Raw genomic sequence first — 144,179 nt, forward strand, 5'->3', positions numbered from 1 at the left:
TTCCTCCTTCTAGACCATTCCGTGGGTACTTAGGACTCTGCATGTGTCTGTTCCTCAAACCCGGAGCCCACTTTTCAGCCGACTATGCATATCTTCACACCTCAGAGGTGAAGAGACAGCTGTTAGCAGGAATGTCTGTGAATCTTGAATTTGAGGGTGCCCTTCGGGCCCTGGGGGCTCAAGTGTGGAGTGCCCTTGGGGAGGGAAGGAATGAGGAGGAGAAGTTGGGGTGAGAATGGAGAGCTGGAGACAGACAACCCATTCCTGCCATTACTACATTTAGTTGTAGAACAAAGAAAACTCTGAAAAGTCTCAAATAGAATATGGTCTTTCAGCCTTAGACTTCTTGCAAGATTTTTTAAGGAAGAGCCCAGAGGTGGAGCCTGGGATTACCAAGTGGTCAGAGGAGTCTAGGCCTGGACTGGGTGGGGTAAAGAGAAACCTTAAAGCCTTCAAGAAATTTCCTCTTCCCTACCTTGCTCCGCAATGTTTTGGGGGAAAAATGAAATTAATTTTGAAATTATGCTATCCATCTTACCGTTCCTTTACTCACATTAAAAAAAAAAAAAAAATTGTTGTAAAGCTGTAGTTGTTTTTACAAAGGTAGTAAATACTTAAGAGTTTGTTGGCCTATTTATTGTATTTTTTATGTTTGGACATGGCTTTACTCGGTACTACTTTTGGCATATGACTGAGGGGAAATTACTGATTCAGATGAGTATTTTTGTCATACTTTCATGTTACAGTGCAAGAAAAGGGAGAGAGAATGGCGGAATCTCATGCATGCTATGACGTTTTCCTAAAACTGTGCTGCCACCCATAACAAAATGACTCTTTCTCTCAAAGTTAGCGAAGTACTGATCTATATAGAAAATGGGAGGGCGCCTGGGTGGCTCAGTGGGTTAAAGCCTCTGCCTTCAGCTCAGGTCATGATCTCAGGGTCCTGGGATCGGGTCCCGCGTCAGGCTCTCTGCTCAGCGGGGAGCGTGCTTCCCCTTCTTTCTCTGCCTACTTGTGATCTCTTGCTGTCAAAATAAATAAAATATTAAAAAAAAAAAAAAGAAAATGGGAAAATGATTAAATTCCTAATCTGCATTTATAAGTGACTATTAATGTAGAAAGTCATGATACAGTGTAATAAAAAGTATTATGGAACTTTCTCTGAGGCAATAGAAGAACTTAAAAAATAACCCTTCATTTTATATGTATGAGGGAGCTGAAACCCAAAGCTTCAGCCAGGGCCCCATAATTGAATAGTGTTGGTGCCAGATTCCTAATCTTGGTATCTTTGTGTTATAACCCTCCCAAATGGTTGATCTGTCATTAATACAAAATGCCCCCCAAAGCTACTTAAAATCACATGTGGACTATATTTCTGTTCAGACTATCTTAATTTATATATGGGTCATGTTTCTGTTAAATTAGGGTAAACATTCCCCTGTCCAACATCTATATATTCTTGGTTTGTTACATGATTGCTTACTGGTTTAGATGGAATTGAATGACTTACTAAGCAAATATTGTGCAAACCTAAGGAATTCTGTGTATAAAAAGTTAACTGGGTACTCACGGTCCTTAGTTCTTCAGTTGAGAACTGTCACTAGACAATGAGGTGACTGCTGAAAGAAAGTGTTTTCTTTTTGGGGGGCAGTATCCAACAGAAACTTTTATTCAGTCCTAAAAATATGTGTGCTTTAAATCTCCGATTAGTATCACACCCAGTTCTGAGTATTTGACAAAAACATCAGAGTAGATGGTTCTGTATATACTTTGGCAAGGAGCTGGCTTAGTTTTTTAGAACATGAACAATTAAAAGGAAGCTTAACATTATTATCATAAAAAATACATTAGCAATTAAATTTTAAAGGAAAATTCGTACTCTATTTTGAAGACAATGTTTCCAATTTGTCTGCAGCAGCACTAAAAATTGATTGTGTGGGAAGGAATGATTTCAACCTTATATTGATTTCATTTGCATGGGAAAGGACAATGTGTCTTTTAAAAAATTGAGATGCAACTTACACAAAATAAAGTGCTCAAATCTTAAATATACAGATGAAGTTTTTATATGTTGACTTACCCATTTAACCAGTACCCTAATCAAGATACAGAACATTCTAGACCTCCTTGGAGATTCCATTTTGGCCATACCCCGAGTACTCCCCTGCCACCACCACCACACACAGCATACTCGGATCTTGATCACTACATCAGTTTTGTTACGTTTTGAACCTCATCAACAGGGTCATACAGCAAGTATTCTTTTGCATATGGCTTATTTCACTCAACAGTGAGTCTGTCAGATTCATGCATGTCGTGTGTGTCAGTAATTAGTTATTTTTCATTGCTGTGCATTAACTGGTAGATCAGGGAGTATATTTAGCATTTGTAGAAACGGCAAAATTTTTTCAAATTGGTGATAATAGTAAAAGTTCCAGTTGCTCCACATCCTATCCCATCTTCTTTTGGTCTTTTTCATTTCAGCTACCGTGGTGGATGTGGAGTGGTTTTAACTTACATTTTCCTGATAACTAATTTTGGTACCTTTTTATATATTTATTGGTTCTTTTGATACTCTCTTGGGAAGTGTTTAATTCTATTCATTAATAATTGAATGTTCTTTTTCTCACTTAATAGTAGGAGTTCTTTAGGAGGTTTGGATGTGAACCTGTTGATATATATATATTGGAATATTTTCTCTGTTTTGGCTTTCCTTTCAGTCTCTTAATTTTAATAAACAAAAGTTCTTAATTTTAACAAACGTCAATAGTTTTATGGTTTACTGCATGCATATATTTGACTTTGTATCTTGTAGAGGTTTGGTTGTTTCAGCTTTTACATTTAACTCTGTGACCAACCTTGAAATAATTTTGTATGTGGTATAAAATAAGGGTCTAGGTCCTATATTTTTTCAGATATTATTTATTATCTGAGAGAGAAAGTGAGTGAGTGATCATGAGCAAGAGGGAAGGGTAGAGGCAGAAGCAGGCTTCCCCCTGAGTAGGGAGCCCGATGCGGGGTTCAGTCCCAAGAACCTGGAATCAAGACCTGAGCCAAAGGCAGATGCTTAACTGACTGAGCCACACAAGCACCTGGGTTTAGGTTCTTTATTTAAAAACAAAAATATGCATAAAGCAGTTGACCCAACACCATTATCGAGATCATCATGTCTCTCCCAAATTGCAGTTGAGATGCATGCAAGAAACAAGGACAGATACAGCATTTCCTTTGGAGGAAACTGATCTATAAACAAACAAAATAACAAAAAACAAAAACCAAAGAGAGAAGAGAAAGAAAGCAGGGGGAGAAAAGAAAACCAAAAAGGGACACTCTGAAAAATGTCTGTTTGAGGGCGCCTGGGTGGCTCAGTGGGTTAAGCCGCTGCCTTCGGCTCAGGTCGTGATCTCGGGGTCCTGGGATCGAGTCCCGCATCAGGCTGTCTGCTCAGCAGGAGCCTGCTTCCTCCTCTCTCTCTCTGCCTGCCTCTCTGCCTACTCGTGATCTCTGTCAAATAAATAAATAAAATCTTAAAAAAAAAAAATGTCTGATACTAGGGCACTAGTTTTGAATTAACAAATGAACTCTGAAAAGTGTATATAAATATTCTAAAATAAAAAGTTTATTTAAAAATGTATGCAAACTTCCAATTTCAACTCTAACATGTAAGGAATTCAGAAAGTGTCACTCAGATTCTTGCAACAAGAAAAACGCTGAAAAAAAAATGAAAATCATGATTTATCTTGGGCTTGTCGAGGTGCAGAGCAAACCACCATGCAAAATCTGTAGAGAGGCAAATCCAGGTAATCCCAGATGAAATTAGTTTACCTGCAACAGAAGCTGAGTTGTAAACTGGTAAGAACACATAAATGTCACTTTGAAGAATTGTGGAATGCAGAACATGACCTACTTTTCTGGGGTTTTATCTACAAGTTTTATCTCCATGCTTGCTAATTTTGTCTTCTCCCTGGCTTAGTCTGCTGCTAAAACTCTTCAATGTGATTAATTCCAGATACTATGTTTGCTCTTCTTTTTTTTTTTTTTTTTTAAGTATTTTTATTTTTGAGAGAGAAAGAGAATAAGCACAGTGGTGTGGGCGGGGGATGGGCAGAGAGAGAATCAGATTCCCCCATAGGCAGGGAACCCCATGTGGGACTCAATCCCAGGACCCTGGTATCATGACCCAAGCCAAAGGCAGACGCTTAACTGACTGAGCCACCCAGGTACCCTGTTTGCTGTTTTGTTGTCCTAAAATATCCATTCAATTTTTTATAGATTGTAAAGTTCTACAGAAATGATTAATTTTCCACCCATTTCCTCATTTTCCTCTCTTATGTTTAATATATTAATCATACTTATTTTGCAGTCTTTTTCTTCAACTTCATTTCCTTAGTTATCTCTGGGTCTGAATCTGTTGACTGTTTTACGTCTTGAATATCTACCTTAGCTGTCTTCTTCCTCCTAGTTTTTTGTCCTCATAAGGCACAGTTCTGGCAGCTTCCAATATTTCTACTTAACCCCAGACCTTCTCTGCTAGAACTCCCAGTGCTGCTTATTACACATGCAAAGCTTGAGTTGGCCAAAGATTAGAGGGAAATTTTTATGCAGATTTTTGGGGCTTAGTGCAGTTACCCTGATTCTCAAATCCCAACTGACTGTGTAACTCTGAACTTTGATCTTTATTTTCTTTCACTCTGTGAGACTGCAGTCTCTAGTTGGGCTGTGTTTTCCTGAATTATTGTGAGAAAAATGCCTCGGTCAGAAAGCCAGTGAATGTGGGGCTCACCTTACCATCCGTCCTTTGCTCACGGATCAGAGGTAACCCTGTGTGATAGCTCTTCCTTGCCTGCAAATTGTTTTCTAAATTTAGAAGTTTTTTCCAGTTTTTATTATAGTCACAATGGGAGTTTAAACCTGTTCCCAGCTCTTCCCTAGTAGCCTGAACCAGTCATTAAATTTTGAACACTAATTTATAAGAAAAAAAAATCTTTTTTATATGTATTTACAATCACATAATAGATTTTAGCTATTTTTGAAATACTGTGTTTTATTTCCCAAACTTTTTTCCTCCTTTAAATAAAGACTGTAAGTTATAATGAAATAGAGAACAAGGACCCAAATTGTTAATGATAGTGCAAAGTGTTTTCTCTGAAATATAAAACAATTAGGGTAAAATATAATTTTAAAATTAGGTCTCCTTATGAAAGATTAATTGTATGTGCCGAATACTTGGTCCTAAACCACTGAAGTTTTTCAGAAGATAAATGACTAAGCTTGTCAGGGGCCTACCAGGGAAGAAAAGATGATACATTCAAATTGGGTAATTTGAGGAGGGCACCTGGATGCCTCAGTTGGCTGGGCGTCAGACTCTGGATTTCAGCTCAGGTCATGATCTCAGGGTTGTGAAATTGAGCCCCACTGTCAAGCTCTGCACTCAGCCGGGGTAGAGGGGCAAGAGAGGGGGATGTCTGCTTGAGATTCTCTCTTCCTCTCCCTTTCTCCTCTTCTCTCCCCCACCCCTGGAGTAAATAAATAAATCTTTCTTAAAAAATAAGGTAATTTGAGGAATGTTTAACAAAATGACCTGCTTTTTAACAGTATGTGGATAAGTATAGGGAAACCACAAGAAATAGTGCTATACCTTGGGCCTAGTAAATCCTGGCCCAAATACCACCCTTAGGACAGAAGTGGAAAGCATAAAAAGGGCTGTTTTGAGAGGAATTCTTTTTTTTTTTTTTAGGATTTTATTTATTTACTTGACATACAGAGATCACAAGTAGGCAGAGAGAGGGGGGGGGAAGCAGGCTCCCTACTGAGCAGAGGGCCCGACGTGGGTCTCAATCCCAGGACCCTGAGACCATGACCTGAGCCGAAGGCAGAAGCTCAACCCAATGAGCCACCCAGGCGCCCTTTTTTTTTTTTTTTTTTTCTTTTTAAACAGAGAGAAAGAGATCACAAGTAGTCAGAGAGGCAAGTAGAGAGGAGGAAGGAAGCAGGCTCCTCGCTGAGCAGAGCCAGGTGCCCCATTTTGAGAGGAATTCTTGACAGGTGCTGAGATCCAGTCAAGGGACTCCATCAATTCATGTCATCCCACAGGTAGGAAGCCAGGGAGAAAACATATTCAGACTTCATTTTCTTCCCTTCCTCTAACCTCCCACTGGGGCTTACCCAATTGACTAGCATGTCCTACAACAAGGGATCTTGTTGACAGAATCCATACAAATCCAGTTTTCCAGAATACAGAGTCGGGGAACACAGTGTTTCTAGTTGAGGAAATAAAAACTGCCTAGCACACCAATGACAGGGTTTCTTTTTCCCTTATTAATAATCTCAGCCTAGACTTATTTTTTTCTCAAATGAGATAATAAATTCATGACACACACAATGCACACACACATGCACACAAACACAGCAAACTATATCAAAGTGACAATGAATAAAGTTCTCAAAAAATGGACAGGGTCTTTGTTTTTGTTATCTGTTGAATTCTCAAGTCTTGAACAAAGTGTGATACACAGTAGATAATGAGTATTTGTGTGACTGAATCTTTGATTGGAATGTAAGACAGAATAGCAAGTAGGAGTGTCTTTGAAGAGATACCCTCAAATTTTATCATATAGACCAATCCTTATTTTTTCTATCCAATAAGCTGATCCTACTGTTACAGAATTTCTGTCTCATTATATAATGAAATTTTATTGAAATATGGCAATTTTAAAATTTGAGCTGCTGCTAAGAACTTTTTGAATACTTTTTAAAGTTTAAGAGGTAATGTCTTAACTGACTGGTTATTTATTCAGAGTAACGAAATAGGAATTACTTTATACTAAAAAATTATGTCCTTAAATTATTTTAATGGACTGGATCATTTGATTATTTATAAGGTAAATCACTACATGTTTTCATTACATCTAAGCTTTTATTACCAAACTACAAAAATTAGCAGGCTGTTGACTACAAAATTTAATTTTATTTCATACTGTAATAAAATGATATGAAAATTCACCACATGAGACATGCTTATTTTATTTTTAATTGGGCATAAAACATGTTTAAACTAGGAAGACAAATGCCTTTATAGGTCATTAAAGAGCAATGAATTTTCAGGGCTTCATTCAAATTTAATAAGTTAGCTAAAGGATTTTTTTAAGAAAATAATGGCAAAATATAGCCTATATTGTGAAAATATATTTTACTGAGGATGTTATCAATGGAAGGGAGGTTAAAGCAATTCTGTCTTTCCTTTTATTATCTGTGTGATACAGTTAACATTTCACCAGTGGTTTCATAAGTTGTTTTTTTCTAGTAAATGATATTAAGTGAGAGATTTCTTACAGCATTTGTGAGAAATTAACCTTTGATTGTGTTAGGGTACTGAGATTTTCCATGGTTTATTCCCACAGGATTTCCAAGTCTACCTTGACTCCTATGGGGTTATATTACCTACTCTGTTAGGTTATATTACGTACTATAGCAGTTGTAAAGGCTTGGCCTACAAGAAACCCCATAACCATTACCAGTCACTCTCCATTTTTTCCTCCCCGCAAACAGCCATTACAAATATATTTTTGACTCTATGCATATGCCTATTTTGGACATTTATATAAACGGAATCATACAAAATGTGTCCTTTTGTGAGTGGCTTATTTTGCTTAGAGTGATGTTTTTAAGGTTCTTCCACATTGTACTTCATTCCTACTATGGCTGAAATATCCCACTGCATGCATACATCACATTTGTTTATCCATCCATTAACTGATGGTCATTTAGGTTGTTTCTGCTTCTTGACTATTATGAATAATGCTGCTATGAACATTTGTGACCATGTATTTTCGGGTCTCTTGGGTCTACTGTGAGAAGGGGAATTGCTGGGTAAAATGGTAACTTTAGGTTTAATTTTTTTAAAAGATGACAGACTGTTTCCAAAGCATCTTGCCCCATTTTATACTGCCACCAGCAATGCATGAAGATTCCAGAATTTCCACATTATTGCTAACAGTTGTTATTGCCCATCCTTTTGAATATAAGCAATCATAGTGAGTGTGAAATGATATCAAAACTGTGGTTTTGATTTGCATAACACCAGTAAACTAGTGATGTTGATTTTATTTGCATGTGCTCATTGGCCAAAATTATATTGTCTTCAGAGAAATGTCTCTTCAAATCTTATGACCATGATATAATTGGGTCATTTCTCTTTTGTTGTTGACTTGTAAGGGTTCTTTTATATTTTCGATACTAGCCCCTTATCAGATATTTGATTTACAAATATTCCCACTGATTGGGAGGAATGAGGATGGAAGAAGGAAGAACATTACTAACATTGGGGTAAGTCAAGAAGAGGAATGGTGAGGGGTGCCTGAGTGGCTCAGTGGGTTAAAGCCTTTGCTTTCGGCTCAGGTCATGATCCCAGGTCCTCTGCTCTGCAGGAAGCCTGCTTCCCTTCCTCTGTCTCTGCCTGCCTCTGCCTACTTGTGATGTCTCTCTGTCAAATAAATAAAATCTTAAAAAAAAAAAAAAAAAGAATAAGAAGAGGAATGGTGAGGCAGTAGTGATGGAAATACAGAGAAAATAGGGAAGATTTAAAGAATTGTTTTCTATATTTGATAATAACAGAACAGATGAAGGAGTTGGGATTTGCTGTGAGACAGAGTGAGCTGTAATCCTCGCTTCTCCTTTTGCTAGCGGGATAACCATATATTAGTGTTTTTAAAACATAACTGTACAGTTTTTATTAAAAAGTGGTTCAGGGGGACCTGGGAATCTCAGTCCATTAAGTGACTGACTCTTGGTTTTGTCTCAGGCATGACCTCAGGGTCATAAGATGGAGCCCAGAGTCCAACTCTGAGTTTAGTGAGGAGTCTGCTTCTCTGCTTCCTCTCTTTCCTTGTCTGCCCCTCCTCTGACTCATCGGCATGCACGCTCACTCTCTCTCAAATAAATAAATCTTTAACAAAAATTTTTAAATGGTCCATAAATATAATTTTTTGTTGGGTTTGGCAAGCAAACCCCGAGATGGCAAGTGAAAAGATTACTCCAGGGGCGCGTGGGTGGCTTAGTTGGTTAAGTGGCTGCCTTTGGCTCAGGTCCTGATGCCAGGCTCCTGGGATCCAGTCCCTGCATCAGGCTCTGCTCAGCAGGGAACCTGCTTTCCCTCTACCTCTGCCCCTCCTCCCTGCTTACTCTCTCTCTTTCAAATAAATAAATAAAATGTTTAAAAAAAAAAAAAAAGAAAGAAAAGATTGGACACCTTAGTAGAATAAAGGAAAGGGCCTGGCACCCAGATGGATGTTTTAGTGGCAAAAGGCCTGAAGCCAAACCCTGTCTTTCCCTTTACTGTGAGTTTAATCAATGCACCACGTGCGAGGCAAGGAGTTAATGAAGTATGCGACCACTACAGGTACCTGTATTTTAAATATTTACTCACTAGATGAGAACCTGGAGCTGCAGTAGGAATCTGGCTGCTTTCAGCCAAAAAACTTGATTATTTATTTATTTATTTATTTATTTTCAGCCAAGAAACTTTAAAGGAGGTCTAGAGTTCTGGGCGTTTCTCCTTTGGTTTTCAATTAGTCTCATCCAGAGAGACATATGCAACTCAGATTTTACCTCTCCAGGTACTATGAATGCTCACAATTTTTCAATCCAGATTTGTTCAAATGCTAAGGGGAGACATTAGGACATTTTAGAAGAAATCTTCTCTGTAAAACCTATGAGCAAATTCTAATGAAAGTTAAGTTTCTGGGAATTTTGAAGAAAGAACTGTGTCTTGTAGCTGTGTTCAGCTCCAACTGGCTGTATAATCTTGGACAAATTTATTAAGCATCTTCAGAAATCCATTCTCCCATCTGTGAGATTGGGATAATAGTTCTCCTATATGGAGTAAGAGGGAAAAAACAAGTAGTGGTTAATAGCATGTTTTTGAACTTCAAACTACCTGCATTCAGGTCATGACAACTATGATGTGTGTAACTTTGGGAAATTATATAACTTACTGTGCTTCAGTATCATCTGGGAAGATGAAGATAATATTTAACATCAAAATGATGTTATGAAGATTAAGCTAATACAAATTAAATTCAGCATGGTATCTGATAAATATAATCTCACAATAAATATTAGCTATTATTGTAAATGTTACATAAGATAATTTATGTGGAGTACTGATTTTAGAGCCTGCATATAAAGGGTAATTAATGCATGTTTGGTGCTATCATTATAATATGCATTATTACTTGGTATCAGAGAAGGAAAAAATGTAAAGTTGAGGATGAACATGGTTATGGTTTTCTAGTTTGGTAAGGATGATGCTACCATTTATTATACAAGAAAAGTGACAGACCAGATAGAAAATAAAGATAATATTGGAGCATATTAAAACAGAGGTGCTTGAGAACATGGTAGAAATGTCCAGCATATAACTGATCATATTCATTTGGACATTGGTTAAAGGAAGGACTTGAAAACTACTTCAGATGTTTCCAAACTGAGAGACTGTTATTCTAGGCTTTAGTTGGAGAGGGGGCTGACACACTATAGATCCTTGGTTCACATGGAGGAAGAAGAGACTAGGAGGAGAGAAGCACAAGCTAAACCGATCACAAAACTGATTTGAGAAAATAGGAAGAAAGGCGTTGTATCTGTAAAGGAAGATTTTCAGTCACCCATCTTGGATTTATAAGCTCAGGAGAGTGTGTCTAAGGAGATGAAGTGTAGTGCTTATGGGTCATGAATTCTAAAGTAATGATTGCCTTTTATAACTTTTCTAGCTTTTTTTTCTAGCTTTTTTCTAGACAAATATACTTAGAGTAATCTATCAGTCAAGGTCCTGGTAAGAAACACAGGTACACTCAAGTCTGGTCATGAAGGAGAGCTTTTCGTCAAAGGACTTTACGATGGTGAAAGCATGGTTTAGAAAGAGCACCATGGCATGAAGCACCATGCCTGTGCAACTATCCACAACTAACCACAACTAACCAGGGAGGAAAGCTGTATAGACAAGCCGGCCTCTCAGCAGATCACGGACAGCCAGGTGCTGAAGATAAAAGAATGCCTGTCTTGACATTACTCTCCCCATGCTTTCCAATCTCCTGGCATTGTCCTATTGGCTGAAGCCAAAGCCTATGATCCAGGGAATCACTGATGCCTCCTGGGCTTGGCATCCTGAGGCCCAACGCAGGGCAGGCAAGATGGCAAAGATTCAGCAGGGATATGGGCAGGTAGTCAGTATAGCTATAGAAGGAAAACAAAAAGGAACTTCTCAAAAACATAAGTCTCTCAGGGGTAAATTAGTTAAATGTGCTAAAATAGCATATAGTTGTTTTTTTTTTTTTTTAAGATTTTATTTATTTGACAGAGAGAGGGAGATCACAAGCAGGCAGAGAAGCAGGCAGAGAGAGAGAGGGGGAAGCAGGCTCCCGCTGAGCAGAGAGCCCGATGCGGGGCTTGATCCCAGGACCCCAGGATCATGACCTGAGCCGAAGGTAGAGGCTTTAACCCACTGAGCCACCCAGGTGCCCCATAATATCATATAGTGGTTTAAGTGAGGTTTCAATTTGGGCTCTATTTACTCTATTAGACATCACTGATGTGTCCCACAACTTTTTAAGTAAGTCCATGGAAAGGTTTAATCGGAAATAATGAACATTACTCTAGAAAGAAAATCAATCTTATACATGATTACATAATAAGCCAACAGGCTTTAAAATGATGCTGCATGATAGCTGGCTTGCCATGATTGTCCAAGCCCCGTGGGGTTCAATATGAAAGTTCTGAAGTGGAATGAGAGGTGGAGGCAAAGCAGAGTTTCTCAATTGATTTTAATAATCTTTGAAATTAGAAATAGATGTTCTCTGACAAATAGCTTAACCATCGCAATTTTAGCTGAAGCCTTATTACACTGTAGCTTTTCAAACATGCCCTGGTATTAAAGAAAAGTCGATTTTGTATATAAAACCTCCTCCCCTTTTAATTGTACATTATCCATAACCCATTTTCTAATTTAAAAAATCACATTCTGTAATGATAATGGATACTGAAAAATAATAAGGATAACAAGTAAGTTTTTTTTACATTTCAAGTGAATTTAGAAACTTTTTTTCCCTCAGTCTCTCAACATTTGTTCTATCAATATAGCATCAAAACGCTGTTCTTTCCTCGCCAATGTGATAACTGATTGTGTATGGTTTATTGCCCACTCCTGGTTATCACTGGGGACAAAACAGCAAGAGGCCTTTGACATAACCATCTAAATTTCTAACTTAGTCTTTCCTGCCTCTATTACTAGCAGTAGCTTTACCTCTTTGTGATAATCAGGTCCCATTACCCCTCCCACTATAGTAACTCTTTGTCTGCTTGTCTTTGAGTATTAGGAATCCAAAATATCCAGGTGGCAACCACAACTGTAGGTTGAGTAGCCAAGCCTGCTGTGTCTCCTGACAGAAGCACTCCCTGCCCTACTCTTCCCTAAACCAGTATTTCAAATCCTACAAAGCCTAAAGTTGGGGCAGAGTTTAAGCACACATTCCTCAAGTGGGTCAGTAGGAGTGATGATCAGAGAGTCACCTGTGCTCTCTTGCTTGGGACTCAGCCTCATGTATTTCTAGTTTTTGAGAAAATATCACCATACAATGGCTTTTGGTTTAACATATATATTACATCTTCAAGAATGATATCCCAACCCCCAACCACTCAGGGTAGCATCCAAAGGCTGAAGCATCAGCTGGGCATTTAAGAGGCCATTCCACAATTTTACTACCCTGGCAGTTTTTGGGTGATAAGTTTAGTAGAACCAGTGGGGTTCATGGGCATATGCTGTCTATTGTACCTCCTATGCCATAGAATGGGTCATCAGTATCAGTCACAACTCAACTCTGTGTCCAACAGTCTTGAGGAATCTCAGTATTCTTCTTCCATGGATGTAGAGTTACACGGCTACATGTCATGGATCCCTCTGGGGACAGAGTAGAAACAGTAGGAATACCTACTATACCTGCCATATTGTTACAGGATCTTTCCATAACAGCACTCAACATCCCTTTCAACTCAGAAAGAGAAATGAGTTAGGTGTAGAAACTAGGCAATGGATCAATGATTTTTCCATTGTAGCAGGCCTACTCGCCTACTCTTGATATTTCTGAGTCATATAAAATGATAAATGATTTTGTTGGTTACTCCTCAATCTTGCTTCTAAAACAAGCCTGATATAGAGATCTTACTTCTAATTGTTAACATGTGTACTTCTTTGCCAGAGGAATTTTTCTAGCTGTTCCTCTTTGCCCGTGCCACTGGAATGGCACTTAACGAATGCCTGCCTTCTAGTCTCCCATAACACCCTTCAAACAATGACTAGTGGGAATTTGTAGATAAATACTACTGCTACTTCAGTGAATGAGTTTGAGATATGAAGCCATCACTGTGTGTGAGACCAGGCTTCAGTTGACCATAATAAAAAATCTCTTAATTGACTTTCTTTCCTTCTTTCCCTCGTTTTTCCACGACCCTACAATTCAACTTCCAATAAACTACTCGAACTAAAATCCTTGTTTTAAGGTCGACTTGGGGTAGGGAGAAGCAAAATTAAGACAGTACCAAAAGTAAAACCTTGGGACACAATAGTGGAATTGAATCACATCAGGTAAATGCCAGCAGGATCCCACTGCCGGTGGCAAATAGGATGTGATTGTCCCCGGGGTACTGTAGCAACAGTAAAACCTTCACCTGTGGTGAATTGGGGTGACATACAAGTGGAAAGTGACACATAGGCTTAGGTAGTATCACTAGCACTTGACAGAAATGGGATATGAGATGAGGATTGTGGGGTTGGTTGGTTGGTGATAATTGCCATGAAGGTATGGAAAGAAGAGTATGATGGCGTATGTCATCTAATTCTTAAATCAGCACATATTGAAGAAGCCCCAAAGTCTTTAGGAGATCTGTACCTCCTGTAGATTCCCTGTGTGCTGTCTCTTTCCATCTTGACACAGGAAGTGCTTTAAAAACTGCCAATGGATAATCACACTAAAAGTTAGGGGGATGATATGCATGAGCCAGAGTAATTTGAAGAAAAGATCACATGTCAATAAATATGGCTAGGCTAACACTCTTAATTCTCTATCCTTTACTATAAAGATATCAATCAATCAGTTTCTCTTCAAAAATAAACTCAACTCTATACATGAAAATCTCTACAGTTCCCCTTTTCACTTGTCTTCTAGGTTACTGAGAGCCTAAAAAAAAAAATGTTCACTTTCTTTTGATTGGTAGGTACCACCTTGTAGCTAAAAACTGTTTGAGTTTAAACTATGTTCCCCCTAAGAAATATTTCCAGTCACAGTGAGAATATAATTCTTATAGAGTGACTTATAATTTGACCTCAGAGACTCTTTACAACAAAAATCATACGCTCTTGTTAATTTCAGTATGGTGAAAACTGATGGCCTGACAATATGCACTGGGTAACTGAAGATTAGGCCTCTTTTTAAATTTTATAACAGCATTTTAATCAGTAAAAGTAATACTGGAATCACTTATATTCATAGAAATCACAGTTAATTTTTTAAAGTTTTAACATGTGTTCTAAAAAAGAACTTGTCTCCTTAAGATAACATCAATTTATCACAGTAGCCAAGTGTTTATTAAGCACATTCTTTTAATTTTTAAAATCTTGGTTTATTTTTAAAATCTATGGTTTAATCTAATTTTTAAAATCTATGGTTTAAATAGAATGAAAATGCTCTGTTGACTCCTTCATGAATTTACCAGACGTTTCTGATCACCTATACACAAGGAATGATGATTGGTGCTAGGAGCTTATACCAGAGCATGAAAACAGAGATAGCTAAAATATACTCAAGGCTCTGGGAAGGGAGATACTCAAGCTGCCCAGAGGAGCCAGGAAATAACTGTTAAGAAGATAAAACTTAAACCAGAACTAAGAGGGTTAACAAAAATTAGTCTGTGAATTTTTAGTAGTTCAACTGTGAATTAGTTGAGCCTAGTGGCATGGGGAACAGGGAAATAAGCCTGGGGGAAGGGGGAGGACACTGAATACTATGACAAGATCCTGGAGGATGGCACACTGTGGCAGATGGCTAGGCTACAGTAGAGTCTTCATTATTCTCTTGTTCTTGCTGATGTGCTCTGGCCAGTCCTTCCTGCCACTGCAGGAGTCTGGGCATTAGCCTTCCATCAGCCTCTAGGGATCCGCTGAAGAGTTTTCCTTTTCCTTTTATTTGGATATTGAAACATGGGTGCAGCGGCTTCTGTAAATTCCTGACTTTGATCCCAATGATGTTCCTGTAATAACTGGTCTGAGAAATCCTTTCTGCCATTCTATTTTGTAGAATAGTCCTCTTTGTGGATAAGACCAGGCTTCTTTTCTACTATGGTTTGCTAATATTTTTTTTTTCCTCAAATGAAACAATGGTTGTGTGAGTAACTCTAGGTCATGAAATTACAAACATATGCACAGTAGGGAGAACAGTTAACCCCAGCAGTTACCAGTCAAATCCTTACTAGGAAGCAACTGCCACCATCAAGGAAAAGAAAGACCATGTTGAGCTACTTAGGGTGGAAGGTAATATTTAGCAGGGCCCAAGTCAATCAAAGAGAATGCTCACTACTCTGCAGAAGGGAAAAAGGACTTTTACTTTTTCCTGCTCTTGCAAGCAAAGCAAAAACAAAAACAGAAAAGGAAAGAAAGGCCAGAGAATGGAATAAAAGTGGCAATGAGAGAGTGTTAGGCTGAAGGCTGAATTCTGTGTGGAGTAAAATGATGATAATACCTTAGTGGTATGGATGGTTTTAGAAATATTCAAAAACAAGCATGTCCAATTGATGTTTGTTATTTACTGAATGCAGTGTAATTGTTGAGCAAAATGTCTGCTCCTTGCAAATCTTGGATTATTGGTTTAATTGGAGAGGGAGAGATAAAAAAGGGCAGTGCTTGGTGCTCTATGTACATGAAGGGATGATCACAAAACAAAAGAGAAACAGCCAATTCTGTTCTTTGCCCAGGATTTTGCCCAGGTTATATGACATTGGTTTGAATTGATATGTCTATTTCAAGGAACTGGGAGACACTAACTGACATAAAGCTTATACAGATTATATAATGAAACTTACTTTGAAACTGAATTTTCTGTGATCTTCAAGTCAAAGAATATTTCATGGTAATGCTCACAGAATACTAACATCTAATATCTTCTTTAATATTGGGTTAAGTTCACTTGGATTTTAAAAAATAAATGTTAATTTTGTATTGTGTTCCTTAGGTTGCTGTTAATAATGAATTTTGGTTGTGACCACAGGTTAGTGCATATTCAGGGTAACTAAACACAGATTAGAGCTAGTGTTAGATTTAACATTTGTTATGTACCTCCAGGCACTAATGAACTTTTTTTCTTACATAATTTAATGTAACTTTGAAGATCTTTCTGTTGTTTGTAGAGAAAAATCATACTGTAGTAAAAATATTATAGTAAGAAAGTAGTAAATATTTCATTATCATTGATGTGCTGGTATTTATTTCACCCCATAAATTTGATATGTAAAATATCTCATTCTTTATCTTTGACTAGAAATGCTCCTGGGTCCTACTATTAAGTACGCAAATCAAGGGAAGTTTTAAAAAATTTTGAATCTGGGTACAATCATAGAAATTGAGGTCCTATCATTTAGATATCTATTATGTGTAAAAAAAATTATTCTGAATTTATTATCTTTACCTCCCTTTCTCCTATTTGTTACATTTTTTTACAAATACAATATATATATAACATTACATTCACTATGCACTGCATTATAAGTATATATATTATTGATTACATTTACCTTTATTAATCTGTGTTCAGTTCATTTAAGAAATTCCTTGCTTAAATATGTTCCTCAATATAACTGATTCCAATTATCAAAGCAGTCTATTTATTTATTTTATTTAATATTTTTATTAAGATATGATTGATATGTTAGTTTCCAAGGTACAACATAATGATTTCATATTTGTATATATTGCACAATGATCACCACAATAAAGCAGTTTATTGATACATCAATTTAAGAGTTGCATTTATTTAAATTTTAAAGGCCCATTTTGAGATAATATAAAAGGGCCTTGGAAATATTCTTTCTAAATTAATTCATTTATGTTTCTTATTCTGAGAATTTAGCTTTATACCCAAGGTTTTTTACATCTTTGTTATAAACCTGAGAGTATTTTCTGATGAACTGCTTTGCCTGTTTGAGAAGTTCTTATATATTTCAAGGAACATTCAGAAACTAGGGGACTAAATGGTATTGAAAAATTGCCTTATTCTTATGATCAACATAAAATTAGGTCCTAAATATGTTATGTGTATTAGACAAAATGTTCCTTTCAGTTTTAATCTCTTTTGAGGTCCTTATTAAATATATAGATTAACTACATTGATTTTGATTTAACTTAGAATTATTATTTAATGAAATTTTGATTAAAATTGCTTTTAATAATGATGTTGAAAGATTAGGTTTTTTTTCTCCTGCTTTTCATGCATAATTACAAATGTGTTTTCACCATTTACTTACCTCACTGTGATATTTAATTCATTTATATATGGTTTTCTGTATTTACCAATTGAATATAATTAGAAAGAAACCATTAAAACTTCCATCTATAATAATAATCAATGGAAACAAAAAGTAAATATAAAGCTATTAACACATTTTAAAGCTGAATATTCAGGTTACAGTTTTTAACATAAAGATCCTGCTTTGAAATGTGTAACTAAACTGACTGGTAAAATGCAATATAATTTTCACAGCTCAATAAAACAAAACAAAATAATCAACAAAAGTCTCTTCAAATTAGAAAACAAAATGTAGAGTCAAGGAAAAAAAAGTTTCTGAAAACTTTACTAAGACTTTGAAACTTAACTCATCAGATAGGGCTTAAAAATACAGAATTTTTGTATGTGAAGTAGAAATTTTTCCTGTAAATGGAGGGAACATCTGGGCAGACTCAGATGAAAACAGAATGCCACAATCAGCTTATAATACAAGCCAATTCAAATGGAAAGAGATGATTCTCAAAAAAGAAAAACCATTTTGAGAATAAAGGAACATACTCAAAACCTACAATTTATTCTTAATGATGCTTCATTTTTCATTTGCTTTACAGCAGCTTCTACCCAAAGGGCAAAGATTGACAGACTATTCCTTAGTCCCTTAATTTTAGCTGTCCCCTTAACTATGACTCTGGGGCTGGAATGCACAAACAGGACAATAAATCAGAAGGAACAAAGAACTTTTAAAGCTATATGGCAGAGGGGAGAAGGAGAGTATGCAGAGAAATTCCCTTTATATGTATCCTTAATAATTGATAAAAAAAAAATACTGAGTCTGCTGAGTTCGGTTATATATTTTTCAAGACAGATATATTTGTTTATGGTTTCCCTGTCTAACTTAAAGCAACACAGAGTGCTGTTTCACATTTCTTCCTTGATGTTATACTCTAGTCAATGTATTTAAAATTAGAATAAATTGGGTTTGGTTTTAGAAATATTCATACTTGCCCCATCCTTAACACTTTCAAAACACACAATATATGCCTTTGTTGGTTTGAAGCAAACCTCAGTTTAAATGTCATCTTATCAAAAGTAGCACACAATTGTATTAGTCAATAATACTCTGAATGAAGGTCTCTCTCTAGATAAATCTAGCACTTCTGAAACAAACTTAATTTGCCAACTCCAATACATGAATATTAGTAATTTTTAGCATCTTTGTTATAAAGCAGATCTCATTAGATTTTCTTTCTTGATTTAAATGTTTTATAATTTAATAGTTGAACTGTTTTATATGCACTGAAGTATTGTAGATAATTTTCTTTATGTAAGTAATAAGACGTCTTTGACCTAGCAACTAAAAGCATGCATATCAAGGTCAACATTTGTCATATGAGACGTCATTACTATTTTACTTCTGTCACTGTAGGATGTTAAAAGCACAGTTAGGTCAGAAGGAAAGTTCAAGAATGGGGTTGGGGGGCTTGTTAGAGGTGCCTTAGACAAATTGATTTTGTTATTTCTGGTCTCAAGGACTTCAGTGATACTATTATATTGGGATTTGGGAGATGATCCCAAATGGGCAGCACAGGGGAGCTGGTTAAGCTTTCCAGCTACTAACTCCAAGGAACAGTATTGAGAAAGAAAAACAACTCTGGTAATGATATGCATGCTTCATCATGTGTAACGTATACATGCTTCAGTTCCACTGAGCTTCCTAAGGAAACTAAATATGAGCCTGGATGATGGCAGTGCCTGTTCTTATACTTACTACATGTAGATGATTGGGGAAAGTTTGTAAAATACAGAAGGGATGGAGAAAGTTTGTGCTAATGCAGCAGTTTCCTTTGTAGTATGTCACTTCTAAATTTCTGTTCTTCCTTCTTAAATCTAGAAGTTGACTTGCAATATTTCTACCTTTTATGTGGCAATAATATTGCAGTAACTGTCTATAAATAATAATAATAACTAGTACAGAAAAGTAGCAAAGCATCTTTATGATTAACATCTGTTTTTTATGTCACCAAGGCGGGGGGGAACATTTTAGTTTATAAATTCACTTTTTCAGCAGTCTTTATTTTTTTCCTTTTCTAAACACTTTGGATCCATTACACCAAATCTCTAAGCATTTAACAAATTTTATTTTGTAATCAGATTCCCCATCTTCATTCAACAATGCCCATTCTGTTACCAGATGTGCTACATCTAAAGAGAATTGCTCTGCCTCTCCTATTTAGAGGGGAAAAAGATTTGCTTATCTTTAACACTGTTGAAGCAATCTCACATAAAATACCCAGTGATGATGGGCATGGCAGTATTCAGGTGAAGCAAAAATGTTTTGTTTTCCTGGTTTATTTGGGAACTGGTCATGATTCTGAAGAATTCAACTCCCTCTTGTCTGAGGAGAAACACCCTTTGTGTTTTTGTGCCTTTCACAAGTTGAAGAATAAATCCAAGCTTTGGAAAGAAGTATTAACTCCATTAAAATCATTAAAATGCAAGTGCGATGATTCCCCAGGGAGAGAGAGGAGACAGAAGACCCTGACATCTCTTTCCTTCTAGGCTTAGATCTCTACTGCTGCTGACCCCCACCGTCTCAGCCCCATCAAAAGCTGCAGTGCTTGGTACCTAGGTAAGAGGCTCTTTAAAAATCAACAGCAGGACACAGAGGCAGAGAAGGACTGACAGTCAGTACAGATGTATTAAATAGCAGATTAAACAAATTTAAAAGATAATGATTGATTGAGAGACAGGTGTGAAGAAATCATCTAGCAGCAGAAAGAGACAGGATTTGGAAAATAAGGAATAGGAGTTAATTGACATGTAGAATTGAATAGACAAGTGTTTTATATTTCTAATGGGTGATCTAGAGAAAAGAACACAAATAATGGAGGTAGGTACTACTAAAGAAGATGATAATAAAAGTAGTGTTTTCCAATAATAATAGAAAACATGGGAGTGCCTGGGTGGCTCAGTTGGTTAAGTGTCCTACCCCTGGTTTCAGCTTGGGTCATATCTCCAGGTCCTGGGATTGAGCCCTCACATTGGGCTTCTTGCTCAGGGGGGAGTCTGCTTCTCCCTCTCCCTCTGCTCTTCCTCCTCTATGCACCCTTGTTCTCTCTCAAATAAATAAATCTTTAAGAAATAATAATAATAATAATAGAAAACATATATAGCATTTTCTATGTGCTGGGTATTGACATCAACTAATTTAATTATTGTAACAATCTTAGGAGTAGATATAACCTGAATCCATAGATACAAGAAACACAGTAATTAGTGAGCAGTATAAACAAAAAACAAACTAACATTCACCTCTTAGTCGAACTGCAGAATACCAAATAAAAAGAGAAGAAGAAAGAGCCACAATAAAAGACAGTATCAAGAATTAGACTGATAACAGAAATTTTAAGAACACTGGAATGAGTCCAATGCATGGAAAGAAAAATAGGGTACCTGGGTAGCTCAGTTGGTTGAAAGACTGCCTTCAGCTCAGGTCATGATCCTGGAGTCCCAGCATCGGTCCCGCATCAGGCTCCCTGCTCAGCAGGGGGTCTGCTTCTCCCTCTGACCTTCCCCCCCTCTCATGCTCTCTCTCTCTCACACACAAATAAACAAATAAATAAAATATTTTTTTAAAAAGAAAAATAGCTATGAATGTAGAATTAGGTATCAAGCAAAACTATTTTCAGGTATGAGGGAATCACAGCAATACCCTAAGATAAAAACAATGTTTATATTCAAGACTTTCATTAAAAGAGCTTCAAAATGAATGTAATTCAGGGGGAAGAAAACTAATTGCAAAAAGAGGGTCAAGAGGCAAAGCAGAATGGAGAGCAAACTGATAAACATTTAATTAAATTTTGGCAAATAATTGTCTTAATAAAGTAACAGTAATAATTTCTTATTTAGGATATACAAGAGGATAAAATTAAAATACAACAATAACATGTAACTTGGAAAGAGGGTGAAAATGGCTCATATATTTTTGAAATGAGAGTGGAAAGTGATTTATATTTTGTTCATCAATTGAAAATTTCAAAGAAAATTATCAAAAAGATCAAAATATAATATAAATCACTCCCAAGACAGTTAAAGGGAAAAGAGGAACCAAGAGTTAAATAAATATAATATCTCAGTCAAGAAATGCTTGAGTGGCTCAGGCAGTTAAGCATCCCCCTTCTACTCAGGTCATGATCCCAGGGTCCTGGGATCACCTGGGATCAGTCCAACATCAGGCTCCCTGCTCAATGGGGAGTCTGCTCCTCCCTCTGCCTGCTGCTCCCCCTGCTTGTGCTCTCTATCTGACAAATAATTGAATAAAATCTTTGAAAAAAATACCTCAGTCAATCCAAAATAAAGGAAGGGAGGAAATAGTAAAAATGTGACAACTAGCAAAAACAAAACGATAGAAAGGTCAAATTATTTATAATCACAATATTCAATTTTTTCCTGTTAAAAGACAGAATGACTAATTGTATTTTTTAAAAGAAATCCAGCTATACTTTTAATTCAAGAGATATGCTTGAAACCTAAGGAGAAAGAAAGGTTAAAAAATACAAAAGAAAAAGATTAATCAGGAGGATTTTTTTCCTGGGAAAATGCTTTAAAAAAAAAAAAGGGTGGAATAGCTATTAATAACTATTTAAGTAACCTTTAATAACCATTAAGCAAAAAGCATTATTAGGAATAAAGAAGTTGGAACACTTATTGATTTACTAATAGCTGTATGTCAACTACTGTTATGGGCTTCTAAGTATTCACTTATTTAAACCTCATGTCAATCCTTAGGTAGGTATTCTATGTATCTCCATTTTTCAGGCAAGGAAAGGAAGGGATAGAGGTTAAGTAATTTGCTCAAGGTCACCCAGCTTATAAGGAATAAGGTTAGGATTCAAATCCAGAGAGCAATATGTCCCTAGAGTCCATGCACTTAACATATATATATATATATATTTTTAAAGATAGGTACTGGTCCTCTTCTGAAACAAATCACTACCTATTCAAAACTGACCTCTTTAGTTTCTACTGAAAATTAGCCATTGCATTTCATTTGGTTCATGAGTCTTTGGGACGGCTGCTTCATCTCTGTCTGCCCCATACTACCTATCTATCTATCTATCTATCTATCTATATAATGAACAGAGCATTTTAATTCTATCTGTAAGGTAAATGTTCATTAATTCATTTTAAAGTATCATTAAGTTATTCCTACAAAGGTTCCAAAATTTTTACATAATAGGCACTCTACAACTTTTTAAAACATTATTTTGTGGTGTATTTTCTCCCATAAATTCAAGCAAATATGAGTTCTTTGCTTGAATTATTCAGGTAATAAGCTCAATCTTAGCTGTAAATGTGACCTCTAAATATTAGAACTAATGCAGACAAAAGAACCTGGTTCCCTCATTTTCATGTGTAGTATATTTCTCTCCTGCCTGATAGTATTAGAAATACAGTTTGATAATATGAATCAAGCTAATAACATTAGTCTGTGACTGATTACCTGTCCAGTTTGGCTTCATATGAAAATTCCAAGCAATTAATTTTAATCTTATGATAATACTCATGGGATGGTAAACCATTCTCCCTAATTTAAATATAATAGTTTCCAAGTTAAATACATAAGCAATAATGAATAAATAAAATTTTTTCTCTGAAAAGTATATAAGTACTATGGCTAAAATTTTATACAAAGAACATATTAAACTTTTAATTAATTTTTATTCTCTTCAGTTAAAGAAAATTACATATTGGTTCTTTGATTTTCAATTCCTATTATTCTGAATGTCTCTTAAATGGCATTTCAAGAAAGCTGCATTGTTTAGGACTAATTGGAGATTCTGCAAAAATATAAATTGCAAAAATAATATCACTATAAAAATTTTAGCATTACAAAGATTTATGAAATAATAAGTAAAATCTAGCTTTATTATTCTTAAGCTCCCAATCCCATTTCCCTGACATATCTAGTTTTAAACATTTAATATTTGTCTTTTTAGAAATTTTCTATACTTAATACATATTAAAAATATGCATGTTTTTATACATATGCAAACATACACTTTAAAATGAAAGTATACTGTAATTATTACCTGAAAATTTGCCTCCTCACCTTTTTCATTTGCTATAACATAGCTATCTTTACAAGATATAAGATGTAGTTCTGCATGAATCATTATTTTATTTTATTATTTTATTCTAATGATGAGTAGGTAGTAATTTAATTATTTTCCTATTGACAGTCACTTAAAATATTATTTATTTTTATTTTTTCATATTGGAAACTGTGCCACAATAAACATTTTTGGCAGTGGAATTATTGCCCTAATAATTAAATTATCAGAAAAGTAACATATCAGGGGTTATTTTAAATCTCCAGTGCTCTATTAAATGGCCATATTTCTCAAAATTTTCACTGACAGTTCCCAGTTTATAGCACTACTCTTAAGAGTAGATGTCATAATTCTTTAAATTTGGGCCTCAATGAAAGATTGTGGATTTTGATTTTAATTTTCATTTGTTCATTCTATTATTATTATATGTTAGCTGAAGTAATTATAATCATATGCCAATTTTATCTAGTTTAGCCTAAAAATTATCATATGGTAGTATATGAGTATTTGCTCTCTTCTGACAGTTTTATACCTTTAATAAGGAACTTACTTTGCTTTTTAAAATATAATGAGTAGCAATCATCTTAATTAATTGCAACGTGGCTTTTACAGAGAGCTTGGAGCCTCATTAGTTAAAATCTCACATGTATATTTTCCACATGAGTATTCTTTCACAAGTTACAAACTGATTATTCATTTTGGTTTCAACCACGCTTGTCTTTTTAGCATTCCCTAAGGGGTAGGGAGCCTATCAATTTGCTCTTTCTAGCAGATTCTCTCACTGGTGCATAGTAATAGGGACAGGGAGAGCCTGTAATCGGCCTGCCTGCCTGGGTTGGTAAAGGAGTTTTTTGTTTTAGTGGAAACTCAGTGTTACTCACTTGGAAGACTCGTGTTCAAGACAATTACAAACAGGAATTTTCTCTTAATTGCTTGGCTTAACAGTGATAGGAAGGTTAGGTCATCTAAAAAGAGTTCACAAATAGTGTTCTGTTTGGGATCTTTGCTCTCTCATTTCAGGTGAACAACAACAACAACAACAATGTATTCCTTGGCAGCCTCCCCTTTTTAATGTGACTCTAATGCTGGAAGCTTTTTAGAATTTATTATGCATCAGGACTTTATCATTAACTGTAAACTGCCTTCTGTCTGCTCTAGCCCGTTGCCCTTCTTGATTCAACCATATGGCTCTAGAAAAATCCCACTCTTGCTCTACAGAGCCAGGCACACAGCCATATGCCAAACCCTCAAAATGAGCAATTCAGGCTTTATGTTCTGGTAATGCAAATTTCCATTTCTTATAGCTATTTCTTCTTTTATGGGAAGACAAAACCAAAATATTTTTTCAAAGTATTTGTCTGTGACTCACGTGAATCATAATACATTTTCTCTGTAAAGGAACCCACATTTTTCACCAATTTCTGTTGGTGCCTTGTGATTTTTTTCTCTCCTGGATTGACCCATTCTACTCTTCTATGTAGTCCACTCTGTGGGAAACAGTGGTCAGACTATACATATCATTGCTAATGCTTTATTCATTTCTTTTGTAATGCTGCAGCGGGCTGTCTTTATGACATTACACTGGATATGGCTTGACTCTTTGATATGGGGAGACAGGATTCAGGTCAACTCCAAAGAAGAAATTGGCAAATTACCACCAGAAGGGTTTTAAAATGATAATAATAAAAAAAATCCTATCCACTTTTACAGTCCTCAGAAGTTGTCAGTCATCAGCGAGAATGCATCAGCAGAGAATGCTGAGGTGGCAAAAACAGTCAGGTGGGGGGTTGAGGCATCCTTCGCCTGCCATCTGTATTAACCAACATCAAGGCAGCATCAAGGTCTTCCTTAAAAATGAGTGATAGGTCTTGACAGCTAAAAAACAACTTGGCGGGGTGCCTGGGTGGCTCAGTCAGTTAAATGTCCCACTCTTGATCCATGTTCAGGTCATAATCTCAGGGTTGTGGGATCAAGCCCCCCATCTGGCTCTGCACTCAGCAGGGAGTCTGCTTGAGATTCTCTCTCTCCATTCCCCTCTCCTGCCCCTCCCCTCCCCCACACATGCTCCCACGCACGCTCTTTCTCTAAATGAATAAATAAATCTTTTCCTCAAAATGTTGAAAATAGAACTGCCCTATGACCCAGCAATTGCACTACTGGGTATTTACCCTAAAGATAGAAAGGTAGTGATCCAAAGGGGCACGTGCACCCAAATGTTTATAGCAGCAATGTCCACAACAGCCAAACTATGGAAAGAACCTAGATGTCCATCAACAGATGAATGGATAAAGAAGATGTGGTATATATACACAATGGAATACTATGCAGCCATCAAAAGAAATGAAATCTTGCCATTTGCGACAATGTGGATGGAATTAGAGCATATCATGCTTAGCGAAATAAGTCAAGTGGAGAAAGACAACTATCATATGATCTCCCTGATATGAGGAATTGGTGATGCAACATGGGGGCTTAAGGGGGTAGGAGAAGAATAAATGAAACAAGATGGGATTGGAAGGGAGACAAACCATAAGTGACTCTTAATCTCACAAAACAAACTGAGGGTTGCTGGGGAGAGGGGGGTTGGGAGAAAGGGGGTGGGGTTATGGACATTGGGGAGGGTATGTGTTTTGGTGAGTGCTGTGAATTGTGTAAATCTGGCGATTCACAGACCTGTACCCCTGGCGATAAAAATATATTATATGTTTATAAAAAATAAAAAAAATTTTAAAAATAAATCTTTAAAAAAAGTAATAAAAACAAAAATAGTAAAACCCCACAACTTGGACCCATGCAATAAGCAAACTCTAAGAAATTTCCTTTGATTTGTAATCAGAGCCCTTAACCAAGAAAGGAGCATCTCAATTTTGGCAGCACTGAGCCAAAACAGTGAAGGAAATGCAGATGAAGATCCCTAGATCCTAGAATGAGAATCCAAATTAGACAGTAACAATATTTCTTGGCCATATTAACAAGGATTACCACCAATTCCATGATGAGGAAGACTGAAGTCTGATATCAGAAGCCACTCTATATATTTTGATCTATTTATCGGTCATGTCTTCTGAGGGAATTGAAAAATAAAATAAATTGGGATTATTCTCACTATAATATTTGTAACCAGTAAGTCTTATTACTTTTCTCTAGTTCATAGTGTCTTGAGTCAAAGATTTTTCAGGTATCGTCACATACAGTACATGTAGCTGGGGGAACCTTACTTACTTCAGACAAAATGATGGTGCCAAGAAGGAGCACATTCATGAAAGAATCCTTTACAAAGATTTTTTTTTTTTTCTCTCCCCCACAGGGTGTGCTACATACTGATATAGGATTATTTGTTAAAGACAGGGAAAACAAGGCATAATTTTGAAATACCTCTCACTGCTGGTTATTTTAATTGCGAGAATTTTCCAAGCTCAATGTATATATGAAAAGCAAAATGTTTTTCTGCTTACACTAATACCACTCACAACAATTTTAATCTAGTACAAACTGGGTAAATCACCACTTCTTTGAATGAATTGTTCAGAGCACTCAGGCAAGTGGCTGTTATTATTGATTACTCACCAGGTGAGATGAAGACATCTAAGTTCTCAGGAAATACAGATATCATATTAATGACGAGTTTTATTTTGAAGAACATCCTGTTTGCATTAAATATTTAATATGCTTTCTCACTGAAGCGGTCCTTTCTCATTTCTGGTATGTTACCTGGGAACTGAGGATCTAGCACCACCTTCAGGCAAAAATTGGCTCATTTCATCTGGCAGTCGAAAGTTTGACAAAAGCTTTCCCACTGAGGTCAAAATTGTTTCTCCAAAGAAAAAGGTGGTCCTTACAATAAACATGCAAAGCGAAGTGGCATCTGGTTTGTCTTCCCTTTCTTTTCTTCTCTCAGAGCATGCAGACTGCCTCCTTAATAAGTACTGTGGTCTAACATGGTGTGTGGGCCACAGGCTGCCACGCTGGCCAGTGTGTCACCTTCCTGACCACCACGCACAAGAGGCACAGTGACTAGGGTTCACAGTACTTTCAAAGGCTCAAGAAAATGTTTTCCTTTCTTTTAAAATCAGGGGGAAGAAACCTTTTAGCTTAAAGAAAATGTTTTAAAATATAAATACATTTGCCTTTTTACCAACCCATCTGTAGAATATCACTTTAAATATTTTTATGTGAAGGAAGGGGCCGGAAGACAAAAGGGCTTAGGGCCCCCAGCCGCCTCCACGATGAAGAATTACAGGGAGCACCTCCTCACAGCTGCGTCAGGAGGCACAATCCACCGAACCCTTTGGAAAGCACTCACAACCCAGCCTGACACACGCACAGCTCGAGAACTGTGCTCACTCTGTGCCAGCTGCTTTTAAAGCCTATTTACCCTCGTTCTTACTAATCATATGCCAGACTTGAAGTAAAATTTCCATTCACTTATTTTATCTTGTTTTCATCCCACATACTGTTTAATCAATGCTTTTTTAAAAGTAAATTCTTTAATCAGGGAGCAAGACTCATCAATATACAGTAATCATTGGAAAACCTAAAGCCCAAGTGGGGGAGTCTGCCTGCCATCCTTTCTTCAGCTAGTTGCACAGATTGTTTTCAGCAACAGAAATAATATAAATAGTAAATATTAAAAACAAACATCAATATTGTCAGTAATACTGATAAATATTAATCAAACCCATATATTTGGCATTTATTAGATGGCAGTCACTGTGAAAAAATCATTTCTAATAATCTCATTTTTTACTTAAAAATACCCAGTAATGCTGTGAAATAAATATTATTTACTCCTATGTTACAAATGAAGAAATTAAATATAGAAGGAGGTGAAGCTCTCTGTGCAAGTCCACATCACTGGGAAGAGGTAGAACAAGGATTTGGGGTTGAATTAAACTGAGAGTCTCCTAACTCTAAGTCATAGCCCAATGTCCAGCTGCTCTTCTGGCTTTAGTCCTATCTCTGCAAGGATGCCTTTTCTTACCAGACATCTTTCTAGATACAGCGTATTCCACAGCTAAGATCAAACAGGCTACTAATTCAGAAAGTCTTCTTGAAATGTGTTCCTTTCAAAAATATTTTTTCTGGGAGATTTAGAGCAAGATGGCATAGGAGCAGCAGACTGAAATATCATTAGGTCCCAGGAGTTCAGCTAGATAGTTATCAAACCATTCCAAACACCTACAAACTCAATAGGAGATAGAAGAGAAGAAGAGCAGCAATTCTAGGAACAGAAAATTGACTGGATTATCAAAAAGGAAAGAGAAAGGACCCAAAATAAATAAAATAATGAATGAAAGAAGAGAGATCACAACCAACACCAAAGAAATACAAATAATTATTATTGTTTGTTAATATTGTTAATATTATGAGCAACAATATACCAGCAAATTTGACAATTTGGAAGAAATGGATACATTCCTAGAGATGTATTACCAAAATTGAACCAGGAAGAAATAGAAAACCTGAACAGACCCATAAGCAGTAAGGAGATTGAAGCAGTCATCAAAAATCTCCCAACAAACAAGAGCCCAGGGCCAGACACCCTTCTAGGGGAATTCTACCAAACATTTAAAGAATTAATACTTATTTTCCTGAAACTGTTCCAAAAAATAGAAATAGAAGGAAAACTTCCAAACTCATTTTATGAAGGCAGCATTACCTTGATCCCAACCAGACAAGGTTCCCATCAAAAAGAAGAATTACAGACAAATATCCTTGATGAACACAGATGCAAAAATTCTCACCAAAATACTAGCCAATAGGATCCAAAAGTACATTAAAAGGATTATTCACCACAACCAAGTGGGATTTATTCCTGGGCTGCAAGGTTGGTTCAACATCTACAAATCAATCAATGTGATATGATACATTAATAAAAGAAAGAACAGGAACCATATGATACTCTCAATAGATGCTGAAAAAGCATTTGACAAAGTACAGCATCCTTTCTTGAGCAAAACTTTTCAGACTGTAGGGATAGAGGGTACATACCTCAATATCAACAAAGCCATCTATGAAAAACCCGCAGCGAATATCATTCTCGATGCGGAAAAACTGAGAGCTTTTCTCCTAAGGTCAGGAACATGGCAGGGATGTCCATTATCACAATTGCTATTCAACATAGTACTAGAAGTCCTACCCTCAGCAATCAGACAACAAAAATCTGAATCTGCATCTGAATCTGCAAAGAAGAAGTTTAACTATCACTATTTGCAGGTGATATGATACTTATGTGGAAAACCCAAAAGACACCACTCTAAAACTGCTAAAACTCATACAGGAATTCAGTAAAGTGTCAGGATATAAAATCAATGCTCAGAAAACAGCTGCATTTCTATACACCAACAGCAAGAGAGAAGAAAGAGAAATTAAGGAGTTGATCCCATTTACGATTGCACCCCAAACCGTAAGATACCTAGGAATAAACCTAACAAAAGAGGCAAAGAATCTGTATTCAAAAAGCTATAAAGTACTCATGAAAGAAATTGAGGAAGACACAAAGAAATGGAAAATCATTCCATGCTCATAGATTGGAAGAACAAATATTGTGAAAATGTCTATGCTACTTAAAGCAATCTACACATTTAATCCAATCCCTATCAAAATACCATCCATTTTTTTCAAATAAGTGGAACAAATAATCCTAAAATTTATACAGAACCAGAAAAGACCCCGAATAGCCAGGGGAATGTTGAAAAAGAAAGCCAAAGTTGGTGGCATCACAATTCCGGACTTCAAGCTCTATTACAAAGCTGTCATCATCAAGACAGCATGGTACTGGCACAAAAACAGACATTTAGATCAACGGAACAGAAGAGAGAGCCCTGAAATGGACCCTCAACTCTATGGTCAACTAATCTTCGACAAAGCAGGAAAGAATGTCCAATGGAAAGAAGTGTCTTCAACAAATGGTGTTGGGAATATTGGACAGCCACATACAGAAGAATGAAACTGGACCACTTCCTTACATCACAAATAAAAAATCATGAAAGACTTCAGTGGGAGATAGGAATCCATCAAAATCCTTGAGGAGAACACAGACAGCAACCTCTTCGACCTCAGCCACATCAACTTCTTCCTAGAAACATCGCCACAGTCAATGGAAGCAAGGGCAAAAATAAACTGTTGGGGCTTCATCAAGATCAAAAGCTTTTTGCACAGCAAAGGAAACAGTCAACAAAACCAAAAGACAACTGACAGAATGGGAGAAGATATTTGCAAATGACATATCAAATAAAGGGCTATTATCATATGATTTCTCTGATAGGAATTTGAGAGGCAGGGCAGGGGTTTTGGGGGATAGGGAAGGAAAAATGAAACAAGATGGGACTGGGAGGGAGACAAACCATAAGTGACTCTTAATCTCACAAAACAAACAGGGTTGTTGGGGGGTTGGGGAGGCAGGGAGAGGGTGGTTGGGTTATGGATATTGGGGAGGGTATGTGCTATGGTGAGTGCTGTGAAGTGTGAAAACCTGGCAATTCACAGACCTTTACCCCTGGGGCAAATAATACATTATATGTTAATAAAAATAAGTAAAATGGAAATTTTTTTTTTGCTGGCTTAATGAATAAATTAAAACCTTTTATTTTAACATGCATAGCTTTCTATATCAGTGCATACTGTGGATCAAAAAGATATGGGGGAAGAGATACTGATGAGGAATCCTTTACTGAAGTTATCAAGTGGTCTTGAGCCATTAAAAGCCATGAAAATACCTGGCTTTTTTTTTTTTTTTTTTTTAATAAGTGATACAATGCAGTTAAATAATAGGTTTTGGTTTCAGACAGGCATCCGAATACAATCACTGCAATATGTAAGCAGCAGGGTACTAAACAACTGAACTCTTCTGACTTTTAGGATATTCATCTGTAAAATGGGGATGAGTCTCCTTATCTCAGTAATTTTGTGAGGTCTAAATAATTAATGTTAGTTAAAATCCTTAGTGTCATGTTCAATACACTTCAGTTTTTTTTCCCCTTTCAGTGTAGCCTGACAATTTGATAGTCAAATAATTGATCTACTTCCAATCAAGAAAACACTTTTGGGGCGCCTGGGTGGCTCAGTGGTTTGGGCTGCTGCCTTCGGCTCGGGTCATGATCTGAGGGTCCTGGGATCGAGCCCCGCATCGGGCTCCCTGCTCCACAGGAAGCCTGCTTCCCTCTCTCTCTCTCTCGCTCTGCCTGCTTCTCTGCCTACTTGTGATCTCTGTCTGTCAAATAAATAAATAAAATCTTTAAAAAAAAAAAAAAAGAAAAGAAAACACTTTTGATTCTCACTGTATGCTACTGAATAATTTATGAAAATAAAGTGGATATTGACTGGAGATAGTATCGTACATACACTGTCCTTTAACAGACATTTATTCTCATGGGCTTTAGTTTACCTGTCTCAAATACATAAATTTAAAAAAACCCAGGGACACCTAGGTGGCTCACTTAAGCATCCAACTCTCCGTTTTGGCCCAGATCATGATCTCAGGGTCATGAGTTCCATTTAAGAATCCCTCCTCAGTGGGGAGCCTGCTGAAAATTCTCACCTTCTGACCCTCCCCCCATTTGTTAGCACTTAAGCTCATGTTCTCTCTCTAAAATAAACAAGTAAATCTTTAAATAATCAAAATAAATAAATAAAATTTAAAAACCCAATTACAAAAAACTTCCCTTGACAACATTTTCTGCCTACAAATACCATAATTTCCCAAGAATGGGGGCTTATTCGGGCCTAGTTATTTGCCTCATTTAATTTCAGCATCACAAAAGTCAAACGTTTAATTATTTACAATTAATTTCCGCATCATAAAAGTCAAACTCTGGAAATGAAGGCATACTGGGATCTTCCAGTATTCAGAAGTGTTACATGCCTACCTCAAAAGGTGAACTTCCTCATAGCCTAAACACAGACGATTCCACCCATATGACTTCCAGCTATGATCATGGCTAACCCCCAGGGATGGACAATGCCTCAAGCCTGCCCAATCTTCTGACTCTTCCTTACCTTCTGAGGTTTTTCTATCTCGAACTTTTGAACTAAATGACGTGTTTTCTAGCCAATGGGTGACCACTATGGGAACTGAAAGATTTCCAGGTAGACGTGGCAGCCTTGTGAGATCCTAAGGTGGATCATAAAGGATAGCAATGAGTAGAGAGAAAAGAGAAAAGAGTGGGTCTATTTTCTTGATTACTTTCCGTTCTCATTAAGCCCAACTTTGCATCTTGCCTTTGAGCTCTGCGACATTTTCTATATCCTTTTTCACTAAGTCACCATTTTTACTGAGTTCAATCAAATGTAAAACTTCAACTTGATGGTTCGTACCTTAGAGAAGGGAGGCAGTTTTTATCAAAGTGAGACAAGACGGAAAATGAAGGAAACTGAGGGCAGTTACCCACTCTTCAACACCAGGGAGAGGTAGCTGTCCAACGTACTTGTCCACAGCAACCTCCGGAGCAGTTCAGGCCATTGTGAACAGATAATAGATGCAGTGTCAACGACGACGCTGTCCATCATTTTCAACATCAATGAAGTTACATGAGGAGGTCCTTGGGAGGCAAATTGAAAACTGGGGGGTAAAACTGACAAAGTCATCAACAGGCTCAGGTTCTGCAACCCATTTTCAGGGTTAGGGGGGCTGAGTTCTATGAAAAATGGGAGGTATCTAGGAAAAGGCTTTGTAAGATATTTCTTATTTAATATTAAATATTAGTAATTTCAGCCCAACTGTGTTCTACTGCTGTTCACAAGTACACCATTTCATCCACTTCATCAGATGAGGAAAATGTGCTGAAGACTTATGCAATCTTAAAACTATCAGGCTTTTCTTTTTCTATAAACAAGAAGAGAGTTGATGTTTTCAGTATCATTTGCAAACAGCGACTGAGAAAATGCCAGCTACAGTGCTATTCCAAGTCTCTTATATAAGAATTAATTAATACATTCCACTTAGGTCATCTATTAAGCTTTATATGAACACATAACTATAGCTATTTCACTTTTTAAAAAAATAAAATCTTATAACTGCCTGTTATTTACTTCTTACTTATAACATTGTAGATATAATACTGTGTTTCTTTTTTTCATGTTTTCTGTATTTATTGCTTTTTTCCCATTTAATATGTTTAATATTTAGGTCACTTCATCTCATTTTAGAAATAAGTGGCATGCTTATCATAAGGAATGAATTATTAAGTGACATAAAGGAGAGAAAATATTACATTCATTTAACTAATATAAATACACGTGGTTTAAACTCTAGCAAGTGGGGCACCTGGGTGGCTCAGTGGGTTAATGCCTCTGCCTTCAGCTCAGGTCATGATCCCAGGGCCCTGGGATGGAGCCCCACATAGGGCTCTCTGCTCAGTGGGGAGCCTTGCTTCACCCCCCCACCCCGCCTCTCTGCCTAATTGTGATCTCTGTCTGTCAAATAAATAAATAAAATCTTTAAAACAAAAAAAAAGAAAAAAAAAACCTCTATCATGTAAATGCTTTAAAAACAATTACATGGTTATAATGATACTTATTTTATATTTATCTGTCTATAGATCGATAGATAGATATAAAATGTTCCAATATAGGCTCTAAAAATTTTCAAGTAGTTCTAATCTGAAATTTAAAATTTTATTATGTATGTTGCAATTTGGATCAGTTTTATAATTTGTGAATATGAAAAATACGATATATTTCTAATTCTATCAAAAAATTATGATACTTTAATATTTTGGAGTAAGGGCTAGCAGCATTATTTTAAAGTTTAGAGAAGTTTGTATTTTATTTATTTATTTATTTATTTTATTTATTTATTTGACAGAGAGAGATCACAAGTAGACAGAGAGGCAGGCAGAGAGAGAGAGGAGGAAGCAGACTCCCTGCTGAGCAGAAAGCCCAATGCGGGACTCGATCCCAGGACCCTGAGATCATGACGTGAGCCGAAGGCAGCGGCCTAACCCACTGAGCCACCCAGGCGCCCCGAAGTTTGTATTTTAAACAAAGGGCCAAAGAAAGAGTCAGAATATTGGATGCATAATATTGGACATAAACCTTTCATTTAAATGCTAACATGAATAAACACAAAATAACCAAGCATATTAAACAAGGTCTATAATCTGAATTCTTTTTGGAAAATGATTTATAAAGTAAACATTGAAAGGTATATATTTTCAAGCACCTTTGCTTTATCTTCGAAGTATTATCCAATAGACTCTGGATAAAAAATTTTAAAGTTAATAAATGTGAAAATATCAACAAGAATAAGAAAAAATTAAATTTCTTCTCCATAAATTTATCAAATTACTTGCTTTTCTAAACTCACATTATATTTCTAAAACATTACTTTCATTTGCATGAGTCATTAGCTTTCATAAGGAGTGCTTTTATATAAAATCTGTAAACCATAGCATTTCTTCATTATTAGCATGTACAGGCCCATTAAATCTATTATAAATGGGCAGTCTACTGATGAATATTTTAATTGTTGCTTGGGATTCTTGGTGTGGATCTAGAAAATGTTTATGAAAGATTTAAAAGTGTTGGTTTAGACATTTCAGAATAAGTCCTTGAGCAATTATAACTTTTTAACGATAAAAATATACATTGAAAATTCACAAGGCTATTGATAAAGCTGCTATGTTGTATACTGAGCAAAGGGGACAAAGAGATGAATATTCAAATTACATCTATTTTTATTACAACTATTTTTGTAGGAATTTCAATTCTAATGATTAACTTGCAAAAAGTATTCATTTTTATCTAAAGTGCTTTTTTCTTTCTAGGACTTCTGTTTCTGTGAGAGCGTAAAAATTCAAGCATACACTAATTGTCAAAGGTTTATTTTACATTTATGTATCCATACTTTTGGTAACAAACTAAAACACAGTGAAACATTATATTTTCTTAAATCTTTAAAACTATCTTTCAGTAAATATGAAATAAAATCTCTTTAATTCTGACATTGAATGCTATTATTTATAAGATTCTTATCAAAGTTAGCATAATTTTATTCTAATAATGTCTTACTTTATCTGATACTTTAAACATGGCTTAGGAATGTTCAGTATTTCCACTTAAAAGAACAAAATGAGTTTTGTGAACTTCTCGGACTTAAAATAGACACAATCAAGTTAAAATATTTTCTAGAGCACCTGGGTGGCTCAGATGGTTAGGCATTTGCCTTAGGTTCAAGTCTTGATCTCCAGGTCCTGGGATCTGCAGGGAGTCAGCTTCTCCCCCTGTCCCTCTTTCTTGTAAATAAATAAAAAAGTAAAAATCTTTTAAAAACATTAAAATATTTTCTGAAAAAAGACAAACAGTGTGAGGTCAAGTATGATAGGAGAGGAAAGATTTATAACTATAGATAACCTATAGTAATTTTTATCTCTGAGACAAATCTTTCAATTATATGTATATACCTGTTGATATTACCCACTTCCCCAATAATTAATGCCATTAAATTTTGCTTTTATTTAGCTTTCACTTCTCCTTTGGTATTTATAGAAGGATCTGATTTTGTGATAGTTTTTCTCTTGCTTCTACACCAAAATAGATCAAGGTACCAAAAGAATGGAAAAATGAAACAGACATCTTCATGTTCTTTTTACATATCAGGACAGTGACCAAGTAAGTCTTCTAAGATCAAAATTTCATTCTTTTTTCCACCTTGTCCAGAAATGTACAGGTCAGAGCAACAGAAAGACTGGAGGGGAAATCAGGCAAAAGTAAATATGGTGTTTTCATCATGGAAAAATGATGGCTTCAGTATCTGGAATACAGTCCAAAGCAGTAAGATGCGGGGTATGTCCTATGTTAGCTCACTATCATCTCTTCATGACTGTCAGTTCTGTGTAAGGGTAGAGCTACTTTTTCTGGAATCCCCTTTCCTGTGTGGTTCTGGGTTAGAGTTGATGACAAAAGCTGATGACAAAAGCTTTCCAGGGAGACATAAGATGGAAATGGGAAGTCATTATTTTTTCAAAGGTGTTTGCAGCTAGATATTTGGATAGATAAAAGATTCACAGTGGCCTTCCAACAGATTTTTTTTTTTTTTTTATAATGACCTGCTTTGCTTGAGAAGTTGGAGTTTTTTAAAGATTCTCAAGTACTGCAGCAGCTCCAAGAAAGATGAAAAGCATCTGCTTGGTGCTTTAGGCTAGCATCTTCAATATCTACCTCTCTGACTTTCAGCAGCTGCTTTTGGGACCTCTATCTTCCTCTCTCCCTACATTCACCCCCAGGTCATCCAAGAGTCCTGAAAGTTCGTAATTCTGCATTAAACACTATATATCTGAATACATCAAATAGCTTCAGTTATGCTGACTGATCCCTGATGATAAAGACACCATCACATAAGAACTGGGAAATAGTTTATTAGATAATGTGAATGTCTTGAATATCAGATACATCATTTTTATAAGTAAATATCAAATCACATTTCAAAATCCATTCAGATTACCTGGATTTCTTCTTTGCTTTTCTCTAACAATGATAGGTAAGATCATTCTATATGTTATTAGTTTCTTCAGTCTTTAAAATAATTTTTTAAATTATGCTCAAATAAACTTCAAATAATTATCTTCAGCTTTTTCTGAATAAAAATTTCATTCTTATGACAGGCTTGTGATTCACATACTTGATATTAATGGCGTTTTGTCTGTAATAAGAAGAGGGAAATCAAGTTTCAATGAATATTAGAAAACTGTTTAACCCTTGCTCATTATTTGTCACCTACTTCTCTCTGGCGTGATACAGAAAGCTCTTGCTTCTGTGTTTGCCACTGGAGACTAAGTACTGCTTTCATGAAACTGAGATCTAATCCAGATCATATTTAAATATGAAAAATGTTGTGACTAAATGAAGCTTAGAGACTATATGACTCCATCTTGACCAAAGGTTACACTCAAGAAACAGCCTTGCTCAATAAAACCCAGTACATTTTTTTCCCTGATACTTTTCAGGAAAAGACTGTTTTCAATTCATGGCAACGTTTCTTTCCAGTCTCTTTCCTCATTCTTTTCCTTCTCCATGTCTATTCTTCTCTTCAGTGTAATAACTGATAACCAACTAACCCAACTTACACAGTGTCTTTTACATACCAGCCACCTGCGGCGACCTATTTAGTCCTTTAACAACTCTGTGATTAGGTGTTACTAGCGCCACAGTACAGATGAAGAAACTGAGGCTCAGAGGAGTTCAATACCTTGCTGAAGGTCATAGAGTGTGAACAAGCGGCAGGGCCAATGCTAATTTTAACTACAGCAGCTGGGCAGCAAGTTCAGAAGCCTCTGAAAGTCTTTCATAAACCTCCCCCTCTTCAGCACCTCCTTCGCCCAATTTCCCTTTTCTTTGTGTCCTTTGTTTCTAGCTAGTAATTCTCATTCTGTTGTTGTTTTCATTGAAATGCTGGCAACTCAATCACTATCTTCCAATTCTTTTCCCCCCAGTACCTCAGGATGGTGGAAGAAGGGCCAAGAAGCAGGAAAGGAGTGGGGAGGAGTCAGGGAAGGTTCTGTAAATGCTCATAATGGTACTTGTTTGTTTGTTTCCTATTAAAAAGAAAGTTATTTTTATCCTCTGTTTTGGAGCCATAGAAATATATAAAAGCAAATGAAGCGACGATACCAATGAGCAACAGAGTAAAACTCAAGTGAGAATTAAAGTCAAGGATTTAGAAGAGCTGATTATATAGGAAAGCAGGACATAGGATCCTTGAGCTAATCTCTTCTTTGTTTTCCTTTTCCTTCCCTAATGTGGTTCCAGATGCAATCGCAGAAGTACCATTAGTGGGGATGTTGATGATCTGAGGAAGGATTCAGGTAGTAAAGAAATAGATAAAAACAAGTTATAGCTAAGTCACCTAGTTTGGTATGTCAGAGTGAAATTGAAAGCTTTTGAGGTCATAGAGTTTTCTATGCCATAAAAATCTCCAAATTAAATAAAATAATACATGTGTACACTGCCTTTAGGCCAGGGAATTCACATTTTTACATTTATTGTTCTTAACAACACCTGATCCAAGAGGTACTCCATAACTTATGTTTTCTGGTTTTCAAACCACAGTACTGTCATAAGCTTGTTTGCTTTGTTTTCACAATGGAGGCCATACGCATCCAGGCCGAACACCTGTGCAAGTAGAAACACGTGCGCATGCACTTTGCCTCTGAGCCAGACTGATCTTGGATCACACTTCAAAAAGAAAATTCCTTATCATTTTTCAAATTATGGCACTCCAGCGTACTTTGATATTCACAACACTTGGGCCTTCTGAAGTGTGCAAAATTGCTTTTTATATTAAAACTAATATAGATTAAGAAATTTTTGAGATCTCTGTAGATATTCAGAAACTTAAGATTGGAGACAAAGTAAAGTTCAGTTTGATCTTATGAGCACAGATTTGATCATGAAAACTTTAAAAATAGATGTTTCTACAGCACTGGCCTTGTAAGAGTGAGGCAATATCAGAAACTCTAAGAAAGTGTTTACTTTTCCTTTGTTTTCTTGATTTTTCTAAAATAAAAATAAATCCTAATTCTAATGATATGAAGAGTTTTTTATTGCTTTCCCTGAAATGGATTTTATTTTATTTTTTAAAGATTTTATTTATTTACTTGAGAGAGAGAGTTCATATACAAGCAGGGCGAGAGGCAGGCAGAGGGAGAAGCAGGCAGGCTCCCTGGTGAGCAAGGAGGCAGAGGTTTAACCAAATGAGCCACCCAGGCACCCCTGAAATGGACTGGGGAGCAAATAACGAGAAAGAAATACTGTCCAGGAAAAGAATGAAGATAGACAAGGTCTTAGTGGCACACAACCCATCCTCAAATCAATGAAGCAGTGGATATAAAAGTAGTAGATTAAAAAAAAAAAAATGGAGGGAGGGATGAAGGTAGTCTTTTTATCTAGTATTTGACCAAAATATAAATTAGTGGTATCTTAAGTCCATATTGGGGAATATTTGCTCTCTTTCAGCTCCAATGCCATGAAATAGAATATTACACTTGACAGTTACACCTATACATTAAAACTCCTTAAGTGCACATCAAACTTTTGAATAAGAAGATAACTCTATCATGACACAAAAATGATATTATTTTTAGTTTGAGGGCAAATAGTAAATCCTTGCATATTTTTTAAATTTGGAAATAAAATAAACATTAACAGATAGGTATCAATTGCTAAGCAGAATATCTGAGTAGATAGATGTCAATATTTATTTTCCATTTAAAATTTAAAATACCTGTACTTTCTTTTCACATTTGACTCCAGAATATCCATCACGACAAGAGCACACATTGGGAAATACACATCTGCCTCCATGAAGACACTTTTGATTGCAAATTGCTGTAATACATAAATTTTGACCATTAACATCCTTTGACACCAATGCTTGTGACATAGTCTATGCTAATGGTCAGAAGCCATTCAGCAACTCAACTATAAAATAGTTGTAAGACTTTATGAATGGCCAACTACACTCCCATCCTTGTGTGGTCAGAGCACACACATATAGTCATCATACACATAAAAAAAACAAAACACCCGGAACTTAACACAGCAGTTTCACTATTCTTTAAAGATATTATTAAAGTGAAGAGAATTTTCATTGGATACATTTTAAACACTGGGTGTACGTTTTGCTTTCTTGAGAGACGAGATTCAAATTAGAAACATAAAATAGCATTCATAATTTGTTTTTTATTAATTTAGCAAGCATTTAAAAGAAACAATTCAGTACCAGCCAGTGTATGGAAAAATTGACAATTTAATATACTATCATTGGAAGTTTAATGTGAAATAACTGTTTTAGACACTTCCTAAACATTTTTACACTAGCAATTTCTTCCTTAAAAATTTCTTCTCGGGAAACTTATATATACCTACATCTATCTCAACATACCTCAATATCGATCTATTTTTCTATCATCCACCTACTCTATCCACCTATATTATCATCTATTATCTGTTTTTATTATCACCTATCCACTTACAGACAGAAAATGCTTGTCAGAGTAATAACATAAACAACAGAAGGGCAAAAGTCAAGTGAATTATATAAATTGTGTTATATATTTAAAATTATATATATTATGGAACTTAATATTTCATTCAAAATTATGTTTTGAAGGACATGGAAAATGCTTTTAAGTAATACTGAGTGAAAATAAGTATAATATAAAATTACATACAATACAGTTATTTTTCATGAGAGAGATATCTGCTTCCATAGCTCATTAGGAAAGTTTGTGTAACCCAAGAATAATATTCACTTTGGTATAAGTGCAACATTAAAAGGTTATGTTTTTAACCATGCTGTTGGGTATAGTTGGGCAGGTTGTGTAATGCACAAGGTACCACAGCTAAGGAAGAACTTCTCACATCACAGACATCATAGATTTGAATACTTGTTACAATAACTTTCCAGCAGATGGCAATAAGACATCTTGTTCAAATAACGTCAATATTCAGAATTTCTGGACAGTTGGAAATAAAACATTTTGAGAATGGGGACTTTGAAAAATTCATATAGAAGTGCTGCAAGGCGCAAAATTAGAGTGCAGATCATAAGGCTACAGAGTACCTCAACCCACACTCACTGGGGCATCTTCGGACACTTTTTTAACATCTCATCATTTTCACCTGTGGACCACATAGCCCTCTTTCCAGAATAAGCAGCTCAAACTGAGGGTGATAACTCTTTTTTTTTTTTTTTAGCGGTTTATCACATCTAATTTCCAAAGAGAATTATTGATTTTTGAGCAGATATTTCTTAAGTAGATACTAGCACTTGGTGATTTCTTTGATAATATCTTCTTAAGATGAAAAATGTGTAAGTTATAATAGGTATTACCAATAAAATAAAGTAAGAGAGTCACAGGGTTATATGCAGAATCTATGATACATGGAAACAAGTGTAGTTCATAAAACATAAAAAAAAAAACAGGGCAGGTATTTCCAGTAAAATCACATGGTTCAGTTTAGTAACTGTATTTTCAGTTTATAATGCACTTGGATTACCAGTTTTGAAATGATGTAAGTACTGATTATTTGAAAATATTTGGGGGGAGGGGCACCTGGATGGCTCAGTGGGTTAAGCCTCTGCCTTTGGCTCAGGTCATGGTCTCAGAGTCCTGGGATCGAGCCCCGCATCAGGCTTTCTCCTCAGCAGGTAGCCTGCTTCCCGCCCCTCACCCCCCACCTGCCTCTCTGACTACTTATGATTTCTGTCAAATAAATAAATAAAATCTTTTTTTTTTTTTTTAAAGATTTTATTTATTTATTTGACAGAGAGAAATCACAAGTAGATGGAGAGGCAGGCAGAGAGAGAGAGAGGGAAGCAGGCTCCCTGCTGAGCAGAGAGCCCGATGTGGGACTCGATCCCAGGACCCTGAGATCATGACCTGAGCCGAAGGCAGCGGCTTAACCCACTGAGCCACCCAGGCGCCCCAATAAATAAAATCTTTTTTTTTTTTTTTTTTTTTTTTTTTTTTTTTTTTTTTTTTTTTTTAAAGATTTTATTTATTTATTTGACAGAGAGAAATCACAAGTAGGCAGAGAGGCAGGCAGAGAGAGAGAGAGGAGGAAGCAGACTCCCTGCTGAGCAGTGAGCCCGATGCGGGACTCGATCCCAGGACCCTGAGATCATGACCTGAGCCGAAGGCAGCGGCTTAACCACTGAGCCACCCAGGCGCCCTAAATAAAATCTTTAAAAGAAAAAATATTTGGGGGGTATTTCCAGTTTTCCCCCATTCGGTTAATCTTTGTTAATATTTTAACATGTTATTTCAAGTTTTCATACATTTTAAAATTATATAATATTTGATTTTCCTCAATACCCTGAGAACTCATCTATGTAATACACATGACTAAAATTAAGGGAAATGTATTAACATATTAAAGTCATAATAGGAATTAGTTCTGGGTGGTAGAATCAGGGACAATTTAGTTTTTAAAACTTTTTAATATAGTTTATGATTTTCATGATTGATATGTATTTTTCTCATAATATGAAAAAAATATTTAAAGTGTATATTAAAAACCATCTCCAGCACACCTGAAAGAACTTCAAAGGCAATGCACAGACCACAATTAGGAGTTACCTGTGTCACATAAAATCTTAATATATTTTACCATATTTTCTTCTTTTAAATGGGTATGACAATGAAGAAGATTTTCTTTTTTTCTAAAACCATTTTTTTAATGGGTCAGCATGCTGGGATTTGTTTTTTCTATGATTTCTCCTCACACTACTTTGCTCAATAACTGTAACAGATTCAGGTTCAGAAGACAGATTAACAAATTCTGTAGGCTTACGTATTTGACACTGCACTCCTTCCCATGTGGTAGGACAATGGCATATACTGGGAGCAATACACTCACCACCATTTTTACATTTCTGAAAGCAGACAGCTGCAAAGAGAAATATAAACAAGTTAAAAATTTATTTTGCTAGTCAAATACTCATGAATAAACCACAAAAAATTTCACCAAAGAAAAGAGAACCAGTTAAAAGTTAACGATTTAAAGGAGATTTTTTCCCATAACATTTTAGCAAGAACATTTTTCAATGTCACACTGATTCTTGGATAAGGCGACTTTAAAGGTTATATAACATTCCACTGATCGGATGTGTGGTGATTTAACTTTTCCTCAATTTGGGGGCATTTATGTTGCTTCTTTTTTCACTTTGACCAATAGATTATAATGGCTGGTAATTTTAAATGGTAATTTATAAAAAGAAAAAAATGAAATATTTGAATGAGGAGAGCTGTTATCACCTCAAAACCCAGCCAGATTTAAAAGCAGTGGCACCCTACCTTGGAAGGTTCTGAATTGGCTGGTCTGAAATGGGGTCAAGGAATCAGTAACTTTTTACACCTTCTCCTGCCCCCTACATAAGACAAGGAGATGGGACTTAAAGACTTGTCATTTATCCTGGCAATTATAGTGGACAGACTGGAAATCCGGAACATTCTCTTTCTCTGCTAACCTAAGAGAATGAACTCAGAGCTCTTTTTATTCTACTCTATTTCAAAAAGGGATCCCCTAATGTAGGAACAAACAATAAAAAACAAAGACAAAACACAACAAAAACAAGGAAAATGCTCTTTGTAGTAAATTCTGCTTTATGTTCTCATGAGGCTTTAACATTTTAAGAGTATTCCTCTTACCTATGTTGCATTGTTTCCCTCTCCAACCAGAAGGACAAGAGCAAACATTTGGTCCCATGCATTTTCCTCCATTCATGCACATTGGATCACAGATACCTTCAGGGAATAGAATGAAACAGCCCTCAAGTAGCAATCCTTTACTATTTCATGTGTTGGATTTACCTCTGGCTGGCAATACCTTCAGTGGTGCCTTACTTTTTTGGCATCTCCTACCAGTGTATCCCTCACGACAGGTGCACACGTTATTTCTCATGCAGCGTCCGCCATTCTTACAGGGAGGGTGACAGAGAGCTGAAAGAACACATGGCCGCAATCTGTGAATATTACATCTCTGATTATTACATATTACATATTGCCTCATGTGCTTGTTATCTATGGGGCCATAAGGCAGAAAAATGTGCTATTAAAATAAAAGATCACAACTGCAAGTCATTAAAATCATCCTTTCTAAATCATAAAATCCAATGCTCATAGCTCTCAGCAGCCTGTGGATTAGCACAATTTGAAATGTATCGATGAACTGTTCATAACAAACGGCATCTTGCTACTATAGTGCTTAAATTACAAACCCAGTCTTATATTTCACCATTCTCGAAAGTAAAGAGTGAAATGATTGGGGAAGAACCAAGAAAATAAGTCAAAACCTAGCTCAAAATAAGAGATGTATCTATGCCTGTAGAAATTAGAAAAATCTCCACAATCTAACACATGATTTTTGGAAAATAATTTTAAGTTGACTTTTGAACACCTGCTGAGGTCATAAAGGCAGAGCTTTATATGTCACTTATTTCTGTGAAAGCTTAGTGAAAAGTCCTTTTAACAGTAATTCCTTGGCTTTGTTAGGACTGTTTATTGGATAACCTTGACTACACTGTACTAGTATTTTCTGTGTATATGATTCTGCTCCATGGAATTTAAAAATTAGTATTTATTATCTTTTATGAGAGGATTTTTATTCCTTCATATTTCTTCCAGAAATGACAATTAAATACCTTTATTTTAAAAAAAATGATAAGCAAACCTGCCTGGAAATTTTAAAACTTATTTTTTCCCTCAATGATAATAAAGATCATGTTTTTATTTCTTCTGCATCTTCTGCAGCATGTCCTAAAGACCACTGTACTGGGGCACCTGCGGGGCTCAGTCGGTCAAGTGCCCGACTCTTGATTTGAGTCAAGAACTCTGGTCATGAATCTCGGGTTCGTGAGATTAAGCCCTGCAGTGGGCTCTGCCCTTGATGGAGCCGGCTTAAGATTCTCTCTCCTTCTACCTCTGCCCTCCCCCTCCTCCCCTAAAATAATAACCCCCCAAAACAATTGTACTATTATTTCTGGTAGCTAGCCATGCACTTACAGTATGTATGTCTCACTGACTCCTTATGTCAACTGTCTAGTTCAAACCCGAAATTCAGGAAGTCTGATCCTGGAAACTTTAAGTCAATCCCCAAATCAATGCCAGCTAGAAGTTTTAGAGGCTACCTAACTCCAAAGCCTGCTAGCATGACATATGTTCAACAAATGCATTTTAGTGCAATACTTAATAATTTAGAGATTTCCTCCTTTCCCAGTTACTCGGTTGGAATATAAATTATAGAGACGTTTTCTCACTCTATCTTACATCGACAGCAAGGAGCATGGGGGTTATCAGCTTTTTATTCCCTTCTTAACGTTCTCAGTCAAAACTACACCTACAGATCACAAATACGGGTTTAGATGTAGCTGCTTGGTTTTCAAGGTTTGCCTTAATTTAGTCTTTACTTCTTCCCATTTCACAAGCCGTTTCCTTAAAGAAAATCTTAATTAGAAAAACTCATTTGCTATGCCTGTGTACCTAGAACTTCAGCAATGCCTTCTTTTCTACCTCGACTGCAACCTAAGAATCCTAGCCAACCTCCAAATAAAAGAGATGAAATCACATTAAAGTATAACATGGCAAGGAAAGTATAGGTTTTAGGAATTAAATTATGACAGGTTTTGACATGTTTCTACTAAAAATCTACTCTGCATTTTGCATAAACTCAAAGATATGAAGATGTAGAAAATACATTTTAAATTTCATTTATTGACATTAATTCATGCCTACACTGTCAGCCTCAGGACAAGCTGATAGCAATGCTACAGATTTTTTACTAGAATAGTAACAGGGGAAGTGTTAAAATAGCAGGACATTAAGGGGGGAAATGATGCATCTTTTTGTCTCCCTGTCACCTTGCACAGTGCTGTGCATAGCTTTTCATAAATGTTTAACAAAACTAAAGTTGAGAGATCATGAGATAATAGTGGACATTGGACTGGCCACAAATCAAGCATTTTGGCTGTGAGGGCAATAAAAATGGCACCACGGCACACAGCAGACTGCAAGGGTTCACACCTTGATCCTACAAAACTGCCCAGCCAAGTGCTGAGGCGGGAGCCTAATACATGGGGAAGAAATACAAATATTTTACATAAGAACTCATACATTTCCATGATCTGATCATTCGGTGACCACAACAGCAACATCACAGGAAGGAGAGAAAAAAAATGGCATCTTCCCCTTTGAGACTAGTCTTAGGTTTACTCTGAGTTCTGTTTATGCCTTTCCCTTTTTATTTAGAAAGAAAGAAAGAATAATTACCATTCTGACACTGTGCACCAAAGAATCCATTTGGACAAAGGCAAGTGTTTGGCTTATTACAGGAACCACCATTGAGGCAAACAGGGTCACACAAAGCTAATGAACAGCAGGGGGAAGAGAGACCATAAAAGTTTTATTATTTAAAAAATGAAAGCTGCACTAAAGTACAAAATGGTGCATAATGAAATATTTTATTTTTACTGCAAGTAAAACCCATAACCTATAATTAATTTGACTTTGCCAAACATAAGAGGAATGAAATAACTGGATAATAGCTTTGAGAGTCTGTTCATTAAGTTTACAAATAATACCACGCTAAGAATATGGAGGTTATGATTAGAATTCAGAATGCCCTCTGTAAGCTGAAAAAATGATGGGAAATTGGAAGACACGTCAACAGCACTAACTGGATGGTCTTTAATCTGCTCAAATACATGGGGCCACATGTGTACCTCCTTAAGTCTCCTTCCTAATTCAAACAGGAACACTGCGTTCAAGTCCTGGCATGCTCAAAAGCATTCTATTTTTGCTTCTTTACTTTTGTTCCACTTTGAGAGTCACCCCCAAATCCATTTTTCAACCAAGACTTTATTCATCCTCCAAAGCCTACCTCAATACTATTTTCTTCCAAAGTGTAATTGCCAGAATGAATTTTTGTCTTTTCTGCTCCCAAGGAGCAATGTGCTATTACATTACTTATTATAATCCAACTTGTATCATAGTCTTTTTGAATAAGTGTATCCTGTGTCTCCTTCACTAATGATGTGCTACTGGAAGTCAGGACAAAAATCAAATTGATCTTTGTGTCCCCTTGCATCATGCTTCACACATAGTTGGCAAGCTATAAGCATTAAATTAAATTTATGTTGAGAAAAGTCATTAGATCACAATGGCTTAGATTATTCATAGATAACCACGAACATGCTGGCAAAGAAGTAAGCCTGATATTGTGATAAAGACACAAATACCGTGATGGTGTCCTTTAACTGTTGGAATGTTTCATGAAACAGAATGTCTGTGCTGTGATAGAAAACTTGAAAGAGATCGAGGAAATGTAACAGATTTCTCTCCACTATGAGGCAAGTGGATGATGGAAATACAAAGGCAAAAAAAAAAAAAAAAAAAGTACTGATTGGTCTTGATAACAGTAAAGCTGAAATTCTATGGTCTGATAGGAGAAGAAGAAGAATCAAGACAAAAGGCATGTTTTTAATAAAACTTCATACCAGTCTTGTCACATTAGTGTTATGCTTTGGGGTGCTGGTCTTTAGGATACCGGTGCACTTTACATTTGTTTTAACTGATTTATTCATTGAACATATTTCTGATTTTACCTGTACCACAAGTAGGTCCATACCAGCCAGGCTTGCACTGGCAGGTATCTGGTGTAAGACATTCACCTCCATTTTCACAGTGCCTGTTACAAACCACTAAGGTCGTAGAATAAAAATAAAAGCAAGGTAGATTAGGCTTGGAACTGGCCATATTATTGGCTATTACCTAGCTTGCTTGTAATTGCCAATCACATCCTCTAATGAATAAGATCAGAGAAAAAAAGAAAAATAGCTTATTCTTTGGCTTTAAATGGTCTCTGATTCTCACATTCAGCTATTTTTTGCTCATAGAGTTGGGGAAGGAAGGAAATCATTGAGCTGAATGATAAACAAGAGTTCGCTGATTGAGAAAATTATTAGTAATGAAAATAATCATAGATCTAAATTAAACAAGATAAACTTATATGCAAACCAACGAACTGGAATTCTTATTATTATCTCAAGAAATGGTCATGGATAGGGTCAAGACGAGAGTTGCTTCCAAGAACACTTCTTTATCTTAGTACTGGCACCTGGGGCTCCCAGGGATATGCAGAATGAGAACTGTCAGAACAAATCATGAATAATATGTCCTTTAAGTAGACATTGGGTTTATTTTAGTTAGTACTAAAGCCACCAACTACTCAAAGGAGCAGTTTCCTTACATTAGGCTGCAAGAGAGTTTTGCTTACTTGTTTCACACCTTGGTCCTATAAAACCATAAGGACAAGTGCAGAGATTTCCAGCCAAGCAGGTGCCGCCATGTTGACAAGGTGGACTACAGTGTTCTGCAGACACAGATTATGTTCTTAAGTCAGCTCTGAATTAGGAAAAGGTCAGTTGATATTTATGAATCACAGCACAATACACTTTCTTCTAACAGCAGTTTATAGTAAACTCAGTTCTCATTTACTATGAAATTTAGCTCTGTGGGATTGACTATACAAGTTTATACTCTAACACCACCAACAAATCATCAGCATGTTTTGGTTTATAAAACTCTTGGTTAGCATGTAAATATATCATCTTGGGTTTCTTCTGAAGAGTGAGACCTGGATGTACACATTCCTGCCCTAAAAATGGAATACTCCTCTTGGGGCGCCTGGGTGGCTCAGTGGGTTAAGCCTCTTCCTTTGGCTCAGGTCATGGTCTCAGGGTCCTGGGATTGAGCCCCGAGTCGGGCTCTCTGCTCAGCAGGGAGCCTGCTTTCTCCTCTCTCTGTGCCTGCCTCTCTTCCTACTTGTGATCTCTCTTTCTGTCAAATAAATAAATAAAATTTTTTAAAAAAAAGGAATACTCCTATATTTCCACAATTATTTTCATCATCATTGATATTGTTTCTATTAGTTCACTCTGGATTTACTTTAATTTATTAATTTGTACTTTGCCTTGTCATGGAAGTATTTAGTGTGGCTCTTAGCTTGTTCATAGTTATTATACCGTCTATCAAAGATATTCTTTAAAATATTATTTAAGGGGAGCCTGGGTGGCTCAGTCATTAAGCGTCTGCCTTTGGCTCAGTTCATGACCCCAGGGACCTAGGATAGAGGCCCGCATCAGGCTCCCTGCCTGGCAGGAGGCCTGCTTCTCCCTCTCCCGCGTCCCCTGCTTGTGTTCCCTCTCTCGTTGTGTCTGTCTTTGTCAAATAAATAAAATATTTTAAAAATAAATAAATAATAAATAGAATATTATGTTAAAGATAACAAATATGTCCTTTTAAAATATTATCCATTTGAAAATGCCATTTCATAAACTCTCAAGATTCCAAAAAAAATTATATAGCTATAGATATGTTTTTATATTTTGTTTATTTTTAAAATATTTTATTTATTTATTTGTCAGAGAAAGAGACAGAGAGAGTGCACAAGCAGGGGGAGATGCAGGCAGAGGGAAAAGCAGGCTCCCCGTTGAGCAAAGAGTCCCATGTGGGACTCAATTCCAGGACCCTGAGATCATGACCTGAGCCAAAGGCAGATGCTTAACTGACTAAGCCACTCAGCTGTCCCTGTATACACGTTTTTAAAAATCACTTTTTAGGATTCTTTTTACCACTTAATATCTTCTAATTATTTGGTATTTAGCACTTTCTTGGAGCCATGTCTGAAAAGTCATTCAATAATCAGGAGTCCTCTGCTTGAAACTAAAATACATATTGGGATATGGCACATTATAACTAAATCTCAAAAATATTACTTCTGAAGACAATTTTACCAAGGAAAAATAAGCTGTTACTCTTTGGCTACCTAATTTTAGAAACTTAAGTGTTTAGAAGCTTCAAATAAATTATTTTTAATAAACATTAAAAAGCTTAGATTTCCCTGCCAGCATTAAGATTTATCAGTACAAACACAGCAAAACTGAATTATCTTTCTAAAAAGCTTTAAAGAAAATAGTGTTATTTTGCTTCTTATTTGGTTTTTAATTTGAATGATCACCTTCATCACATGTTGCTCCGCCATGCCCTGGGGGACATTCACAAACGTTAGGCTTAATACATTTTCCATGGTTTCTGCAATCAGGATGACATATAGCTGTATAAAATAAAGCTCATGTTTTAGAAATGCCCATTATCGATTAAATTCATTATGCAAACTAGTGAGTGCTGTACCTACCAGTTTGGCAGTTAGAACCGGTGTAGCCAGGTTTACACCTGCATATGTTTGGGGCAACACACTCCCTGCTTTTTCCACATGGGTGTCTACAAATGGCTGCAAAAATCAAGGAAAAAAGGTTGAACTGCTGATACAATATACACATGTTGCCCATAGACTTACTTATAAGAAAATTCAAATTCTCTGAAAATTCTGAGGCTGCTTATTGAACAATAATCACTACATTTATCTATAAAATTATTTTTTCCCTTTGAATTTGTTTTACTACTAAGTGACTGAGAAACATGACTAATACAGTCAAAAAGAAATATCATATGAGGTAATTACTCCCATAGCAAAGCCTGATGTTGAAGGTGGCTGCTAGCCATAAATGGGATTACACTTTTCCAGAGGTCAATAAAGTTTCAGAAACTAACCAGACAAATGTTGGTAAATGGTGGGAATAATCAGAATTTCAAAGAGCAAGAGGCTAGAAACACGTCATAAGTTTATAGGCTTATATTCCTTGAGCTTAACTACCTGATATATTTTATTAGACATTTAACATTTTTCTGAGGTAAACAAAATGTATGATTGTTTTGTCTTACTAATAATATGACATTTTATATTATAAACATGTAAGTATTGAAAGTTGTTATTATTATCACTATTCCTACAAAAAAAAAAAAACCCAAAAACAAACAGAAAAAGTACCTCTCAGTAATACTGAGAACAAAGAAATACATACCCCAACAGCTCTATTGCTTAATTAAGTTGGTCTCAAATAAATCAAAACACAAATAACACAAAACAAAGTAACAAAATACCAACAACACAAAATAGCTTCTGCAGTATCAAAGCCAAAATTTTGATTTGCCTCAAAGAAAACAATACTGATAATTGTGAAAAGAAGCAAACACTCCTTTCAAAATTAAAGTGATGCCCAACTTGTTTTATTCTCAAGAGCTGGAGGAATTATAGAGAAACCCAGTTTATGCAAATAAGCAAATACACCCAAATTAGTAATTTAAAGTGCTAAGTGCCCACTGCAAGCTGAAAAGAATCCAGACCACAATGTTATTCATATCCTTATTTTCTCTCTTTATCTGCTTAATGCTAGGCAAGTCAGTTAGCCCTGTAAGGCTTTGCCTTTCCTATCCGGATAAGGGGAAAAATAAATAGTCCATGTGCAGAGTCTTTATGGATTATATGACATAATTGATAAAGAATGTGTCTATAAACCTTGGAACACAGCATGTACCCAAACCATATTTATAATATATTATATAGTTATAGTACTATTTGATTTAATTTTTAAAAATAACTCAGGAACAGCCATGTTAATTTTTTTTGAAATATGAAGAAGATATATATATAAATAATAAATACAATGAATAGAAATTGGTGAACTAAATGAAATAAGCAGAAATTAATAGAGAGAATAGAGAGGCATTTCTTTTTAATCACTTAAATGTGAACTTAAATGCACTTAAATGCATCTTCTCAAGAATTTTCATACTACCTCTGCAATTGATACCATCTCCATAATATCCAAGGGGGCAGCGTCCACACTGGAAGTGACCATCTGTGGTTGGCACACAAGAAACACCAAGAAAACAAGGTGATTCAGCACAAGTTAATATTCTGGTCCATCCAGGCTTTTCTGGCAAAGTAGTGATGGCTCTAGTAACCGATGAGGCAAACCCATCCTTATACTGCGTGTAACCTTTGGCAGGCCTGTTAATTTGAGAATTATTCCCTCCAGCCTCTGTCTGGATAGTGTTCTGTTTAACATCCTTTACTTCACCAGGGGAACCATTTGGGTTGATGCTTAAAGAACTATGGTTTTTCGTCGACACTCCCAATTCCTCCAGACTGAAATTTGTACTGATAGTATGATCCGCCTGTTCAAACCCTGGTATCTGATGGGAAATAATGTTTTTTGAATTATTCATTTGAGTTGTAACTGATTTTAATGAGAAGTGCGAGATGTCACTGGTTGTGTTCAAGAACTTTTTGATAGTGGCAGGCCTGTGGGTAAAGCTTGCACCGGATGATGAATGATCTGTTGACAGTAACTGAAATTTTATATCTGAAGAACCAAAAAAGAAAAAGAAATGTCAGTCAATAACATTTATTAATATTCTGCTCTTTCCCCAGTATTTAACATTAATTCATTCCTTTATTTAATGCCTATCACATGTATGCCATTACAGTAGTAAGAAGTCATCATACACTTCCTGCCTTCAAAGAATTTACAATCTATTTGGATATATCAGGTACCCAGACTGTTAAACATTGTAAAAGTTAAAGAACAATAATTAATAATTTTATTAAGAGTTAGAAAGAGCCAACAAACATTTATTGACCACTTCATACACTGAGGCTCAAAGCAAAGGAAATTGCTCACGTTTGTATTCTTGACATGTGAGCAATTCATAATAATCTGAAGCAAATTTTAAATCATACAAACATACTATGTATAATTTTAAATGAAGACTTAAAATTTTTTTGCAAAATATAATTAAATTGACTGAAGAAGAGCCAGAGGAGTTGATAGAACAATTGCAATGAGAGAAACAAAAATAATCTAAATCTAAATAATCTAAAATAATCGAAAGTCATTAAATATCATGCTAAGACAGATGATCCAATAGAAAAAAAATTACCAAACTATCAAGGAAAGAATATTGTATAAAACTCTTGCAATGCATAGAAAGAGATAAAAATTTTTTACTTTTTATTTTTTTAAAGATTTTATTTATTTATTTGGCAGAGAGAGATCACAAATAGGCAGAGAGGCAGGCAGAGAGAGAGGGGGAAGGGGGAAGCAGGCTCCCCACTGAGCAGAGAGCCTGATGTGGGGCTTGATCCCAGGACCCTGAGATCACGACCTGAGCCAGAGGCTTAACCCACTGAGCCACCCAGGCACCCCGAGATGAAAAGTTTTATAAACATTTGATCAAGTGACATAATCCTAAAGTCAGTATCATTTATGAAAATACATATACATTTTCAATGAAATACTACCAGATGAAATGAAGCAGTGTAGTTACAGACTACAACATCCGGATGAAACTGACTTGTATTTCTACTTACCGAATTATATTACATAATTTCATTATGATATTATAATATAAAGAAAATATAAAATGTTAAAAAGTAATTTGATACAATTTTCTCCTGAAAACATTCTAAAAAAGTTAGTCTAACAAAACATTAATAGAAATTATAGCAAGTCATAAATGATGCCGAAAAACCATTTGATAAAATTTAAAAACCACTTTTTTAAAGATTTTATTTATTTATTTAACAGAGAGAGTGTAATCACAGGTAGGCAGAGAGAGAGGGGGAAGCAGGCTCCCTGCTGAGCAGAGAACCCAATCCCACAAAGCCACCCAGGTGCCCCTAAAAACCACTTCTAACTTAAATCTAAAGAGAATTCTGAGAAAGCAACAAATAAAAGGAAAATCCCTTAACTGAATGAAGGGTTTCTAGCAGAAACCTACCATAATATCATACTTAATGGTGAAACATGAGAAGAATTTCCATTAAAATCATTAAAAACTATTCCCTGCCTACACACTGGAGGTCCAGCCATTACAATGGGGGCTCAAATTTGAGAGCTGGGACTGCAGTCAGACTGCTCATGTTCAAATCTCTCTTCTTTTACAAATTGTATATATCTGAACAGAATATTTAACCCATCTATGCCTCTGTACAGATGACTAACATGGAAATAATAACTGTTACTGTCTATAGCTATTGAGAAGATGGAATGACACAGTATATAAATATTTGTCCTGGCATATCATAAATATAGATTAAATCGTAATTACTATTATAATAAGAAAGTAAGTAAGAATAAGAGACAAACTCACTATTGGCAAGAGGCATTGTCTATTTATAAAACCAAGAAAAAGAATCAACTATAAAAAAAAGTGTAGAATGTTTAATAAGGCAACTGGATGCATGAATAAATTAAAATCAAGAGTATTCCTATATTACAGTAATTGATAAAGATATCTTGCAAAATAAGTGCAGTGATAATCTTGCAAGATGAATAGCTAATATAAAATGCAAAACCATAAAGAAAGCTTATGTAAAATGTGTAAGGTCATTGTAAAGACAATCAGAATATTAATTGAATAAATCAAGAGTTATAAGGACAGCACTGTGGAAAATAAAAGGCCTAATGAAATAATGAGTTTCTTCTAGTCTTTAGGGTTTAAGGCGATGTTGAATGACCAGGGAGTTGTAAAATGTAACTTTGAAATGGTTACTTATAATCATAAGCCTCGCAGAAATCACCTTAGATATCATTTGTTCATTATACAACATGTATCATTTTTCTAGACTATAAGCCAGGGAGTGAACGGATTAGAAAGAAAAAGAATAATTTGTAAACTGCATTGTATAATCTTAGGCAATCTTTCTACAGGGAAAAATTCCTAAGGAAGAAATATATTTGTCTTCTGGAAAATAAATGAAAGGTATTACTTGTCCTTTGATTTTATTTAGCAAGACCATTACTTACTAGAGGCAGTTCTATTTGTTGACTTAAAATGCCTGTCTCTCTGTATGGCATTTTTACCATACTCTTCCGTAGTTTCACTTTTGTTAGAACTTGTAAGAACTACAGTATGTGTGGTAGACTCATGTAAAAACTGTGTTTCAACTGCAGATGTATACATGAAAAACAGATTGCACGATTATAAAACCAAAATGCTATGAATAAAAATGTCACTAGGATTGAACTCTTCACAAATTAGATTACAGAGCTAGCTTAAATGTCACCTCTTCAGCAAATCCTTGTATTATGGACCGAATTGTGTCCCCCAAATTTATTTATGTTAAAGCCCCAATTCTAAATGTGACTGTATTACCTTTAAGGAGGTAATTAGGGTTAAATGAAGTCATGAGCGGGGCCCTAATCCAATACGACTGGTGTCCTTTTAAGAACAGAAGGAGCCACAAGGAGGGTGCACATGTGAGGACACAGTGAGAAGGGGGCCATCTGTCAGCCACGGAGAGAAGCCAGAAAGCAACCCTGCTGGTACCTTGGTCTTGAACTTCCAGCCTCCAGAATTCTGAGGAAACAAATTTCTGTTGTTTAAGTCATCCTATCTGTTATTCTGTTATGGCAGCCAGATGTGACTAACAGGTGTTCCTAGTCACATACCCACCCAACCAATTTCATCCATCTATATTCTCCCACAGAGTTTTGTCCCTGATATTGACTCATGTGTCTCTTTCCTCTTCTAGTCAGCAATCTAAAGAATAAGAACTGTGCTGTGTTGACTTTTATAATCAGTGTCTGCCATAAAACAAGTAAACAATACCAATAAGAAAAAAGAATTATTTTGTATTAACAAGCATCTTCCTAAATACACAAATGCCTCTGACAGAGTTAAGGAACTTATTAATCACTCATATGTAGTGGGACATGGTTCAAATTGTTTTCCTCTTAAGTTCCACTGGATACAGGTTTTATTCAGGGAATGAGTCTCTGTTTGCAAAAGGCTGATCTTAGATCACTTTAGTGCACACAGTGAAGGGTACGATACTGTTGAGTATTTGGAACTGGGTGTTGAAGGGGAAGTGTGAGTGGCTGAGACAGCAGGGAATTCCCCTTACCAGCCTGCACTGGGCTTAAATCTGTTACCTCTAGTGCTAGACTGGCCCGCTCCAATCTGACTTACAAAGTGATTTATTTTTCATCAGTATGAGGTCTTATTTACTTATAGGTAACAAAATACAGTTCTTTGACACTGTCTTCTATAATTAACTTTTCTCTTTTAAGCTTTTAAAAGGTTGATATCCACCAATTTTTGTCCTCCTTTCTCTTCGTGTTCTCTTAGGGTAATTTCATCCATGACTGATAACCTTAAGAACTGTATCTTTAACTTAATCTTCCCTCCAGAGCTCCACTTGGAGTCACCTCAGTCCCTATGTATCCAAACTGAATTCATTCTTTCCCTTCCAAAACCCCTTCTTCTTACTTAGATGTCATGTGTGTCACGTATCTTGGTCAGCTCAGGCTGCCTAATAAAATACCATAGACTGAGTGTCCTAAACAAAAGGAGTTTATTTTCCTACTGTTCTGGAGGGTAGCCAGTTCAAGATCAAAGTGCAGGCCCATCTGGTTCCTGGTGAGAGTCTCTTCCTGGCTCCCATACCATCTCCCTGTGTCCTCACATGGCAGAGAGAGATGAAGCTCTCCAGTGTATCCTCTTCTAAGGATACCAATCTTATTGGATCCCAATCCTCCCTTATGACCTCATTCAACTGCTTACTCCAAATACAGCCACAATGGGGTTTTGGGACACAACATATGAATTTTCAGGTGACACTATTTAGTGCATAGCAATATGAAAGCCAATTCTACATGCCCATTCACCTAAACTGAGCACTTGGCACTTAGTAACTCTCTTTCCCTCTCCATGCTAATCCCAATCACTAACCATGGACCATCACCTTGCTCCTTTAGTGTTTCTTTCAACCATTACCTCCTCCTCCAAGGTCAGAATATCTTCATGTCTTTCCTGTTTATTTGTAATACTGTCTTAGCTTTTCTTCCCACCTTCAGAATAGCACAGTTCCTTACACATAGGTGGTCCATCCTCCATATTGCTTTTGAGTAGACTGTAAACTGTATTGTGTTTCTCACAGTTTCTCGGTGATCTGGCCACTGGCTAGGACTCCAGCTTTAATTCTTGCAGCAGTCCCTCTTACCCTCTATATTTTAAGCACACTTAATTACTCATAGTGCCCAAGTGTGCTGTGATTTTACATGCCTCTCCACCTTTGCACATGTTTCTTCTGCCTCAAAAGCTTTTTCTCTCTTGATTGGATACATCAGATTTAGCTGTAATGACTCTTCTTTTTAAAAAACTTTTCATTATCCCTCCAGGTAGACATGATTCCCTGCGTAGTATTCCTGCTAGTCTCTGCGGGCACTTCTATCAGCAGACATAGAACGCCATATTGAACTACGGTGATTACATCAGACTCCCTGGTATCATACTCAAACCCATTAGGTCAAAGGGCATGTCTTACCTATTTTTGCATCTTTCCACCTCCGGCTTAGTGCATGACACTTAATGAATATACACTAAATGAATACAGGAGTAAAAGATATAATAGAACTGAGGGATTTGGATTAATTAAATGGAGCAAAAAATACTTCATGGCAGAAAATAGGGACTTTTACCATGACATATTTTCCCATCACCATAAAATCCTTTAGGACATGCACCACAGTGATAGGAGCCAAAGGTATTGAGACACTCTGCTCCTGGAAAGCAAGGCCTGGATTCACACTCATCAACATCTTCCTGGCAATTTTTGCCTAAATAAAATAAAGATTGAGAGTTCAAATTATTTATTTTGAAAAACATTATGTGTCCTGTTAAGTGCTCATTATTTGATTTCTTTTACTTGAAGATATTTTACTTTTACTTTCCAAAAGATATCTTTACTTCTGTTACATTAAGGTATGCCCTACAAACTTCAGAAAAGCTGTAATATATTAAGAGGAATGTACTAATTTTAAAATTTACAACAGAGTAAAACATAGTCATTAATTAGATTCTTTTTAACATTAAACAAGACCCTTCAAGTACATAAGATTTTCCCTATAAAAAAGAAGACAAAAAGCCATTAATATTTTAAGAAAAAAATTTACCATATTAGAGCAGCAATTTTTACTTTGTTAAAAACACTCCACGAATTTTTTAAAAAGTCTTAGAATGGTTGTCATCTTAGCTTAAGGACACCTTACTGCAGTTATTGCATTAGCTGTGAAAGTCCATGAAAATTTTATAGCATGCTAGGAAAAGTTAGTCTTTCCTCAGTAAAATTTTTTGAGATCAAGTGTTGCTCTTTGAAATGTTCAAAAACTTATTTGAATGAATATATTCAGTCATTTACTCATTAGAGTAAAATCCATGAAACAATCAACATTTGAATTCTTTCAAATGTAGTCTGTAGCCTAACAGTCCCAAATGATAAATTTTTTAATTTTACTCTAAGATTTTATTTATTATATGACAGACTGAACAGGAGGAGGCGCCAAAGAGGAGGGAGAGGGACAAGCCTAAATCCTCCTGGAGCCCAGAGCCAATGTGGGGCTTGATCTCAAGACCGAGATCATGACCTGTGCTGAAATCAAGAGATGCACATTTAACTGACTGAGCCACCCAGGCACCTCTAACATTTTTATGTTAAAATAGATGCCTTCAGGGAAAAAAACTGCAGCTCAATAATTACACATTTACTTATTTAACATTTGTATCTATTTAAATTAGAGGGAACATGGGTATGACTTGCAAAAAGCTTTGGGAAATTAAAAGGTGTCATTCATACTCTTAGTTGAGGTTTCTAGAATCAGACATTTGAGGATAATTAATGAGTTAGCAAATTTCATTTGATTGCAACTCTAACTTTATATCATGATCTTTTAAGTAAATGAATTATCAACCTTTCTTAAATGATAATTTTTACATTTCCCATGGCAAACTTCTTCATTATCCCATGTTATATTTCAATTGAATAATTTAAATACTTTACCTACCAAATTTAGACAGAAATGTTTAGGAACCTGCAAAATACAACACAGCCATAGAATATTGCCATTAAAATGACAAAAATGGGCAAAATTATAAGAGTTTCTGTAAGCAATGTACAATAATAAAAGGATATTGGTAGCAAATGTATTTGTGATGACTATTACTACACTTTTTAAGTGTATATTAAAATCTTTAGGAACATACACTTGCTTGAGCAATCTGTAGATTACTTGGAAAGCCACAGAACTTTCCTTTCTAATCTGATCACATACTAATTTCACTCATGAAGAACCAAAACTCACCTTTGAGTTCAGGCGGACATACACAAGAATAACTGGGAAATCCACTAATACACCTGCCAAGGCCACAGGGGTTCGACTGACACTCAGTGACGTTCACTTCACAGAGAACCCCCTCAAAGCCAGGCAAGCAGATGCACAGGTACATTCCACTTCCTGGAGGAAATTTCCTGTCTGACACACATGATCCACCATTCAAGCAATCACAAGATTTCACAGTCACCTCCAAAAGAAACAAAAAGTAAGATGCTTTATTTTTCAATAAAATTAACTTCAATTTATGCTCCAGAAATTTTGATTGGTATGTATGTTTATGTACAAGACCAGACCACAAGTTTTACAAAAATTAATTGATTAATTAATTTTTAAAAATATATATTTAATGTAAAAGACTATTTAAAAAGATATGTTAATAAAGTAATTATGCCAACTTTCAAAAGCATAGCCAAAATATAAATGCTGGGGATAATTTTTAAAAATGTTACAAGATGGGACGTCTGGGTGGCTCAGTTGGTTAAGCAGCTGCCTTCGGCTTAGGTCATGATCCCAGCGTCCTGGAATCGAGTCCCACGTCAGGCTCCTTGCTTAGCAAGGAGCCTGCTTCTCCCTCTCCCTCTGCCTCTGCCTGCCTCTCTGTCTGCCTGTGCTCACTCTCTCTGACAAATAAATAAATAAAATCTAAAAAAAAAAATGTTACAAGATGATTGATCACTTTCTATAATGCACGCACCACAACTGGAACAAAAATCCGTAAGGAGTAAAGCAGTCATGCCCCTGAGTTATCCCAAAATACAGAGAGTAAACAGTCACTTGAATTCTGTGGTTACCATGAAATTGTACACAACTGCACTTCATACCATTACTTCTGTATGAGTGTGTCCCAAATGTCGAGCATATACAGTGCAAAAAAAAAAATAGTATTAACAGCTCATGACTGATAATATCTAAAGAATGGTCAATAAAAAATGACTTTGCTTGAATGAAAGGGTATAATTATCAACCTTAGGTTGAGCACAGGTCTTTCAGAGAGGCAAAAATGAATGCATTCTTTATCCTTATCATAGTTAAGTACAGGTGAAAATGATCCTTTAGCTTCATGCTCTAGAATTGAGAATCTCCATAAGATTTTAAATTCTGACAAAAACAGCATGTTGGCAGTTTAATTTTCCATGAAATGTTGAATAATTTAGTTCCTCTTCACAAATTAAGGATTATATTGCAAGTTTAAAATGGATACCGATATTGCTAATTAATTCAGTGGCATTTATGTAATGATAAATATTACCATAATCGTGACTCTCGTTTCAGCATTGCAGTCGTCGTTAAAGAGTAAAGTGAATTGCTGTGGAGTCTGGGACTCTGCTTTCCATGTGAGAAGTCCTGTAGAGGAAACATTTGCTCCCTCAGGACCTGAGTCCAAGGTAAAATGGATGTCAGAACCTTCGGGATCCAAGGCCATGAACTGGTACACAAAGTTCTCCCCCAAAAATGTCTGCAATTTGTCTTGCGGTATTTGAATCACTGGGGGTTGGTTGTCTGTCACAGAGAAAACATTTACTTTGTACTCGTGTAGAAAAAAAATAAAGGAAAAGGGAAAGTACAATAGAGAGAGCTCCTACTGGAACTTTCTGATGAAGTTCAAACTCAGCTAACTTCCATTACCTTTTTTTTTTTTTTAACATTCAGAATAAACTCAATTGCATTCTGAGAAAATGTAAAAGTAACTCACAGGTCCAAGACTTCAACCTTTGCTACAAGAGTGTAAAAGCACTTTGAAAAGAGAAACACTTCTGCATTCCCCAAACTGGATTCCTCTTCTTTCCTGTCTGCAATTACCTCTCCATGTCGACCAACTCAGTGCTTGTTTTCTCACTCTTCTTTGTCCTCTACCCTTTTCAGCTTTACTTTCCCTCTCAGCATCTTCTTTTCTTTATTTCTCCTTTACTCTCCACTATGTCTGGACTGTTCATTTGACTCCCCTGACTCTTCCTCACTGTACCTGTCTCCCCCTTTATAACTGGGGGCCACAGAGTCACAGCAACCCTCTGCTCCTCAGAGATCTTTCCTGCTGCCAAGCTCACTTGCTGGAACTCTGGTTATTTCAGAAGACAGAGAGTGCTCCTTTTGTGCTCAAGTAATGCTTTAAAACATCTTTTTACATTGTCATATTAAAAAATGGCTCCCTCCCTTGCCAACTGGCTTAACAGATTGGAAGAACAGCCTTTTCCATTGTGCTGGGCACAAACACACTCCACTTGCATCAACAAAGCACTGATGCCAAGAGATTGTAGTGCTGGCTCCTGCTCTGCCCTCATATATCTTTATACAATTTACTGATTTTAATTTCCTCATCCCTCAATACAAGAAACTTGGGACAGATGGTATTTCCAGACCCCTGGTATCCTTGAACATTGTAAATCTATGATGAGTCAGTCATACCAAAACCATTAAAAACACAGATACCAATTCAGAAGCTATAGTGTGTTTCCCTTGTCCCTGGCACTAAATTCTTCTCCAAATTTTCATTGTCTTCCCATAACACCCCATGGGTCTTGCACCTGAGCAATGAATCATCTGACAAATGGTCTAATGCAGTCATGAAATTTGTATATACAGTAATATATATAGTGATGTTATAAAGCACAGTATAAATAAAAGGTTTTATGACTCAGATAAAATTACATGGGGATGGGGCCAGGGAGTAAATATATCTCATTGTATTTTGTGATGCCTGGTCTTTTCACTGAGGAAAGAGAATAAGAAACATCTATGTGGAATTATATATAGCTGTACTTAAGGAAGTGAAGAAATTATATGGTACATGACTATGAGGTGGGGTGTTTTTTTCGGATGGAACTAAGTATTCAGACATTATCTGGACCCACTATTATATTCATGTAGTCACAGAAAGGTAGGGCTGGAAGGCACTTAATAGATTACTGAATCCAGGAAGACTTATTTAACACCTGGTGAATGCATGGCCTCTGGAATTTAAATAGCTAAATGTCTTGTCACAAAACTAAAAAGAAATAAGGCTAAGGATAGGATATAGATCTTTGGTCTCAAAGTAATGTTCTCTTTCCACTAAACCCACCAACTTTACTGATGGACGTTTTATATAGTACTTGAGAGCCTATTTTGTTAGTAGCTATTTGACTTGTACAAACTGTGGGTAACTGAATTAGCCATTCCCATTTCTTCCATTAATAATTCACATTTGCTTTCAGTATCAAATATTAAAATGGAAATCCCATACCCTATTGTATTATAATCATAGAAATTACATGAAATAACATTTCATCCTATATTATGTCCAAGCAAAGTAAGTCATGCAGTTAGGAAGGATCCTAAATTAAACACATCTTAAATATGTTTTAAGTACCTCATGCTTTAAAATCACTTAAAAACATCTTGTAGAGAAAATATCTGGATTAATAAAGATTAACTTACTTTCTAAAAATGACCAAGTAAATTTTGAAATTTTTGGTCTACAAATCAAACAAGGGCTGGTAGGATTTTTATCTCCTTCAATGTAGCAGATCCCATCTATAATGCAAACATTTTCCTAACGGAAATTTTAAAAAGAGAAAAACAATTAAGATGTCATTATAGTTAGTGTTTAGGAAAAAAAATGTACATAGAAAGGAAATACCATATATGTTGGTGATTTCAGTGAAAGCATATAATAAGTCTATTCTGGTTAGGAAACATTTTTTCATATATCCTCATCATAAATGTATGTTAGAAAACAAATCATTTTCTTTTGTGCAATTTGCATATGGAATTGATCAATAAGGAGGGAATAAGAAAATATATATGTAGATTTATCTTTGTGTAGAATTAGTTTATAAATAACAAGGAAGAAAACCTGTGTTTTCTTCTTGTTTTTTCTTTGTTTGTTTTGTTTTGTTTTTACTGCTAACTCAGGCTGGAAATGCTCTATTAATAAAGAAATGAAACAATTTTTCCCCTGCTCATCTTACTGAAACACATTAGTTTCTAACGATTTTCCCTTGCTCTAGGAGCCTACCATGTCCTCTGAATATGGCAAAACTGAACAAGAACTATGATATAATTATCCACATTTGACAATGGATATCCTTATACAAAATAATAGAGAAGCTGATCTGCAAAGAAATAACATTAAATGTAGCAATCATTTTCAACCCGAGAAAAAGACCAAATTTTGTTCAGCATATATAAACTTTGCATATTTGACAAAAATCTCTTCTGATGTCACTTAGAACACAATACAAAAATAAAAACAAAATAGCCCCAACAATATAAAACAATTGTGAATTATAACATTTTAAAAGTATTTCTTATAAGACATGTGGAAATGGAATATTTAAGGGAAAGTAAAAATCAAACAACTTTTCAGAAACAGAAACTTCTTATTGATAACATCTAGTTGCTAATCTCAGGGGAAGAAAGATCTAAAACTTAAAATAATACTTTAAATTTTTATCTACATAAATATTATTTGATATGCTTCTCAGTTTTGAAGAGCCAAGTAATATTAGATCCCTGGCATCTATTACATCAGTAGCTGGCCTATGAGAAAGATCTGTTGATAAACCAACAGACTGCAGCTAAATGAGGAGGGTGTGGCTGTGAGGATTCAGCTCTGGCTGGGCTCTTCCGTAATTCCTTCAGTGGTGGAGATTTGTGAGGTCCAATGAATTTAGTTGCCACAGAACAACAACAACAACAACAAACAAAACCCAAAACAAAAAACCTCCTTATATACACTGTTGGTGGGAATGCAAGCTGGTGCAGCCACTCTGGAAAACAGCATGGAGGTTCCTCAAAATGTTGAAAATAGAACTGCCCTATGACCCAGCAATTGCACTATTGGGTATTTACCCTAAAGATACAAACGTAGTGATCCAAAGGGGCACATGCACCCGAATGTTTATAGCAGCAATGTCCACAATAGCCAAACTCTGGAAAGAACCTAGATGTCCATCAACAGATGAATGGATCAAGAAGATGTGGTATATATACACAATGGAATACTATGCAGCCATCAAAAGAAATGAAATCTTGCCATTTGCGACAACATGGATGGAACTAGAGCGTATCATGCTTAGCGAAATAAGTCAAGCAGAGAAAGACAACTATCATATGATCTCCCTGATATGAGGAAGTGGTAATACAACATGGGGGCTTAAGTGGGTAGGAGAAGAATAAATGAAACAAGATGGGATTGGGAGGGAGACAAACCATAAGTGACTCTTAATCTCACAAAACAAACTGAGGGTTGCTGGGGGGAGGGGGTTTGGGAGAAGGGGGTGGGATTATGGACATTGGGGAGGGTATGTGCTTTGGTGAGTGCTGTGAAGTGTGTAAACCTGGTGATTCACAGACCTGTACCCCTGGGGATAAAAATATATGTTTATAAAAAATAAAAAATTAATTAAAGAGAAAAAAAAAAGTGCTAGCCTTATACATTTTACAAGCTCCATCCTGCACGCCTCTAGTTACAAAGAAGATTAGGTAATTGTGGAGAGACATCTTACTGGAAAATCATTATTACTATTTCAGAAGGAATATATGTAAGAGTTAAAATTCAATCTGAACCTCCTTTCTTTTTTTTTTAAGGAATTTTTTTAAGGAATAAACACTTGCCATTTCAAAACATACAAGGTAGAAACCTTCTCCTTGCCATTTCAATAACAGTTATGGGCAGAATAACAATTTTAGTTAACTGTATATAAACTTGAGAAAGGCTTTTCTCCATTAGTATTTCTGATATGAAGGTGAAAAAACTAATATGCCATTAATATGCCAATAGCATGGGAAATGAAAATACCAACTGTGTAAATGTGAAAATAAGTGGAAAAAAATGCATACCTTTATAGTACATGAGTCCTTCCCATAGAGACCACAAACTTGACAAGCCCCATCATATATGATCATTATTTTGGGATTACTGAACTTATAACCATCATTAGATACCTGTAAGATATAGTTTTATAATCAGAAGATCTATTCTAAATGTAGCTTCATAAATTCATTATGAAATTTTAATATATAAAATTTATTTATGTCTTTTCTCTTTTACCTTTAATTGCCACTTTGCAATTGGTTTCTCCCCCATCAGATTTATGGTATCAGACTGTTGAACATCAGGGGGCAGCTGACAATCAATGGTTCTGCTATTTTGAAAAACAGTATTCGTGTAGACAGCTTTTCCAAGGACCCATTTACTGTTATTATACTAAAGGCATAATGAGAAGGCAATTAACCTCTGTTTAATTATAGAAATTCCTTGCTAGTGAATTACATATAATCAAAAGATAAATTTTAAAATGCATGGCTGGTATAATGGAATATATAATGAAGTAATAAAAGTGACATCAACATTGAATTTTATCCAGAATAATGAAAACCATATACACTTTAATTTGATGTAAACTGCTTCCGACACCTCATGCATTTCTTGTGAGTTCAAATGAAAGAAGTTACCAATATCAGTCACACATAATGAATCACCATGCCATGAGTTTTGTAGCAAGAGGAAACACATTTGACTACATAACTGGCCAACAGTGGATTGATTTCCTACCCAGGAAGTCATTTCTCCTGCAAAAGCTCCTAACCTTCTCCTGCAACTTGAAATTGTTCTTTCTGTCTGGTTCCCAGAGCCCTCTCATGTTCTTATATGACCCATCTTCCTGACTACATGTAACCACTCCAGGGGTGGATCTAAGTTGAGCTAATGTTTTGATTACTTGGACTATTTTAACTTTGTCCCAGGGGGTATGTTGGACCAGTCTGCTTCTGGTGGCTTGAGGTGCAAGACACAAAGTTATGGAGCTATGGGCAGCTGTTGTTTTTCACTATGTGGAGAAAGCCAGTATCTAATGAAAGGGAAAAATGAAGCCCACAGAGAAAAAAAGAACTGAGATAGATAACTACACACACATACAAATGCAGACATACTGAGTTTTCATGTGTTCAAGTCCCAAATTCAAGTTATTCCTGAGAAGTCGGCAATTACATTCTAATCCTGACTCCGTGAAAAACGTACTGTCCTCATAATAAGTACCATTTTTGCTCAAGGCAGTTTGGATAAATTTACGTAACTGAAAACTTAATTCTAACCAGTTCACCCTACTTAATAACTCAGTAGCAAATCATACTTAATCTATATTAAGGGATTACTTTTCAGTATTAAAATGCATTGGTGCCTAAAGAAGAAAAGCCAGAGTAATTTTCTGGGTCCTGCTAACTACATAGAAAACTAAAAAGCCATATTTTATTAACAATATTTTGATTTAATTTTTTTTTAAATTTATGACTGTAGAATGCTTTCAATTGCTCAGAAATGGGCAAGGAGCATGTTGATGCTGCCATACTGAGGGTCAGTAGGAGATGGAAAAGAAGGCAAGAACATGCGGTCATCTGCAGCCAGCAGAAACTATCTTGTTAAATACTGATGACTGACAGAGTAGGTCACAGTAGAAATCTCTACGTTTAAGGGGATGTGTAGAGTCTGGCCCTACAGACAGGTCAGTTCGGTGGTCCCTCCCTATGGAGGGCGACTGACAATGTCTCCGGGTCGTCATGATAAGGACACTTAGATGGATACAGGACTTTGTGTATTGAACGAGATTTCATACAGACATCATTTCCAGCCACATTTAGAGAAGCCTACCTCAAATAAGGAATAAAGAGAGTTCTATTTACTTTCCATTCATCAATATTTTGTGAGTTTCTATAGGTGCTGAGGACTTTCTGATGAAAAAGATCACAGAGGAAAAGACAGACAAAATAATTTTAATATTATTGTAACCAAGACTCAAATAAAGCTTAATGAGAGAGAAAGAAGCCACTGACTCTAGCAGTCACGGGAGGCTTCTCCTCCTGAAAGTAGAAGAAACTGCTCTTCGGACACAGGGAGCAGAAATGGAGAGAGTGGTATTCAATTTGTTTGGAGGGAATAGCAAGTGAAATGCGGGGATGCGAGAGACAGCATGAGATTTTAGTAGAGCATATCCAGGAGGTTCAAGTTTGCAAAAATAGACAAGAGCTGGATCACAAAGGGCCATTCATTTTTAGGATAGCTATTTGGATTTAATCCTCTAAGTATTTAAAAATTGGATTCTGTGAAGTTCTGGTCTGGGGGCAGGGAGTGAAAAAAAGGATTGGGTGGGTGCTTGCATCTCTAGATAAAAACTTGTTGAAAATTACTACTGCAAAAGTAGAAAAGAACATCTATAATATGCTACCTCTCATGTGAAAAAAAGGGATTTATCTGTTCCTTTGTGCAAAAGAAAGGCAGTAAGAATAAACCAGAGAAGAGTGAAAGTGGATACTTTCAGGGGATAGATGGGAATGGGATGGAAAGAAAGGGTAATGGACAGAATGGTAGAGATGATAAAACAGTGACATTTCTCTGTGTGTACCTTTCGTATGGTGCAAACCCTCAGAACCATGAGAGTATTTTGTATACGTTCCAAATAAGTACATAACTAAAATCAACCAGAGGGCAGAGGATATTCAAAGTAGAATACAAACATTAAAAAAAAATCATATTACAAATGAAATATATAAATATCCTGAACAGGGTGCTAAAGAAAATAGCTAAGCTAAGTAAGTTTGGTTTGGGCTAGTGAACATCAATATTTCTTTCTGTAGTTCTGTATAGCATGTTAGAAAATTTCATAGTGTGCTCTTTCTCAAATGTTTAGGCGACATAAAGGTAGTATTAGAATAAATATCACAGCAAATAATATATCTGAAAGTAAGTACAAAGTGTACTTTCTCTTTCTTGGCAAATCACTTAATGGTAGTGTGATATCATATGATTTATTCTGCCACAAACAATATAATGTCTACTCTCTTGAGTAATACTAAGTGAACAAAATTATACATATATTCCATTTTCTATTGTATGTCTTATTATTTCATTAGGATTAAAATATTTCATGGTTATTTAGAAAAGCTCTACTCAAAAATCTGGAAATAAGCATATTTTTCTTGTATAAATATTTGATAAAGACAGATACGAAAGTTATTTCCTCCTTAAATTCTCAATCTCAGGATCCCATTTGGCTTTAGCAATTTAGAAAAAAAGTAAAAAGAATGCTAAAATGTCATTTGCTGTCTTCAGTTTTCAGCTTATCCAAGTAGGTGCTTTCAAAGAATTTCCCTTAAAATAAAAATCCACTTGAATAAAGAAAAGGAAGACCATATAAATAATCATCAAAATAAGGTGTAATCTGATATACCAGTGTTCAAACTGAGTGATCATGTCCATTATTTATGGCCTAAAGAAAGAAAAAGGGATAAAGAAAAAAAGGGATAAGTGCAATTATTCTTCAACTTTTTGTTTTGTAAAGGGAACTGTTCATATCCCTGTGCCCCTTAAGCCACACAGGCTGACTTGGATAAAAATGATCTCTGTTCTTTATGGTTTTACATTTTAATAAATACAGAAGCTTCCATATCAAGCTTAATATTATTTTAATTTTTTATTATAACTAGAATAATGAACCAATACTGCAATAAAAATTATATAAAATAGTTTAATAGAGTTAACAAATAAGGAAGAAGTTTTAAGGTCAAGCAATTCAACCATTTTTCTATTGAGCACTCTGTGGCTATGACATCCATTGGAATTATGTTATTAATTGACAGAACAAATTAATTCAGGATAAAATTAATCTGAATAAATCACAAACTTGATTGTTTTTCAACACTATAATTAACATACCTGCAGTTTAGTAACTTCACATTTAATTGAAGGTGATTCTTTGAAGCCTTGACCAAACACTCTCACTGTCATACAATTATATTTTCGAATATTACAGAATCCAGCATTCTCGAGTTCTATAATTTCAGGAGCCCTGTCTTTGGACAGAATGATAAAACAAAATGTACAAATTTTCTTTAATTCCAGAAAAATAAACTAATTATTTTCAAGGTCCAAGTTAAAAGCATATGGAAAATATATTCTGAACTCTACTCTAAATATTAGTACATTAAACAAATATATATATGTATATATATGTATGTATGTACTTTATTTTATTTTGCTTTATTTATTTATTTAAAGGGCTTTTTTGTTTTTGTGTTTTTTTTTTTAATTTGTCAGAGAGAGAGAGAGAGAGAGAGCGCCTGAGCGATCACAGGCAGGCAGAGAGGCAAGCAGAGGCAGAGGGAGAAGCAGGCTCCTGGCCAAGCAAAGAGCCCGATGTGGGTCTCGATCCCAGGACGAGGTAGGATCATGACCTGAGCCGAAGGCAGCTGCTTAACCAACTGAGCCACCCAGGCATCCCTCTATGTATGTATTTTAAAGATATTATTTATTGACAGAGAGAGTACAAGCAGGGGAGTGGCAGGGAGAGGGAGCAGGAGGCTCCCTGCTGAGCAGGAAGCCCAACCAGGGGCTCCATCCCAGGTCCCAGGATCATGACTCTTAACCTACTAAGCCACCCAGGCACCCCTGAACTATTAAATATTAAGAGAAATCTGGTGTTAAGTGTGACCCACCATTAAAGCAATAAAAATAGCATTAAAGATACTACCAGTGCCTAAATATACAGGTTTAATTAATGTTTTAATAATGTTTAATACCAATTATTTACAAGCATTAAGAAATTGCTACTACAATGGCTTGTGTTTTGTTCTTGCCATTTTGGTCTGTGCCATAGAAATGGGTTATACCAAAAATAGGGGTAGGGGTGCCTGGGTGGCTCAGTGGTTTAAAGCCTCTGCCTTCAGCTCAGGTCATGATCTCAGGGTCCTGGGATTGAGACCCACATGGGGCTCTCTGCTCAGCAGGGAGCCTGCTTTCCCCCTCTCTCTCTGCTTGCTGCTCTGCCTACTTGTGATCTCTCTCTGTCAGATAAATAAATAAAATCCATAAAAAAAAAAAACTTAAAAAATACTTTTGTAATAAAACAGTGTAATTAGCAATATGTTAAAATTTAATGAGTTAAAATTTAAAAATTCTTAAACAGTATAAGAGTTATCAAAATTTCATGAAAATGTTACTAATGTTCTTATGTATTATTGCTATCCTATATGCCACCACAATCTTAGGTGTACTTTCAATCATTGGAAAAAAAATTTCTCCTAGCCATCAGAGTTAACTGATCATCATATTTTTATATATCTGATTCTGGTCTCGATAAGACGATACACTATCTGTATCAGCAAGATCTGGCTGTCAAAATAGATAAATGCTGCATATAAAAGTAACAGTTCTCTAAGTACTGGCAAAATATAAGTGAATATAACTTTACTAGCAATGGAATATAAGATCATAAATTATGTGCTCAGAACACTAAAATATTTGTGAAAATTAAAAATATATATTTGCTAGTTTATTCTTTCATATTCAACAAATGTTTACTGAGCATTTTTTTTTTCTGATGTTATTCTAGGCACCAGGGATATATGAACAGAATAAAGCTCCTGCCTTCTTATAACTTACATTCTAATATAGGAGGACAAAAAATAAACAAGTGAAAAATAAAGTATATTGCATAAATGTTTTCAAGACTATGAAGAAAACATATATTAACTATATGTAGGGACATAAAGACTATGGGGTGTGTGAAGGAAACTACTTTATTTTGAATGACCATGGAAGATGTCTCAAATAATGACATTTGAAGAGAGAAGAGAAGGAAGTCCATCACAAAGATAGATGTTGGAAGAATGCTTCAGTGAGAGGGAAAGTACATGCAAAGGTCCTGAGGTTGGAGCAGGTTTGGCCTCGTTGAGAAACAGCAAAGCAACCACTTAATTTAACACTGGGGGGCCGTGGAGAGAATGACAGATGAAATTCAGTGAGAGAGGAAGCTCCAACTGCTTTGGGTCTTCTAGACCATGGTAGGTTTTACTTGGAAGGAAAAGGAGAGCCATGAGAGGGATTTAAGCAGGAGTACTATATTTCCACTACCATTGCAAAGGGATCACTTTAGCTGCTGTATGGAGAATAAATTTTGAGAAAATCTATAATAATCCAGATGAGAAATAAAGGTGGCTTGAACTAAGTTGTAGCTGGGGAAGAGATGAAAATTGTTGAAGCTAGAGTCAGATTTGCTACTAATGGATTAAGCCTGAGGCATGGAAAAAAAAAAAAGATGAAGAGTCAAAATGACTGCAAGTTTTTCATGTGAACAGTCAGAGGAGTGAAGTTTGTATTTACTGAGATGGCAAAGTCTCTCAGATAGAAGGGTGGGATGGTGGGGGTAGAAGGAAAATCTGGAATTGCTGGTTTAATGGCTAATGAAATCAAATTGATTTTTTTTTTTTAAGATTTTGTTTATTTATTTGAGAGAGAGAACAAGAGCAGGGGGGTGGGCAAAGGCAGAGGAAGAAGCAGGCTCCCCGCTGAGCAGGAAGCCCAATGCCCATGCTGGTTGGATCACAGGGTCAATACTGTGTTCATGACCTGAGCTGGACAGATGCTTAACTGAATGAGTTACCCAGGTGCCCCACAAATTGATATTTAAAAATTTCTTTCTCTTACATATTGGAATATAATAGTTTGTACCATGTAGGTGGATTAGAGAAAAAAAATTAAGGAAACTGGCATAATTAGCAGAATATTAGAAACACAGTATCCAAAAAATACTAAATTTGAGTTCTAGAAAAAAATGATTATTCTCTACAACAGAAGGGATGAACTGCATACAAAGACCCTGAGGTCAAGAGAACTTGGCATTACAGAAACCAGAGTGAAATGAGTGAGGGTTTTAGTTGTAGGAGATGAGTTTGAAGAGGTACAGCCTGCCTTATAGGCTATTATAAGTACCACAACTTTTACTCTAAGATGAGATGCTTTGGAAGAATTATGACTGTATCGATTAGTTAATTGGGGTTCTTTTCCCTAAATAATCTGAATAAACCCTGTTAAGATACTGAAAGTAAAAAAAAAAGAACAAAGAATTTCTATAACCCAATAGCATATGCAATATCAAAGCTGTAGAGTTCTCACTCACCATGTGAATCACTGCAGTCATAAGAACTAAAGCCTGGGGAGCATGCGCATCCCCATTCCACACACTGCCCATTGCCACTGCATAAACTGGGGCATCTGAGGACCTCGAGAATGTCTTCAACTAACTTGCTGTATTCTGTGCTGTATTTCCCCTCTTCCAAAATTCTCTTTTCACATTCATTTTCTAAAAGAGCCACACCTGCTTCTGCCCAGCTAAGATCATCTTTTAGGAGAACATCTTTAACACACATATCTATAGCAGTGTCTAGGCTCTTGCCCAGAAAGGCGAGACAGTGTCTTCCTATGCTAGAGTTGGCAAGAGTCTGCTGGCAGAGCGCCAAAGTGCCGTGTTCGGTGAGACCAGAGGGTGTGGGCCACGTAGGGACAAACTCCTGGTGGACATCCTCAATATGGTCCTCAGGGAAGAAATAAGCAAATTCTTCTAGGTTGCTTTGGCTAAGACTTTGGAAAGCAAACATGGGAAGAAACTCGTAAAAGTTTTGCCGTTTCCATCTGTTTTGTGGATCCCGCCTCATCTCCTGGCTGTGGCTACCCTCGCCCCGTGTATGTTTCCCATTGTCCAGAGTTTTTGGTGCCTCTTGTTTTTCATTTCCAGGATGTTTTTGTAAATGTAATTCCAGTTTGGTTAGGTTCACATGCTTTTCTTCTTGAGGAAGGAAGTTCAAATTATTTTCTTCTCCAGATGTATACTCATCTATCCCTCTGATAAGAGCTTCTGAATTAATATACTCAGAGGTGACATCTAGTTCTGGTATCAAGAAAGAGAATCTGACATGTTTGAGATCTCTGCAACCTGAAACAATCTCTTGTTGAGAAGCACTGTCCAGACGATTGGAAGGATATAAAGAATTAGTGTCCGATGAGCAGCTACAATAAGACAGTTTTCCAGGTGAAGGTGGAGAAACTGGCATTGTGTCAAACATGCTTTTCCCTGGCAAAATCCTTCCAGGTGAAAAACAGAAAAGAATAATAAATTGCATAAGAACATTTTTTCTCAGTAACATGTTGCCAAAAAAAAAAAAAAAAAAAAAAAAGAGTATTGTGTCTCCACTAAACACAATAACAAATGAAAACAGTTTACTTTCTTACCTCCATTCATTAATAAAAGCAACACAATTATCAAAAGTTAGATCAATTTTTATCCCATTTTTATTATGGAAATCATTTTCTGGGTTTTCATCAAAGGTGCCACAAAGCCCCAAAGTGTTTCTATAGTCTAGGCTAGGGGCTCTGATGCTTAAACTCATGCCCCATTCACTAAGATCAGCACGGATAAATGCTCCAGAAGAAAACCAGACCTGAAATACAGAAATAAGAAATGCTTAAGCAATATTCAATATGGATTAAGAAAAAAAACTATTATTTGAGAAGAAACGAATTCATTTATTCCTTCAATATAAAGAGAGAACAGAATACTGATTTTCTTCATATTACAATTTTCCTTTTAATGCTCTGTGTCAAATCAATGGTTTTTGCACTTTGCTGACTTGAAATCTGATCTCTATATTGACTCTTTTATTGCAAAATATTGTTCAAACCTCTTTCTTTTTAAACTAAGGTGGGGTATTTTATACAATCAAAACAGCTGTAAATGTTGAGGATTATGTTTACCAAGTAATGCCTCTGATAATAATTAAGTATGGAACTAGACTGCCAAGTAATTAATTTACACAGATAAATTTAAGTCCAGAGGAATACATGTTCCTGTGGCTAATCAACATTCTCATCTTCACAGTAGGCAAACAGAATCATAAGCCAAATTATAAACAGGGCATACCTGGGGAGTCTGAATGAGAGCAAGGGGTTTGTCAAATTATCTCAATAGCCTGTGTCATCCATGATCCTCCTCACAGGCCTACCGCTGCTCCCAGATCAGGGACCTGAATGTTGAGAAATGCTCTCTTCTAAAGTCACTGAAGATACACCATATATGTTTGTTCATCTGACTCTTTCTCCTTTAATTTTTTTAAATTTAAAAATGGCATTTTTTTCTCTGTATAAAAAATCGTAAGTGCTCACTCCCAAAAATTATTTTAAAAGCAAACAAACCTTATGTTACCATTCAATCTGAGCTAGTTCATGTTAAGATTTTGGTGCCGATTTTTCTAAAACTGTTCCTATATGCCATTAATATCTTTGCCTGCCAATTAATGCAATTGGCTCCAAAATTTTCATGACTAGACAATGTTCTATTCTGTGACATCACTTTTCTTAGGGTTTTGGTTAAACTACAAGATCCATCATTGATTAACTGTAACTTTTCCATCTTAGAAGGAGAGATACAATGAACACTATCAGGACTCCGAATATACTTATTACGGTAAATTTTCAGAAGTAAAATTTCTTGAAAAATGACATGCGTAGGTTGTGTGCATGCATAATATAGCTATGTCCTTTGGAAAGACTGTAGATACTATTTTCTATTCTTGCCAACATTGTATGAGATGTTTAATCTGCATTTCTTTGATTGCTAATGAGGTCGTGGTTTTCATATTTTTATTGGTTATTTATACTTTTGGATATATTTATCAGTTTTCTCTTGTCAATTGCCTGTGTATATTGTTTGCTCATTTTAATTGGAGTGCTGATTGTTAGTGATGTATAAGAGTGTTTTCTAGGGGCACCTGGCTGGCCCAGTCAGTAGCGCCATGTGACTCTTGATCTTAGGATTATGAATTCAAGACCCACGTTGGGTGTAGTGTTTCTTAAAAAAACAAACAAACAAACAAAAAGACAGGAAGATAGAAAAATACTTTCAAAAAGCAGTGTTTTCTATATTAACTGTATATTTTATATGTAGAAAATATTTTCCCAGTTTTTCATTTACACTTTGGTTTTTAAGGATAGAATTTAAATACATAACATTATGTTTAAAAATTCTTGTTTACCTCAATGTTATAAGAAACAGTCACCTGTATTTTGTACTACTTTCATTTAAAATTGAATCTTATTCACTTGGAATATACTTTTTTGGAAGATGAAAGGAAAATGACATTATAATATAAATAGCTTACACACACAAACATTATTTTAAAATATTAATGATCTCTAATCTTTTCCATGCATCTACCAGCTTATTCCTGAGACAGAACCACCTGTACTCATTTCAAAAATTGGCTAACTACTCCTGGAGATTTTTTTTTTAAGATTTTACTTATTTGACAGAGAGAGACACAGCAAGATAGGGAACACAAGCAGGGGGAGTGGGAGAAGGAAAAGCAGGCTTTCTGCTGAGCAGGGAGCTTGATGTGGGGCTTGATCCCAGAACCCCGGGACCATGACCTGAGCTGAAGGCAGATCCTTAACTGACTGAACCACCCAGGCACCCCCCGAATACTTATTCTTTTTTTTTTTTTTTAAAGATTTTATTTATTTATTTGACAGACAGAGACTACAATTAGGCAGAGAGGCAGGCAGAGAGAGAGGAGGAAGCAGGCTCTCTGAGGAGCAGAGAGCACGATGCGGGTCTTGATCCCAGGACCCTGAGATCATGACCTGAGCCGAAGGCAGAGGCTTTAACCCACTGAGCCACCCAGGCGCCCCCTGAATACTTATTCTTAATTACGTATTTCATCTCTGTGTAATATACTATTTATTCAGCACTGTCAAAAATAATTTATAGGAATAACCCACCAAGTTACTACACTGAAATCTTAAAGTAAGGCTGGTTAGATTTGATGAAGTATTAACTATGCTGCGTCTATTTGTGTGTGCTAAGCCAAAAAAAGAAAAAAAGTTATTCCTTCTAAGATCAGTATTAGTTGTCAAAAAGCTATTTCTGGGGGAAAACTAATGTTAAAATATGATAGTTCCTATAGAGATGAAAAGAAGTTCAGATTTTAATCCAAAATCTGTAGGAAAAAGAGGACAAATACTTTTAAAAAATCATACATACTGTGACTTTTCTTCCTAAGTAGGATTCACTTATCTTGATATTGCTGGTTACATCTTGGCTCTTTACAGATAAATATGGCTGTGATTCATGTAGCTGACCACTGCACATATCAAAAGTAACAACATCACCTTCTTCTTTGGCAACAAACCCACAGTTACACGACACAGGATAGTGAAGGCTTCCACAGTCCCACTGGCGTACATGGACTTCAAAGTCACGTGACACACTCTTATAAAGCACAAATGTTCCAGTTTTGAAATTATCATATACCCTATGGTTAACAAAAATCAACTGCATTAAGAACTGTACAAAATACCACAATACGTTATAAGCAAAAAATGTGTGTTCAATTTATTTATCCACATTCAATGTATTTTGATACAAGAATGAAAAATCCATATATCTAATAGCTTCATATTAGTTTATTTTTTTGATTTACTTATTTATTTGAGAAAGAGAGAGCATGCACATGCATGTGGGAGGGGGGAGAGGGAGAGAATCTCAAGTAGACTCCCCCCAGAGTGTGGAGCCCTATGTGAGTTGATCCCACCACCCCGAGATCAGGACCAAAGACCAAATAAAGAGTCCGACTCCTGACCGACTGAGCCACCGAGACACCACTACTTCGTGTTAGTTTAGAGCACTGAATGAAACACAGAAGTGACAAACACCTAATCCTATGACTTGTTTCTTCCTTTTTCCTATCACTTTGGTCAACACTGCTAAAGCATTCTCCTCCTGTCCCTGCTACAGTTTTCTTCATAGCACCCATGTTCCTCAGATACACTTTGTATTTTATTTATCAACTGTGCATATCTCTTTACCTATGCAGAAGTGAGCTGCATGACAGCAGGAGATGTCTGTTTTATGAACTGCCATACCCCCAGCATTGAGAACAGGGTTTGTCACTTGTTGCACAATTAATCTTATTGAATTATAACTAACTGAATTAATCCCCACTATGTTTTCTAGAGGTTTTTCCACTAAAACTTCTAAGATTTTTATTGTAACCATAAAGGAATCTTGCACGTGGGATCAATTTCTACAACTTTTCAATAATTGCTCAAACTTTTTGATTATCATTTGTGATGGAGTTCTGTATTTATTTGCCCATACTGAAAAATTTTACTATGATCACATTAAAATTTTTAAAAAGAATAAATTATCTTACCTTACATGATGAAGACAATTTTGACTCAACAAAAAGTTGTTCTTATAATTTTCTTTAGGGACATCTTAAAATCATATATTTCCCAGAACAGTATAACTGAGTTTAAATCCTCATATGCAGATATTAATAGCAAGATAGCTTAGATTACTTTTTGATCATTTTGTCCTTTTACTTGCATTCCAGGGGCAGATATCCAGGTATTCATGATGGCTACAATAGTTTTCCCCTGAGTATCCTTGTCATGAAATAGAAATACTCAGTTTTTTAAAAAAAATTATAATGCATTCGCCTAATCATCTCACCTAAAACTTAAGGATTATTTCAGTATCATGTGGAGATACAATATAGTAAATATCTCTAGAGCCTAGAATTTTAACCACTATTAAAGATAATGAAATCAAGTTAAAATGACTATTTGTATTTGTAAGAATCTTCATTTTTACTAATTCATCCTCATAACTAAATTGTATACTTATCAAGGGCCAAATTTGAAGGCAAAAAAACTCCACACAATAAATTAGTATTTTGAAACAAGCCAGTGATATCTATACATGCCTTCCTGTCTAATCTTTCAGTGAATAGGATGAAGAAACAATGAAATAGGAAGATGTTTAAAAGAAAACAAAAGCAAAATCCAAAAGAACAAAATCTACTAAAAGAAAAAAAAACTTTCAGGAAATTACCTGCCATCAAATGTAATTATATGTGGGTCAGTAAATGAATAGCAGTAAGCAGTTGGGACATCTTTTACTTTGATCTTAAAAGCAAAGACATTTTTGGTAAATATTATCATTAATTGTATTTAGTGATACACAATAAATTGCTTAGCAATCTCAATGACTTTGTCATTACTGTTTTTACCACAGTTATTGAAATTGACTCATTTAAAAATGGAAAAAGCTTATTAAACAATTTTGAAATGAAAAGTTTATAAGATGTACTGATCAAATAAATATATCTTTTTTAAAGCTCCAATTGTAAAAGTAGTTTTTGTAATTTGTCAACCTGGATACTGTCTGGAACGTAGCTATTCCATAGGAAATCCTCATGCACTATAGGTTCCACAACAATGTTTGTCACTCTGTCTCCATCTCGAGAAAAATCTGTCACAGCCGTGTAGTACACCAAAGCATGGCTACATGATCCGTTAGCACAGGAAGATGTCTGGTGAAGGTCCACATGACAGGAAGACAGCGCCAAATTTAAACCTTGCTGTTCATTACCTATTTTGTGAAAAAATACATTGACTTTTTTTTAAAGGAAATATACCAACCAAAGCATGTAACAACTTGATTAACATGGAACACTGAATTGAGAGATTATTCCTCTTTCCTCTTGTTTAAAAATATAGTTGTAATTTTGTCTAAATAAAAACAAAGCTACTGAACCCTAGCCAATCTTTACAATGAATTAATCAACTTCAATATATACATATATATGTACATACACAGTACTATTTTCAAAAATGCTATAAATCCATATGTACCTACATAAAATTCAAAAGCAGTATAGAAAATGTATTGTGTTTGGGGCACCTGGGTGGCTCAGTGGGTTAAGCCTCTGCCTTTGGCTCAGATCATGGTCTCAGGGTCCTAGGATCGAGCCTCGTGTCGGGCTCTCTGCTCAGTGGGGATCCTCCTTCCCCCTCTCTCTGCCTGCCTCTCTGCCTACTTGTGATCTCTGTCTGTCAAATAAATAAATAAAATCTTTAAAAAAAAAAAAAAAAGAAAATGTATTGTGTTTCTGAAAGAAAAATCATGATTCCACCACCAAGAAACATAATGTAATGTTCTTTCTGCCTAAGAATTTTGCCTTCGGTCCTGATATGTCTGTGACATTTCACAGTGTTTGCACTCATGTCCTATCCATTGTTAAGTGATAGCAACGATTATTGGTATACATGATTATTGGATCATCATCTTAAAAATATAAATGTTAACATAAATTAAGTAATTCCACATCGGTAATAAACTCTCAATTCCTTTTTGTCTCTCAAATGTCCCAATATATTCAGAACCTTGAGATGCTCCCTTTCCTCTGGAACAAAGAACAAAAAATAATAATTTAGAAAGAAAATGGTAAGAGAAGAGGAAAAAAGGAACTTCTGTGAAGTACAACTAAACAAAAAGGATAGATTGCTCCAAAAACCGGCAAAAAGGGAAGTTTGCTCTCATATCTAATTAATGATTACAAAATCCTTTTGAGATCCAGAAAAAAGCAGCAGTTGTTAAAAATTTCTATCTTCTTTTCTTCACACATAATTTTAAGGTATAAAATTATATTGGTCTGATATAGAACACTGTACTGGACTACAGATTCCTGAGGGAAAAAAAAAAGTTCTTTATGCATTTTTCCCCCCTAGAAATACATACTGCTCCTATACACATAAAAATTAACAAAAACATCTAAACCCTTGGCCAGCTCCCTAAGGTGATCATGGAATACATCTGGCTTGGATATAGCCCCTGACATCATTTCCTCAGTCTATGGTGTGAAGGCCAAGTATTGTTCTCTGTAAGCCTATAATAAAGCAGCATAGTCATTGTAGAAATACATTAGGAGAGAACAACTTGTTCTCTATGGAAGTAGACACACTTAAAAAAGATAAGGTGAGACATATCCAAAATGAAATCCAGAAATTCTTCTCCAGAAAAAAAGGAAATTATTTTTAATTGACAGATAATAGGAACATGCAAACTTTGAAAATGTAAAACCATATTGCTTTTCTATTATTATAATGCTTGTCTTGTTGAAAGAATTGAGAGCACACAAATATAACTCAAAGTAAACTTGCAACTGGAGAAAATCTTTGGCTAACATAATTGGAAAATACCAGTAACATCTTCCTCTTCCTATTCGTCCCCGTAAACTGTAGCAAAATTTACAAAATATGCTTTTCACAGGTTGTCTGAAGTAGAATTATGTCAAATGGTGTGAGAAAGGGTTTAATTTCATATTTCTCTGCTGAATTTCAAAATACAGTACTGCTCATGGTGTTCCTAGAAATCTAAATATGTAGCAGGGTATGACCTCAGCCTGCTTATTGTCAGCTGCCTGGAGATAGCCTCTCTCGATGCCTCTTTCTATTTCCATATCCATCTCTTTACTGGGTGCAGCATTCATTCCCATCAGACTCTCTTTTTATACTTTTGTTTCTCTGGTTTAATTTGGTGTAATACAGTGCTCGCTTTGGCAGCACATATAATTTGGTGTAATACAGACATGAAGACCTAGATATATTGTATTTGTTACATAACATTTTATGTCCTATGGTGAAAAGGTGTATAAACAGAATCTCTCTTAAAAGTTGCATTCTTGGGGCGCCTGGGTGGCTCAGTGAGTTAAAGCCTCTGCCTTCGGCTCAGGTCATGATTCCAGGGTCCTGGGATCGAGACTCCACATCAGGCTCTCTGCTTGGCAGGAAGCCTGCTTCCTCCCCTCTCTCTGCCTGCCTCTCTACCTACTTGGGATCTCTCTCAAATAAATAAAATCTTAAAAAGAAAAAAAAGTTGCATTCTAAAAAAAAAAAAGTTGCATTCTAATTTATGTATCTCTTATGTGTTTTGGTCTGTATATCGGAGTCTTAGGGGGAGAAACAGAATCTAATCAAACCAATGATTGCTATAAATGGTTTGTCCTCTCGTACTCTATCAGTTCATGGGAGAATTTCACCTTTCTCTATAGGCTGTGACAGTACATATATGCAGGCATGCATCCTGCAATCTATATAATTAGTAATTTAAATAGAATTTTAAAACAAAAGATCTCAAACATTAGGGAGAGAGAAGTAAAGAATGCATTAGAAGATTCATGTTGCCTAAGTTGGAACTTATGTTAGCATAAGTTCCATATCACACCTCCCTATTTCGGGATATTTGGAAAATCTTCAAGAGCAGTTTGTACCTCCATCTCCCAAAACAAAACAAAGAAAAAAAAAAATAAGTGGGAGGAGGAAGAAAATGATAAGAGGAGGAGTTGCTCATTACTGGGCTGGTTGGTTGGTTTTAACAAAAGCTTCCAGGCCAGGGATAAATGAGAACTGCAACACAGATTGTTTTGACAGTCATAATAATGGCCCAGAAGTATTAATATGAGTGAGCCATAACTTGATGTAAACACACAACATAATTAATTATATATACACACTCCAGTGACTTTTTCTAGAAGAAAAAAAAAAAGCATTAATTATTATCTGAAATCTAATAATAAAATTAAGTGAATTTAATATATTACCTTCATCAACAGTTTTCAGTTTTAATGAGATTTTGCACTGCTGGCCAAGCTCACTGGGTTCAGAACAAATGACAGGAACTGTGCTCTCTATCTTCAACTGATATTCTTTCCCATCTTCTGATATAGTGCTTAACTCTGGGTGTAACTGGCAAAAGAAAGCATGCAGAGCAGTCATGTCAAAACAGAATTTATTCCTAAGATAAAATTCTGCAAGAGCATTTTTCTTGACAGCTCGTATTTTGCTAAATAAGCTAGGAGTAATAACTGAAGCCCTGGAATTTTTTAATTTTTAATTAATTTTTAATTAATTTAATTTTAATTGAGGCCTCTGCCTTCGGCTCAGGTCATGATCCCAGAGTCCTGGGATCAAGCCCCGCATTGGGCTCTCTGTTCTGCAAGGAGCCTGCTTCCTCCTCTTTCTCTCTGCCTGCCTCTCTGCCCACTTGTGATCTCTATCTGTCAAATGGATAAATAAACTCTTTAAACAAGATCAATTAAAACCAAACCCTTAAAAACACTGGCAGCACATGGAATTGCTAGACTGCTCCAAGCTGAGCCATAATCTGGTTCCCCAACACGTTAGGCATCCTGGTACTGCCTTAGTGATTCTGGTTCTGGGAGGGGCACTAGAGATGGAGGAGACAAAGATGACTATATTCTTCCATTGCTTTGTCAACGTTTACTGACTCACCAAGGTAACAGCGTATTTATTCTTAGGGACTAATATCATTCCTAACATAAATTAAAAATGTAAAGTTTTTTTTTTTTTTTTCAAACTCCTATTTAAATTCTAGTTAGTTAACATACAGTGCAATACCAGTTTCAGGAGTAGAATTTAGTGATACACCACTTACGTGTAACACCCAGTGCTCTTAAGGGGTGCCTGGGTGTCTCAGTCAGTTAAGTGTAGTCAGTTAAGTGTCTGACTTCGACTCAGGTCATGATCCCAGAGTCTTGTGATAGAGCCCTGCATTGGGCTCCCAGGTCAGTGGGGAGTCTGCTTCTCCCTCTCCCTCTGCCTGCCTCTCTGCCTGCTTGTGCACTCATTTCCTCTCTCTCAAATAAATAAATAAAATCTTAATTTTAAAAAAAGTCTCTTATGGTTAATTTCCCTCTCTTTCTTCCCCCCTCCCATATTTCATCTGTTTTGTTTCTTAAATTCCACACATGAATGAAATCATATGGTATTTGTTTTTCTCCAACTTTTTGGCTCAGCATAATATACTCTAGCTCCATCCACATCACTGCAAATAGAAATCTATGTATTTTTTAATATATAAATAAAAATACTATTATCACTTTAAATATCTCAACCATCAGCTTCTTTCACTGCCTCTGTTTTCCTCAGTTGGATTACTGAGTACTGAAAATCTAGGACCAGTCCTATCCAGTTCATAGGCCAATCTTTTTGTGAGCCAGCAAGTTTTTAGTCCATCTTAATTCCTGGCTAGCTCTCCAAACAGATGCTTCTTAGCACCACATTTTCTCCCTGTTAACCTAATCAGAAACATTTTCTGGCGGTGGACTGCTGAATGCTGATGTTGTCTACTGAGTGTTCACCAATGGAGATCCAAAGGTTCTGGGCTCCAAGGTCTGAGCTCTGCTCTCCCTCCACTGTAATGATGCTGTTCGAAAACATGGTTGCTCTTCTCCCTCCTTTCCCTGGTCCCTATTGTGTATAAGTGGATGTTCTACAGGAACAGGGTCTGCCCTGGTTCTGAGTGTTAATCTCACAATCTATAGACCATCCCATCTTGTCCCTGAACTGGAGCTGAATCCAGGCCAAACTCCAGCACCGTGGCTGAGACCGCAGAGGGTGTTCAGTGCTTGCCTGCCTAGACCTCCTGATACTGCCCCATTCCATCCACCCCTTCTGAATTCCCTGTCATACCTGCTCGTCTGCTGCAAAAGCTCACCTGTTCTTGGATGACCATGCTACCAGCAGTGACCACAGATACTGCCTCCTTTAATGAGGCTCCTCATCACAGTTCACAGAGCACAGATCCCTGGGTCAATTCTATTCCAGTCAGAGGTATCAGTACCGGACCTCATCCTGTCTTCCAAATGCGTGATGACTAAATATCAATACTCTAACTTTTAGTTACATGATGTAAAGAATTATGGGAATAAAACTTTTATTTTATTCTAATGTGAGCTACTTCTGAAAAATAATGCAAATATATTCCAATTTTTGTTCATTAACAGGGGTCCTCAAACATCATTGTGCATTACAATCATTTGGGTTACTTTTCAAAAATACAGACTCTGGGATCTCAATAGTCGGTGATGAGGTCCTAGAATCAGCATCCACAGATCGCAGTATGGAAAACACAGTGATAGAGAAATAATCTTTCTGATCCACCCCCATGGCTACATACCTTAATGCCTGCAAAAAATTCTTGGCTTTCGATGGCTAAACTTTGTACATGTGGTTTCTCCAATAAAAAGACGGAGGCACTACAGAATATCTACAAATACAATTAACAAATAATCATTCAGCAATAAAATTATGGAGAAAATATGTGTAAACTATTATAATTAGTATTTGGGTAGATAGTGCAAACAAGATAATAAGAAATGAAATAATTTTAAAACTTGCTTGGAAACTTCAAAAATATTAGCTATTCAAAACCTCAACATAAAGTGTTGTAGACTTTGTGTTTTAAGATATATTTAAAAGTAATTGCACTACTGGGTATTTATCCCAAAGATACAGATGTAGTGAAAAGAAGGGCCATCTGTACCCCAATGTTTATAGCAGCAATGGCCACGGTCACCAAACTGGAAAGAACCAAGATGCCCCTCAACGGACGAATGGATAAGGAAGATGTGGTCCATATACACTATGGAGTATTATGCCTCCATCAGAAAGGATGAATACCCAACTTTTGTAGCAACATGGACGGGACTGGAGGAGATTATGATGAGTGAAATAAGTCAAGCAGAGAGAGTCAATTATCATATGGTTTCACTTCTTTGTGGAGCATAACAAATAGCATGGTGAACATGGGGAGTTAGGAGAAGTTGGGGGAAATTGGAAGGGGAGGTGAACCATGAGAGACTATGGACTCTGAAAAACAATCTGAGGGGTTTTAAGTGGTGGGAGGGTGGGAGGTTGGGGGAACCAGGTGGTGGATATTAGAGAGGGCACGGATTGCATGGAGCACTGGGTGTGGTGCAAAAACAATGAATACTGTTATGCTGAAAATAAATAAAAAATAAATTAAAAAAAAGATATATTTAAAAGTAGATAATAAGTGATATCATCATTAAAAAAATGAAAACATCTTTCTAGAATAAAAACTTATCATTTTAAAACCAGAATGAGACATGAAGTCATATGGGTTCCTTGATAATCCAGCCAACTGCAACAGCGGATCTTCACATGTAGTCACTAAAATTATTGACTCATCCAATTATCAGTGGAGTTGGCATGGTTACAAAGGAAAAAAAGAAAAAGAAAAACAATAGTACTTTATATTCTGAGGCCAAAAGTATGTTTAGGATATGTTATATTAAAAAGAATCCATTTTGAAAATTAACACATCATGAAAAGTAAAGAAAATCCAATTATTTGTGAACATACCCTATCTCCGAGCCTGAGATTTATGCCATCCAGTTCTAAAAGAGAGGATGCCTGAACTGTGGTCTCTTGCTTCAGCTCTTCTTTCACTTCTTGAGAAGAAAGCCTAGACCAAGTTATGAGAAATCCCACCGAGGTGTTTGTAGAGGAAACCTCAAAAGCACACCTACAGAAAAGCCTGGATCCAATCAGCTCCAACACAACTTTGGGCCTTTCTGGGGGTGGTGGTGGCAATGAGGCAGACAGCTGACCTGATGGGAGAAAATGCATCATCTGAAGTCAGGAATATTAAAGAACAGAGACTTGGTGATGGGGAAAACTCATGGAGACTAACTCAGGGATTTATATTAGGAAAAGGAAGATAGCACTTAGAGAAATAATTATTCTCTAGCAATCAGCAAAGTTGCATGTTCTTATTTTGATCCATAATCACAGAAATACTGACAGCAGAGAAATTATCAGCTCAAGTTTATATTAATGCGTGTTGGATGTGTCTACTCTTGAAGAGTCTAGCTCTTGGACATAAAAGTAATTTACCTCCTTTAAAGCAATTTCTGAAAGATTTCCTTTTCTAAGACAGAACAAACAATAAAATTAAGGTTTTTTACATTACAATTTCTCACTTAAAAACAGTCATTATAATGTAAATTTAAATGACTCACTGTTTTACTCTTATCATTTACTCTTACAACTCAACTCATCATTACTCTGGATTGAAAGAGCTACTCATCACAAGAGTGATTATACTGTTCAGTGAAATAAATCAAGTGTTAAAAAATAGTCTTTTCATTTTTTCTGATGTTAAAAATGTCTAAAGTTTTCTCTAGGAATTTAGGAAGACTTTGCAGTTTCTATCTCTGGTCATTTGCAAAATTAAATTTGGGGATCTAATGTGTTTTGATTTTAGGCACCTGGGTGGCTCAGTCAGTTAAGCGTCTGCCTTCGGTTCAGGTCATGATCCCAGGTCTCCCTCTACTCCTCACCCCTGCTCTGGTATGTGCTCTCTCTCTCACTAGCTCTCTCTCCCAGAGTATAATTAACATCTAAAGTAAGTTACAGAACATAAAAACCCACTGAAATTGTTAGTTTATAAATAATTATTAAAAAATAAAATATGGTACTTACGAACACAGAGACCTCCAATTTCAATTTCATCAGGATGACATGGGTATAATTCTGCATCAGAAATAGCTGAAAAAGGTTCAGATTTGTATCATTATTCAGTTGAGCATAAAGATATAAATACATAAATATCTGAAATGACAATTCTTTAGAGAAGTATGTTTTAATACAGATCTAGACTTAATAGTTCTCTTTTTTAATAATAATTTTTTCCCTTTTCAAGATGAAATTAAATGGAGATAATTTATAATCATATTTTAAAACAACCACAGCTTTCATATCTTGTTTTCTAAATTTTAGTCTACATTATTAAATAACAAAACTACAATTTCCATGAATTTATATGAGAGTTGGTTTGAACCGCTTCCAGGTAACTTGCCACCCCACTAGCCATGTGCAGGATTACAGAAACAAGTCAGCAGCTATCATGGTAATAACTGTAACTATAACTATATAATAATTCTTAATGCCAAAATCAGTTAATTGGGATAAGGGTAACTACCTGAACAAAGATAGTTTCATCATATTGCTTCTTGGGAAAATTTAGAAATTTAGAATTTGAGACAGGAGTTGAAAGCTGGGTCAAGTCAGTGATGAAGCTCTCCAGGAATGTCTACAGACTCTTATTGCCAACATCATGGGAGCTGCTCGATTGCCAGTACCTTCTGAGGACTTTTTTTTTTTAAGCTTTGATTTATTTATTTGACAGAGAGAGATCACAAGCAGGCAGAGAGGCAGGCAGAGAGAGAGGAGGAAGCAGGCTCCCTGCTGAGCAGAGAGCCCCGATGCGGGGCTTGATCCCAGGACCCTGAGATCATGACCTTAGCCAAAGGCACTGGCTTAACCCACTGAGCCATCCAGGCGCCCCTTCTGAGGCCTCGTTATTTAACTCTTTCTTGGATTCAATGACAGATCCTAAAATTGTTACAGTTCATCATTTTTAAACATTCTCTTTACTTATTTTGTTACTTGCAACTCAAACTAATATTCATTGTGAGTTATTTTTTATTTGCATTTTGATCATTTTATTTGTATATGGAAACCCAATTTGTTGAAACTTGTCCTTAAGAACTGACTGTGTTTCCATGTTGAAATCAGTTAACTATGTGTGTTGATTTATTTCTAGACTCTATACTTTTCCACCCATCTATTTGTCTATCTTGATGCAAATACAATACTCTGTAGATTAGTGTAACTTTAGAATATGTCTAAAAGTTAGCATAAATTGTCCAATTCTTTTCCTTATCACTATAGTTGTGGATATTGATATCTTGTATTTCTTTAAAAATTTTAGGATTAATTTTTCAATGTCCACAAAAAAGCTTGCTGAGATATTGATCAGGATTGTTTTAGAGCTATAAATTATTCCAAGGAGAACTGATTTCTTTTTTTTTTTAAGATTTTATTTATTTATTTGACAGAAATCACAAGTAGGCATAGAGGCAGGCATAGAGAGAGGGGGAAGCAGGCTCCCTGCTGAGCAGAGAGCCCGACGCAGGGCTTGATCCTAGGATCCTGAGATCATGACCTGAGCCAAAGGCAGAGGCTTTAACCCACTGAGCCACCCAGGCACCCCGAGAACTGATTTCTTAACATTGAATCGTTGATCCATAAACATGGTTTATCTCTCCATTATTTTAAGTTTCCCAATTTCTCTTAGCAAAGTTTTACTGTTCTTATTTAATAGGTCTTATACATCTTTCTCCATATTTATTCCTAAGTATTCCATATACTTAGTACTATAATTGGTATTTTTAGATGAAATTTTTGCTGGTATATAAAGAATTACATATAACTTTTACATGTTGATCTTTTTACTCAATATCTCTGTTTGCTAGTTCTAGTAGCTTTTTGTAGATTCTACTGGATGTCTTCTAAATAGACGATATCATCTGTATTTATATTCACGAGTGATACTGTTTCATAGTTTTCTTGTCATGTGTGTCTGCTCTTCGTGTCAGAGTAATGTGGGCCCTAGAGAAGTCTCATAGTTCCTACTACTCATTTTTCTGGAAAAGTTGTGTAAAATTAGTATTATTTCCTCCTTTATTATTAGGAAGAATTCCCAAACCATCTGGGCCAGGGTTTTTCATTTGTTTGTTTTGTCTATGGGATAGATCTTAACTAGAAATATAATTTGTTTAATATAGGGCCATTGAAATTATCTTTGTTGAGTAAGCTCTAGTTATCTGTACATTTCAAGAAATTTGTCTACTTCATTTAAGTTGTCAAATGTACTGGGAATTATTTGTAATTGTTCTTTATTCTTTTAATATTCATAGAGTCTGTACTTGTATTATCTCTCTTATCCTGATATTGGAAATTTCTGTCTTATCGTTTTGTACTGATTGAGTTAGCTAGAGAATTATTAATTTTATTGAATTTCTCAAAGAACTACCTTTTGATTATCTTAAGTTTTTTGTTTTGTGTATTATTTCATTGATTTTCACTCTGGTCATTATTTCCTTCCTGCTTACTTTGGGTCTCATTTACACTGCTGCTTCTAATTTCTTAACTATGAACTAATGGTTGTCTGTGTGGCTCAGTTGTTAAGTATCTGCCTTTGGCTAAAGTCATGATCCCAGGGTCTTGGGATCAAGCCCCATATGGGGCTCCCCACTCTGCGGGAAACCCTCTCCCACTCCCCCAGCTTGTGTTCCCTCTCTCATTCTCTCTCCCTAAAATAAATAAATAATCTTAACTATAAGCTGAGGTTTTTATTATTTGTAAACTTTGTTTTCACTCTATATTTAGTGGGGTGTTGTTGGTTTTTTTTTTTTTTTTTACTAACATCAAACTTTTTCTAATATTCTAATTTCCTTACTTAGGGTCTAGAAAGTAATCTATCTTGATAATGCTTCCTGTGCACTTGTAAAGAATGTGGGCTACTCAATCATTTGTGGAATCTTCTCTAAATGTCATTTTGATGAAGTTGATTGATAAGAGTTTTCTAGTCTCCTCCATTTTTTTGCTTTTGTTTCTATGTGCTCAATTATCGACTGATGGCTGCTAATCTCCAACATGAACCATAGATTTGTCTATTTCTTGCTGAAGTTCTGTAAGTTTTGCTTCATGTAGTTTGAATTCCATTATTAGATACACCAATCTTTAGGATTCTTTTGTCTTGTTGTTCAATTGACTCTTTTATCTTTAGGAAATGACCCTTGTTTTTCTAGGTAATATCCTTTGCTCATTAATTTATTTTGTCTAATATGAATATTACTACTCTAGATTTCTTGTGATATGTGGTACTTAAGTATATCTTTTTCTATCTTTATATCTTCAACCTCATCTTTCTTTATATTTAAAATGGGTTCTTCTGGGGAACCTATAGTTGGTTGTTGCTTTTATTATCCAATCTGAAAATTTCTGACTTTCAGTTGGGGTGTTGAGACCTTACATATTTCTTTTTAATTTTATTTATTTATTTGTCAGAGAGAGAGAGAGCACAAGCAGGGTAGTGGCAGGCAGAGGGAGAAGCAGACTCCCTGCTGAGCAGGACCCTGCGATCATGATCCGAGCGAAAGGCAGATGCTTAACTGATTGAATCACCAAGGCATCCCCTAATGAATTCTTAATAATTATATATAAGTCTTTTTGTTTGAATGGTATTGATAAGTATAATCTTGAATTAACCTTTCTTATCTGGCTTCTAGAAAGTGCAGATAAACTGTGTGAAAATTATATACAAATTTTAAAAAACAAAACACAGTCATGAGAATATATTATTAAAGTAAAACATTTTTTTTTTAAGATTTTATTTGTTTATTTGACAGAGAGAAATCACAAGTACACTGAGAGGCAGGCAGAGAGAGAGAGAGAAGGAAGCAGGATCCCTGCTGAGCAGAGAGCCCGATGCGGGACTCGATCCCAGGACCCTGAGATCATGACCTGAGCCGAAGGCTGCGGCTTAACCCACTGAGCCACCCAGGCGCCCTAAAGTAAAACATTTTTAATTTTTGCTGTTTTCATGATTTTTTTTTAATATTTTATTTATTTATTTGACAGTGAGAGATCACAAGTAGGCAAAGAGGCAGGCAGAGAGAGAGAGAGAGAGGAGGAGGAAGCAGGCTCCCCGCTGAGCAGAAAGCCCGATGTGGGGCTCGATCCCAGGACCCTGAGATCATGACCTGAGCTGAAGGCAGCGGCTTAACCCACTGAGCCACCCAGGCGCCCCTGTTTTCATGATTTTTTAAGCTAAATATGACTGACTGATTGTTGCCTATCCAACTGCCCATTTGCTGGGAGCAGAAGTTTGTCCAAGTAAAAAAGTACATTTTACAGACTGCCTCTTGAAAACAGAGTTAAGCCAAAGAATTCTTCTAAAGTAGCTATCATAAGACTTATTCCAAATCAACTCCTTAAAGAGAAGTATTTCTGTTAGCACATGCCCTCTTTGCACCCTTAGGGCTTCCCATTTCATCTTGTCTAAAATGCACATAAAGGGGGCGCCTGGGTGGCTCAGTGGGTTAAGCCGCTGCCTTCGGCTCGGGTCATGATCTCAGGGTCCTGGGATCGAGTCCCATGTCGGGCTCTCTGCTCAGCAGGGAGCCTGCTTCCCTCTCTCTCTCTGCCTGCCTCTCTACCTACTTGTGATCTCTCTCTGTCAAATAAATGAATAAAATCTTTAAATAATAATGTTTAAAATGCACATAAAGGGCTTAAACTGGACCTTCATCCCCTCACTGTGAAGGAAAAGCAAAAGCCTAGAGACTCACAGAGTCCTCAGCCTTTCACTGTAACATGGCCAAACCACCATCAACTGGGAACATCTGCTACAGATTCTTGGTAACCAAGAAAAAGAGACACAACGCAGATTAAGTGACTCATTTTTGTTTGCTATCCATGAAGTCTAATTCCAGTTAAAATAGTATTTTAAGGTAAGCTTTTTTTTAATTGGTACATCAGAGAGGGTAATTCATGTGTTTGCCTGATTAATATCTTACACACAAAGAGTAAAAAATAACAGTCTTCTCCCCCAAATTCTCCTTAATTAAAACCAGTAGCAGGACTTGAATATGGAGAATAAGAGAAGTAATTCTCGAATATTCAAGCTTGAGAAACTGAATGGGTGGAAATTTTTTTTTAAGTTTTTTTTTAAGTTTTTTTTTTTAAGTTTTTTTTTCCCCCCACAGGAATTTTTTTTAAGTTTTAAGGGTATGTCATAAAAATGCAAATTTCATGTATTTTGTTTATAAATTCAATGTAAACAGTATTTCTGATGACTTGATTGTTTTTATTTTATGATATTCTCTGGTATGAAAGTTTTATTTTCATTTTTAACAGTAATCAATATTTCTTAAAATAATGTAGGCATATTATTGGGTTTTTTTCCATTGAAACACCTACACAATTTTCCACAAATACTTGGCAATATTATTTGAAATTTCATAAAAAATTAACTTTTTAATGACACGAAAATTGAAAAACACTTAAAAGACATTTTTCAAAATCTCTTAACTTGGCCGCTCAGTGAAACAGATGCATCTCTCTAGATTTTCTCCTTCCCAATGAGTAACACTAGCTCTATTAGCTGAGCAGATGCTGTCCTTCCTCAGTGAACGTACCGCTTTCCGCCAGGTTTAGCTGGCCAGCAGCTGTGTAAGAAACATGAAGATTTACTGGCTCATGCTCTCAGGATAATTCTCCTAAGACCTCTCATAGCACAGAGAATAAAATTAAGAGCTCCCTAAGAATCAGGCATTGCTGCCTTCCCAAATCCATGTCTTGTTGGGCTCTCCCTCACTCTCTGTGATCCAACATCTCTGTACTGTTTCACTCATGAGAGCAACACCACACTCACTGCCTTAAGGCTGTTCACGTGCTGCCCTTGCTCTCTAAGAGGTTCTTCCCCACACTCTTTATCTGCCCCAGGACTGTCTACCTTCAAACCCTCAGTGTCAATGCCCTGCTCTCAGTAGAGGCTTTCTCAGCATCTCATAAATTTCACCCTCCCCCACCTCTGGTGTTCTTAGCTACAGCCAACTTTTAATCTTCTCATTCACATCATTCATTGCAATTTGTGGTTCCACATATATACTCTTTGCCATTGTTTTTGCCGGATCTGTTATTCGTTTTTGTTTGTTTATTTTTATTTTAATCTGGAGAGTCTAAGAACCTCAGGATGAAAATATTTGTAGGTGTTACTCATACAATTTTTATTTTTTGCTGAATCCAGTGTTTGCCTAGTTTAAGATGGCTGATCTACAACACTATCTCCCAGCATTTTCAATCGACTACATATGAAGGAGTCCAGATAACATAGGGGGAAGTTGGTTTCCTCCCATAGTCTGGTCACATATCAGTACACTCCCTCTACCCCAAGAATAAATCCCTCAATTATTGGTTCCATTCTTATCTACGCAGCCCAAGCCAAAAAAAGATCAGTATTATGTAGTTTCTTTCTATTTTGAGCTCCTCCTATCTGAGGAGTTGGGTCACTAGTTCTATAAACACTTCTAAGGACACCTGGGTGGCTCAGTTATTTGAGCATCTGCCTTCAGCTTGGGTCACAATCTCAGGGTCCTGGGATCGAGCCTTGAATGGAGCTTTTGGTTAAGCAGGGAGTCTGCTTCTCTTTCTCTCTCTGCTCCTCCTCACTGTTCATTCTCTCTCTCTCCCCATCTCTCTCAAATGAGTGGATGAAATCTTAAAAGAAAAAAAAAAACTTCTATTAAACATTCATTTGTTGAATCCTTACTTTGTTAAGGACACAAGGTTTTGAGACCCTGATGTAAAGGGTACGTGGTCTTCAAAATGTTCACAGTCATAATTGAGTACAGAGAGAATGAAACAAACAAACAAAAACTCAGTAAGTTCGATTATCTATTGTGAGCTCCATGATGGTGTATTATGAGAGCTACCCACAAGCGCTCCTATTCCCCAGTATCCTTAGTCAATACCGTATCAGCGGCAGGCTCATGAACCTGGTGTACATTTTATGTCTCTATATCTCATGTTCCCTCTTACAAAACAGGCCAAAGTACAACTTTCCATTTCTCTCCCAACTGATGTCTTACTTTCCCATTTCCATTGCTCAAGAAAATAACCTACGCTTTGTCCTTGGTTCCCTTCTGTCCATCTTCTCCCATACCCAGTGTATGAGTTCTGCTTCCAAGAGACATCTCAACTCAATAACCTCTTTCCTCTGTCACACAGTATAAACCATTTCCTTCCCGCCACCCCCTCCGGGCCGCAACCTTAGAGCCACCACCGTCTTTCCAAAGCTTCCTAAACGGAGTCTTACTGCAGGAATAGTGGCCCTTTAAATACAATCCTTAGACCATATCCGCCTATTTTAAATCCCATAAGGTTTTATACTGCAGTTATGACTAAATCTAAGTTCTTACCATGGTCTACAGACCCTACAGATTCCTACAGATTCTGTCCCCTTCCTACTTTTCTGACTTCATCTCTAAAGTCTCATCTACTCAGTCATCCTGCCACGTTGTTCCTCCTTCAGTTCCTTAAATGGCCATCTTCATGTCTATCCTAGGACACTGGCATTTGTTCTTTTTTCTACATGGAATGCTCTTTCCCCATATATTTCCATGGCTGACTTATTCCCCTCATTCAGAGCTCAGCTCAAGTTCATCATCTACTGAGAGAAACCTTCTTCAGGCATTCTTTGTAAGACAGCATCCCTGTGCCTGTCAATAGCTATTTTCTCTAATTTATACAGATACTGCTTTCAAAAATAATTTTATTTTTTGTTTTATTTTTGGGTTGTGATAAAACATTTTATTTAAAGTTAATTTTAGACTCACATAAAAATTATGAAAATAATATGGATCTTTACCTGTAATAATACCCCTTTCATTAACGTTCACATATTACAAAACCATGATCATTTATTAAAACTCAGAAACTAACCTTAGGAATCTATTCTTAAGTAAACTGAAAGCTCCATTTGGATTTTACTAGTTTTCCAGCAGCATTCTTTTCTGTTTTGGTATTAAATCCAGGCTATCATCATATTGCATTATTCTTCATGTTTCCTTAGTCCTTTCCAATCTGTGACAGTTTTTGCACTCTTTCAAGGCTTTTCATGATTTTGACACTTTGAAAAGTGTTGTTCAGGTATTTTGTAGAATGCTTCTGACTTTGGACTTACATGAATTTTCTCCTGATTATACCAGGGTTATGGCTTTTAGGGAAGAACACCACAAAGGAGAAGAGCATCTTATTGCACATTATTAGTAGAAGCCCAATATCAACATACATTATCAATAGTGATATTAACTTTGGTCACTTGATTAATATAGTGTCTACTATATTTCTCCACTATGAAATCACTGTATTTTCCTTCCTATATACTATTATTTGGAAGCAAGTCACTAAGTACAGCCCACAACCAAAACAAAAGGAATTAGACTACACCTTATAGGTGGGATAGTAGCTATACATATTTGCATTTGTCCTTAAGAAAGCTTTATCTCCTTTCCTCCACCCATTTATTTCTCTAATCATGCCTTGATATAGTAGGGATTCATGGATATTTATTTTATTCTTTGGGTCATATTCAGTTCCTTTATGTATGTTGTCTGAGGCACTCCACTAGAATATGAGTTCCATGAGGTAAGATAACCCATTTGTCTTGCTCATTACCATAACCCGAGGTCATAAAAGAATTCCTGGCAAAGGATAAACATTCAATCCATATTAAAGAACGAAAGATGAAATAATATCAAACACATTTTCATGATCTCTTTTACTCACCATTCTTCATCTCTTAATTGAAAAGAGTGAAGGGGCATGAGGAAACCAATGAATTTTTAACACATTCAATCATCATGTTCAAAGGGAGGAAAGAATCCTAAATAGGTTTAGCTAATTTAAACCAGAAATTTAGCTTCACTCTACAAACAGTGGCAGACCAAGACTCTTCCTGAGATCTGTATTATTTCAACACAACCTATCCAAAGAATGGCCCCAAAACACCAACACAAACAGTTCTGTGATTAACAGCTCATGGATATCACTCATATTTTCTTACCTTGTGCACAATATCCCATACATCCCTGAGTGGGCTGTAGTAAGTACACAAAAAAGTTTCCACAGTTTCTTACAGACACTGGGATTTGAAAAACGCAGCAGTCTTTTGTAGCACTAAATGAAAACTGCCACGTGGCACAAGCCGTCAGTTGCTTGATCTCTCCAGGTGAAGGCAGTGTCTCTGAATCTCTCAGTGATAGCCAGATGGGGGCCTGTGTTCCACAGTGATTCACCTTTTGCAACAGAGAAAACAAAAGTTGAAAATCCAATTTATTTTCACACATAAGTCAACTTTGCATTTTCTTCTAAACAACCTTTAAAATAATAAACTCTTATTTAAAAACTCTAATAACTTGTACCTGTACTGTAACAAGAACTTTACATAGCTACTAAATTTAAAGAATACTAAATTTAAGGTTAATTGTTCATAACTAATACAATCTTATTCCATTTAAATTTATTCTATATTACCTTTGTAATGTAAATAAGACAAATTCAGTATCAGATAACTTACTACCATAGTGATACATTCTAAGATAACATAAGAGAATCTGAAGTCATCTTAATATAGAGCAAAAAGATAAACTCACCTTGGAAATTTCTTCTAAAATTACTGGATGTAGTATATGTAAGATTACTGGGGGGGAGGGAGTATGGGGTAATTGGGTAATGGGCAATAAGAAGGCCACTGAGAGTTATATGGAACTGATGAATCACTAAATTCTACGCTTGAAACTAATAATACAGTATATGTTAACTAAATTGAACTTATATAAAGAATTTTTTAAAAAGAAGTTAATAGGGACTGCCTGGGTGGCTCAGGGGGTTAAGCCTCTGCCTTCGGCTCAGGTCATGATCTCAGGGTCCTGGGATTAAGCACCACCCCGCCAATCAAGCTCTCTGCTGAGAGGAGGGAGGGAGCCTCCTTTCCCCTCTTCCTCTCTGCCTGCCTCTCTGCCTACTTGTGATCTCTGTCTGTCAAATAAATAAGTAAAATCTTAAAAAAAAAAAAAAAAAAAGTTAATGTATAGTTCATGAGGTATCAAAAATGAGGGGAAAAGGAAAGGACTGTTCAAATCCAGTGATGAAACAACTGGTTGGGAATTTGGAAAAGAAAAGTCTCCCTTAAAGCCAATTATCAAAATCATTTCCAGTTGGAAAATGAAAATAAATAGGAAACTAACCCAGGAAAAATAAACTACATATGATTTAGGAACGACCCACGCAGGTACTTGCTAAAAGCATGACCTCAGGCAAGACACTTAGCATCCTTCCTTTTTGTTCCAGGTGGATTGTAGTATGTGCTATGGTAAGGTATAAACATAAGTATGTACACAACATAATTTCTACATAGCAATGACTCAGTTTTTTTTTCAGATTGTTATCCAAATTACAATACTCAATATTATGATTTCTATACTTAAAAACAATGGAAATCATAAAGGAAAAGATTGATAGTTATGTTTAAATAATAATTTTCAAAATATAAGACAAGTAAGAGTTAATAAGAATTGGGGGCCCCTGGGTGGCTCAGTGGGTTAAGCCTCTACCTTCGGCTCAGGTCATGATCTCAGGGTCCTGGTATTGAGCCCCACATCGGGCTTTCTGCTCAGCGAGGAGCCTGCTTCCCTTTCTCTCTCTCTGCCTGCCTCTGTCTCCTTGTGATCTGTCTGTCAAATAAATAAATAAAATCTTTAAAAAAAAAAAAAATTAAATAAGAACTATTTAATAACATTATATTTAGTATATTATTTATTGTCACATTATTTCTTATTTTATTTTAATTATATAATATTATCCACTTAAAAACTGTAAGATCATAGATGGGTAAAAGACACAAACACATAATTCACAAAAGAAATACAGATGTCTAATGAATACATGAAAGTATCCAGTATTTAAAAAGGTATTTTTACCTACCGCTCCTAAAATGAGAGATTAGCATTATTTTTTTTAAGATTATTTATTTATTTGACAGACAGAGATCACAAGTAGGCAGAGAGGCAGGCAGAGAGAAAGGAAGGGAAGCAGGCTCCCCACTGAGCCCAGAGTCTGACCAGGACCCTGGATTCATGACCTGAGCCCAAGGCAGAGGCTTTAACTCACTGAGCCACCCAGGTGCCCCGAGATTAGCATATTTTTAAAAAACAATTATATGTATCAAAAACTTCAAAAAGATATTAACCTTTACTAATTTTAATTATAAAATAATCGTAATACACTAAAATATAAGCGATTTATATGCATGTTTACTAGTTGCAGAATTACTTATAGCAAGAGCCCAAAGGCTCACACATGGCAATGGTTTATATAAATACAGTATATGCATATGACAGAATATTATTTTCAAAATTAATATTAAAGAATTTTCAATAGCATAGGAAAATGCTAATGCTGTAACTACCTGAAAAAAGCATGTTATGCAATTGAACATGTAGCATGAACCTTACAGAACAATATAAAAAGAGGGAATGATAGCAAAATGTTTTTATGGTATTATGACTATGTGGGTATACGATGAATGAATGTTATTCTATTAATAGTCCTTCATTTTCTAAGTTTTCTATAATGTAAATGAATTACTTTAATCATCATAAATAAACATTTTTATTTACACAGACTTGCATTAACCTCTAGAGGTAAAAAAAAAGAAGAAGAAGAAAAAAGTTCTATGGATTCTTCAGGTGGCTCCTCTAAAGCTTTTAATCAAGTAAGGAATGAGAGAGTTGGGGCAGAGAATACTTCTCCCTGGGGCACAGACCCAGTGAAATCAGTTCACTTTTACATTTGTGTGAGGTTCTAGATTCTATTATAATTAGTTCAGCCAAAGAAAGAAAACACAAATATTTAAGGATGTAATGAATTTCCTCAAATTTTACTTCTAAATTCTGAAATTTTTTAGTTTATTACAAACAAATTGTCACAAAAGTGACAAGCAAATAAACAAAAAGGAAAGAATAAGATGACCACAGTGTCACAACTTAAATACTATTAAAATTTGGATATCTTCCCTGAGTATTTTTACCTTACGTTTGAAAGGGAAAATAATTCCTGCTTCTGCATAATTCACAAAATGTGGGTAACAATAAGGAGAATGAAGAGCCCTCATATAGAAGGAGCCTTCTATTTAAGACTGACAAGAACTTGAAGCACTTAGACAACACAGTATTTTACTGTTTGAAAGTTACTTAGAGGTAAGTACAGGAGCCCTGGAGACTGGTGGCCTGTGATCAAAACGTGGCTGTTTGACTAGGTAACCCTAGCAGGGGTGTTTTCGCTTAAGAAACTGTGTGTCCTGTGTTCTATGATGGAAATAAGGATAACAGACTTTATTCTAGGGTTGTAAAAACTACATAAGATAGTGTAGGTAAAAACCCTTGGTGGACTGCATGAGTATAACATTAGCTATTACTATTATTATTACAACAGGGAACATGGCACAATATTCCTTTGGATTAACTCAATCTTTACACAAAAGTAAAATCATATTCCAGAGAGAGAAATAAAATTGGTTTTAACAAGATTCAATTCTCATATGAAAAAATACATAAGAAAACACACATGTAGTTCTTAGTGAGTTGAAATACCTCAACACATTTGGTTGGCATCTCAGCAGGTCTGTCAAAGATGAGAAACCGATACCATCCGGGAGAGAGAGAATGGTCACATATCAGGTCTTGAGAGGGAGAATGCTGGAGGTGCATTGAGTCAAAATGCACACTTCTGTAAGGACTCTGAAGAAACCGGTGTCCCCCAGGAGAGCACTCCTGAGCTAGGATGGAAAGACAGTGTCTTATGTATGTGTTTTCCTCATTAACACAGTTTATTCCTCAGATAAAACTGTTTCTCCTCCCAAATAAAGCAAAAACCTACAGCTGCACATCATGACCATATAAAATGTCAGGATCTCTTAGTAAGTCAAAGATGACTTGCATTTTCCATAAATGCAATAAACCAATCAATAAACTATAGAATGTATTTTTGAGGTACTTCAATTTGAAGAACTTTATTTTCATTTAATTTGGACAAGCAATACTGCTGCTCACTGTTGAGTTAGGATTTGTTTACTCTTATCATCTGAAGTCACAGACCCTGCAAAGATGCCTCTTGAGAGTAGCCCTCCAGATCTGAATGCCATTATTGACCCTTCATGACACACATCCCTCCCCAGTAGCCATATGCCCCCCACATCCCATCTCTGCCAAGTCCTGGAAGGCAACGAATTAAGCTTTTAAGGCCAAGCTAATTTTTGCAAAATGCCCTCCTACTGAAATTTCCTGCATTCTTGAGTACAGGAAAGAATTTAGTTTTCAGTTTTTTTCCTTTTTCTTTTTTGTAAGATAAAGTATCGAAGTCCCTTTTTATTACCAGGCACAAGAAAAGGAAAGGGGTGTAGGGGAACGGTTTTGAAGGAGAAACAAGAAAAAACCCTGGAGAAAGGGAGACTGTAGGTTTTTTTTTAGGGAAGACATTTTCTGAGCAGCACTTTACCTGGAGGAAACTTTTTCTGTCAAACCCACAGAGGCAGAACATAAAGCTCCTCTCCTAGCAAGAAGAGAGAAACAGCGGTAGTAATCCTAGAAATATAACTAGAATTATAACTCTTGTTTGAAGTTCCTGTACTCTCAAATGATAGGAAGCATAAAGAACTGTCCTTATTTGAATACTAGAGTTTCTTGTTGATACAGTAGGTATAAAATCTCCAAATATTAGCTATTATGTATGTTGAAGGAAACTACTATAATACTGATAATATCTATAAAATAGAAATGTGAAAGAAAAATTCAATCATTACGAAAGTACCTCACTGTGGGAAAAAATTATCTAACTGAACAAAATCTCTTAGAATTTATTACATAATTTTAAATTACAGAAGTGTTTTTAAATAAAAATCACTTAACTTAGTAAGAGTCCAATAAACTAGAGATATTAACTTATAAGTCAATCTCATAAATGTAGTTTATTAAAACTTATTATAATTTTTTTTTTTGCTTTTTGTTGTTGGCAGAGATCGCAATTGAATTGTACAAAATGTATTGTTCTCCAAGACAAAAGATATTCCCAAAGAAATTTTCATAGTAAAAAAATTTAAGAATGAACACAAAAGGTTTCTCCTCCTTTTATCTCTTGCTCTACCGGTTTTCAACATCCCCAGAAAAGTATAATCCAAAAAATACTATTGACTTTGATGATCTCAAACTGTCAACGTTAGATAAATATTTCATAAAATGTATATGGCTAGAACTCAGGAGACACGCTTCATTTCGTTTAATTTTGAAATAACTCTAAGATCCTATCAGTACCACAACATTGTACCTGGTTAGAAACTAAGAAAATATATAAAAAGAGACTCCTAGTGAGGTTTGCATGAATTATTGAAACATTTTCACTGATCTCTTTCCTGCAAGAATTTTGTCTTGGGAAAAAAGTCACTAACTCTAACTTGATTCTGAAGGGTATTTCTCCTTCTTTAATGCTTCTATAGCGCTCACATTTCCTCTGACTTTGCACTTCGAATAATTGTTTTCGAAATCAAAGCTAAAGATGTAGTAAATGCACTGGCAATCAACAGTGTGCGGAAATGTTGGGGTTTAGAGCAAACATTCAAAAAAGAATTCTTGAGATGTCTTTGGTGCAAAAAGGTGGATTTATTAATGCATGGTGACAGGACCCATGCGCAGAAACAGCTGCACTGAGGTTGTGACCAGTTACATACTTTTAAGTTGGGAGGGGGTTAGGGATAGTGAAGGTCTATAACGAATTTTGGAGGCAAGGTTTCTAGGACCTTGAGGGGGATAGCTATTGTTAGGAAATGGTCATTTATTACTGTCTAGTAAAACCTTAAACCCCTAAAGTGTCTCATGTATATTGGTGGGCCATATGCTTAGGGGATAACTGCTAACATGTATCTTGGGGGGTAGAGACAAAGGAAATTTTCAAAGGAATTTTTTTATGTTAAAGGAGATTTAAAGGACCCTGGAGGTTGGGTTAATATTAATGTAAAATTGCCTTTTGTCCTTAGCAAAGTATTAACATTGAGACAGTTGAGTTCTTAGGGGAAATCACTCGACCTATCTTAAGGACTTGTCAGTGGGCTCTAAGCAATAAGGAAATTTAATTTTTTCCTTTGCCTTTGTTCCCCACATCAAATATTGTAATATTTAAAGGATTATGTAATATTTACAGAGAAAAATTTTAAAATTTATTTATTTTTATATAGTATTTATTTTAGAGGTGAATTCTTAACTCATATAATAGTAACCCATATTTTGTATTGTTCATTTCATATTTTTCCCAAAAAATCTACTTGTCTTTTAAAAATGTTAAAGGTCTCTGCAGAAAATTTTAAAATCTATTAGCAATAAACAAGCCACACTCTTAAAAACCTCATTATAACCTTAACTCTAGAATGCAACATACAGTTAACTAAGTGAGAATTATATCCTTATAATTCCCATCCTATCCCATCCTTGGTTTGGGCTCCCATTTGGAAATTTGGGACTTAGCTCCTCAAATACTAAAAGAAGAGCTCTACAATTAGAGCTCACTCATTAGTCAATTTTATGACATGGATGATGTGCTAAGCTTTCTAGCAAACTACCAGTATAACTTTTCCCTCATATCAAAAGTACATATAAAATATACATTAAAATTGACATTTCTATTTATTCTGTCTTTCCAAAGAGGATTCAAATAAGTTAGATAGTATATAATAGAATCTGTAATATCTGGATTTCAAATACTTTGGGAGAATTTGTCAAGTTATAAATAATAGATACATAATGATACAATATGGAAATGGTTTTCTACTTTTCTTTGTAGATATAAAATGATCTGTACTAGATTGTTTTCTAATTTTAACACAATGGCCAAGATTCCTTAAGATTCATAACTGGTAGACAAACAAATATGTTAGGAAAGTAGATAAATCACTGTTTTGAATATGCTTAATGCCTGAACACAGCTACTTCATTATACTTGAGTTTATAATCATAAACCTTTGGTGTATTGCTCTATGGTAATTTTAAATATTTGTGATTTTTTAAAAATTTTAAGTATTTGTGATTTTTTTAAGGCTTCTGATATTCAAAATTAGACTATGAGTTCTGCAACAAGACAGAAGACTAAAAAGCAATGTCTGGTAGAGTGACTAGTTTGCTTTATCTCTTTACTTTGCCCTCCTTCATATAACAAGAGGCAAAACTGAATGCCTCTTGTGAAGAATACAAATAGACTGAAAGTGTAAGTATGGAAAAATAACATACAATCAGCACCCACAAGAAAACAGTATTGGCCATATTAATATCAGACCAAAAAAATCTTTAAAAATGTTTCTAGAGATAAGGACAGGCATTTTGTAATGATGATAGGTTCAGTCCATGAGGAAGATACTCAGTTATGAATACACACACACATTGAAGGAAAAAAATACCTACTTCAATGTAATAGTTGGGGACTTCAATACTCCACTTTTTTTTTTAAAGATTTTATTTATATATTTGAGAGAGAGTGAGTGGGGTTGGGAGGGAGAAGAGCAGAGGGAGAGGGACAAGCAGACTCTACACTGAGCATGGAGCCTCACACGGCTCCATCTCACAACCCTGGGATCATGACCTGAGCAGAAATCAAGAGCCAGATGCTTAAATGACTAAGCCACCCAGGCATTCCACAATACTCCACTTGCAATATGAATAGAAAAATGGGCAGAAGGTCAACAAAGAAATAGAGCTAGAACAATACTATAAACCAACTTACCCTAACAGGCATCTACAGAACACACCTGCCAACAACAGCAAAGAGAAGTTCCTCTGAAGTATGCATGAAACATTCTTCAGGATAGACAGTAAACTAAACCACAACATAAACCTTAATCAATTTAAAGAAGATAGAAATCGTGGAGGGAGGAGTCAAGATGGCGGAGAAGTAGCAAGCTGAGACTGCTTCAGCTAGCCGGAGATCAGCTAGATAGCTTATCTAAAGATTGCAAACACCTGAAAATCCATCGGCAGATCGAAGAGAAGAAGAACAGCAATTCTGGAAACAGAAAAACAACCACTTTCTGAAAGGTAGGACCGGCGGAGAAGTGAATCCAAAGCGACGGGAAGATAGACCCCGGGGGGAGGGGCCGGCTCCCGGCAAGCGGCGGAGCAACCGCGCACAAAATCAGGACTTTTAAAAGTCTGTTCCGCTGAGGGACATCGCTCCAGAGGCTAAACCGGGGCGAAGCCCACGCGGGGTCAGCGTGGCCTCAGGTCCCGCAGGGTCACAGAAGGATCGGGGGTGTCTGAGTGTCGCAGAGCTTGCGGGTATTGGAACGGGAAAGCCGGCTACAGAGACAGAGCCGACAGTAAGCTCGCAGCTCCGTGTTACCTTGAACCGGTCGCAGGCTCGGTGAGCTCGGAGCGCGGCCGGAGGTCAGGCAGACGGGAGTAACTGGGCGCTGTTCTCTGAGGGCGCACTGAGGAGTGGGGCCCTGGGCTCTCGGCTCCTCCGGGCCGGAGACCAGGAGGCCGCCATTTGTATTCCCGTCCTCTGGAACTCTACGGAAAGCGCTCAGGGAACAAAAGCTCCTGAAAGCAAACCCGAGCGGATTACTCACCCCGGCCCCGGGTAAGGGCGGTGTAATTCCGCCTGGGGCAAAGACACTTGAGAATCACTACAACAGGCCCCTCCCCCAGAAGATCAACAAGAAATCCAGCCGAGACCAAGTTCACCTAACAAGGAGTGCGGTTTCAATACCAAGGAGAGCAGCAGAATTCCAGAGGAGGAGAAAGCCAAGCACGGAACTCATGGCTTTTTTCCTGTGATTTTTTTTTAGTCTTGCAGTTAATTTAATTTTTTCTTTTTCATTTTTTTTTTTTTCTCGCCTTCGGGTAAAATTTTTTTTTTTTTAACTGTTACCTTTTTCTTTTTTAACGATTTTTTACTAGTTTATCTAATATATATATATATTTTTTTACATTTTTCTTAGGTGTTTTCTTTTTAAAAAAAAAAAATTCTTTTCTTTTCTTTTCTTTTTTCTTTTTTTTTTTTTTTCTTTTTTCTTTCTTCCTTTTTGAACCTCTTTTTATCCCCTTTCTCCCCACTCACGATTTTGGATCTCTTCTAATTTGGCTAAAGCATATTTTCCTGGGGTTGTTGCCACCCTTTTAGTATTTTACTTGCCCCTTCATTTACTCTTATCTGGACAAAATGACAAGACGTAAAAATTCACCACAAAAAAAAGAACAAGAGGCAGTACCGAAGGCTAGGGACCTAATCAATACAGACATCGGTAATATGTCAGATCTAGAGTTCAGAATGACAATTCTCAAGGTTCTAGCCGGGCTCGAAAAAGGCATGGAAGATATTAGAGAAACCCTCTCGAGAGATATAAAAGCCCTTTCTGGAGAAATAAAAGAACTAAAATCTAACCAAGTTGAAATCAAAAAAGCTATTAATGAGGTGCAATCAAAAATGGAGGCTCTCACTGCTAGGATAAATGAGGCAGAAGAAAGAATTAGTGATATAGAAGACCAAATGACAGAGAATAAAGAAGCTGATCAAAAGAGGGACAAACAGCTACTGGACCACGAGGGGAGAATTCGAGAAATAAGTGACACCATAAGACGAAACAACATTAGAATAATTGGGATTCCAGAAGAAGAAGAAAGTGAGAGGGGAGCAGAAGGTATACTGGAGAGAATTATTGGGGAGAATTTCCCCAATATGGCAAAGGGAACAAGCATCAAAATTCAGGAGGTTCAGAGAATGCCCCTCAAAATCAATAAGAATAGGCCCACACCCCATCACATAATAGTAAAATTTACAAGTCTCAATGACAAAGAGAAAATCCTGAAAGCAGCCCGGGAAAAGAAGTCTGTAACATACAATGGTAAAAATATTAGATTGGCAGCTGACTTATCCACAGAGACCTGGCAGGCCAGAAAGAGCTGGCATGATATTTTCAGAGCACTAAACGAGAAAAACATGCAGCCAAGAATACTATATCCAGCTAGGCTATCATTGAAAATAGAAGGAGAGATTAAAAGCTTCCAGGACAAACAACAACTGAAAGAATTTGCAAATACCAAACCAGCTCTACAGGAAATATTGAAAGGGGTCCTCTAAGCAAAGAGAGAGCCTACAAGTGGTAGATCAGAAAGGAACAGAGACCATATACAGTAACAGTTACCTTACAGGCAATACAATGGCACTAAATTCATATCTCTCAATAGTTACCCTGAATGTGAATGGGCTAAATGCCCCTGTCAAAAGACACAGGGTATCAGAATGGATAAAAAAACAAAACCCATCTATATGTTGCCTCCAAGAAACACATTTTAAGCCCGAAGACACCTCCAGATTTAAAGTGAGGGGGTGGAAAAGAATTTACCATGCTAATGGACATCAGAAGAAAGCAGGAGTGGCAATCCTTATATCAGATCAATTAGATTTTAAGCCAAAGACTGTAATAAGAGATGAGGAAGGACACTATATCATACTCAAAGGGTCTGTCCAACAAGAAGATTTAACAATTTTAAATATCTATGCCCCCAACGTGGGAGCAGCCAACTATATAAACCAATTAATAACAAAATCAAAGAAACACATAAACAACAATACAATAATAGTAGGGGACTTTAACATTCCCCTCACTGAAATGGACAGGTCATCCAAGCAAAAGATCAGCAAGGAAATAAAGGCCTTAAATGACACACTGGACCAGATGGACATCACAGATATATTCAGAATATTTCATCCCAAAGCAACAGAATACACATTCTTCTCTAGTGCACATGGAACATTCTCCAGAATAGATCACATCCTCGGTCCTAAATCAGGACTCAACCGGTATCAAAAGATTGGGATCATTCCCTGCATATTTTCAGACCACAATGCTCTAAAGCTAGAACTCAACCACAAAAGGAAGTTTGGAAAGAACCCAAATACATGGAGACTAAACAGTATTCTTCTAAAGAATGAATGGGTCAACCGGGAAATTAAAGAAGAATTGAAAAAAATCATGGAAACAAATGATAATGAAAATACAACGGTTCAAAATCTGTGGGACACAACAAAGGCAGTCCTGAGAGGAAAATATATAGCGGTACAAGCCTTTCTCAAGAAACAAGAAAGGTCTCAGGTACACAACCTAACCCTACACCTAAAGGAGCTGGAGAAAGAACAAGAAAGAAACCCTAAGCCCAGCAGGAGAAGAGAAATCATAAAGATCAGAGCAGAAATCAATGAAATAGAAACCAAAAAAACAATAGAACAAATCAACGAAACTAGGAGCTGGTTCTTTGAAAGAATTAATAAAATTGATAAACCCCTGGCCCGACTTATCAAAAAGAAAAGAGAAAAGACCCAAATAAATAAAATCATGAATGAAAGAGGAGAGATCACAACTAACACCAAGGAAATACAAACTATTATAAGAACATACTATGAGCAACTCTACGGCAATAAATTTGACAATCTGGAAGAAATGGATGCATTCCTAGAAACATATAAACTACCACAACTGAACCATGAAGAAATAGAAAGCCTGAACAGACCCATAACCAGTAAGGAGATTGAAACAGTCATTAAAAATCTCCAAACAAACAAAAGCCCAGGGCCAGACGGCTTCCCGGGGGAATTCTACCAAACATTTAAAGAAGAACTAATTCCTATTCTCCTGAAACTGTTCCAAAAAATAGAAATGGAAGGAAAACTTCCAAACTCATTTTATGAGGCCAGCATCACCTTGATCCCAAAACCAGACAAGGATCCCATCAAAAAAGAGAGCTATAGACCGATATCCTTGATGAACACAGATGCGAAAATACTCCACAAAATACTAGCCAATAGGATTCAACAGTACATTAAAAAGATTATTCACCACGACCAAGTGGGATTTATTCCAGGGCTGCAAGGTTGGTTCAACATCCGCAAATCAGTCAATGTGATACAACACATCAATAAAAGAAAGAACAAGAACCATATGATACTCTCAATAGATGCTGAAAAAGCATTTGACAAAGTACAACATCCCTTCCTGATCAAAACTCTTCAAAGTGTAGGGATAGAGGGCACATACCTCAATATCATCAAAGCCATCTATGAAAAACCCACCGCAAATATCATTCTCAATGGAGAAAAACTGAAAGCTTTTCCGCTAAGGTCAGGAACACGGCAGGGATGTCCATTATCACCACTGCTATTCAACATCGTACTAGAGGTCCTAGCCTCAGCAATCAGACAACAAAAGGAAATTAAAGGCATCCAAATCGGCAAAGAAGAAGTCAAATTATCACTCTTCGCAGATGATATGATACTATATGTGGAAAACCCAAAAGACTCCACTCCAAAACTGCTAGAACTTATACAGGAATTCAGTAAAGTGTCAGGATATAAAATCAATGCACAGAAATCAGTTGCATTTCTCTACACCAACAGCAAGACAGAAGAAAGAGATATTAAGGAGTCAATCCCATTTACAATTGCATCCAAAACCATAAGATACCTAGGAATAAACCTAACCAAAGAGACACAGAATCTATACTCAGAAAACTATAAAGTACTCATGAAAGAAATTGAGGAAGACACAAAGAAATGGAAAAATGTTCCATGCTCCTGGATTGGAAGAATAAATATTGTGAAAATGTCTATGCTACCTAAAGCAATCTACACATTTAATGCAATTCCTATCAAAGTACCATCCATCTTTTTCAAAGAAATGGAACAAATAATTCTAAAATTTATATGGAACCAGAAAAGACCTCGAATAGCCAAAGGGATATTGAAAAAGAAAGCCAACGTTGGTGGCATCACAATTCCGGACTTCAAGCTCTATTACAAAGCTGTCATCATCAAGACAGCATGGTACTGGCACAAAAACAGACACATAGATCAATGGAACAGAATAGAGAGCCCAGAAATAGACCCTCAACTCTATGGTCAACTAATCTTCGACAAAGCAGGAAAGAATGTCCAATGGAAAAAAGACAGCCTTTTCAATAAATGGTGCTGGGAAAATTGGACAGCCACATGCAGAAAAATGAAATTGGACCATTTCCTTACACCACACACAAAAATAGACTCAAAATGGATGAAGGACCTCAATGTACGAAAGGAATCCATCAAAATCCTTGAGGAGAACACAGGCAGCAACCTCTTTGACCTCAGCCGCAGCAACATCTTCCTAGGAACAACGCAAAAGGCAAGGGAAGCAAGGGAAAAAATGAACTACTGGGATTTCATCAAGATCAAAAGCTTTTGCACAGCAAAGGAAACAGTTAACAAAATCAAAAGACAACTGACAGAATGGGAGAAGATATTTGCAAACGACATATCAGATAAAGGACTAGTGTCCAGAATCTATAAAGAACTTAGCAAACTCAACACCCAAAGAACAAATAATCCAATCAAGAAATGGGCAGAAGACATGAACAGACATTTCTGCAAAGAAGACATCCAGATGGCGAACAGACACATGAAAAAGTGCTCCATATCACTCGGCATCAGGGAAATACAAATCAAAACCACAATGAGATATCACCTCACACCAGTCAGAATGGCTAAAATCAACAAGTCAGGAAATGACAGATGCTGGCGAGGATGCGGAGAAAGGGGAACCCTCCTACACTGTTGGTGGGAATGCAAGCTGGTGCAGCCACTCTGGAAAACAGCATGGAGGTTCCTCAAAATGTTGAAAATAGAACTGCCCTATGACCCAGCAATTGCACTATTGGGTATTTACCCTAAAGATACAATTGTAGTGATCCAAAGGGACACATGCACCCGAATGTTTATAGCAGCAATGTCCACAATAGCCAAACTATGGAAAGAACCTAGATGTCCATCAACAGATGAATGGATCAAGAAGATGTGGTATATATACACAATGGAATACTATGCAGCCATCAAAAGAAATGAAATCTTGCCATTTGCAACAACATGGATGGAACTAGAGCGTATCATGCTTAGCGAAATAAGTCAAGCAGAGAAAGACAACTATCATATGATCTCCCTGATATGAGGAAGTGGTGATGCAACATGGAGGCTTAAGTGGGTAGAAGAAGAATAAATGAAACAAGATGGGATTGGGAGGGAGACAAACCATAAGTGACTCTTAATCTCACAAAACAAACTGAGGGTTGCCGGGGGGAGGGGGCTTGGGAGAAGGGGGTGGGATTATGGACATTGGGGAGGGTATGTGATTTGGTGAGTGCTGTGAAGTGTGTAAACCTGGTGATTCACAGACCTGGGGATAAAAATATATGTATATAAAAAATATATGTTTATAAAAAATAAAAAATTTAAAAAAAAAAAAAAAAAGATAGAAATCATGAAAAATGTGTTCTCTGACCACAATGGAATGAAATTACAAGTCAACAGCAGAAATAAATTTAAAGAGCTTACAAATATCTGGAAATTAAACAACCTAGATAATTGATGGGTCAAAAAAGAAATTAATAAGGAAATGAGAAAATATACTGAAAAGACTAAAACAAAGATACAGTATACCAAAATCTATGAGATGCTGCTAAATTAGCAGAAAACTTGTAGCTATATATGCCTACATTAGACAAGAGTAAGATCCCAATGTAATACAAGCTAAACTTGCACCTTAACAATGGAGAAAGAAAAGCAGACTGTATCTTAAGGAAGCAGAAGAAAAGAAATTTTAAAGATTAGACAGTAAATTAATAAAATTGAGAACAGAAAAACAATGGAGAAAATCAATGAAACTAAAAGCTGGTTCTTTAAAAAAAATCAACAGAATTGGCAGATCGCTAAAGAGACTGGGAATAAAGAGAGAAGACTCAATTGCCAGAATCCGAAATGAAAAAGGAGACACCACTAAAGATTTTATTAAGAAATATTATTACAGGGACACCTGGGTGGCACAGCAGGTTAAGTTTTGGACTCTTGGTTTTGGCTCAGATCGTAATCTCAGGTTCATGAGTTTGAGCCCTGCATGGGGATTTGTGCTCACCATGGAATCTGCTTAAGACTCTCTCCCTTTCTCTCTCCCCTGCCCATCATCCTGTGCACTCGCTCTCTAGAATAAATAAATATTTTTTTAAAAGGAATATATTATAATAAATTAGATAAATTAAATAAGATTGACAAGTTCCTAAAAAGACATGACAAAACTGACTCAAGTAGAAATAAGCAATCCAAATAGATATGTCATGTAAAAATATTGAGTTAAAAAAAAATAACACACCCATAAAAAAAGGCCAGGCCAGATTCAGATGGCAACAATGCTATATTCTACCAAACACTTAAACAATAATACCAATTCTTCACAAGCACAAACAATATAAAAGGATGGAATATTTTCAGACTCATTCTATGAACCCAGTATTACTGATACAAAAACGAGAAAAAAAGATATCACAAGAAAAGAAGACTGCAGACCAATACATTTTTTTTTTAAGTTTCCATTTATTTATTCAACAGAAAGATCACAAGTAGACAGGCAGGCAGAAAGAGGGGAGGAAGCAGGCTCCCCGCTGAGCAGAGAGCCTGATGCAGAGCTCCATCCCAGGACCCTGGGATCATGACCCAAGCTGAAGGCAGAGGCTTTAACCCACTGAGCCACCCAGATGCCCCCAATACATCTTTTGAATATGGATGCAAACATCCTCAGCAAAATACTAGCAACATGAATCCAGAAATTAGGCAAAGAATTATAAACCATGACCAAGTGGGATTTAAACCAGGTATGTAAGATTGATTTAACTTCCAAAAATGAATTAACATAATACACTAATATTGATAGAATAAAAACATAAAAATTCTCAAGTACTTTCAAAAGACCCAGAAAAATAATTTGAAATATATCTAACCCCCCTTTTTGATATATATACTGAACAAACTAGCAATAGAATAGAACTTACTCAACCTGATAAAGAGAATCTACATACACACACACATACACACACACACCCAAACAGGAAAAAAACAAAAAACTAACATATAAAAAAATCCCCTCCAATTTACATCATACTTGATGAAGTAAGACTGGGTCCTTTCTCACAAGATTAGGAATGCCCACTCTCCCTAATTTTATTCCACATGGTACTTCAGGTTCTAACTAGGACAAATAGGCAAGATAAATAAATAAAAGGTATCCAGATTGGAAAAGAAGAAGTAAAACTATCTCTAGTCACAGATGACATGATTTTTTATGTAAAAATTCCTAAGAAATCCACACACACAAAAGTTATAATTAACACATTTAACAAGGTTTTAGGATGCAAAATCAAGATACAAAACTTAATTATACTCTTATACATGTACAGTGAATAGACTGAAAATGAAAATTTAAAAATCGATTCCACCTACTTAGCCTCAAAAGAACAAAAAACTTAGGGATAAATTGAACAAAAGAAGTCCAAACTTACACTCTAAACATCGCACAATATTGCTGAAAGAAACTGGAGATCTACGTAAATGGAAATACATCCTTGTTCATAGATCAGAAGATTTAATGTTGTTCAGATTGTAATCCTTCCCAAATTAATATCAAATCCCTATCAGAATATCAAGGGACTCCTTTGTAAAAATAGGAAAACTAATTCGAAATTCATATGGAATTTCAAGGGACACAGAATAGCTAAATCAATTTTGAAAAAGAAAAATTAAATAGAAGCAATCATATTTTCCATTTCGTAATTTACTACAAAGCACCTGCAATCAAAACAGCATAGTGTTGATATACGGATAAACACAGACCAATGAATAAAATTGAGAGTCCAGAAATAAACCCACATTTCCATCTAGTTTTCAACTGATTTTCGGCATAGGTGCCAAGGTCATTTAATGGGGAAAGCACAGTCTTTTCAACAGATGGTGCTGGGAAAACTGGATATTCACATGCAAAAGAATAAACTTGGACCCTTATGCTGTACCATATATAAAAATTAACTCAAAATGTATCAAAGACCAAAATACAAGAGCAAAAACTATAAAACTCTTTAAAAACAAAACTGGAGTAAAAAAAAAAAACTGGGGTAAATCTTCATTGGATTTCATTAAAATTAAAACTTCCATGCTTCAAAAGACATTATTAAAGAAGTGAAAAGACAACTCACAGAATGGGGAAAAAATTGCAAATCATGTATCTGGTAAGAGAATTGTATCTATAATACATACATAATTCATACAACTCAACAACAAAAATAACTCATATAACTCAACACAATTAAAAAAACCGTTGAAGTATCAGAGTAATATTTCTTCACAGAAGATATACTAATGTCCAATAAACACATGAAAAGCACTTGCCATCATTAGCCACGAGGGAAATGCAAATTAAACCACAAAGAAATGTCATTTCATACATAACAGGATGGCTAAAATCAAAATCTCAATGTTGACAAGAATGTGGATGAATTAGAACCTTCGTATACTTCTATGGGATGATAGAACAGCACAGCCACTATGGAAAACAATCTGGCTGTTCCTCAAAAAGCTAAACAGAATTATTCCCTGATTCAGTAATTCTACCTCTAGTTATATATATGCCTAAGAGAAATGAAATCATGTGTCCACACAAAAACCTGTACCAGGATGTTCAAAGTAGTATTATTTATAATAGCCCAAAGGTGGAAAAACCCCAAATGTTCATTAACTGATGAATGTACATACAAAATGTGGTAAACAGAGAATGGAAAACTATTCCACTACAAAAAGAGGTGAAGGACTAAATATAGTACAACGTGAATGAACCTTGAAAACATAATGCTAGGTGAAAAAAGTCAGTCACAAAAGACAACATAGTATATGATCCCATTTACATAAAATACACAGAATAGGCAAATCCATAGAACAATATAGGTCTGAGATGGCTTACAGTTGGAAAGGCGAGAGGGTAATGGAAGGAATAGGGGATGGAAAGCTAGAGTACGGTATTTCAAAGTGATAAAAATATTCTAAAACTGATGATAGTGGCTGCATTTTTTTTTAAGATTTTATTTATTTATTCGACAGAGAGAAATCACAAGTAGATGGAGAGGCAGGCAGAGAGAGAGAGAGGGAAGCAGGCTCCCCGCTGAGCAGAGAGCCCGATGCGGGACTCGATCCCAGGACCCTGAGATCATGACCTGAGCCGAAGGCAGCGGCTTAACCACTGAGCCACTCAGGCGCCCCGATAGTGGCTGCATTTTTCTGTGAATATGCTAAAACCCAGATCACTATACACAGTAATAACTATCGCACAGTGTGAGTGAGTGATTTATATGGTATATGAGCTATATTTCAATGATGCTGTTTGAAAAAAAAGAACTCCTATTTACTTCCTATTTTGACTCTATTAAAGATTAAAAAATGACCAACTTTACCAAGATAGGAGTTAAAACCTAGTAAGGTTAATATTTGCCTTCAGTAGAGAGATTATATGGAGGCAAGAAGGGGTTTTGTGATCTATAGTCAACAATGAAGCAGATTCTCTTTATAAATACTGGTCATTTTTCTGGAAATACTTTATCTAACCATAATACATGCACATTTAATATTATTACATGTATGTTTAACTGTTCTTCAAGAACTAGATCTTCAGGAAGATCTAGTACATCTGTAAGCAAACCAAGGAAGGTATAGAAGAATGATACCTTTTTAGGGTATCATTTCAGGAGGGACGCCTGGGTGGCTCAGTTGGTTAAGTGTCTGTCTTCGGCTCAGGTCATGATCCCAGCGTCCTGGGATGGAGTCCCACATCGGGCACCTTGCTTGGCAGGGAGCCTGCTTCTCCCTCTGCCTTCAGCATCCTCTGCTTGTGCTCTATCTCTCTGACAAATAAATAAAAATCTTCAAAAAAAAAAAAAAGGTATCATTTCAGGAAATAATAAATTGGGGTTTAATATTATTTTAAAAATCTTTCCTGAGGGAAAGATCGCTTGTTCTTCCCCCTCCCTTGTTTACAGAGCAAATGTAACTTAGTAAAATACTGAGATTAGCAAGATGAGAAGACAGAATTATACCCTAAGCAATTATAAAAGTTGCCCATAACTTTTTTCGAAGTTGTACAACAGATCAGATTTAGTACTGAAAAATATAAGGAAATTTAAAAGAATAAGTTACCCTTCACTTAATACTTTTATCTGTATATACACAAAAAACAATAAGGAAGACCTAATAAATGTTTTAACTTCACTGAATTCTAAACGGTTTTCTTTTGTCCTGGATTAAAGAGGGGGGTGGCGCTATATTTTCATAGAGATCTCTTACAGCAGGAAGAGGGATTCTAACATAAACTAAAAAGTCATACACAAAACGTAACTTAGTGACTTTTTTTTTTTTTAAGATTTTAATTATTTATTTGAGAGAGAGACCGTGAGAGAGAGCATGAGAGGTGAGAAGGTCAGAGGGAGAAGCAGACTCCCCGCGGCGCTGGGAGCCCGATGCGGGACTCGATCCCACGACTCCAGGATCATGACGCCAGCTGAAGGCAGTCGTCCAACCAACGGAGCCACTCAGGCGCCCCAACTTATTGACTTATAGTGGGGATAAATGTTCACCGATTACTTATTTCCAGCGGTGGGGTGGGACTGGGGCAGAAACCGCGCCGTTTGGAACTGAACTCTTTTCGAATAATTCGGATTCACTTTCCGCAAGGATGCCTGGCAGAGGCAGTACAAGTTCCTTACAGTAAACTAAAGGGACCCAAAGACCAGGGTATCAGCAGGAAACTGGTTAGAGGAAGAGTAACAGTACTGAGGGTACTGAGGGTCTCACAGCGGGAGAAGAGGGGCGACAACCTCCTGAACGCAGGGAGAAAACGGAGAGCTGAAAGGGTGCAAGTTGGCCATTCAAGGATTGCGGTAGGGGACGGCGGAGGCGGTGAGGGACAAATAGCAGATGCCCCCTTCTCCCTCAGGCCGGAGTGTCGTCCCAGGGCTCCCCTCCGCCGGTGCCCTACCTTGCCGACCTTGCCCCGGGGCCAGGAGCAGCAGCGCCAGCGCCCAGAGTCGGCCAAGCATCGTGGCTGCCGCGCGTCGGGTCCAAAGTGTCGCAGAGCCCGGGGCCGCGGGCGCAGGCAGGATGGGGACACCTCAGACCTATCACAGGACTTTCTCGGCCGGTTCTTGCTAACTCCTCAGAGCCGCTGCGTGTTCTTCGCTCTGGGGCGCAGCAGTCCCTCCCAGGAATAGCGTCTTTCGCGCCGCCGCTTTGCGGCTACTTCCCCCTCTGAAGCCACGCCCACCCGGCGGGAAGCCACGCCCACTTTCCCTCCCTGGAGGCCGCGTCTGGCGTTTTGCGGCTGTGGCTCCACCACCTTGTACCTCAGCAGCGGTCGCGTCCAGGGGACAAGCTCACGGGGTATAGCATGGCCCCTCGCGTCTCACTGTTTTAACAAATGCTTTAAGACAACTTGGTCATCCTGGAAATTGTTCAGATGGACCTCCAATAAAAGCAGCCTTGCGGGGTTCTGTTGGAAGGGGCAGTGCCCTTGATTACTCCTATAGACGGATTTTTTTTTTTTTTTTTATATACATATATTTTTATCCCCAGGTCTGTGAATCACCAGGTTTACACACTTCACAGCACTCACCAAATCACATACCCTCCCCAATGTCCATAATCCCACCCCCTTCTCCCCAACCCCCTCCCCCCGGCAACCCTCAGTTTGTTTTGTGAGATTAAGAGTCACTTATGGTTTGTCTCCCTCCCAATCCCATCTTGTTTCATTTATTCTTCTACCCACTTAAGCCTCCATGTTGCATCACCACTTCCTCATATCAGGGAGATCATATGATAGTTGTCTTTCTCTGCTTGACTTATTTCGCTAAGCATGATACGCTCTAGTTCCATCCATGTTGTTGCAAATGGCAAGATTTCATTTCTTTTGATGGCTGCATAGTATTCCATTGTGTATATATACCACATCTTCTTGATCCATTCATCTGTTGATGGACATCTAGGTTCTTTCCATAGTTTGGCTATTGTGGACATTGCTGCTATAAACATTCGGGTGCATGTGTCCCTTTGGATCACTACATTTGTATCTTTAGGGTAAATACCCAATAGTGCAATTGCTGGGTCATAGGGCAGTTCTATTTTCAACATTTTGAGGAACCTCCATGCTGTTTTCCAGAGTGGCTGCACCAGCTTGCATTCCCACCAACAGTGGAGGAGGGTTCCCCTTTCTCCGCATCCTCGCCAGCATCTGTCATTTCCTGACTTGTTGATTTTAGCCATTCTGACTGGTGTGAGGTGATATCTCATTGTGGTTTTGATTTGTATTTCCCTGATGCCGAGTGATATGGAGCACTTTTTCATGTGTCTGTTGGCCATCTGGATGTCTTCTTTGCAGAAATCTATAGACGGATTTTTAACCTGGTAATTGGGGGTGCTGGTTTGCCTCCAAAGGTGCACATGCTTCTCAGAAGTTGCCCCTGTCACCTAAGGCTTCGGTGATGAAGGATGGAAGGAGGGAGCAGAGATTAATATTCCAATACTGGTAGCTCTCCTTCTCTGCCTCAATGACAGTTTTAAGAAGTGGAAAGGAGGACATTGAGACTTCCAAACACCTAGGGTTACCCATTTTATATTTGCTGGTGATTCCTGTGTTCTTTCAAGTTGTCCAGTGGTGACCCAGTAACTCAGGATCCTGCCACACATGGTCACATGACTCCCAAGGCTGCGGGGGTGGGGGGGTGGGGGGTGATGGTTTTTCTTCTGAAGTTATTTTTATATGTGTGGTTGCCTCTGCAGAGGAAGCAGGTGCCCGCCTTAAGAAACAAACAAACAAAACAAAACAAAAATTTTTAAAGATTTTATTTATTTATTTGACAGACAGAGATCACAAGTAGGCAGAGGCAGGCAGAGAGAGAGAAGGGGAAGCAGGTTCCCCGCTGAGCAGAGAGCCTGATGTGGAGCTGGATCCCAGGACCCTGAGATCATGACCTGAGCCTAAGACAGAGAGGCTTAACCCACTGAGCCACGCAGGTGCCCCAAAACAAAACAAATTTTAAACAAAACAAAACAAAAAAAACCAAAAAAGCCCCACAACTGTTTCTGCATCATTCTATGTCATTAAATGAAACTTCACTTTCCTAGTTCTATTCGGCAGTCTCAGTTCTTGAGTCCCCTTAGCCATCACTTGGGACTTTGCCCTCAGAGCTAGTACCTTAGAGAAAAGAAAACACTAGTCAACAGAAAGTAGCCCCAATGTCCTGGTGGGTTCCAGGATCCAGGCCACAGTTCCACTTATGGATTTGGAGGACTGAGGGGTTGGATGAGGCATGATGATAAACACAGGAGATGCCCAAAAGAAGTCCTTCTGAAAATAGTTTATAATTGGGTGCCTGCATGGTTCAGTCCATTAAGTGTCTACTTTCAGGTCATAATCCCAGGGTTCTGGAATTGAATTCCGCATTGGGAACCCTGCTCAGTGGTGAGTTTGCTTCTCCCCCACCTTCTGCCCTTCCAACCTGGTAGTGCTCTCTCTTGCTCACTCACTCTCTCTCAAATAAATAAATCTTTAAAAAAAATAGTTTATAACTTTTTTTGAAAGATAAATTGCAATTAAAGAATTTTAAACCTGTTTCCAAAAGTGTAAGTATTAACTCATTTTGAGAAAAAAAAAAAAACCTTTGCACTGCATATAACTTGTGTGTAGTCCCCTTTTACATGCGAAGAAGCCACCCAAGTATAGATACAGAAAAAAAGTGAAATATAACTTTTTGGTGGGGTTGGGCAGATGATTTTCATCTTCAGACCTAATTATGAAAGAGAAATTTAAGGTGAGCAGGATGAAAACCCAGAGAATTTTTAGTGTACATCTTTTATTTCAGCATATTAAGTCCTAATAAAATGGACAGAAGGGCACCTGGGTGGCTCAGTTAGGAGACCGACTTTTGATTTTGGCTCAGGTCAGTATTAGGTGAGGGTTCTGGGATCCATTCCTTTGTAGGGCTCCATGCTCAGTGGGGAGTCGGCTTGAGATTCTCTCTCTCCCTCTCCCTCTTTCTCTGCTCCACCACCCTACCCAACACCCACCCCCATGCTAGCTCTCTCTCTCAAATAAATGAATAAATATTTAACAAAAAACTGGGGCAGAAAAATAAACATCAATTGTCTCAGTCTATTTGTGAAATCACAAGGAATAAAATAATAGCTATAAACAAGATTAAGTTGTAAAAGTCTTTTTGTAAATTTTTTTTGTCCAACAATATCTGTAGAAATTCAAGCAACGTTTATATTTTCTTGGAGGACAACATTACTTACCTAATTCTCAACAAATTATACAACTTAAATTATATAATTTAAAATACAGTGGGTCCCATTTTTCCCCTCAGTTTTTGACTAATGAATACTATTTTATGAGTTTATAATAGACTTGTAACCACCATTTTTCCTTGATATAGTGAGTTAAGATAGAAAAAAAAATGAATTTAAATTGTTTTCCAAATCTCAATGGAAAATTTATCTACACTCGTGTGGGTCTGCAAGAATATATCAAATAAAAATTAGTTACAGGATTGTGGGAAAAAACAAAGTAATAAAAATGATGTTTTAACATATATCTAGTAAAGTTCATTAAAAATTGGTATAAGATTCAGATTTTTTCATTTTTTCTTTATTTTTTGAAAGGAGGAAAAAACAGTGGATGCATGGTAACACTAGTGTAAATATCTATGACACCAGGGAAATTATGGCAGGTATCACTGAGAGAGAAATTTAGTGTAGAATTTCTGGAGGAAGATGAAATGAAGCCAAGAGTTAATAAGTATAACGTAACTTGAATAAAGAGAAAAGCCCACCAACAGAAACCTCCATATGATGATTTTTTTACGGGGGAGAAGGGAAGAAAATAACTCCGCACTTGTCATGATCATTTGCAAAATGATAATGATCATTTACCTTGGGTAAAACCCCTCAAGGGGAGGCGAGAAGACAGAGCAAATGAAGTGTACGAACCTTGGAGTCAGGACACCTAGGCTCTAATCCTAGATCTGCCACCTATTTACTAGCTGTGTAACTTTGGACAGCATACTTAATGTCTCTTAACCTCATTTATCTGCGCAATGGGAAAGATGATAGTAATACCTACTGCACAGAGTTTAAGGGAAAAAAGTGTGTATATGTGTGGGAATGGGTGCTGAGGAGGAGTGTGAAGAGAGAGCACTTAGCATCTGATTCAGAGGAACTAAAGTGAATGTATATAACAGTGTACCGTTAATAAAATAAAGGTGCAACATCACATAATTATTCTTTTTCTTGTATCTTGTTATTATATAAAGGTGCATAGTTTCTCAGTGTTAGCCTGTAACAGTATACATTATAATTTGGAGTACACTTATTAGAAACACAGGTTTATATAATATATGAATTCCTTGGCCAGTGTGTGTTTTACTAAATAAGAGAGTCTGGCTCTCTCCCAGATACATCTACCTATTTTGGCAAAAGCATCCGTGGGAGAATGGGGGAGGGGAGATAATGGCATTACCAAATCAATACTTAAGCTTCATAAATTAATGTCTTGGCTCTGAGTTTATATCAGGAGGCTACTGCTCCCAGACAGAGACACTAAATGGGATAGATATCTTGCTCCCAAAACTAGCAAGTTCCTTTTTCTTAATGAGGAGTGAACTAGAGATGTGATACATTAAAGAAAATTCACCGAGAATATCCACTAACTGTGAATTTTATAGTGTTTATTGTGGGCATGCCTCTAGGAAATAATGTGGAAAACCTCGGAGAGAGGAGCTGTCTGCCTTGGCATGAAGGCTGGTTATTAGAATGAATCTTTCCACACCCATGTTCGAAGTAGCATTACTCACAATAGCTAAAACGTGGATGAAACCCAGGTGTCCACTGATGGACGAACTGTCAGCAAAATGTGGTATATACATGGAATGGAATATTATTTAAAAAGGAAAAAAATTCTGATACAATATAATAGAAATTCTGATACAAGTACAGAAGTTCTGATACAAAACATGGGTGAACCCTGAAGACATTATGCTAATTGAAATAAACCAGTTCAAAGGACAAATACTGTATGATTCCATGCATGTGAAGTACCTAGAGTAGTGAAGTTCATAGAGACAGAAGGTAGAATGGTGGTTCCCAAGGACTGGGGGTGGGGGCAATAATCAGTTTGGAAAGATAAAAAACTTCGGGAGATGAGTGGTGGTAATGGCTGTACAGTAGAGTGAATGTATTTATTCCTACTGAACTGTACACTTAAAATGGTTAAGATGATAACTTTATATTACATATATTTGGCCACAATAGGAAAAAACAAGTAAAATGAATGGATCTTTCATCCATCAGTCAGAAAGCAAACCCTTTATTTAAACAGTTCTCAACATTATTGGCTTGAAGGAGATTTTTTGAAATGTTCAGTTGAGTAAAAATAGCTTAACCTCTGACAGAATTTACTTTGAGACATAAACTCATACTCAGAGGTTGACAAATTGATTACACCTCCACCAGCCATGCAAAACCACATAAATTGCAACATAGGGTCATAAGATTTACCAGCTAAGCAGTTTTCCTATCTTATCGGTCACAATTACTTTTCAAAGATTTGTTTCTGTCACTTTTACACAATAAAAATAGCTTTTAAGGATAGTTATTTTAATAAAGAAATCAACTTGTTTCAACTTAATATTTTCCATGATGTGATTTAGAAATGAGATTAGAATACTAAAGTTCCTTTGAATGGAGTTGGAAAAGGTATATATTATCCCTTTCAACAGCCATCCATATACATAACTATTACTGTTTGCATCCAAAGTACATATTATAAAATGCCTTTATAACTGAAATGTCTTCCTAATAAGTATCATGATTATAATTGAATGTTATTTAGATTTCTCCTAGAAGACTTAAATAAAACGTTGTAGCAGGTGGGAAAACTATGTAACATTTCCATTTTTGTTTATATGATTTATGTTATCATCCCTTTCTAAATCACAAAGCATTTTGAGCCTCATAATTACAACTTGCAATATATAATTAAATTCTGAAACTATAGAGGAACTTTGATAATATTAGAGCAGAAATTCCATTACTTAGGAAATAGATTTTTTATGAAAAAATCTAATAAATATCAGTAAATTTAGCTTTTGTCCAACTCTCCCAAACACCCTTAATCCAATTTAAAATAAACCAAAATTTTATAAGATACAAAGTGATTTTTAACAGTATCTTTATTATAAACATAAACATAAAATTCACCTGCTTTTAGTGTATAATTTAATGAATGTAAGCATATCTACAGAACTGTGCGACATCATCACAGTCTAGTATTAGAACACTTCCATCACTCTAAAGGTAAATCTCATGCCAACTTACAGTTGCACTCCATCCCAACCTGCAGTTTTAAGCAACAACTAATTTCTTTTCTGCTTCCATATATTTGCCTTTCTGGACATCCTATAAAAATGGAACATATGTGTTTTTTTGTAACTGGCTTCTTCCACTTTTAGAGTATCCATGTTGTAGCTTTATCCTACTCTATTTTATTTTATTCCTTTATTTACTTTATTCCTTTTTGTTGGCAAATAATATTCCATTGTGTGGATATAATGCATTTTGTTTAGCCATCAGTTGACATTTGGGGTTGTTTCCGCTTTTTGGTCATGTAAATAATGCTGTCATCAACTTAGTGTGTCTGTGTGTGTACATTTACGCTCATTATTTTAGACAGAGATCTAGGAATGGAGTTGGTCATGGGATATGTCTATGTTTCACTTTATTTCTATTTTTCCCCCCAAGGGCTTTTATTTTATTTATCTATTTATCTATCTATTTATTTATTTGAGAGAGAGAGAGAGCACGAGCAGGGGGGACAGGCAGAAGGAGAGAGAGAAGCAGACTTCCCTCTGAGCAGAGAGCCTGATGTGAGGCTCCATCCTAGGACTCTGGGATTCTGACCTGAGCTGAAGGCAGACACTTAACTGACTGAGCCACCCAGGTACCCCTCCTATGGTAAAGTTCTAAAAAAAATTTTTTTTTTTTTTTTTTTTTTTTTGGTGGGGGGACAGTTAGAGGGACCCTGGGAGCGAGGGAGACACAGAGGAAGAGGGAGAGGGAAGATCTCAAGCAAGCTCCATGCTCACCCCAGAGCCCCACATGGGGCTTGGCCTCACAACCCTGGGATCATGACCTGAGCCAAAATCAAGAGTTGGACACTTACCCAACTGAACCATTCAGGCACCCCTCCTATTCTAAATTTTTATAATTTCGCTAATACAACAACACCTCTAGCAAATTTCTCTGAGAGTAAAGGCAAGGTAATATTTCCCCCTCCTGGGGCTCCTGGATGCTCAGTGGGTTAAGCCTCTGTCTTTGGCTCAGGTCATGATCTTAGGGTCCTGGGATAGAGCCCCACATCAGGCTTTCTGCTTGGCGGGGAGCCTGCTTCCCCCTTTCTCTCTGCCTGCCCTCTCTGCCTACTTGTGATCTCTCTCTCTCTGTCAAGTAAATAAATAAAATCTTAAAAAAAATAAATTCACCCCCCCCACCATATATACTCCTGTGACTACCTTGTTGCATTGATGCCTAGGTTTAAATGTGACATTAAGCCTGCTACTTAAACTATCTGGAAAATGGAAATAATGTAATAGTGCTTATCATTGTGATGGCATAAATATTAAATAGAATTATAAATATATATATACTATATATTAATCTATACATTATATGTAGCCTAATGCCTAATGCCTATTTTCTGTATATATCTGTATTAATTATAAGCACCATTTATTGAAATATCCTATTCAGTATGTTGTGATAGAGTGAATGTACCAATAAGAATATGTAGTCTAAGAGGGAGGGACAGTGTCTTAGTCATCACTTAACACTGGCAAATCTGTATAATGACTTAGTCCCATCTGAGCTAGAACCATTCTGCTCTATGGATGTTGCCCAGATTTTCCTTTAGGGTTGGCAAGCCTTTTCTGAAAATATCAAATATAATATTTTTCAGACAACATGGTCTCTGTTGACACTACTTTCTTGTCACTGTCAAGTGTAAACAGTCATAGATAAATTGTAAGTTTTTCAGTATGGCTGTGTTACAACAAAACTGTATCCCCCAAAACAGACTGCAATCAGATTTGACTTGTAGGCCATGGTGTGCAGATCTTTCACAGAAAGTTAAAATATTATTTCTATTGTTATCTACTTGCATGTACATAGTAAATTTCTTTCCTTCTTAGTCTCTAAATATATGATCTTAGTTTTTTGTTAGAATATTTTAAGCCTATCATAGAATTTCTATATTTTCTTACCTGTATACTAATAAAAACAGTTAAAAATATTTATCTATTTTAGAGCTGGAGAAGTCATCAAGATCAATGATTTTTAAGTTTGTTTTAAGACAATTTGTCCAAAGGCTCTAACTGAAAATGGAGTGAAAGTCCTGAAGCACTCCCCACTAGCTCTGCAGAGGACAGTTTGGGAAACATGGCTTGAGGTAAGGGTACATGCTCAGAATTCCACAGAGGCAGGGCAGGAGAGAGAAATATGTGACAATGGTTCAGTGCAAGACAACTGGGAGAGGTGGGGACTAGGGCATGAAGTTGCATCCATTATATAGAAGTAGGTGCTTCCACCAGCTGATTGTTATACTGACAGAATTCCAGTCTACTTTGCTGGGTCATCTCTTTTTTTTTTTCTAAAAAGCAAAGTTTTTCTTCTTCCATTCTTATATTTTTTTTAATTTTTTTTTTTTAAGATTTTATTTATTTGGCAGAGAGTGAGAGAGCACAAGCAGGGGGAGCATCAGAGGCAGAGGGAGGTGCAGATTCCCTACCGAGCAGGGAGCCTGATGTGGGGCTCCATCCCAGGACCCTGGGATCATGACCTGAGCCGAAGGCAGATGTTTAACCAACTGATCCACCCAGGTGCCCCAATTTTTTTTTTGTATTTATTAAACACTACAATTCTAAAATTCAGAAACTAGTTTAAAACAAACAGAAAACATTGCTTGTCAGACCAAAGAAACAATTATGCTGATCAGCAGCTTCTGCTCAGGCTCAAGGTTCTCATTCTTTTCATGGATAAGAGAATGGAAGATCAGAAATCATGCTTTGGTAAGGCTGGCATATGTTATTTGACTTCAGTGTCCAAATGTCCTTTTCACTAACACATTGTCTTTGACTTGGGAAAATGGGCTGATCATGCAGTGGTTAAGAGAGCAGAATTTTTGGCTGGGCAGACCTATTCTAGAAATCCCAGCTCTGAATCCTATTATATCTTAGCTTCTTCATTTGTAGCATGAAGGGATAATTGCATCTTTTCCAAGGTTGTACTGAGGGTTAAGGGGGATAGTAAATGGAAAGCACTTAGTCCCATTCCTGACATACAGTAATCACTTGATTAATGAGGCTATTATTAAATTTGACAAAGTAATGAAGATTTTTATAAGAAATTAGTGTGAAAGTATAGGTCTAATTCATTGGTTAAGTGTAACTATGCCCATATATACATTTCTGTCTTTCTGGGTCTACAGAATGAATAAAAGTCTTCAAAAATTATCACACAAATAAAAATTGTTTAGTTATATTAGTTTTCACTCAAGAAAACAACAAGGATGGGCGCCTGGGTGGCTCAGTTGGTTAAGCGACTGCTTTCCGCTCAGGTCAGGATCCTGGAGTCCCCGGATCGAGTCCCGCATCGGGCTCCGGGCTCCACGGGGAGTCTGATTCTCTCTCTGACTTTCTCCTCGCTAATACCCTCTCTCACTGTCTCTTTCTCAAATAAATAAATAAATAAAATATTTTAAAAAGTAAACAACAAGGACAATGTGTACTTTTGGAAGTTTCCAAAGGGGAATGGAGTGAGAATGTAGCCCTCCACATAGGTAACACTGACAATTCATGTCTTCCAAGTTGTAGTGAAACATTATATACCTAGGTTTCATGTTTAATGTTGTAACACTTACCTTAGATGAAGAAGGAACTACACCTCAAAATAAGCAAACACAGGAATACAATTCACTACAAAGAGACTAAAGAAATTGTCATGTTGAGGAAACATATGGCTTCTTGTAAATTACATCTTGTTGAACAATGGTTTTAATGAGAGACTTTCAATAAAATAATGCCTTTGAAAAGACCTTTCTTCCCCTTTAACTGTCAGGAAAATCCCCAGTCTTGCTTCAGGGAACTTGAATTTCCTGTTGGTTTTTTCTTAGAACTACAAGTTGTTTTTATTGAGTGGGAATTTCAACTGCAGTAATGAAAAAGGCATACCACCAAAGCACTATAATAAAAGGATTTTGTAGATGATAGAGGACATTATCTGAATTAAATAAAGGTTTCAAAAAACAAATCACTAGGTTCATGCTTCATTTCTTAAAAGCAAATGTATAGCTCACTATTAGAAGCAGGATATAAAACAAGAAGACTCCCAGGAGTCCTTAGCAGAAAAACTCTCCTTTTATGGTCCTCTTTAAACCTAATTATTTAAACAGTGAACAACTTGCTTTAATAAATCATTGTGAAATGTATAGTAACAAACATTTTCTCTCTTGTCTAATCTCTCATGTTTACATGTGGATGCCATTTGTAATAGAGTATAAAATTAAGGAGCTATTTTGTTGTATTCCATAATGGGATTTTTTTGTAAAAGTTTCTCCTGTGTCCAAGGGCACAGATGGGTCCTTTATTTGGATATGTCCTAACAGTGTAACTATCCATGTGAAAATGTAGTTTTCCAAAAATGTAGATATTTTTGATGACTAAAATTATATTGTATTATATGATGAAAAGTAGAGTGTATTTAATGCTGCAAAGGAAGTTTACTTTTGGCATTCATTTACTTATATCATTTTATGTAGTGTTAGAGTTTCTGTAAACTTGGCCATTAAAGCAAGCTTTTGAACCTTTTAAATTTACATTATATTTCACAAAGCTTTTGAGTCTTAACTTCGTGAAGAATCCTGACTGGTCTTATCAGAACAAAGTGCCAATGGTTTTGGTTTTGAACCTACAAGTTCTTATAAGTAGCAGTATGTTTGATACACTTTTTCTTCTTTATAGTTCTTCATCGTATTCTGTGTTTTGTGCATTTAGAGTTTGAATTTATGTCTTCTGCCATCTCAGTGAACTGAATGAACAAAATGCATTTATCAATTCAACTTGTATTTTGAGCACCTGTTGTGGATTTGTTCCAGGGGAAAATAGAGAGGAATTGGGAAAAAGGAAAAGCAATGAAAATTCTCCAAATGTTCTGTTTTCAGGAAAATGTATAGCTAAATGAGGAAAGTAAAATGATACATGTGACTACTGAAAAATTTGATATTGATAGTTTAGGACTTTTAATTTGTGCTTCTGTTGTTGCTGCTGTTTTAATGTTAGGGTTATTCAAGACAGAGCCCAATTTAAATGGAAAAGGAGCTGGAAAGAACTTGTGACAATTTTAGAGATAAGAAAATTTCTCAAATTCATGTAGTGTGTTGATGTTGGAAAAGGGTTAGATTTGTGTGAACCCAGTAGTCTCAGTAAATGGTTGTTGACTGATTCATTGATTAAAATTATTAATTTGTCAAATCTGTTAAGTAGCCAATCCAATTTGAGTGAAACAAATGAAAATATGGATTTTTTTTGCAGTCTAATTTAGCCAGTCTACCTTTATTTATTTATTTTTAAGATTTTATTTATTTATTTGACCCAGGAAGAGCAAGTGAACGAGAGGGAGAGAGACAGACAGAGAGCAAGCGCAAGCAGGGGAATGGCAGGCAGGGAAGAAGCAGTTGCCCACTCAGCAAGGAGCCAGATGTGGGGCTCAATTCAGGGCCCCTGGGCTCATGACCTTAGCTGAAGGCAGGCACTTAACTGACTGAGCCACTCAGGTGCTCCCAGTCTATCTTTAGATAAAAAGAATGCTTATCACCATCTTAATATTGTTATTCTAAAATTCTAAAACTCAACCATTATCCTTGATCTTCACCTTTAGTCAACTTTGTTTCTACTTAGGTGCCTTATTCTCTGTGTGGATTTCTTATAATGGGGATTTCTTTAAATGTTATTGGTTTGTGGGCTCAGCAAAAAAGGATAAGCATCACGTTTCTTTATGCTATGTAGTTTATGGACTACAATTGTAATGAACATTAATCAAAAGAAAGAATATGGTTATTTACGACTTGATTAATACAAGAATTTACTTCCTAACATTACTATCAATATAAAGTAGACTCAGCAATAACAATTAGGCTCATGCTTCATATAACTTCCTTTGCAGCATTAAATACACTCTACTTTTCATCATATAATACAGTATAATTCTAGTCATCAAAAATATCTACATTTTTGGAAAACTACATTTTCACATGGATAGTTACACTGTTAGGACATATCCAAATAAAGGACCCATCTGTGCCCTTGGACACAGGAGAAACTTATACAAAAAAATCCCATTATGGAATACAACAAAATAGCTCCTTAATTTTATATTCTATTACAAATGGCATCCTCGTGTAAACATGAGAGATTAGACAAGAGAGAAAATGTTTGTTACTGATAGTACAAAATAACCTAGAAATATATATGTATATATATACATATTTATTTATTTATTTATTTTTAAAAAGATTGTGTTTATTTATTTGACAGACAGAGATCACAAGTAGGCAGAGAGGCAGGCAGAGAGAGAGAAGGGGGGAAGCAGGCTCCTCGCTGAGCAGAGAACCGGATTCGGGGCTTGATCCCAGGACCCTGGGATCAAGACCTGAGCTGAAGGCAGAGGCTTTAACCCACTGAGCCACCCAGGCACCCCTATTTTTTTTTTTTTAAAGATGAGCAAAACAACTAGTTTGCCACTTAATATCTTTGTGCTAATTCTACTCACTTTCTAATGTAAAGCATCAGGTCTAAAATATTTTAACTGCATCTTCATGTGGTAGGTATGTGCAAGGGAGGAGAAAAACAGATGAAGATTGCTTTCAAGTCTCTATTAATTCTGACCATGTTTGAATAAATTCTAAGATAGCACTAGTGTGTAAACTAGGATTGTGATGATTGCAAATACTTAATAATGTCATATATTGTTTTTAGGTTAACTGTTCAAAAAACCATAAGAAATATACAATAAAGAAAGGATAAGGACACTATTAACTCCTTACATGTGAACAAATAAAAACAAACAAAATCTTAAGTGAAAACATGTAAGAGAATTTTCCTCAGTGCCTGCTGTATATCTTCAGAATATGTCTTACAAATGGAAATATGTTAACCATTTTAACAAACTCCTCCTCTTTTGACTTATAGTTCATTCCTCTATGCAGCTTCTCCTGCAGGAGAACAAATGAAAAATAGCTTATTCCTCATGCAAATGTTCCCATAATGGTCTGAGTTGAGATTTCAATAAAAATTTATTCTATTATCTTTATTATTTTATTTTGATATTAAAAGGAAGTATCAGTTATAACTCCATGATAATATTCTGTTAAAGCAACTATTACAATATAAAAAGACATTGACTCCATTATTGCTTGCATATACCGTGAAACCAAGGTGTTCTCTAATAACACATCTCGAGGATAAATCTTCTATATTTCTGGTGCTAGAGACTTGTAAATGACTCTAACTGAAACTATCTCCCAGTTTAATAAGGATTACTTAATTGAATATTTTAATGCCCTTATGATGCTCGCTAAATATAAAAGATACTCAATAAATATTTTTCTTCTCACTTCCCCTTGTATCTCTACTCAATTAAACAGAAGGATATTATCCACTTTCCTTTCATAGGAGCTTAGAACCTGGTGATAATATTTGTCTTAGAGAGTGCCATTACTATTTACGTGACCGCTGAAAAGGAGATATGTGGGCTATAGTAAAAATGCAATAAACTTTAAAGTCTCTTTTCTTTTTAAACGTGGGTCAAATATTTTCTTGCAAAATATTTTGTCTATTTACAATAAATACATATTTTATATTACATGAATCCACTTTTAAACATTCTTTATGAAAACATGGTATTTCTATTGGAGAAAATGGAAAGCACTTGTACTCGGGTTTTTCAGGATATGATCTAATAAACTGGGTTTAATATTCAATTTTTAAATTGTGTGGTGGGTTAGAGGCTCGCTTCCTATTTTTACAAATCAAACTGACCTTAATAGAATAGACTAAAATCAATAAGCCAATAAAAAGACAAGATCATATCCTAAACTGTTAAGTCTTGCACTTAACCTTTGTAAAGCTGTAGATAATTATACTTCCCATACATGACAGATTTAAACTTGTAAAACCTAAGAGTATTTGGAAAATAACAAAGTAACTTTAATATTCCGTATAACTACTGAACAATAAGTAGGAATGACTACGGAACACTGTTGCTGCTCTAAACACTGTTATGAGGCTAGGTTTTCTTTGGCTAGCTTAAAGGAGTTGAGGGCAGGAGGGTCTTCCCTCAGTAGAGATCTAATTTACAGTAGCACAAGGGATTGTAATAGAATCAGTGTCTGATTATCCTTCTTGAGAAGTAGAAGCTCCTTGCCACTAAGATGCCTTCAGGATCTAGCAGAAGTTTCTCACAGATTTTATTAAAGAGATTTTAAAGAGTAGGCTATCAGAGGAAAAAACCACAAGACCGCAAGGAGGCAACCACCACCGCCGGGAAAACTAAACTCACCGAGGGCAAAGGGATCACTGCAAAAGCAGGAGCGGCGTCTGGGTCAGAACCAATCACAACATCCAGCCGTCCATAAAGATGCCCCGTGACCGTCCTCTTGTCGCCTGCCAGTAAGCCCCCGATTTGCACACCAGGCGGCGCCCTGCGCCCCACTCGGTCTCGAACCTCTCCGACCTTGCCTGTGACCTCGGCCAGGCTCCGCCAGTCGCTGCTGCGGCCTGCGCAGGAGTCAAAGATGTCACAGAGCCCACCCAGGCCGCGGGGACAGGGAGGATGGATCCACCTCCGGGCTTCCCCGCCGTCCCTGCTACATTTCGGGCTGGCCAGGGGTCCTGGCTCCCGGTTTAATCGGCCCATGGCCCGAGCAGCCAAGTGAGGCTGCGCGGGGTTCCTGCGTGTCCCCGGCCCGCGACCCTCGCCCGCAGGTCCGCAGCCCGCCCGCCAGCCCCTCCTGCTGGTTGTTTGTCGCTCTCGCACCCCACGGCCCCGCGCTCAAGCTCAGGGAAGGCTCCCCAGGTGGGGCTGAGCGCCAAGCACCTCGCTGAGTGCAGCTGTTTGGGGATGGCTTAGCGGTTCTAGAAACTGCAGAGAGGAACTAGGGTCAAGACCCGCAACGGGTTCCCTGCTCAGCGGAGAGTCGGCTCCATCCTCTCCCTCTGCCCCTCCCCCCACTTGTGCTGGCTCGCTCTGAATCTTTAGACAAACAAACAAATAATAAATAAAATTGAAATGATAATAGTATGAATTGTGCTGACGAAGAAGGATGAAGAACGGTAGGTCAGTAGGTTCATGAGAGTTAGCAATAAGGCCCTTTATTGGTCTCAGAAGACAGAGTTGCTTCTGCAACCCCAGCTGGGAGACCAGCTTTGGTACCAGATAACCTGTTTAAAAACTCAGCTGCTTAGTCCTCTATTTTTCCCCCCCCACCCTCAAGCATTTAAAAACAAAAGGAAAAAGCCTAAGTTGGTACATAATCACTGCCAATCGGCTCTGCCTGCCTGCGAAGTTGTTGGAGGGGGGCATCAAGAGGACGGACCACTGGCTGACAAGAGAGCTGACCCCGTGGCTCCTCACGTCTTCTTCTGTCCTAGGAATGTCTGATCTACTCACCGTTTCCACAGCTGGGACTGTCCAAGGACGCAGCCTTGAGGGAGTAATGTGTTGTTGAGACAATCAGGCTTTTCTAGGTGACTGAACTCAGTTAAGGCCACTCGATCACCTTTTAAGATTCTAGGGGGTACACCCAAGACAAGCCTTGTTCTCTTGCTTATTAAGCTTGCCTGTCTGGAGTGGCCTGCCTCTTTCTTCACTCTCTCCTTGCCCTCTTTGCATGGAGGCCAATTTATGAACCAACACAGGTCAACAAAATGCTCAGTAATTAATTATATTACCCCAAAAATTGTCATTGTTTTTCAGATGATGGTACAATTCCAGTTACTTACTTGCTTAGCATGATGTAACTCAGTGATGTGCTATGCAGACTACAGACCATCAGATGGTAAAGCGGTCTTGTATTTGGTTTAGGAAATTGAGATTGATGCTGACTGTTTTCTGTAACCACACTATATTGCACTGTGACATCAAAATGTACTATGTGTTCTCACATTGCCATACCCTTGTTCACACTGTTTTCTTTTCCTAAACTGCCTTTGCCACTGTTTCTTACGGACAAGATCCTCTTCATGATTCAGCTGAAATAAACCCAGTGATAAAGGAGTTATAAATTCCATGCCAAGAAAAGGAAGTCATCTCTAGAGTATCACATTCACTGCTCTCAGCCCTTTCATCGTGGCACCCATTAATCTTCATCCATAGTTGCAGAGTAATTGTCAAGCTGTATTTTAATAAACTTTATATGTCTCCCTCCAACATTAAAAATGATTTATTTCTTGCAAATCAGCGACACTGGCAGGCTGTGTTTGGAAAGAGATGTTGCTGGTCAGGTAGCACTAGAGCTATAAAGTGAATATGGCATTTTTATAAGGATTAATGTCCTTAAGAGTACTATGCTGTGTGAAGGAAGACAGATTCAAATGGTTACACACTGTTAGATGTCATTTACATGTCATTACTGCAATGGAAATACGCTCTGGCCAAAGAACAGATTAGCAGGGGGTAGGGGATCCATTGAATTTAAATTAACAAGAGGTACATTCTGCGGTGAGATTCCTGCTCTGTACCTTGCTGAGAGAGGCAGGTACACACATCATGTCATAGAAACTCTCAGAGCTCTACACAAAGAGGATACATTTAATGGAGGGAATTTGTTATTTTAAAAGGAAAAATACAAAAGCTTTGGGCAGCGGCCACATTGGTGATTCATACCCAGGAACCAAAATCTTATTTGTGGTTCAGCTTCCCAGCACTGCAAAGGGTAAGAAGGTTAAGGAGAATTTGATCCCAGTTGTCTTTCTCTTGGTTAAGGTGCTGTAACAGGGAAAGGGCCTTGTACTCACATAGTCACTGTGTACTTTAAAAAAAAAATTTTTTTTATTATGTTCAGTTAGCCAACATATAGTAGTGCATCATTAGTATTAGACGCATCGTCCAATGACTCACTAGTTGCCTGTAGTGCCCAGTGCCCATCCCAGCAAGTGCCCTCCTTAGTGTGTACTGGGTACTTCTGATATGCCTACACCTAGCTGTGCGTGCCATATGTGCCCTTATAAACTTCATAAAATTGTAAAAATCAAAGCCACAAACAATTTCATTCTTTAATATCAACCTATGAGAAAATACATCTCAAATTACACAAAGAGTCTATGTCAAGGAAAGAAAATTTCCCCCAAATGAAGTAAACAAAGATTAACATTTTAAAGTATTATATTTTCATAAGTATTGATAAGTTAAACTATCTAAAAGCAAGTCTAAAAGTAAACATGGAGCACATGGATAAAAAAATGTTAAAGAACATATAAAAGAAGTCTTAATTAAATATATATGTATGTTCTCCTGCGGCTATGACTCAATTCCCCTAAATTGGTTTATAAAATTATTACTGAAACCAATAAACAACTTAATAAATTTTGCTGGGGCTTGGGCGAAAAATTCAACCAAATGACAATGGATGCATTCTGCCAAAGATAAGCATATGTTTAAAAATGAGGAAAAGTCCTTTATATGTTTATTTGTGAGAGAGAGAGAGAGCACACTTGAGCACGGAGGGAGCGGGCGTGGAGGGCAGAGGGAGAGAGAGAAACAGACTCCCCCCTGAGCAGAGACCTTGATGCGGGACTCAATCCCAGGACCCTGAGATCATGACCTGAGCTGAAGGCAGACACTTAACCAACTGAGCCACCCAGGCACCCCCAAAACAAGGAAAATTCTTAAAGAGAATGAAGAAACAAAACATTAATAAGCTTTGCTAGGATTTTGCTGTTTCGTGTTTTGCGGGGGAGGGGGTTCTGTTACTTTTAAACCATCACCGATTATTAAAGTGAATACTAAGTTACAGATTTTTTAGTATACTTGATATATACAGAAATAGACTTTAATGTTGCAAATACCTCCAGCTGGTCATATTAAACTTCAAGTATGGCTAAAGTAATTATGGGCCAATGTACTCCTTTAGAAATACAATACTTATATAATCTAATTCTAGAAGGTCCAATGAAATGAAAATAATATATTAATAAGAATTATATTTCAACCATCTATATTTGGGAATCACTCTCTTAGGAGTTATTGTATACAAAATCTTTGAAAGAGAATTAGCTATAGGGCAACAGTTAACACTCAAAAGAGCTGAATCAAAATTACTTTGGGAGGTTTTATTTATTTATTCATTTATTTGAGGGCAAAAGAGACAGCATGAGCAGGAGGGAGGGGTAGAGGCAGAAGAAGCATTCTCCCCACTGAGCAAGGAGCCCAATTCGGGGCTGGATCTCAGGACCTTGGAATCATGACCCGAGCCAAAGGCAAATGCTTAACCTACTGAACTGATTATTTAAAGTAATCAAAATTTCTTTAAAGAGAAGAAACCCCGGGTGGCTCAGTTGGTTAGGAAACTGCCTTTGGCTTAGGTTGTGGTCCTGGGGTACTGGGATCGAGCCCAAATCGGGCTGCCTGTTTGGTGGGGAGCCTGTTTCTTCCTCTGCCACTCCCCCTGGTGTGCTCTCCTGCTCCCTCTCTGTCAAATAAATAAAATCTTAAAAAAAAAAAAAAAAAAAAAAAAAAGGAAAACCCCATGAGATGTCCCCCCACGCATATGGATGTTCAGACTCACCTGCTGTAAACCTGACTCTGACCTATATGTTACCCTGGATCTGTTCCCTCTCTCTGTGGACCTGAGGATGCGGGGGAATTCCTAATGCTCTCCTGTCACTGCCCAGGGCTGCCTGGGGACTAGCAGATACAGAAGGTCACTGGCAAAAGCTGGGTCCTAAGCTCTGAGTCATTTTGACCATTTTCTTCCCTTAGATCATGGAGCTTTCTGTCAGTCACCAGAGCTGTCAGGCTCTGTTCTTCAGACTTTTTGTCATAAGAGAAAAATCCACTTGTGCTAGAATAAAGTGATCATTTCCAATTCTATCTCCAAGTCTCTGGCCAGCTTACTGCCAAATTTTCAATGTGTAAGGTTGATGTTTTGAAGAAGCTTGGGAAGTTTCTATTCTGTTTCTTTCGCTGCCCCCTTTCTCCTTTAACCTGCAGAAATTGTATTCTTTTACAGTTCTGGAGGCCAGAAGTCAGAAATAAATATCACTGGGTAGAAATCAAGGAGATGGCAGGGCTTCGCTTTCCATGGAGGCTCTAGGGGAGAATCCCCTCCTTCCTGTTCCAGCTTCTGCTGGCTGCCAGCGTTCCGGGGCTTGTGGCCACACTGTTCCTATCTCTGCCTTCATCTTCAGATTGCTTTCTCTTCTATGCATTCTGCTCCATCTTAAGGTATGAATTTCCCCATCAATTGATGAGATGCTGCCTGACATATTCACGGCGTAGTTGAAGCACTATTGGGGGGGTCTCAGCTGAAGCTTTTGAATCACATTTTCAACATATGCATTTCACACTGTAAAGATGCTGTCCCAGTTTGAAACTTTGAACTTTGTTTCATTCGCTTGACTGCCTTCACGTAATTTTTAAAGTATTTTAATATTTAAATCCTCATTTTTCTTTTTTCTCTAATATCAAGTTGGTTCCATCAATGTGATCTTCTCTAACGAGATACAGTCACATTTATCATCCTCAGGAGAGTTTCAGTCAGAGGGTGATTTATCATTTATGACCAGTTCACATTGTGTGTGGAAGTTTTTAAGTATCTTTTTTTTTTCTGTTTCTTTACCTTCCACATTCTTTCTTCCCGTTCAGCATCTTCTCTGGCAAAGAGTTTTATGCTTTCCTGAAGCTGAGCATTTCCATCAAGACCACTATTCTACTCTGACATACTTCTATAGGTTTCTGAGATGCCTTTAAATTGTCCTTGACCCCAGTCACTTGGAATTGGAAATATTTTGATGGCTCTTTGAGTGAGATAGTGACTGCCTTTAAAGATAAACTATCATCACTCTATTAAATGAAATTTTTGGTGACTCTTATTAATCTCTGTGAAGGTCTCTATCCCTCTGAGAAAAGGTAGGCCTGTTTGAATCTTTACAAACAGCAGAGCGTTACTGCCAAACAGAAAGTTTGTACCCTTTGAGGACTGTCGTCTATCATGAGAGCTTCCTGGTCCTCTGTATGAAGTCTAATCTTCTCACTGACTTCATGATGTTCTTCAACCCGAACAGAAAATCTTTTGCTTAGCTCTTTTTTTCCCTTAAAGTAAGTTGAAATTGAGAGAGACAGAGCATAAGCAGGCAGGAGGAGTAGAGGGATAAGGAGAAGCAGAATCCCCACTGAGCAGGGAGCCAGATGCGGGACATGATCCTATGACCCTGTGATCATGACCTGAGCCAGGTGACCCTGTAAGTTGGATTTTTATAATAAATGCAATAGAAAAATTCATATCGGAATTTCATAGGAAAATTCATACCACACCATCAGAGGATTGCCCAGATGCTACAGGACTAGCTGGAAAGACATTTTGGGGGGCCATCAGGAGACCCTCCCAGCTCCAAAGAACACTATAGCTCTATCTGTGGACATGAGCTCATGGGTTACAAGTTGCTGGCAAGTATTGCCAACAATTTGGAACCTGCAAGTATTTTACTTCAAACCAAACAAGTGCCTGGCAACTAGGATAGACTATTAGCGGGAGTGGGACAGGAGGGCCATATTTTATAGCTTAGTATACTTTGTGCTCTGGTAGTGGAGCTGTCTTGGAGGTCAAGATGGAAGGGCCATAATATGGTCTGTGACCTTGTAAGAAGTGGAAGAGAATGATCTCTCTCTTTCTCAACCATATGAGGACACAGAGAGGTGGAAGTCATCTGCAAATCTCCTTATTACCTCATTTAACCTAATTACCTCCTAAAGACCCTGCCTCCAGATACAGTCACACTCAGTTAAGTCTTCAGTATATGAACTTGGGGGAGTGGGCTCCATCACTGGAGGCTCCAAGGCAGACAGAAGCTGATTCTGTAAACCCACTATGTCCTCACCTTTGGAGAGTTTGAATTCAAGGCATGGGAAGTCAGCTGCGTAGGGACTGAGTTGTTGCCAGGCCACCACTGCTCTGAGAGCTATTACACTCAAGGAGGAACAACGTAAGGCAAATGAGTGCAGTGATTAAGGGCATGAGCCTGGAATCAAAATGACTTGTTTTGAAAATTGGCCCTGCTGCTCACCAATTAGGTAACTCCGAGCAAGTTATTTTAACTTGTCTTTACCTCTTCTATACCTGTACAATGGGGATAATAATAGTGTTTGCCTCCTAAAGTTATTGTATGTTTAATAAATGTCTGAGGCTTTTCTTATTATTAGTAGTATTATTTTCATGTGGTCTGTAATGCAATCTTATCAACTCAGAAACTTTATTTAGTGCACCCAGAAAAAGCCAAAATTACACATTACTCTGTGAGATTGTCAGGGAGTTTAGAGACTGCTTATGGACTTCAGACTCCCACTCTTTTTCTCTTGTTTTTGTAACTAACTCTTCCTTTTCCCTTATGAGTTTGCTAATACATCACCTCTAGCAAAGCTACCAGCAATCTCCTCTATTTGCTCCCCTGACCCCCTAATCTCATTAGTAAGAGCTGAGGTTCTTGACATTGATTGTGTTGGTTTAAATGTAATCTTAAGTATGTTACAAAAAAAAATAGCTAAGCCTCATTTTATCCTCTTGAAAGGGGAAATAATATATAATCACTTACTATTAAGTTGATATAGAATTGAAATAAAATGATGTATGTATAATATTGAGCATAATGACTAGTAAATACTAATTAGCAGTGATTCCTACCATACTGTCATTGTTGGGTCATTATCACAAGCACAGTAAATGAAATATACTTTTTTTATCATTGGTGATAGAGTGAACGTGCCAAGTATAGAAGATCTAGGAGGACAGAGAGACTGTCTTAGACAACAGTTAGCTAAGGATTTCTAAATACTTAGTCGCCAGCTGAGCTAGTATCTTTCTGCATACCAGCCATAGCTTGTTAACATACTCCTTGCAGATTGCATTAATTGTCAACATGTTTTTCACAGACTGACTGACTTTTTCCTTAATTTTTACCTATATGGTCTTATTTTTTATTATATTGAAATTCAGTGAAATCTATTGGAGAAGTCATCTAGATCAGTGTACATGTCTACAGCTTTTGTTGAAGATGAAATGGGAGAAATGGGAATCCTGAAGTACTTTCCCCAGTTTCTAGGACAGCTACCAACTGGCGAGCACATATCATTAGCAGAACAGACTTTGAAATGAACGCTGCTTAAGGTCTTAGAAAAAATCTGATGTGATATTACACTTGTCTATGCTTTTCTGGCAAGGTAGACTTCATAGTTGGTTTTTTTTCCCCCTGTATGTAGCTATGTCATTTTGTGAGGCAAAGTTTTTAGTTCTTAAGAGTAAATATTAATTAAAATAAAAATACTTGTGGAGCATAAGTAATAACACGGAGGACATTGGGAGATGGAGAGGAGAAGTGAGATGGGGAAAATCGGGGAGGAGGGAGACAAACTATGAGAGACTGTAGACTCTGAGAGACAAATTGAGGGTTTTGGGGGTGGGGGTGAGCCTGGTGGTAGGTATTAAGGAGGGTACGCATTGAATGGAGCACTGGCTGTGGTGCATAAACAATGAATTTTGGAACACTGAAAAAAAATTAAAAAGTAAAAATATTAATTTGCCATCAGATATAATATTTATTTTTCACATAGAAGTCTACTTTGCAAACTGAGACTCAAATAATATCCTTTCCACTAAATATGTCTTATTTTTTGCTTCCAACTTTAATTTCTGTATTTGAAACTATGAAACTAGGAGTGGTGAGGATATAACTATTAGTTGATATTGCTTTTATATTCCATAACTGATTATACGAACTGTTTTAACTCCACAAGTTGATACCGATTACATTAATTATACTGTGTTATTAGTTAACCTTACATATTGTGTTTTAAATTACTTTATATTTATTTTACATTTTAAATTTATTTTAAAAGAAATCAAATAAGCACAATGTCTTATTTAGTCTTTATGCAGTTTTTTTGTGTTTTTCTGGACAAGCACCCTTATATTTTTATCAAACATTTTTAAAGAATCCTGTGACACAGGAGAAAAAAAAAAAAAAAGGGAAAATTCCTTTTCAGTACCCTAGGAATCTTCTGATTTTACCCTTATAAACTATCTCCTGGTAGGTTTTTTGCTCTTCTGACTCTTAATAAATGTGTTCTTAGCTCCTCTTTTTGGCTCATTGTTCTTTTTAGTTTGTCTGTATAGTGTATTACACAATCCATTCTTCCTCATCATTTATCTATTATTCATATCCACCAGCTCATAAATGTGAATATCTGCTCCCGACTTGTGTCTGAGCTTCAGATTCATAAAAGCAGTATGTCCATCCAACATGCCCAGGATGTAACTACTGCATATTGTATTTTACTCACCCCTCCCCATATATGTTGTATTAATTTACATGAAATGCTTTTCTGCCTTAAAACACAGTTTTTCCACGATCTGGGTTGTGCCTAACTTCTCACCCCATACTTCTCACACTTCCTGCTTCATACTTACACATTATCAAGACTGAATTCCACTGTTTTCCCATAACACACGTTCTTTTATCTCAAGGTATTGAAATTATTCTGTTTCTACGTTTATCTCCACTGCTATCCTATAAACTCCTTAGGAATCAAAAACTTATTTATAGATGAATTTCCAGTGCCTAACTCAGTGTTTAGTATTGATATTAAATATTATTTGAACTGTGGGATGCCTGGGTGGCTCAGTCGGTTAAACCGCTGCCTTCGGCTCAGGTCATGATCCCAAGCTCCTTGCTCCACAGGGAGCCTGCTTCTCTCTCCTCCTCTGCCTGCCACTCTGCCTGCTTGTGTGTGCTCGCTCTCTCTCTCTCTGAAAAATAAATAAATAAAATCTTTAAAAAATACTATTTGAACTGAACTGAACTAAAATGAATGAAAGGCAAGCCTACATCTGATACTGAGGGACATTGGAAGTTATTGACGCAGTCTGTCATACTTTGCTCTTACCTATAGGTGGCAGCAAGCTCCTAAAATAAGGGGGAAATGGTCTGTGAGTAGAATCAGTTCCTCACAAGTTAAAATGGCATATTCTTCTTTGTATTTGGGCCTATACATGAATAACAACTATGTAAACTTTAATTTTCGAGAAACACTAAGAAGAGAACACAGTCTATTAAGTTCCTCGAAGTGAGTGTTTTCCTGTCATAATTATTCATCATCTCCAGAATCACTTAGAAAACCTCATTGTCTCACTCCTTCCAGTTTCTTCTATATAGAGGCTGTCATTCTCGCCTCTACGTTTTTGTTTAATGGGCATTGAACAAAACTGTGAAGCTGATTAATTTCTTTTTGTAACACTTTTTTCCTTGATTAAAAAAAAACAAACCTTGGGGCTCCTGGGTGGCTCAGTGGGTTAAAGACTCTGCTTTCAGCTCAGGTCATGATCTCAGGGTCCTGGGATCGAGCCCCACATCGGGCTCTCTGCTCAGCAGGTTGCATGCTTCCTCCTCTTTCTCTCTGCCTGCCTCTCTGCCTACTTGTGATCTCTGTCTGTCAAATAAATAAATAAAATATTTTAAAAAAATAAAAATAAAAAAAACAAAAAACCTCTTTCTCTGACATTCCTGAAGTATATATCACTCATTTCATAATGAGTCTTCTGAAGCACTGTTAGATTTTAAAAAATATTAATTATATCTTCTGAAATGTTTATACCATAATACAGGATAACCTTTAAAAATGAATAACAAAAATTAGCAGTTTTTCTATCTTTCTATTTTCTAGGTAACCAGTTATAACCACACGATACGTTACCTTTCTCCATACTTAACACTTACAGAAACACATACATGCGCACACACACATAATATTTAGGGTAGTTTTGGTTTTGTTTTTAAAAATGAGCTTATGTTGTATTAATATACAGAAAATATTTTTCTACCTGGAAACAGATCATGCACATTTCTCCAGGCGCATATGTATATATCTAATTATTTTTAACAAATTCAAAATATTCCCCCATGTGTACTATCAAAATCTACTCAGTATTTATGGATAATTAAGCTGATGTCAGCTTTTAATAATCCCTCCCCTCAAAATACTGCTGTACAGATATTTTACAGTCTAACATTGGGAATGATCCTTTGTCTCTGTGGAACTCATATACAAACAGGAACTCCAAATTGCTTTTATATTTAATTTTAATTGCTATTTCCCAAAAAATCCCTGAAAAACAATAATAATTAATATTCCCACAAACATCATAAGAGGCACTTATGAAAAAACCATAGCTAACACCATTCTCAATGGTGAAAAACTGAAAGTGTTCTCTTTAAGATCAGGAATGAGACAAGATGCCCACTTTCATCACTTTGATGAACTGTTAGCTCTAGCCGAGCAATTAGAAAAGACAAGGAAATAAAAGACATCCAAACTGGAAAGGAAAAAAGCAAAACTATCTCAGCTTGCAGATGACACGATTCTGTATATAGAAAATCCCAAAGAATTCATGAGAAAGATGTTGAAGCTAATACATGAATTCAGCAACATTGCAGGGCGCACGGTTAACACACAAAAAGCCAATTGTGTATCTAAATACCTGCAGTGAACCACCCAAAAAGGAAACTAATGAAGCAACTCTATTTACAATAGCATCTAAAGGAATTAAATAGTAGGAATGAATTTATCAAGAGAGAGACTTGTACACTGAAAACTACAAAATATTACTGAAGGAAATTAAAGAGGATCTAAGTAAATAGAAATACATCCCATGAAAAGGGAAACAATATTATTAAGGTGTCAATATTACTCAAAGTGATCTACAGATTCATTGCAATCCCCATCAAAATTTCAGCAGACTTTTTGCAGAAATGTAAAAGCCGATTCTCGGTTTCCTATGTGTAGCCAAAACAAAATCTGAAAATAAAGAACAAACTTGGAGGACTCACAGATCAATTTCAAAACTTACTGCAAAGCTATGGTGATCAAAACAGTATGCAATGGAATTAGGACAGACACAGAGAACAATGGAATTGAATTCAGAGTCCAGAAATAAACCCATACACTCACAGTCCATTAATTTTTAATAAAGTTGCAAACTTCATTCAATAGGAAAAAAACAATCTTGTCAACCAATATACTGAGACAACTGGACTTTCCACATGCAAAGGAATGAAGTTGGACCCCTACTTCGCATCAGCTACGAAAATTAATTCCAAATAGATCAACAACCTAATTATATATAAGAGCTAAAACTAGGGGTGCCTGGGTGGCTCACTGAGTTAAGCCTCTGCCTTCTGCTCAGGTCATGATCCCAGGGTCCTGGGATCCAGCTCCACATCTGGGCTCCTTTCTCAGTGGGATGCCTGCTTCCCCATACCCGCCCTGCCTGCCTCTCTGCCTACTTGTGATCTCTCTCTGTGTCAAATAAATAAATAAAATCTTTTTAAAATAAGAGCTGAAACTATAAAACTCTCAGAGAAATACATAGGGATAGATCCTCATGAACTTGGAGTGAGCAGTAAGTTCTTAGGTATGAAAGCATGAACAACAAAAGTAAAGACTATATAAATTGGACTTTATGAAAATTAGAAACTTTCATGCCTCAAAAAACATTATCAAGGAACAGAAAATACAACCTACAGAATGGGAGAAAATATTTGCATATCATGTATCTGATAAAGGTTTAATACCCAGATTATAAAAATGACATTTACAACTTAACAGCAAAAAGGTGGCCCAAATTAAAGGGCTACAAAATTAAATAAACATTGCTCCAAAGAAGATATGCAAATGGACAATAAACCAATAACCAAAAGATGTTCGATAATATCAGTTGTGAGAGAAATACAAATCAAGATCACGGTGAGATACCGTTTCATCCCTACTAATGTGACTTTAATAATCATTTTTAAAAACCTCAAAAGCAATAGAAAATAACAACTGTTACTGGGAATGTGGAGAGATTTGAAATCCTTGGGCACTGCTGGTGGGAATGTAAATGGTGTAGCCAGTGAAAAGCAGTCTGGTTGTTCCTCAGAAAGCTAAAGAGAGAATTACCGCATGACCTAGCAATTCTCCTCCTAGGCATATACCCCAAAGGTTTGAAAACAGGGACTCAACACCCACGTGTATGCCAATGTTCGTTGCAGCATATTCATGAGAGTCAAAAGGTGGAAATAATCCAAGTGTCCACTAACAAATGAGGGTGTTAAATGCATACAATGGCCATTAAAAAATGAAGTCTTGATCCATGCTACAACATGAATACTGACAACATTATGTAAGTGTAATAAGCCAGACCCAAAACCACAATTACATGATTCCACTTAAATGAAATATCTAATATAGGCATTTTCATAGAGCTAGAGAGTAGTTTAGAGATTACCAGGGGCTGGATGAAGAGGGTTCTGCAGGTTATTGCTTAATGGTTGCAGAGTTTCTGTTTGGAGTGATAAAAGTTTTAGAAATCAAGAGTGGTCATGGCTGCACAACACTGTGAACGTAATTAATGTCATGACTTGTACCCTTAAAAATACATGAGCATTTCCCTTTCTTCACATTAGTGTCAACACTGGATAGAACAACTCCTATTAGCTCTCATCAATCCGATGGGGGAATAATGATATTGCTTCAATTTGCATTTCTCCAACCACTGGTGAGACAAAATATTTTTTCATATTCACTGACCATGTGGGTTTCCTCATCTGTGATTTTAAAATATGTTTTTCTCATTTTAATATTTGTTTTCTTACCAGTTTGTATAAACCCTGTAATATCACAAGTATCAAGCTAATTTCCCCTATGTATCACAATTTTTTTTCCTATTCACTCATTTTTCCTTTGAAACACAAACCTTTAAATGTCAAGGAACATACCCCATCTATCTATGGATAGAAGTTCAGAGCAGTCTTAACACTAGTCTCACAAAAAGAAAAGGATAGATAGATGGTAGATAGATGATAAAGATAGAGTTGAAATGTATATGAGTATAGGTATAGGTAGTTATAGGTATGGGTATGGAAATAGGTATAGGTGTAAGTATAGCTATAGGGTTATTTTAGTGCAATAAGGAAAGAAGCTTGTGGTGTCAGCAGCCCATTTCCCGAATCTTACACTCCTTTCATTGAAGTCAATGCATTTTTGTGGTCCAGGCTGTCTTTTGGATTTGACTGATGACAAATAGTATTACTGATCTCTCTTTGGCCATGGTTTTGAGTATGTTGGGGCACCCTGCTTCAGTTTATAGTTCAAGTGGAAAGCTAAAATTTTGAATTGGGTCCCTATGTATAACCCAAATAATTGTCATTTTCAATGCAACTGTCCCAGGCAGTGGCTGAGGATCAGTCTTCTCTCCCTGATCTCAATGTCTGCTCCCACCACCCAAAGCAGGAAGTTACTCTTCATGGAGGGATATTCCACAGAATTTTTATACCGAACCTTAGGCGTTTTTTCTAATTAACTGAACAGTATTGTTCTTGGCAAAGCTATTTGCTAGTAATTTGTAGAATTAAATATTTGAGTAACAGGTCATAAGTAGCCTGATTGTTGCTTTTGATTTGTTTCCATTATAGATGTCATCTGTAAGGAAACTTGATTTTTTATCCTTTTTTGTAAGCTCCCAAAGAAATCACAAACAAAAAAGCTTCCCATAATAAGTAATCTACACAAACTAGAGAGTGAAGAAGCCAAACAGAAGAACAGATAGCTTGGGGACACCTGGGTGTCTCAGTTGGTTAAGCATCTTCCTTTGGTTCAGGTCATGATCTCAGGGTCCTGGATTCAAGTCCCATGTTGGGCTCTCTGCTCAGTAGAGAGCCTGCTTCTTCCTTTCCTTCTTCCCT

At 36.6% G+C, this 144,179-nt stretch overlaps 1 protein-coding gene across 1 annotated transcript; it reads right to left on the minus strand.

Annotated features, from left to right (window-relative positions):
- Positions 1–36,994: 36,994 nt before the first annotated feature.
- VWDE (von Willebrand factor D and EGF domains) lies at positions 36,995–115,333 on the minus strand. Its single transcript, XM_059171246.1, has 30 exons — positions 115,073–115,333; positions 98,763–98,947; positions 95,177–95,408; positions 86,185–86,250; positions 85,063–85,310; positions 83,855–83,944; positions 81,477–81,621; positions 78,249–78,466; positions 77,927–78,000; positions 76,073–76,343; positions 73,267–73,475; positions 72,158–73,119; positions 68,917–69,053; positions 65,260–65,415; positions 65,049–65,153; positions 62,643–62,757; positions 60,478–60,728; positions 59,196–59,415; positions 57,537–57,674; positions 51,846–52,415; positions 50,345–50,440; positions 50,168–50,263; positions 48,425–48,520; positions 47,754–47,849; positions 46,420–46,515; positions 43,999–44,094; positions 43,804–43,899; positions 42,947–43,042; positions 39,873–39,976; positions 36,995–37,292 (listed from the first exon to the last, which is right to left on the minus strand). The coding sequence occupies exons 1-30, from the start codon at positions 115,131–115,133 to the stop codon at positions 37,278–37,280; spliced, it is 5,340 nt and encodes a 1,779-aa protein (XP_059027229.1). The 5' UTR covers positions 115,134–115,333; the 3' UTR covers positions 36,995–37,277.
- Positions 115,334–144,179: the final 28,846 nt, after the last annotated feature.

This window comes from Mustela lutreola, chromosome 4, assembly GCF_030435805.1.
Source record: "Mustela lutreola isolate mMusLut2 chromosome 4, mMusLut2.pri, whole genome shotgun sequence".
Lineage (NCBI taxonomy): Eukaryota > Metazoa > Chordata > Mammalia > Carnivora > Mustelidae > Mustela > Mustela lutreola.

Coding starts and splice junctions, on each gene's coding strand:
- VWDE (XM_059171246.1), bottom strand. CDS start 115,133: ATGCTTGGCCGACTCTGGGCGCTGGCGCTGCTGCTCCTGGCCCCGGGG. Junction 52,416..57,536: donor TGATGGGAAAATATGTCATG/GTAAAAGTCCCT, acceptor TTGGTTCTTCAG/ATATAAAATTTCAGTTACTG. Junction 43,043..43,803: donor AGGGAAACAATGCAACATAG/GTAAGAGGAATA, acceptor TTCTCTTTGCAG/CTGTCTGCTTTCAGAAATGT.